At 37.8% G+C, this 144,179-nt stretch overlaps 2 protein-coding genes across 5 annotated transcripts in view; one reads left to right on the top strand and one right to left on the bottom strand.

Annotated features, from left to right (window-relative positions):
• The window catches only part of GDNF (glial cell derived neurotrophic factor), a 21,795-nt gene extending 8,997 nt beyond the window's left edge, over nt 1-12,798 (top strand). For 3 of the 4 annotated variants that reach the window (XM_062615412.1, XM_062615409.1, XM_062615410.1), the window contains one exon: nt 9,957-12,798. In XM_062615412.1, the coding sequence (XP_062471396.1) occupies nt 9,957-10,441 (485 nt within the window). In that variant the 3' untranslated portion in view covers nt 10,442-12,798. The remainder of the gene's footprint in view (nt 1-9,956) is intronic. The other variant, XM_062615411.1, reaches the window with a different exon arrangement.
• A 22,207-nt stretch (nt 12,799-35,005) lies between these two features.
• On the bottom strand, nt 35,006-136,747 carry WDR70 (WD repeat domain 70). The gene is made up of 18 exons (XM_062615426.1): nt 136,693-136,747; nt 136,544-136,606; nt 136,259-136,342; nt 134,943-135,057; nt 130,852-131,044; nt 113,570-113,629; nt 110,500-110,633; nt 107,343-107,496; nt 105,714-105,790; nt 85,722-85,896; nt 68,414-68,513; nt 63,393-63,477; nt 62,157-62,295; nt 47,036-47,136; nt 46,048-46,127; nt 43,170-43,286; nt 42,659-42,821; nt 35,006-35,455 (listed from the first exon to the last, which is right to left on the bottom strand). The coding sequence occupies exons 1-18, from the start codon at nt 136,700-136,702 to the stop codon at nt 35,371-35,373; spliced, it is 1,935 nt and encodes a 644-aa protein (XP_062471410.1). The 5' UTR covers nt 136,703-136,747; the 3' UTR covers nt 35,006-35,370.
• Nucleotides 136,748-144,179: the final 7,432 nt, after the last annotated feature.

Raw genomic sequence — 144,179 nt, 5'->3', positions numbered from 1 at the left:
GGATATTTATTCAGCATGGTATGGATTTGGAGGGGTACAAGACCTTGGTGAGGAGACGACAGGTACGTGCCTTGCCCAGGTTTGGCTCCAGCTCCATCAATAGCTTCAGGGAGGGCACTGTCACTTTTTTCACTTTTTACACTCCATGCCATAACTTCCTCAGATGCAGAGACTGCTTTGTGGGCGATCCAGTACCCACTCAGCCCTCTAAGATAAGGCTGTAGTGTGGTCTGGCTGCTGCTGTTGAAAAAGGTGTCTGCTACTGTTGAAAAGCTGACTGCTCCTCAGTGATTGAGAGACGTTTTTTCACAGCTCTGTACCAGAGGCAAGACCACATTCTCCTGTAGCGCTTTTGCTGCATGACTGCTAGATGAGGCACTCCTCTGCCCACATCAGAGAGGCCTGGCAGCAGTGCCAGCCCAAAATCAGGCAGAACATTGTGAACAGCCCCACCTAGACAAGGTGAAGAACAAGAAACTCCTGTTGACAGGTCAGCTTGCAAGGCAGTTTCCTTTACTTCACCCAGTTCTTTTGAGCTTGCTGTTTCCCCATGCTGTCAGGGAGTTCTCCCAGCTGGCAGCAATTGGATGATCCTGTTGTTTCTCCCCTTTCTTGTCCTGGTGGGAACCAGTGTTCCATACCTCTGAGAAGGCAGGCAAAGGATGCAAGGGAGGCACTGCCAAGAAAGTCACTGTGAAAATACAAAGTACTCTGCAGATTTGCCTTTATGACCAACACATAGGAAGCAACAGAGTTAGCTAGTGAGGTACAAATAAAAAATTTGGCTGCTCCATCATGAGCAAACACACAAGGAAGGTTAACTCTCTGCCTTTTTCCAGTGCTGTCTTACCATACCTGACTGGTGTGAGTGGCCCTGAAGTCATCCTCCAGGTTACTTAGCACTTTACCTTGATGAGAGACAAGTGACACTGGTGAGAGGCTTCATTTCTCAGGGCTGCCTGCATTGGAGTGGAGGGCACAGTGTGTCTTGGGAGCTGGCAAGATAGGGAGTGAAGCAGTGAACCAGAACTGTATTAAACATTTAGAGATGAGCTGACCCTGGTGTGTTTGATGCTCCATTTCCTAATGGACACAACCGACTGGTTTCCATTTCACTCTTAGCCCCACAGATTTTCATGCAAGGCATGAAAGCAAAGTCATGCCTCAGAGAGGTGATGTTTTCATTGTTTAAATCCTGAAAACCTTTCAGCGTAACTATTTTTAACACCTGCTACTGCTCAGATGTGTGCATGATAGGCTTTGGTTTTAATGAAAAACATTTAGGTTTCAATAAAATAAATGCTTTATCCCCACCACAGTTGGTGTTTTTTTACTTTGCAAAACAGAATGATCATCACATCAGTAATTTTAACCTAAGGCTGGAATTCCACGAACAGGTTACTCCGAGGCTAACATACATCTTTGTGATGTGAGATGGAGGATAATGTATAAATGGTATACCAAAGTGATTTTCATAAGCAACAAAAAAATGAGGATGATTTGTTGCAGTCACTGTTAGAGGCACATTAATTGTCTATTTCTGACTAGAAATTATCTAAGAAGAAACATCTTTGTGAGCATAACTTTGGAGGAAACTTAAAAAATACCAAGAAAAGAAAGGAAAGGAAAATATTTTAGTTATGAAGGGTGCAGAGTAAAGTACCAGAACTGTTTTTGAAAAAAGGCCATTTGATCCTAACACAGATCTGGATCTGAATTTTCTAAATAATGCTTACCATTATAATGAGCTGGATTAACCCACTTGAACTTTTAAGTCGTACTTTAAACCAGTCTCCTGCTGTCTGACCTTCTCTACATGAAAGACAGCTGTGCTTAAGTGAAATATCCTTGTAATTTTATTAAATGTTTGGCCTGATGTTTTGATGTAGTAGCTACGTGCTGCCACAAATGCATGCATAAAAGCTATAATGCAGAACAAAAATCTAATAGTATCATTTTTAGTATGCCTTATGCGACCTCTATTACATCACAATTTGCCTCAGAACATGTGAAATATCAGATGATGCTGCAGTGATGTGATTATATTTTCCTGAGATCAGTATGGAAACCTATTCTATAAAGCACAGTTTCAAATAACTTAAACGTCATGTTTTATGAGATTTATAATTTTTTTTAAAAAAGGAAAACCCACTAAAAAATATTATTTTGTAATTAATAGAATTTAAGCTTTTCCTGTGAGCCAGCATAGACAGCATGGTCAGAAGAGGCTGTAGTTAGCCTTTTAAGTCCATAACCAGGGACCAAATGAGTAACTGGATTTTTTTCTCAGAAGCTGAAGATCCATGGGTTCCCACTGAAATCAGTGTGTGGTCAGGTACAGACTGGAGGTTTCTTGCTCTGCCGTGCTGGGTTACTGTCACTGTGGGGAATATTTGGCTTTAAAATAAATCTGTTGCTAGTGAAATCAAAGGAATAGTTTTACAAAATGTAATTGTGATCACATTGGAACAGACATGAATAAATTGTCCATTTTTCCTTAATGGAGACTGTTTTCTTGAGAATTTGATGAGTTTGGTTTGGATATTCACTTAGATCTATTTTATGTAGAAGTCTATCTGAACACTCTGTAATTTATTCTTCTAAAAAGCACAGGCATCAGATCACAGTCCTGCTGGCGTGTGGTGCTTTTAATTAATTGGAAATGCAAGGGCAGGCTCAGGGGGGGTCGCAGTGGGGAAGATGCTGGGAGGAAGGCATGCTTTCTTGCGTTCCCATAGCAGAGCTCCGGAGCTTTATGTGGGAGCAGAGGCTGATGGGGAGCGCCATGGGTATTTGGCTTCAGGATCCTGCACCTGTACTGCCAGCTCTTGTAGTGCCAGGGGACACAACTGTGCTTGGGGACCACAGGTCAAAGCCTCAGGTTCCGGAGAGCATCTGTGAGGCGTTCAAGAGGGACATTCCTAGCCTGAGAGGATGTGTCAAATTGATGATCTGAGTGTGCCCTAAAGGTTCAGAAAGGAAGCAAACAGCTTGCAAACAGTAAGCAGAAGATACAAATGTGGGATTTTTATTTTTTTTTTAATTAGTATTTTAAATGAGTATCATGTCTTCTTCTTCTATTTGACTCCTGGAGTTCCGGACATTTGGTGGTCACCAACTCTGCCCCCAGCCTGATCACTCTTCTGGATTCCCATGTGCACCAGTCCTGTGATGTTTCATTCTTTCTTTCTTTGCTTTTTTATTTGTTTTCTGGTCATTTGAGAAGCTCCTGTCAGATCAGGAGCCCTGGTTCAGATGGACATGGGAGGCAGAGAATCTGCCCAGAGCCAGACTGCCACTTGGGCTGCCGTCCATACCCCCCACTCTTGATACACCAGTGCTTGAGAGCAGACTCATCCTTTGGTTGCCATCAGAGGAAAACGCTCTGCCTGTTTCTGGCTGGGTGGCCAGGTCCTTGGCACAGCACTGGAAGAAGGAGCATGGAAGGAAGCTGTAGGAGAGCAAGATGAGTGGGAGCAGAACACAAAGTGCTGGCCACAGCTCCCGCAGGCACCACTGACTGCCCCACACTCTTGCCAGCCGGGTGCTAGGCAGAGGTGATGCAAAATGAGTGCACGTGCCCACACACAGACTGCCTTCAAGAGACCTCCCTAGCGAGCTGGATGGTCAGGAAACAGCTTTCAGAAATGTCACATGAAACCCAAAGAAAACCTCATGACTTTGCACCAGTCTTGTGAGTGTTCATGGCACTGCTGCCTAAGTGGTGGGGCTCAACCCATTGCACTGCCACGGTAGGGTCTGTGAGCCTTTTTCCCATGCTGTGAACAAGATACACTTAGGTCCCATGTTCCCTGATTTTAATTTCAAGTTCATGTGGTCCTTTCTCTTGGGAAGCACCTCCTTTGAGGTGTATTGTGTGAGCCAACCTTCACTAACCTAGTTAACTGAGTACATGCTGTTGTGGGCTATCCCATCCTGCTTTAACCTGTCCTGTCCCATTCTATCCTGTCCTAATCCGGATAGCTTTGGATTTTTAAATTTTAATTCCTTCACACACTGGAGCTGTGACCAGGGACTACTGCTCAGAGATCTTTACTGCTTTTATTGCCATAGTATCTGAACATTTTCTGCTGGCACTTTGTATAGTGTGACAGGTATCTGTCATGTGTTTGTTCTCTCAGCTTTTCCACCAGAAGGCAAGTGTTGTCAGTAAACTAGTTTGTTTTGAAAAAAATATGTGTGTGTATAATTAGATATATTTTCATGTGTGTATGTGTAAATACAACACATATATGCAGACGTGCAATCTGTGTATGTTATAGGAAGGGATAATAATATATGCTTTCCCTAGGGTGTGAAATCCCCACGAAAACTCTGTCTGCTGCTCAGTCAAGTCAGCACAGACAATATTAAAAAGGCAAAGCTGCCAGGCTGTTGACCTTCATTTGAGGATATACATGTTCTCTAAACAGTGTTGGAGACATAGGGGTAACTAATCACCCCTCAGTCAAGTGGCTTCATTCAGGTTACAAACTGGTACTTGATGCTAAGGCAGTCCCTATGTGTCCAGTGGTGTTCCCTGGCCATGCAGCTCAGCTCAGCACCCCCTTCACTCCCAGCAGCACTTTCCACAGTGCAGAGACCAGACAAGTTCTCGGCATGTGGTTGCTGTGGTGCAGAGAGGTCTTGGCATCCCTTGAGCACATCTACAAAGTGCCCATCAGGATGAGGTGGTCCTGCTGCCAGTCTTCTCCACCTTCCCTTCTGTCCATTAGCCTTTTATGGTCTTTAGTCCTTGGTCAATGTTTATTGCTTATTCATGTGTGATGTCTGGTGGTAGCTTCCTTAGCTCTAGTGCCTTGTTTCAGCCTGTCTGGACAAGGTGTTAATGCTGACATTTCTACTTGGTTGCCCTGGATCTTACTAGAGCAGTTTTTTACAGTATTTGTTTCCAGCTCTCAGGCTTTGCACCAATGGTTATTGGAAAGCTGAATATCCCTACTGAGTTGTGACTGGCACCTTAGCATAGGCTGCTAAATCAACTCTCACTTCATTCCTGCCTGTCAAGGTTCTCCTCAAACCCCTGTGAACCACTCCTAATCATGCTGATGATTATGCTTTGTTAAGCATCAGAAAATTAGCTCCAGGCCACATATGATCAGTATGAGCTCCATTGTTTGGGTCCATGTTTCAGTGGTTGCTGGGTCTAACTGCACTTGATGCAGTACTAAGAGCACAGGCCCATGCTGCCGGGTGTGCGTTGAAAGTTGGCTCTGTGGGATTGTTTAATAATTCAGAGTTGCGCCAGCCAGAGGCTGGCTGATAGCAGGGACTGGAGGTGTTCCTCAAATAGTGCTAACTTGTGGAAGCAAACTTGGGGTACATTGGCAGTCCAGTCGGAAGCTGCTGAAAGAGAATCATTGCATGACTAGTTTGGGGATCCACAGGCAGAGGGGTAGTTACTTACTTACAGCAACTTGCAAGGATCACTTTATAACCTTGTAATGCAGCTGGCATTGTATTCATGAGGTGTACCTACATATCTGGTAAAAACAGCATGTGTGGTTGTAGGTGAGCAGACACTGATCAGGATCAGGAGGTCCAGGACATTTTATCAAGTGGAGCTCTGTGCCCACTGTTCCCACAGGTTCCCTAATACAACCCATAAACTTTGTGTCTCCTCCAGTGATCTCCAAATATTGGGGATCACTGTAGAAGTCCTCTCAAGAGATTTGGATATCTGCTTGGGATATCTTCCAGTCTGCAGTTCACCGTGGAGAGAGAAAATTGGCATTCACTTTACTCGTAGTGCTGGCATCCCTCAGCAACCCCTCAGAGTGAGTCTCCCAAGTGGCCTAATGCTGCAACAGGAGATGAGCTGAGCAGGGATCTCCAGCTCCATTAGAGCTATCAGCCACACACAACTCATCCCAGGTTACATCTTACATCTTGGAGTGCTTCTTCCATGGTTTCTGTTCGAGCCCAGTGAAATCAGCAGGACCACTGATTCTGCCAGTTAACCCATTTTCTGGTTGCAGAGAGTCCATGTGTGTAGGTAAGGCTTCTCTAGTTGGATACACTGTTGGCTTGATTACTTGATTTGCTTTTTGCCCTAATGCTTCCACCTTCTGTAATGTTGATACCCCATGCCTGCATTAGCAGTGTGCATGGTTAGTCTTGCATATGCTACAGACCACAGAAACTTTTCTATGGTGTTTCCTCCAACTTAAATATCACAGGCCGCTTGCAGCAGCATTAGCTCCCTTGTTCAGGTTGGGGTAGTGATCCTGCATGAGCCAGGATAGGGGTCAGCGTGGGCTTTGAGAAGGGACACAGTCCACAACGTGGGCCTTTCCTCCTCTTTATCTACCCTCCAAGGCATACTTGGATTAGCTTGGGCAGGACAGTGCTTGAATCCTGTAACTGATTAATATTTAACCAGAGTAGACTCCTTCATATAGTACTATTACAGGGGTAGGTGATAGTTTTGTACCTGAATTGCAAGCAGTTTAAATATGATGTGACTAGTGGGTTTGTTATCTATTCAGGTAATGCACAGTTCTGTTTCTCCCTTCAAAGGTAGGGGACATTTATTCCCCTCATTGCACTGGCAGTGTACTGGGTTTGAGATAAGTATCAGAATCACAGAATCATAGAATAGTTTGGGTTGGAAGGGACCTTAAAGATCATCTATCTCCAGACCCCTTACTATAGGCAGGGACACCTTGCATTAGACCAGGTTACTCCAAGCCCCATCCAACCTGGCCTCGAACACTTGCAGGAATGGGGTATCTACAGCTTCTCTGGGCAATCTGTGCCAATGCCCCGCCACCTTCACAGTAAGGAATTTCTTCCTAATGTCTAATCTAAATCTCCCTTCTATCAGCTTACAGCCATTCTCCATTATCCTATCCCTACATGCCCTTGCAAAAAGTCCCTTTTCAGATTTCTCGTAGGCCCCTTTAGACAGTGGAAACTGCTGTGAGGTCTCCACGCAGCCTTCTCTTCTCCAGGCTGAACAACCACAGCTTTCTCAGCCTCTATTCACAGAGAAGTGCCCCAGCTCTCTGATCATCTCTGTGACCTCCTCTGGACTCTCTCCAAGTCCACATCCCTTTTGTGTTGGGGGCCCCAGAGCTGGATGCAGCACTGCAGGTAGGGTCTCATGAGAGCAGAGTGAAGGGGGAGAATCACCTCCCTTGATCTGCTGGCCACGCTTCTTGTGATGCAGCCCAATATGAGGCTCAAGGTTGTAGACAGGAATCTCCATGTATAGGTCGTCATGACAGTCTCCCATCCTCTTCCTGATGGTTGACCATTGCATGAATTCCGCTAAACACTAGTATGTTTCTCTCATGTTCGTAGTTCACTCTCTGTACCCAACCTGCCATTATGTTACAGTGTTGCTACAAGGGTTGGGCCAGGATTATATGACAGAGGTGTAGGCTGGGGTAGTCACAGTGGTGTGAGAAGGGTAATTTGAAGGTGAGAGTGGAAAATGGCACAGGTAGAGCTATCTCCTCAGAGCCACATTCTTCCCTTATCAGGTTACAAGCTAAGAAACCTAGTATTCTATACAAGAAACCTAGAAATCACCCAGTACCACAGCAACCAGTGCCCCCTGCCAAACCCCTCTCCATCCGTATCTCTGCCAGGGCCAAGCTTGTGCTACAGCAACGGTGACTATTGCCAGCTCCACGTGGGTCATCTTGTTTGCCTGTGTCTAGCAAGGTGTCTGCTCTTTTTTGCTTTTAAGAAATGTAGCCCACCCATCACCTCAACCTGCGCCTTGCTCAGTAGGGCAGTATTTGTATGGTGTAGGCAGACCAGCCTGACCTGCAACAGAGCTGGGTGATGCATCCAAGGGACACATCTACCCAAGTGACCCCCCTACAGTAGGGGTGGCTTGTAGTGTGTATTTTGATACCTGCTACACAGGTAATGAGGGGTGCAAGAAGGGTGCACTTACCATTGGTGTCATGGCTATATGGGGCTGCAGGGTCCTGCTTTGTTCAGGTCCCATATAGCTGTATAGATAGCAGTCATCCCTCCTTCTTGTCTTTTGACAGCCACTGGTCTGCAAAATTGGATGGATGTCTGTAAAACAAAGTGTAATTCATTTTTTGCAGTCCAAAACTGCAGTTTATAGGATCCTGCTTACCATTTGCCACCCTCATTATGTGAAGGTACAAGATTGCCTGCCTTCATTCTTCTTTTAACAGTCTATGCTATTTTGCTGGAGCCATCCTTGAAAACCTTGTACTTCTGATCCATCACTGTTTTGTCAAGGAGCAGGGGGCCTCTAGGATGTGGCTGCTTCAGGAAGGGGTCCATGTTCCTCCTTATGTGCAGATGCACAGTGTTTTAGCAGGTTTTTGCACTAACCGAGTTAAGATCCTACTGCCCCATCTCCTCTATGTTTGGTGCTTCTTTTGAAGATATGAAGGTGAACCTTTGCTAGGCAATGGGAAGCAACTGTGTCATTCTTCCTCTCTTCTGTTAATGCCTGTTAAAAGAGCCCATGCCACCAGGTGTGAGCTGGGTACCTGTGTTGCCTGGTCTCCCATCAGGGCTCCTGTACGTTAGTGCTCATTAGGGAAATGTGATGCTGAGCCTTTGCCTAAGGAGCTGTTCCTATCTCAGAACCTGAGCAGCTGAGAGCCTTTGTGGCTCAGCTGGAGGTACCGACCCCTGGCCAGATGCACTGCATTCGTTACCACGTTACCCAGTGTTTGTAGTTTCTGGGATATTTGTAGGGGTCCTTCTGGAGATGGAGCTCCCATACGTGCAGGGCTGGGTGCATGACACTGGTCTGTTACATGGGTGGCAACTTAGGAATTAAATGCAGAAAGAAGCATCCTCTTATGTCTTATTACAAAGGAAGTAAGTCCTCAAGTCTTGATTTTGGCACAATGAATGAGTAAAGAAAATCTCAATACTGCAAGGTAGTTTATGTGTTTAAAAGACAGTCATTAATAATACAACATAAGGACACCTTACATGTGCACTTCTGACAACCCGACTCTTCATTAAATCACTGTATTCACTAAAGTAGATCACGCTGAGGAGTTTGGTCAATGGGAAGTTTAAAGATTTCAAAACATGATTTTTTTTCCAAATCATGCTGAAAAGCTGGAATCTTAGAACATTTCAGAACACATTGAATTTCACCCTCCTTGAAGAGGTTCATTCTGCTAGTATCAAAACATTTCATTTACTTGAGTAATTTTTCACTCTTAGGGTATGTATCAAGTAGAAAATGAAACAGGTATTTTAACTTCATAAAAAGAAAACTCATTAATAACATTTCCTTTGAAAATTAACGTAATAATTCTATTCTGAACTATTTCTATTCAGTCTAATCAGCATCTTGTGCTACAAAATACTTCGACAAGAAAATTTCAAAAACCCTGATACTAACTATCCCCTAGAAGCAGTAAAAAAAGTAGGCATTCAGCCAGGATTAATAGCTCAGCCTGGTACCCCAGGAAATTCTCTGTCATGCTCCAAAACCTTATCAATAGGTGTCTTTGGAAATCCTAACCACTGCTGGTGTGAAAATACAGCAGTTAACATTTATGATCACAAAATCGCTTTAAGGAAACCTTGTCCTTTTGCTACTTTGCTGGGAAGAGCCTGGTGCCTGTGTAACCTCTCTACACTAGTTTCATCCATCCATTAACTAATATTCACATCCTTTTCCTTCCCTTGATTTTGGTAGACCTCATTCAGTGTTAAAATATGTGCTGGAGTGCTACCAAGCATCATCAGACACCTACGGAGATACATATGTATCTCATTTATTTTTCTCCAGATGAGTTTCCATGATCATCCAAACCATTCCAAATTCTCCCTGATTTTTGAGGGTGTTGGGCATGCACTCTGAAGTGATGGGCAGAGCAGCTTGCATGTGTCAGTTGTTTCTGAGCCATGAATGGACTAACTTAATGAAAATTGCCTTGTGACAAAACCTTTTCTCTTCTTTTTCCAAACAGCTAATATGCCAGAGGATTATCCAGATCAATTTGATGAGGTAGTGGACTTTATTCAAGCCACTATTAAAAGACTGAGGAGGTCACCAGATAAACAGACCCCAATTTTTAATAGGCGGGAGAGAAACCGGCAAAACACAGCCACAAACATAGAGAATACCAGCAAAAAGGGGAGGAGGAATCAAAAGGGAAAAAATCGGGGATGTGTCTTAACAGAAATACATTTAAATGTGACTGACTTGGATTTGGGATATGAAACCAAAGAAGAGCTGATTTTCCGGTATTGCAGTGGATCTTGTGATGCAGCTGAGACCACCTATGACAAGATTTTAAAAAACTTAACCAGAAAGAAGAAACTAGTCACTGACAAAGTGAAGCAAGCCTGTTGCAGACCCACAGCCTTTGATGATGACCTGTCCTTTTTGGATGATAACCTGGTTTACCACATACTGAAAAAACATTCCGCAAAAAGGTGTGGATGTGTCTGACTGCTGCACGCCAGAGGCAGCGCCTGTTTTGCATTCCTGCTATGATGCAAAAATAGGGACCAAGGTTCCTGGGGATATGTCTGCTCAGAGCAGAAAAAAAGGACCAAGAATGCAGAACGAGGTGTTGTGAGAGCCTGGGGAGGGCGCGAGGCGGCATAGGAGGATGGAGGCTTTTGACATCCTACGGGAAAGTACATAAAAGCTCAGGTGGAGATGCTGACGGCTGGATGGCATGAGTGCTCCCTTTCCCGTTTGACACAGTTCACCATCAGTGGGACTCGGATCCATGAGGAATGTGCTTAAAAACACAACCCTGCCATACCGTGTTGTGTTGTAACTATACCATCTGTGCCAGGAAGCTTAGCCAAGAAGTAGTTTAGGAGTACCTTACTCATCCCCAGTGCTCTCAGCTTTACTGAAAGACACATTGTGCTACTGCTCATTGAAGGGTGGTTCTTAAGCGCTTAGGACAACCTCAAAACCATAATAAGATTAACATTGTAAGTAAGATGATATCAGGCAAATATCAAAATTTCAAGGCTCAAGTTCTCTAGGGCCAGTACTGATATGAATCAAAACAGTTCCACTTACTGGTTAAGTTTGATTATTTCCATCTCGTGTTTTTGCAAAAGGAGTGTAGGATTTCATTCTTCTGGTACCTATGAAAACAAGTTGAGTTTTTAAGCACTTCTTCCTAGTATAGTAAGACAAGTAACAAGCCCCGCCAAGACAAAACGCGTTTCTTTTGGTTTACAAAGGACTAACGTCACTTGCGTAACTACATTTCTATTTGGTCATTGTGAGTGAGCAGAGACTACTTGATGCAATGCATCCATTCAGAGACATAAATATACAGAAGATATTTATTGAGATTAAGTTATTGTTATTTATTACAGTTCAGTAATGAGTCTCCTTTCCTTATTTATTAAAGATTCTTTTCAAAGGTGCCAAAGTAGAAGGTGCTTGGAAGATACAGAGAGACAATGAAGTTGGGAGCAACAGTCCATGCTTTTGATTGAAATAGTTAATTTGAATGCAAAAAATCACTTACTTTACCTTTTTTCTTCAAAACAAAATCCTGATTGTGTTTGCAAAATGTAGTGCCAAACCCTGCAGCCCTTCCACCTGTTCACTAATACTCCAAAAATCACTGCAGTTATACATGTGCAGGACCAGCAACAGCTCTGGACAAGCGAGGGTTGCAGGACTTGGCTCAACATTAGCAATTTGTTAGAAGAACTAATTCTAGTCATATTTTAAATGTAGCCACATTTTTTTTCTCACAGTTTTTGCCAACTGACCTCACATAACTATTGACAAATGGAAAATAATCACATTTAGCATTATAATTTCTTTTTGTATTTATTTAAGCTTTTCCTTCCGTATTTCCATATAGAAGAGGTTAAATCCCTCTTATTAGTTAGCCCTGGATTTAATATAGCCTGCAGGTAAACAATTGTGTTAAATAACCAAAGTGTTTTGTATAATTTGCTGAAACTTACCCACACAGCAGAACAGTTTGAATTTTCTTAGGATGAGGGAGGTTGTAGAGCAAAGGCATTCAGAATGCAAGCCCTAGTTCTGGAGACTTTTTTCCTGAAGGAGCAGCAATGCAGGTCACCAGTCATACCTGAAAACCAGTGAAGCATCAACTCCCACAAAAACAACAGGAAGAAAAAAAAAATCCCTACTGAAACCCAAAAAAACAATGGTCTGACCTTTTATCTCATGCATGCAATGGCTCTCTATATTCATTTTATCCTGGGTCCCTCAGGGCACCACAGAAGAAGGGTCCAGAGGTCAAGGAAGTTGAAAAGAGGCATAGAAAGATGTGCGAAGTGTATGAAATGTAATTCAGCCCTGGCCTCCTCTGCTTCCCTGGGTGACGGAGGGCAGGCGCAGAGCCCACCTGCAGGGTTCGTTCTTGCACTGCCATGGGGATACCTCACCCTCCGCGCTGGCCAGGGCTGGTACAGCTGGTACCACCAGCACTGGTATGGTTTGGGCAGTAAAAGCCTGCTAAGCTGAGTGTCAGCTGTGCTGCTGGGCAATTGCCCAGCAGCAGCACTCAGAGCTGTACTTTTACTTGCCCCAAAGCATTTTCTGCGCAGCTTGAAGAGGCTGTAAGAAAAGCAAAGCACTATGTTCAAAACACAAAAGGGTAAAGTTTGTGATTTTTTTGTTTATATTTTAGACCTTACTGAAGACAGGAGTGTGCTTCTCTGGAGTTTTTTACTTCACCTGCGATTTATGTCTCAAGTCATTCGTGTTAATCAACCAAAGTTCTCTACAGACTTTATTTTTGTACAATACTCATTTTATAACTTTTTACAAAATAAAACTAATTTCTATTGTTACCTGGTTGTTGCTTGGGCTTCTTTGCCATCCTGCCACTTCCAAGTTACAGTATTTCCCAGTTCCTAAACCACATGGAGCAATGCTGAAGAGCCAGCAAGTCCTCTATGAAGTGAAGCTTTCCTTTCCTATCTCTCCAGCATCTCTGCTGTGGGTCAGAGTTGATCATTAGGCCACTGCAATAAATGACTTGAAAATGCATGGTAATCGGTGACACAGCAGTCAACACAGTGGAAGCCTGGTGTTACCCAAGCTGTCTCTTGCCCATGCAGGGCTGCAGTAGCACCATGGTGACCTTGGCTATTCAGGGCTGCAATTTCTGCACTCAAAGGAGATACACATTTTGCTTTGCTAGCCCAGGCGTTACATCAGTTGGACTAGATTCCATCCACTTTGGCAGTCCTTTCCCCTTCATCTTTAATAAGAAAAATTGAGGAATTTTCTTTTCCACCAACATCATGGAAAAGATGACAGCAGGTTTTGTGGCTGTGGCTGGCAACATTTTCTCAACTGTTTCGCGTTAAGTGCTGCAGTTCCCATCACAGAACTAGGAAACACATGCAGACTTACAGGTTTTGACACCGGGCTCTGTACAACTCAAAATTGCTACAAAGAGGAAGAGGGAGCGTCTGAGTAGTGAGCCAGTGAGCAGGAGATCAAACACGCTTAATATACAGCATATGGGTGCCTTGATTTCATTTGTGCTGAGCAAGGCCATGCACGCAGCTCTAGCCCAGCGCTGGAACACAAAACAAAGCTCTCAACCACTGCTTTTGAAGCACATGGTATTGAAGGCATTCCTCCTTACATATGCCACCACCTTCACTCCTTGCAGGAGAAGCCCATCCACCGTGCACAAAGGCTGCTGATTGCAGTCTGGTTTAACATGGTACACGTGCAGTATTTGGCATGAAAATAACATGCAGCTTCTTGTTCAGCAGAAATTGAGCACTTTAACAAGAGCTGGAGGGAGTGTCTATGTAAAACACAACTGTGGGGTGCTCTGAAGATTAATCTCTGATCTTACAGCCCAAAATTTCTGTCTCCTTTTATGTGGATGGGAAGAACAAGGTTAACACCGAAGTCTTTCTTGGCCTTATCAGAGCCTTTAACAGCTGTCAGGAGCAGGCTTGCTTGCATGGAGCTGTTTATGCTCCTTCCCCAGCCTTTCTGGAGAGGATAAAATTGCAGGGAGAAGATGGGGTTTTGCCACTGTAACCCCAGGCTCACTGCTGCTGGGTTTGCACCTTCAGATTTATTTTCTGGTTACAATAAGGCTTGCAGTATTTCCCTGGCATCTTGCATGCATTAGACTAGCTTGAAACCTTCAGCTGGCAGGTTGTGTAGAAGATTTCAAAAAGGACTTAAGCTTTCCTTTGTCACCAGATAGTGCCAGCGCTGGGAGACATGTCACCGCTTGAGTACCAGGGGCAGCACTATTCTGTGCCCCCTTCGGGAAGGAAAAGGTATATCCCAAGTTAGAGAAATTATTTACACTTAATACTAAAGTCAGGAGAATGTTTTATTATTCAGTATCTCAATAAGAATTTGTTTTGGTTTTTTTTTTTATTTTAAATTGGGTTTTGTGCTATCAGCATTGTACTGTCAAACAAGAAGGGCTTATTAGAGATTTGAGGCAAATTGTGATAATACCACATCCCACAGCTGTCTGGTGGTGCTGATCCCAGTGAGGAGAGGATGAAGTAGGGAAACTACTTTTTTTGGGTTGTTTCACCTCTGCCTTCAGAGGGGAGAAAGGCCAAAAGCAGCCAGTGCCTCAGAAGGAGGGCAGGAGGAAACCAGCAGCAGCCTCACTCCTTGCAGTCTGGATAGCTAGCCAAAAATACAGGGGAATATACAGAGGAAAATATCAGGATGAAGAAAACAAATCGAACTGACACATTGTATAAATAGGTCTTCAAATGTCATGCATGGATGGAACAAAGATGTTTTGTTCCAAAGCAAGAGACAGCTTGAAATGGCGCAGTAATACACATTGAGAAGTTTGCTTATTTGGAACAGAGCTCTTCTAATGAAAAGGTTAATTGTGTTGCAATGGAAAAGAAAAAAAAAAGGCAAATCAGAGGCCAGGCCTGCACTCCTCACCCTAGCAGAATTTCTCACTGTCTTGAAGAGAAGATTTTCTACATCAAACATCGCCGGTCTGAACTACTAACGTTACAGTAAGTTATTCAATAGATATATTCACAGGTCAATAAAAATAACTAAACAAACCATATATTCTAGCAGTATTAATCCCAGAGGCTTTCAGACAAGCTGCAGCAGCCAGGAAGAGAAATACGGTGCTCACCTCAGCCTGATGCCAGGAAGTTTCCTTGGGCAGGCACCAAGCACCAGTACTTCACTTGCTGTTGGCTTTTTCACTTTGAAACAGCAGCATGTTTTTCACTTTTCCCCCAAAAAGGTCACTCACAAGCCTTTCTGCTTTGCAGCTGAAATGAAAAAGAATAGGTGGGCTTTTGAAGGGTACAAAAGGCTGCTCTAATTACCCACAGGGTTGAACTTTTGTGGGCAACTTTTCTAGGGTTTTGACAGCAATGCCACAGGCCACAGGTTTCCAACTGCTGCCCCAAACCTTTGGTTTCCTATCTCCCAGCACAACGGAAGAGGAAAGCTTCTGTTTCTGTCACCCCAGGGAAGATACAAACATTCCCTGGCCCAGAGCTGCACACCTTATGCCCAAGTGGTCCTTGCAGGTCTAAAGCCACCAACATCCTCACCAGAGCTGCTCCACTGACTGTCGTGGAGTATCTCCAGTTTCAGAGGAATGGAGTAAGTATATCAAAGCTGTTGATGCTCTTGGCAATATTCACATACAAAGACTTATACAATCTCCCTTGTCTTTCCTTTTCAAGTTTCTCTTGCTAATTTCATGTGTCCTGGGATTTCCAGAGCTTCAAGACATTTCACTGTACTCTTACCATGTTATTAATTTGCTTTTCTTTGTTCCCTCCCCATTGGTGCTCTCTTTCTTTTTCTTGATTATCTCATCACTTCCACATTCATCTCTGACACCACAGATGCTGTAAACATGTCCAAATACTCCTTTGTGTCATATTAAAATCATCCCCCCTCTAGGACACAAACAGGGGTGAACAGGCAGTCCTTGTTAGTATTTGGTATTATTTTTAATAGCAGTTTTAATCTGGAGATGAAAAATGTGCTCAACAAAATCCCAGAGTTTAGAGATCAACTTTGGATAACTGAATTTCAAAATATACAGACTCCTTTCCTGCAGGACTGTGCAGGTCCTCTGGGGGTGAGAGCGGCTGCACAGCCAGGGCAAGGATGAAGATCTCTCAATACCCTGTCTCGGTAGTCACAGCTGGGAAAGGAAAGAGTAGAATAAAATGGCAAGTTGAGAGTGATACTTTCCCTGGAAACCCCACCCCAGCTCCAACAATTTGCAGTTCAGGAACTTTTTGAGCCAGATGTTTTATTGGTGTCCAACAGCCTTTGGCAGGTCTGCCTCCCTGGGAAGGCACCCAACATCCTCCTCTGTGAATTTATTTCGGGCTCCCCTGTACTCTGGGGTAATTTCATTCTGTGCAATGAGAGTAAGAGCTTCGCTGCTGGCATTAAATCTCCATTTCATCAATTGCACACTCGTTCCTGTGTCCTGATGAGTTGCCAATTCTCCTTCACCTTCGTAGTCCACGTGGATCTGTCCAGCCTAAGGAGCCCTCATATCTGACCAAGGACACCAATTCGACGGCCTTCTATGATGGGGCTACAGAACTGATGGATAGATAGGGCAGAGGAGGCCACAAGGATGATAAAGCAGCCTAAGTAACTCCTGTATGAAGACAGGCTGAGAAAGCTGGGGCTGCTCAGCCTGGGGAAGAGAAGCTGAGTGGAGACCTCAGAGCAGTCTTCCAGTATCTGAAGGGGATGCTGGGGAAGGACTCTTCATCAGGTACTGTAGCAATAGGACAAGGGGTACTGGGTTCAAACTTAAAGAGGGGAAGTCCAGGTTAGATATAAGGAAGAAATTCTTTACTGTAAGCATGGTGAGACACTAGAACTGGTTGCCCAAGGAAGCTGTGAACGCTCCACCCCTGGCAGAGTTCAAGGCCAGGTTAGACGGAGCCTTGGGTGACATGGTCGACTGTGAGGTGTCCCTGCCCATGGCAGGGGGGTTGGAACTAGATGATCTTAAGGACCTTTTCAACCCAAACCATCCTATAATTCTATGATCTTTCACCGTTCATATCTTCTATCTTCCAATCAGACCATATTCCTCCTGAGGGGAAGATGCTTCTATCAGAATGCTGGACAGAAGCAAGCCATGGATTTCCACAGAGGCACAATGATATTTTCTGTTCTGTTTTCCATGCTATTTCCAATAACTCCTTTGAGGTGATAGATGGGGAACTCATCAAAGACATGACTTCAGAAGCAACATGTTGCATCTTTTTGGAAGCACCCTTTATTTAACAACAAACTTCTTGCCATGTGTCAGGTCTGAACCCAACTGACTCCAGTTGTGCTGATCTGTACAAGATATCACGTGGTGGCCAAAAGAAGATTTCATTTTTCTGATGTGAAACCATCGTGTGCAGCTGCTGTGGAGCCAGAAGGCATTGCCCATGGGTTGGGCCACTGTGCAGTACCAACTGATACCCAACAGTCCCAGAGCTGTCAGTGTATGGAGACACACAGTCTCCAGGTTTGAGGTAGCCACCTGACTTAGGAACATATCTTGTCATTGATTGCTCACAGAAAGTTAAAGGGATCTTGTCTTCTGGGATCTACTTAGAGGGCTGCCTTAAAGCAGAAAGAATCATAAACAATATGTTGGCCCTTCTTTCAAACAGTAATTACTGGAGGAAAGGATATGGCTACAAGTGGGAATCTAATTTAAAAACCCAGAACAAATCAGGTTCAAGGCATTTTTGCATGTGGTACAGAAACCTCCTTTTCTGATTCTGACAACTGGTGGAACAGAATTTAAAATTATTTAAAAAAAAGTTCTATAGAACTTTGGAATTTTTTCCATAGATTTATTAAGAAAAGCTTGGTAACATCTTAGGCTGATTTCTTAGCGTCAGTAATATGTGACTATTATAGGACAATGCAAGTTAAGTCTCAGTAGCAGATTTCTTTTGTAATTGACTGTGATTGAGTCTGTATTTTTTGGTATGTGCTAGTATGAACCAGTGATACCTCTCTGGCTAGCTGCTCTGGGGAGACAGTTTTAAATCTGTTTAAAAAAAAAAATCTCACATATATTTTTCCTACATGATATTGCTGACATGACATGCTTTTTTGCACAAAGTGTAATAATGCACAGCCTTACATTCTTTCTCCATCCACACCATCTGAAGGATAAATGGAAAACAGAGGTGCCCAGAATCACAGGCTACAGTTATGTTATTGTAGTTAGGACAAGAAAGCTCATTAAAAGTTTCATGTACTGGTTTAATGTACCCATCTCATGATAAATCATCAATCTCCTCTACTTTCTTTGACACTAACTACAGACTCACAAGCATCCTTTAATATCATACTGTGTGAAGATTTTTGAGCAAATATGATAAAGCTTGCCCTAAAAACAAAGGTAATCCGTCTGAGCCCTCATGGCCTCAGTCATGTTTATTCACCTTTTCCGGTGCAATACTGAATAAATACTGCTATGGCTTAGCTAGGACAGACACTAAATGTATAGTTTTATGGCTGAGTCTGCTCTCTGATGCTCATTTAATCATGTGTTTTATTGTCAGCTCTTCTCAAACTGTCAAGTGTTGTTTCTTATGAGAGAGAGACCTGCTTTCTGTAACACACATCCCCCCTAGTCCCACTCATCATTTGGTAGTATTGCCTTTTCTCTAGCCTATTGACGACATTTATGGCTGTTTTTTTCCCAAGAAACAGCATATTTTTAAAATGGTGCCTCTTTTTCACTTTTTAGTGCTTTGGCTCAGTAATCTCTCATATGCTAGAAGTGACCCAGCTGATGTCTTGATCTTTATATCCAAAACCATCCAAGAGCCTTAACCAGCAGTGGAAACTCACTGTGTACTGATTTGCCTTTCTTCAGGAGGCCCCATGGAAAAATACTTTTCCTGCTCTGCTCAGTAACACAAATGTAGAAGTTGTAGGCAACAGGGTCCACATCACCAGGCTGCTGCTCTCCATGCCCAGCCCTTGCCATCCTCCCTGATCACAAACACTGTGTGACCGTGGGCAAAAAGGCCAGTGCAATGGAGAAACATAAATGTGCCAATATTCACAACCAATGGAAGTCTACTACTAGCAGCAAGACACTGCAAACTGGTGGTATGAATACGTGTAGTGGCCTCCATCGTGCACAGAATTTACCAACACTGTGGGGCCGTCTGTGTGCATACAAAGCGTCAGAATAGACTAGACTAGACTATTTCAGTTGGAAGGGACCTGCAATGATCTTTTAGTCCAGCTGCCTGACCAATTCAGGGCTGACCAATTTAAAGAATGTCCTCTGAGCTTTGTCCAAGGAATAGCACACAAAGACCAGGGAGAAATGATGCCACCTCAGTGGTTACCAGCCTCATTTAGACCTACAGGGATTCACACAGACAACTGTTTAGGAGAGGAACCAAGCAAATAATCTGCTTCTCGGACTTTAATGCATTCCCGTGTACAAATATTACAAGAACAGTAAAGACTGACTGGTTTTCCTACACTTTTTCAAACTCAGCAGTTTGTTTCATCATCAAAAGTCAGCTCAGCAAAATGGAAACCTTTTGTGATAATTCATCCATGCAGCCAGTGCTTGCTACGGCAAGCAGTAAAGGGACATCAGGTCACCTCTCCCATGGATCTCACACCATATATCAGGCTAGATATCAAAGCTGAAACAAAGTGCTCTGGCATTGCACAGATGAAATACCCCACCAGGTTTTGAAAGAAATCCTTAGCTCCCTCTCCTGGCACTCCACTTCCAGGACTGGTCTGCAAGAAGTCTGTGCCCACCCTGGTGGGTCCTGTGATCAGCCAAATGATGGGAAGCTAATCAGGGCATAGGTATTCACACTTTATAGGACTGTGAAGAAAAAAACAAAAAAGCAGTAAAAAGTCACTCCTTTCTGACAGCTAACCACTACAGAACCATCCTGCTGAAGACAGCAGAAGACAGCAGAAATACCTTTCACATCAGCAGTTTAAGGAGCAAAATCACTTTAAAAGAGATTCCTAATACTGCATTAAGCCACACAGTTTTAATCTCATCACCCATGTGGTTCCTAAGTGTTTTCCGAAAGCCTAACTCTTGATCTAGGTTGTCTGATCTAGGATGCTGAGAATTGCCTAAACGCTCAGCAAACAGGACAGATGAGAATGCAGTGAGAAAGCACAAAGATGCTTGGAGATGGCAGAACAGGCTGCAATATCACTGTTTCAATCCATCTGAAGAAAACCCTCTTGTTGAAATGTTACAGAGAGCAATACCTGTGTGCTTCCGGGCCTCAGCAGGGGTCTGGCTGAAAGAAGTTCATTTCAGCAGCTGAAGCCATGCACATCAGCTTTGCAGATTTGCCAGCTCCCTCTGCAAGATGGCTTGCAACATGTATACACATGGTATCTGGCAAGAGTAATTGAGAGAAAATGAAAAACGCTTCTCATTCATTGCAAACAAATGGGTACAGTGAAATCCCAGGCAAACTTTCCCAAAGCAGGCAGCTTGCTGGATTAAAGAAGTGAGTGAAAAGAGAATGTGGGGGCCCAGGGGACCCCTGACGGGAAATGCGTGAGAATGGGTACTTCAAAGAAGGGAGTAGATACATAGGAACAGAGCAAGTTTCCAAATGCAGCCTTTGCTTTCTGCTCTGCCGGAGCAGAGCTCTGCCTGTGGCCAGCACAAGCGTTCACATAGGCACTGCTAGGGCTGCAGACTAGGGACACCACCAATGCCCTGCTCCCAGCATGGACCCTTGTCACTCATTGCCAGGTTTTCCCCAGAACAATTCCTTCTGGCATGTTAAAGACCTGTGACCTTGCAGGTCTGGGCACCTTCTGAGACACAGAGGCTTTATCTACTTCCAGGGGCTTTCTCTGCCAGGGCCTGTGATACCAGCACCCAAGGCCACTGGAAGAGAAAAGCCACAGAGAAACTTTAAAGGCAGCCCCAAAGCTCACCAAAACAGGGATGTTCCAGGTGAAGGCACCAGAGCCATGGCAGAGTGACGGCTGACACAGCTCAGAGACCTTTAGCCACACAAAATCTGGGGAAATCAACCCATCTGTCTCTACATCCACACCTTTACTTGAAGTGCTCCTCAGTCTTCTCTGATACAGAATTAGCAACTATTCAGAAAAGGGCTCAGCAATTAGGTGCAGAAATGTATGGCATATATACCACTAAGTGTGAAAAAGGTACAGCATGTAACATAGGTGAGCAAATAAAGCACTTTCATGGAAAATATGATAGGAGACTGGATTTGAATTGTATCTGGTGTGAAAGCTAAGCCATATTATTATGTGTGGGTAAAATTTAATTCTCACTTTACCTTTGGCATACATGTCTTTATTTAAACACATCAGCAGTGTATACAGTACAGAGTTCACAAATCGTCTTGGGGATAGGACCTCAGTGCAAATATTACCAGTTCTATAGTTGACAATCAAAATGCTAAAATTAATTGTTTATCTGATCTCTCCAAACCAATTACAAGCCGAGAGATTAATCACAGCATTTCTATTATCACTGGTTTACAGTGATATAAGCATGCTTTCCTGAAGGTTTACAGGGAATAATAGCAGTGGTAATGTCACCTGGGAGTCTTGACAGGAGACCTTTGGTTGGGAGTTGGTTTGCTTTCTCTTGTAAAAGCTCTTTTGTGTTTACTTCACTAAAGTTTAACTTGGCTATGATTTCATGACTCCTGAATTCACGCTGCCCCCCAGCCAAGCCATAGAATAGCTAAAGACTCAATAAAGATGAGTGACATCATTAACCCAATACAGTAGCTATTCAGATGTACGCTGTGGTCTCCTTACATAATCACCTAATTTTAGCTACTGAGTGAGCCACATACAATACCACAGTGTGTTGTGAGCTCTGAATAAGCATCTAATATCCAGATGCTTTTTTTCAAGGTTATTTTATTTTTCTGTTTTAAAATTATTTTGTTACACAAATCTCAAGGTGTTATTTTCCCTTTAAGAAAACCCTCTCTTCAAAACATGTTCAAGACTTCTGCTGCTCCTGATCACCTTGACACATCATTAGCTGGTCATCACAGTTGTATTGGTACTGATAGCACTAATATACAGTGCAGGACCTAGGGATTTTACAACTGTCAATAAGAACAGCCTAACAAAGCAGTAAGGTGATACAAGCCTTAATTCAAGCACCAGACATACATATGCTCAAGTAAAAGGACCTGATTTGTTTCTCGTAGATTTACAAAACATCTACGAGAATACTTTTTAAACCAGAAACGTTTGGGGGAAGGAATTCTTTTTTGCTATGCACTACAACAGCAGCATCTGCAGCCCCTATTCCTGGCAATCAATTAACAGCAGACACATGCATATTTGATGGTATTTAGTGGTACAAATGCCAGATACAAATTCAATGTGGTAGCTTAGACATGCCTGCAGTAGTGCTGGAAATCCCTCAGGTGGATATTCCACTTTTGAAAAAGAAGAAAGAAAGCCGGGCTTTTATTGCAGGAATCACATGCACAATTTGTAACCAGGCACTGTGCACACCTTCCAGGTAAATAGCGTATTATGCATACTGCACATACAGGTTCCAGAGATCACACCACATACAAACCCAATCCAACGATCCTATTTGATCCAATTCACAGTATCACAGTATGCTAGAGATTGGAAGGGACCTCGAAAGATCATCTAGTCCAATCCCCCTGCCGGAGCAGGAACACTTAGATAATGTTACACAGGAATGTGTCCAGGCGGGTTTTGAATGTCTCCAGGGAAGGAGACTCCACAACCTCCCTGGGCAGCCTGTTCCAGTGTTCCGTCACCCTCACTGAGAAGAAGTTTCTTCTCAAGTTTAAGTGGAACCTCTTGTGTTCCAGTTTGTACCCATTACCCCTTGTCCTATCATTGTTTGCCACTGAGTAGAGCCTGGCTCCATCCTCGTGACACTCCCCCTTTATATATTTATATACACTTATAAGGTCACCCCTCAGTCTCCTCTTCTCCAAACTATAGAGACCCAGCTCCCTCAGTCTTTCCTCATAAGGGAGATGCTCCACTCCCTTAATCATCTTAGTTGCCCTTCGCTGGACTCTCTCCAGCAGCTCCCTGTCCTTCTTGAACTGAGGGGCCCAGAACTGGACACAATATTTCACCTTTCTTCAGCTTCCCCCCCCCCCCGATATTTTTACATAACTATGCTCTGGTAATGAGAATTGTAGCTTTAAAAAACCCACCCTGTTTCTGCAGTTCTTTACATCTAAATTACTTAACATACTAATTCTGTGAAGTTCTAATTGCTCAGAAATTCCTGTGCCTACAGAAACTTACTGAAAAGAGATGGAACAATTTCTTCACAATTACAGAAAAGATAGAGGATTATCTATAGTGCTTGCATCAAGGCACTTCATTATGGAGCATGCAGAAGGAGATTACATGTAAAAGCCGACTCGTATGTTATGATCCCTGAAACCACAGTTGTGCTAATTCTCCCATCCCCATACTGGACATCTGACTTTCTCTCTCAGCACACTCTCCCTCGCTGCTGCCCAGAGCTGTTCTCCAGCCGGGAGAGCTGGCAGTCTCTATCCCTTGTGTAATCAACTAGCTCACCTCGGAGATATGCTCACATTGTGCTGGCAGAGGCTCACTTCTTCCACTTTGCAACGCTATGCTCTGCAGACAGAACTCTGTCCCATCTTTCCACCCAGTTAAAACAAAACTAGTGTTTTTGTGACAATTTCTGGGAAAACAAACATGCTAAAACCCAAGGCAACATCCTCTGCTGGCTAAAGTAACAGCAGCTCCTTAGCACTCATTTCCACCAGTGGAGATGCTGGCTTTTGAACTCCCATTCACTCTGCACTACTGACACAATATTTTTGATTGTGGTACTAGTAGGCATCAAACAAATCATGTTAATATTGGGAGCTGAATGTTTGTGCTGCAGAGGGCAGCTAGCTGTGCAAAGCTTTCACCCCTCCAAGCATCTACTCTATGCCTAATGAAACCATGGTAATTAACAACAAAACTCCTCCACGTGGTAAGAACTGTATGATTTCCTTTTAAATATAGATCACATTTAATTGACAGATTAAAAGTTCAACCAAAGCCCAGCCGTGCAGGAATGCTGAGTGAAGCAAACAGGAATGCTGATCATGCCTTGGGACAAGAAGACAATCTAGCTGTCCCACTGGGGTCCTGTCTATTTGTCGAGGCATTTATAAACAGGATGAGTGAAATAGCAAGGTTTGATTCTGCCCAGGACTGTTGGATTACAGCCCCTGCATTCATTCCTGAAGGCAGAGGGCCCCACATTTGATATTCCAATTGTTTTTAATTAACAAAACCCTGGCTACGAAGGAGCACAGCATGATTCAGTAATAAACATCACCAACACCGAGCTTGGTTGTGGAGAGCAGCACAGAACCCTCAATTCCCAAAGTGAAACACTCCTCAGTCATGCACAGAGAATGGTACACCAGGAGGAGCAAGTAAGGAGCAAAGTGAAAGCAGATAAGCACAAAGCAGAATTAAGTGACATGTCAGTCATGTGTATTTCCAAATGAGCCATTTCAACCTGAATTCCCACTGTGATATGGCCAGGCCGGAAGGATTCAGTTTCTCCTGGAACCAAGCAGCTGCTGGTGCAGTTACACAGCTCTGTTTGTAACTCAGCTACAGGCATAAACCCACAAAAACTAGATTACAACCACAAGATAAGAGTATTTCCCTGGTTTGAAAAGGCGTCACACAGATTTCTCTGCAGCAGAGAGATGCCAGTGAAGAGCACCAAAGGGACACTGAAATAGCTGAACTAGAATTCCTAGATCTGCCACTAAACTGACTTCAATTAACTCTCCTCATCTAGTATTTCTATTTCTTCAATCCTGCAATAGTTGTTTTTCCAATTTGGATTCTTAGAGCAGATGATACTGTCTCTTCTCCATCCCTAGCAATGTGCAAGTCCAGGTTGCACGGAGTCTTGAGTGACATGGTTTAGTGGGAGGTGTCCCTGCCCATGGCAGGGGGGTTGGAACTAGATGATCTTAAAGTCCTTTCCAACCCTAACTATTCTATGGTTCTATAATTCTATGTTTGAGAAGCACCTAGGAGAATAAAAGCCTGAACTTGAACAAGGATTCTTATTGCACAGCAAAAAGGAAGTGTGGGAAGTGGGGATACTCTGTATGATTTGATGAAGTTTTCCCTCCCTCCCCCAATAAAATGAAATTATTTAACAACTTCTCTTATAGAACAGTTTAAACTCTATTGTATCCCAGAGTAGGACGGTATGCTGGACAGTAAAATGAGTGGTTAAAAGAAACAGAGGAATACATTTACCACTGTGATACTTATCTCATTTCTGGAACCAAAGGTTCCCTTTTATTTTTTTAGTGTAAACATGGGTTAAAAGCTAGTAAAAATTAACAAAAGAATCCTACAAATGGACATTTTATAGAGCCTCAACCAAAAATGTTATCACTTTGTGAACAACAAAATCTCTCTCTGTAGCTGGGAATCTGACAGCCAACATCTTCATGGAAACCTTCTTCTTCCATAATCTTTCATGAGCTACAGGATGATTTTACCTTTTAAAGGTTTTGGAAAACATTATGGTACCTTTGAAAGTGGAATCATTTTTTTTTTTTATGACTGTGGGCTGTGGTGCACGAGTGTGCATCATCTCCATCCCTCATCTTCATTCTCACTCATCTTCAAGTGGCCTGGGGCGCCCATCTGCCAGCCCAAACACTCCTGCAAGGTTTCCTAAAAAAAGCATTAGTACAATAGGATCCTCACAATCCTGAACTTCATATCTGAGGCTAAGTAAAAACCGGTACCTTAGCACTGGGGAAAATCTCACAGAGAAGCCCATTTTCAGCACCGTGTCAATCTCACTTGCTCCTGTTTTTTACATTTATTTTTCTTTTTTCCATGTTGTGTGTGGCTTTCAAGGCTATCCCAGTGCATTGTTCCTTTCTGCAAAGGGTTAATATCGGTGTTTTCCCTCAGCATACTCCAGTTGGGGTCAGGGAGACTCAATGTCTCTCAGATTAAAATACTTACTGCAGATTCTTCCACTTGTTCCTTCACTGGCTGTGCCTCTCATTGATCCATGGCCAGCTTCAGTTTCTCTGGTCCTGTACATTTCATCCAAGATACTGCCTTAATTTAGGTAAACACCCCACAAGATTAATTGCTCATCTGTACAGTTAATGAAACACTTGAGATATGATGCATGCTAGCTCTCGGGTATACCGCTAGCATAGCATGTCCCCATCAATAAAGAAAATGACTTATGTATACATACATGCGTATACAAATTGTTATCCCATTAAAGATAAAGCAAGGATGAAGCTGATGTCAGTTCCTTTAGCATGTGATCTCTCAGAATAATTTTCCAGGTAACCCCAAGCACTCAAGGATAATCTGCCTTGCAGCAGTCACCAGCAGTGGTGTCACTGCAGGATGAGGAATCCTCCTGTCACTCAGGAGCCCACTGTGCTGGTCCTAACATCAAATTTCACAAGGATCATGGATCTGGAAGTTAAGCATAGGCTGTTTAGTCAATTAAGAAACCACGAACTGTTTTCCATCGCACTACATGGGGACAATTCATAATGAGCTGGCAGGCCCAATAAGACGCTTATTTTTTCATTACTGTATTCCCTCAAGATCTCTATATACTGTTTACATGGGGGGGTGTGGGTGTGGATGAATCAAACCCCAAAATCTTTAAAGGCTGTTTTTAACAGGGAAAAACATCTGTCCCAACAATTCAACATTCCTAAGAAACTCTGAAACAGAGCACCTGAAGCACATCTGTATGTAGAACAGCATGACTGGGGAGAGATCAGTACAGTTTCTTTCTGAAATGCAAAAATTTCCAAACTAGAGAGAGAAAGAGGGAGTAAAAGTCTCCTATCTTCCTGCAACATCCCTTGACAGCTCCAGGCTTTAAAGGACACAAATTGCTGCAATTACACGCAGGAGAGCAAAAGCAGATTTTTAAAGCTGATAGGAGACAAGAGCAGGCCTCTCAGAGAGCCAGCTACCTTTGCAAGACTGGAAACAGCAGAACTTTTACTCGTAGCACATATGACATCAGCATCTGGTGCTTGCAAAAGCACTCTGCATCAAGCTGATTTTCAGACTAAAGCCATCCCAACCACTTCTGTGCTCCTCAGTGGCTGTGAGACAGAACATGCTGTGTTCACAGTCCTGGTGTCATTCCAGCTGCTCAGTCAGGAGCAATCCTTTTGGCAAAAGCTCCACGTGCATTTTTCTGTCTGCCTTGTCAGAGGGAACACAGAAACATGAACTGCCATCCACCAACTCTGGTGTAGCTGAGACTCATCCCACCACAGAGGAAAAACTAATCTGCATTTTGAATTACTGTTTTCCAGATGTATTATCTTGCATTTGTCAGGGTGACTCCCTGTTACTTCCCACTTCTCTTTTTTCAGTGGTGTTTGCAGTATTCATCTGCATCATCTGTTAATTTCATTAACATCCTATTTAATGATCTCAAAGGGGGTACTTTAAAATGATGTTACATAAAACCGGACATAAACTCCCTATTCCTGCAGCATCCCACTGATCACCTCCCACTCATCTCTGTGCCCTATTATTTATCATGACCTGTTTCCTTGTCATGCAAGACCTCATGCTGTGCTCATATGACATGCCATTTTCAGGTGAAAATTCCCAAGTCACCGGGCCTTAGTTTCTTAGTCTGGGATTGCTTCTGGTTCTCCTTTGTCCTTTGTTCCTTTAAGGATTGAATTAAATTTCTCTGAATCATTGCAATAACAACACAGTTTTGTCCCAGTTCTGTGATGCACTAGTAGGCTATGGGGACATGGCTAAGGCACTTCATTGTTACAAATTATAGCGGTATTACTGTAACATACTAGAAACTTCATATTCTCCCCAGAGTTATAATAAATACATGCTTTTACTCTTAACTCAGCCACTTAATGTAAATATCAAGACACATTGATATTGTTCTATGAATAATCAAGGAGATCTTACTGGAAAATGTCATAAAAACTGCGAGCCATTGTTGATAACATTGATTGCAATGGCTGTCTTGAAGATGCTGACCTCTATTTGGAATACTCTTGATGTTTGCCTCTGACTAGCCAGGTAATTTTAAATAGCCAACTGACACTATACACCAGCTTCATAGCAGAGTGGCCCCTTTGCTGATGCCACAAGTCACAGTGTTAGAAAAATCTGAATTTTGTTTGCTAAGAGATGTCTTTTACTAAAATCACATGCAGACTCCAAAGTTTCAGAGTCCTTTGCTTGCATAACAATTGCACTAAAGAGATAACACCAAGTGACAAGGGTAGCAAGTAATACAAAGGACAATAACCCTCAACTGGCATAGTATGTTGGCACTACATCTTGCGCAGTTTACGTGGGATGAAGAAACATGCCTACGCACATCACCACAAAAAAAAATACTATTACCACAAAAGTTTGCACAATGATTCAATTAAAATTGGTACACACACAATCCCTAGGAGGTACCGCTTCTCACCCTCTGCCATCCCTCTGGGTCCTAAGATCATGGCCCAAGTCTGAAGGGCAAACAGGGAGATGCGCATTGTGACAAGTTGTTAACATCCCTAGCTCTTCACCAGGAGATTGATGTTGATGGGGAGGGCAGGAGGAGATGGTGTTCTTCCTCCTCTAAAGTCAGCATGCAATTATTTCTATACATTTTGCAAGACATACTAACCCCTTGCTCTTTCTCTGCTGCTCTGCATGTTATGGCCAGACTTACCATATATGGCCTGCTTTATATTTGGTAAGATACTTGATTTGCTATGCCTAAAACCAGGATAATCCAGCTCCCAAAACTTCATTCTGTGAATGACCAGTAATTACCATTGGTGAGTTCCTATTCACTCTAAGGCTGCTGTTACAGCTGTGTCCACACCTTCGAAGCCTCTGCTCTCAAGTCTATGACTCTACACCTCCATGGTACATCTGAATTCTAGGGTCATCGGTAGTTCATTCAACACGGAACAACCGCATGGAATTACTTCTCCCCATGAAATAGATTAGTTTCCCCATCATTGTACAAAGCTAAGTAAAACCTTACACAAATGAAGCAGCAGTCACCTGGCTGCTCGACAGTAGCTAAAGAAGCTCAAACAAAGCTGCAGGGAGCCCAAGACGGATCCAAACCCAGGTAAGTCCTAAGGCTTTTTAGCTTACTACAGAACCTTGGCCAGTTAATAGCAATGGCAACTCCATAGTAAAGGGCATCCTAGGCTGCACAGCAGAGCCACAGAACAAAGGTAAGGAACACAGGACAGGGATGGACCAGAAACAACAGGTTTCACAGGCAGGTGCACACTGCAGAAATCAAGGAGGAACAGCAAAAGACAATTTCCCATTTAGGAACAATGGTGCCCTTGAGGATGTGACAAACAGATACTGGGTGGTCAGTGGCATGCAAGGAACAGAAGTGCAGACAGTGCCTGAAGGCAGAGATTTCCAGGGAAGATCTCTAACTAGCTCCAAGATCCTCAGCATTTGAGCACTATGGAAACCTGCACACTGTCACCTAATTACCTAACAAATGGAAGATAAGTGTCATGTACACTCTTGTGTTCTTAAATCAGCTGCAATGCAGTCCTGGTGATCTTGACAAGCATCAGGCATTTCTCTAGCCCATTACTAAAGACTGATTTTTCATTAAAATGTTCCCGAGGCCACCAGAAGAGCAGATGGTGAACAGGGAAACTGAGGAACAAGAAATGCTGCTGTTTCCATCATGCTTGGAGTTTCAGGAAGTCAATGTGTCGGCAACACAATCACCACACCACCACAAGCAAGGCAACCACCGATATTACTGCAGTAACACAGCTCTTGGCAGGTGTGAATGTTTTAGCCTTTGCATAGATCAGACCAGATATACACTCTTAGGTGTGTGGCTAGCCCCACTGCTAATTCACATATTACACAAGATAATAGCAGAAGACACACTTTTTACTGTAGAAGGAGAATTAAAGTGAGAATTCAGCACCAAAGCACCTATCTGGGACAAGCTGGAAATATTTTTAGAATGTGGAGTACTGATATGCTGAACATAGAGGCCTTGAGGTCTCCCACATCTGTTAATGCCAGAAGGATTCCTCCTGGACACAAACGGACAGAGCCATTAAATAAAATTCCCAACCCAAAGCATATGAAGGGAAGCCAGCAATTTCTAAGAAAACCAACTCTTTTTCCAAAAATTTCTGAGTACAATAACTGAAAGCTTATGAACCCTTAAGAAAATTAACAGCATATGAAAAATTTCCCTCCCGTATATATGGAAAACCTTATGGATTTGCCACTAATCACTGATTTCAGTAACAGCTTAGCTGAATGAACAAAGCATACATTTGTTACATCTGCTGACAAGTAGAAGATGTAAAAGGCTACAGGCACTTTAGAGCCAAGAGAAAATTCAAAATAATCTCAACAAAATGGTGACACATTTTGAAAAAATGCAATGAAATTCAGTACAAAGGACTAAATCCAACACTTAAGATATACGCATAACCCCAGACAGTCTATTGTCTGGGCAGCAGCTTTGCAGAGAAGGTTCTGAAGTCTGAGGAGGATTAGGACCTAACAGAAATCTGTAATGTCAAACTGCAGAGAAAAAAGTGACTGTAATGAGACATGCAAACATTTTTCCTGTGCTAAAAAGGTAGCTTCATCTGAAACACTTAAAAAAATGTGGGCAATCAGAACAAGATGGAAACAACAAATAATACATAAATATTATATATTTATATATCAAATAAATGATAAGATACCAGAAAATATAAACCACAAAGGAAAACTGAAAGAATAAGAGGAGACAGGAGAAGATAAAAAAAATTCAAACATAATAAAAAACTTCTGCAAAGGGAAACATCATAAACTGACTTCCATGGCTGCTGGGAACTGGACAGGAAATAGTGAGCTTAAATAGCTGCAAGAATGTTTTTCTTAGAGATTATGAAAAATTTTCTACTGTTAAGCAGAATGAAGCACTGAAACAGATTGTTTCAGAAGATTGTGCACTCTCTATCATGGGAGTGTTTAAAGAGCTGATCCAATAAACATGCCAGACAGACGTGGTTCAGGTATAGCTGTAACCTGAGTCAAGGATGGACTACCTAACCTCTTAAGGACCCTTCTAGTCCAGTTTATCTACTGCAGGTTTTCATCTTTTGCATAGTTTCTCATGATACAATATGGAAAAAGGCTGGAGCACACAAGAATACAGGAATACTTCTTTGAACGAGTAAGTACTAGCCATGACATACAACAGCCCTGCATTATAGCAAAGGTGAAAAGAAAATAAAGGAAAAAACCAAAAGGGTTACTGGCTATGCTTTCTGAATCAGCCTTCTTTTGAGTCATCTCTCAGAGTACAACATGAACATACTGTCTGATCATCAGCCATTAAAAAACACGAACTATTGCCAAGCACTCCACCAACACATAGGCTACGGAGATTCCAACACACTCATCTAAGTATAAGACACTGCTGCCAAAGCAGGAGACTGCCAGTGCGCTAATATACCTTTGCATGCATGTAGGATGGGAAGCTTTTGACAACAAAGGCAAATTTCACCCAGGATGATATGCTACAGATATTTCTCTATCTTGTGTTCCAGAGCTATCCAGACTGCATGAAGCAATTAGATGCTGGAGTCCCAGAGGATGGATGAAGTATACCAAATTGTGTTTAAATGGTATTAGTCAAAAATCCTAGCTGATTTAAAAAATGATGCAATAAAATGTGTCTATGCTTCATCGCAAGGCAAGCATAAGGACATCTCTGCTAGCCAACTATCTAATTCTACATTTGCATGTATGCATGAAACAGTTCAACAGACAACAAGAGCTGTGGGATCAACCACAGGGGACAGAACCTCACAAAATCCTAGTCTATCTGTGGTAAAGTCAGAAAGGGCCTACTGATTTTTAATGAGGGCACGCAGGGCTTTCAGTAAGTTCCCATTGCCAAGAGGCAAGACAGGACAATATACGGCATTTAACATAACAAGGAAATAGAAGAAGGATTTTGCAATACCATTGTGACTAACACGCCACATCAAAATTCAGACAATTCAGTATTAAGGGAGGATGAGAGGTACAGATGTTTCAAGCTGGATACCCCCAAAGGCATCAGGGGTCAAAGAAACTAATGGATAAAGGATGGCACTTGGCTCAGCAATGCCACTTACTGCAAAACACTCAGGGTCTAGCAGACATGCAACTGACAGGATAAAGATTCATGGTTTCTCTCCCCATTATACATATTATATGGATTTCTATGGCTCAACAGAGAAAAGGCACATGTGACAAAGAACATCACACTAGGCATCTAATTACTAGGAAGAGGCTAATGACTGGAGGCCCTTGGGCACAAATTCACAGTTTTTACTATCTATCAATCAAAAAAACAGAGGTGAAAGTACAAGCACCAGTAAACTACAGATCATAAGAAGTAGACCAGAGAGAAACTTAAAACAATCAAAGTAGTTCCAAACAGCCAGAGGAAAAGGGCCAGGACTCAAAGACAGCCTTAGTAATCTTCCCACCTGTTGCAGAAGACTTAAAAAATAATATAGGAGAAAGACAGACACAGCTATGTAGTACTTAACAGCTGGTCTTAACTACTCATTAGCACAAATGACAAAAGACCATAAATTGCTATAAACACCTAGAAGCTGAACAGAATATGGAGAGAAAAATACAAGTTTGGAGAAATCACCATGGAAGCAATTCTGCATGGCAAAATGCTTGTGATGATTGTGTCACCTCTGTGCAAGGAAGTAAGTAAGCAAGCAAACAAAAAAAGGCCACCTTGCTTCAGAATTCTGGGAACAAAAGCCCATATGGACTCTGTCACATTGACACCAAGTACGGATGCATGGAGGACCAAGATTACAACCTGGCAATTACCAAAACCTAGGTGCTTCACAGAGCTCAAAAAACGAAGTTCATTAAAAAAAAAAAGAATACAGCTATAGTTTCTAATAATCCAGTTTGCATATACAGTCACATCTTTCATGCCAAATATTTAATCATGTTAATATTTTAACGTTAAGATTTTTCCTTGGCCAATTCAAAGGGCTGAGATGGAGTTTGCTGTCCCAAGTATGGTCAAGCAGACTGTTCGTATCTCCTTCCTGACTTGATTGACTCTTACCATTGAGCTGTTCAAGATTAAAATATGCTTTCAAAAACGTGTTAAGGTTTGCCTTGTTGGCGAACATGCCTGAAAATCCTGCGTAAGGACTGTGGCAAACAAACCAAGCCAAGAGTTAAAGTACAATTCATGTTAGTTTTAAATGGTTTTCATATGTATATCTGCATAGGAACTGTTTTAAATTCTAGGCTGCTAAAACAGTCATTCAAGGCATTCACTCTAAGTAACAATGATGAGCTCTTCCAGAAATTCTAACACAACTCCTGCAGGGTTCACTTTCAGAACTCATTCATCCAAGAATCTGCAAACAAGATCTAGCTGATATGCATAAATAACATAAAAGGAAAAGCTTCCCTTAAGCTCAGAGAACAGCTGCAACTCAGTTCTCTAAGACATACTGCCTCAGTGAACAATGGACACGATAAACTGTTAATATAGCCTAAAACCAAGGACATAGTGATCCTCTGAAAATCTTATTCAAGCTTTTATTGTAGTGAATTATTTAGATTTTTTAAAAAAGTGCCTTAAATGAAACAACGCCATTTAATGTTCATTTGCTGAGGGACAATGAATAAGGAGGTTTTTAGGTGGTCTTGTTAACAACTGCTGCTCTTCATCTGGTTGTTCTTTTTCTCTTCCATTTACTATCCACCTAGGTAGTAAGTCCTTCATTCTACATATTATAGTTGCAATTGTAAATTAAGCAGTTATTTACTACTCTACGTAAGTGTGTACGAAAATATTTTTACAAGGGACAAAGCAGGTTGCAGATTATTTAGCGAGGCTCCACTCTTTATCAAAAGACTACACTGAGTGCAAGTAGTGGACATTTTGTCCTGGGAATGTTATGCCAATGCTCATTACGTCTTCTGAAGTCAGGCTTACTTTCCCCAAAAGTACAAAAATGATAATTGAAAAAGAAAGTTAAGTTTCAAAAAGGAAATCATACCATGAAATACTGATACAGAACAATGCTTAACAAAAAATAACCTAAGACCTGATGATGATGAGGACTGCACACTTGAGGTTAGAAAGGTGATTAAGTGCTTGGTTAAATATAGCCTTAAAATATGTCTTCAGATTCTATTCATAATTAAGAAAGCCTGATTGTTTATGATGCCTGTTACTCTCTACTCGCAGTGGAAATGCAAAGTGCTTGCTATACTGTATATTATAATCAGTACTTAGCATACTGTTTATTACTATAATCACAATATAAATGTCTAAACCCTTGCATCTTTTCTCCTCTAAAGTATATTTGCTTTAAATCTGTCCTTTATTTTATGACATTCAGAATTGCAATTATGTTTTACACAGCAGAAACTTTCAGTATTTAAGAAACCACTTTCTTAATCAGTCTTCAGAGAGTGTGAGGCAGGATATGTGTAATTCAGGCATACAACAAAGTCAATAGATACAAACACCTGGTAACAGCCTGAACAAAATTCTGCAGCAACAAAGCCATAACCATATTACTTTTATTAAACCAAAATACATAATTTGCCATTCCAATTTTATATTGTTGGAAAATAAAAGCTGTATAAAATACTACTGAAGTACTATGAGCTACTACACACATACTTAAAAAGAACATGACTTAAATAAGGGTTACACACTAGAAAACATATTTTCAACATCTCACACTAAACCATCCTGCCCATGGCTCTGTCCAACCTGGCCTTAAACAGTGCCATGGACAGAGCCTTCACAACTACCCTGGGCAACCCATTCCACTGCCTCACAACCCTTACAGTAAAGAACTTGTAACAAAGGGGGTAATTGTTAGCTTCTAACTGGAAATAAAAGAAGTCTGAAAAACTATATTATTTTGTTTGCATAAGTTAAGTCATTGAACACTGTCATGATACAGCATTTGTAAAGTTGGCAGTAATTAAGAAAACATTTGGTAACATACTGAATTCACTAGAGTTTTATTTTTAAAGAAATGTTTTTCACCTAAATTATAAAGCTATATAACTGACATAAAGAGGAGTTCTTTGCACAATGTAATTAATTCCTTATTACAAAATTCAAATATGGGATTACAATCCAGTGTAACACAACAATTTTTTTTTTTACACTACAACAAGTTTTATGAAGTATTATTTCCTTTTATATTTTGACCCACTACACACAATAAAGAAGTAAATGCCGCACTTTGCTACAAGTCTTCTTTAGGTGAAATCTTTCAAATTTTACGTTTTTTCCACTCTGGCTTGTCTGTTTCATCATCTTCTGGTTCCACTTCTGCAAAAACTGCTTTTGGTTGTGTTCTAGAAAACATTAAAAAGATTAAAATAATGGTCAGACTAAAATTGTTTATCAGGAATTATATTAGACATGCACTAGACACAAATGACATCCTTTCTATACTTAAAAAGAGAGTATCCTACACCTGCCTGGTTTTCATTTTCAACAGAAACCTGTCAACTAATCTTCTAAGAAGTGAAGAAACTTGCGGCTCTCAGGCAAAAAACAAGCATAACAAACACACATCTTCTGAAAGTATTATTTCCTCATCAGCTCGCAATCATTATCTGTGTATTCCATGAATAAAATTAAGATAGAAGAGAGGAACAAATCAATTTGACACAATGCTAGGAAAATGGAGCTGCAGATCTTCTCATTCCGTGGTTTACAAAAAACAGAAACCTCCATTTTGATACACTATAGTATGACAGCAGTCAGTAAGTGAAAACAGAACAGCCAAGCCAGGTTTTCTGGCTTAGCCTGTGCATGAAAAAACCTGGCTTCTCTGAAGACTTTTTATCCAGCACTACTGTAACATAAAAACCCTACTGATCTTCAGATGAGAGCACAGTGTATCCTACAGTGAAGCTTGATGATATCTATTCCTCCGCTGTTTACTTGTCTTTTAAATAACACTTGAACTTTATAAAAACAATTATCGATTACTTTTTAAATGAACACAGTATCAAGTAGCATTTCAACAAACTGTTTGGATGTTCAGTTCCCCTGTTTTACACTTTAATCACTGCATGGTCCCCTTTTGCAACCTAATTCTCAGTACAATCACTGTGGAGCTGAACGCTCTTGAATTCTCATTACAACAGACATGACAAAGTATAAAATGCAGCCAGGGCAGTCATCATCTCATTAATGTATTAACTAATGTTTTTACAGCAGTCTAAGGATGTGAAACACTATTACTGTAACCACTGTTATGTGGCAGACTCTACAGAAGGCAAAAACCTTAACAAAATTGTGTCTGCCTTACTTAACATAATAGGTATAATTCAGTGTTGCCACTGACTTTGAAGAGTAATAGCAAGCCATTAGTTATTAAAGAACAGGATTCTCTGCTTTGTTAAATACAGGCACAAAACAGATTTAAAGCCACCAGAACTAGTCAAAGCCAACTTCCCTTATACAAAGGATCTTTTTATTGGCCTGTTTTCTCCGCCATCCTCCAAACTTGTCATGGAGGTAAGGAGAATACTACAAGGTCCCACTGCAAGACTCTACAAGGTCCCACTGCAAGACTCTATTGGCACGTGGTCCCTGGGTGCAGTCTGTACATCTTATTACGCCTAAGCAGACCTCGCACCCAGATAGGACCCATGCTGCTGAAAGTCAGGTGAGTCATTCTGCTCCCATAGAAAGCAGATCTGAGACTGAAAAAAAGTTTCTGATTTCAAAATTTCATTACAAAGTTACATAAACTCCACTTCACCGGTAATTGAAGGAGGATGTTAAAATAACAACAACAACAGAAAGATAAAAACACTCAATCCAAAACAGATACCCAGGATGAAGGCTTTACTGGCAAAAATACTGGATTTTGTTAGCTGCTGAAGAGGTGGAATGTATGGAATCTTCTTCCCTTTTTTCTAAAACATATCGATGGAAGTTTATTTAGCCCTCTTTAACAGTGTAACTTCCTTTTATCACAATAAATGAAAGGTATCTAAATGCCATATAGGATCACACCAGGTCAGTATCGAGGTCCTTATTAGTAAAGCATGACTAATTATGTATAAATATAAATTTTGACCACAAAGCCTCCTACTGTTATAATTTTGGTTAGAAACTTCCAACTAAGGAGAATGACTTAATTTGTCAAACAAGCAGCAGAATCTCTATATTTTCCAGGATCGGTGTGGCACAGAACAGTTACAGACTTCAGCTAGTGTATTACACTGAGTCTAGTAACACTGGGGGTGGGAGGTGAAAAGAAAGAAGCTGCAGTGTCACATAGCAGTAACCAGCTAAAGCAAACACATACAGAGGAAATCAGCTATGCTTGCTATCTCGTTTTTGAAAATTAACATGAAATGGCTGTAGCATCAGCTCAGCTGAAATGTAAACTGTTCCACCTCCACAAGCCACACAGCAGCAATTGGAGCCTAGGGCGATTTGTATGGTAGATCATTTTAAAGGCATAAGCTTAGAAAACACTGTTTTCATTTTAGTATTATCAGCAGTGATCATTTAATTTAAGTACAAAATGTTCCGCTTAGTAACTGAAATAGAGACTACTAGCATAGTAGCAGCTTGACACATGATTAATACAAAAGTTATCAGAACAGGTTTACTACTTCAAAATATTTTTATTTCTGATGACTAAATAACACATGGGGAAAATGCTGTTCTTTTTCCCCATCAACTTTCTGTATTTCATTTATCCTTGACTTTGGGGTTGACTTCAGCTTGTTAAGGATCCAGTTGATAGATTGCATCAGACACTGCCATAGAGGGCAAAGAGCCCAAAAGTGCTGGCTGATCTTTGAGGAAAACGTCCCCAAAAGGTTCCATTCATGGGGAGAAAGTGAAGTCTGGCAGAAATGTATTATGGATACACAGGGATCTCCTGTCTGAGATCAACCCAAAAAAAGGATGAACACAGACAGAGGACACAGGGACAACCTTATCCAAGAGGAACAGAGACATTAAGTGAAGATGTAGGAACTGAGTTACGAAAGTAAAACCACAGCTGGAGTAGAAACTGGGAAGAAACTTGAAAGGCAACACTACGGGCTTCTACAGGTACAATGACAGCCACAGGAATGCTAAGTAAAATGTGCTCAATGGGGCAGGAAACCTGCTGATTTAGAATATGGAAAAGATCAAGACACTTTATGCTTTCTCTGGCTCAGTTTTCCCTGACAAAGTCTGTCCTCATGTCTCAGAGGACCCCGATACTACCATCAGAGTCATTGGGAGGGAGTGAGACATTATCAACAGAAGAGGAAGATGGAGACAGGGAGTACGCTGCTCATTAGACATACACAAATCCATGAGATCAGATGGGATTGATCCAAAGGTACTAAGTGAGCTGGTACATCAATGAATGCCAATGTGACTCTGTCATTGCAAGAGCACTCTATCATCTTTGAAAGGTCATGGTGACTAGGGGAGGTTCTCAATGATTAGAAAAGGCAAACATCGTAATCTTTATGAAGGGCAAAAGAAGATTTGGGGAACTACAGGATATTCTACCTAAGCCCCTGGGAAGGCTATGGGAACAATCCCCATTGAATGCATTTCCACTCACAGTCAGGACAAGAAGGTGATAGGAAACAGCCAGCATAGATTTAGCAAGAGCATACTATGCCTGCCAACCAGACTGCTGAACAGGCTGCCCAGAGAGGTGTTGTGGAATCTCCATCATTGAGGATATTCAAACTTGGCTGGGCAAGTCACTGAACAATCTCAATGCACTGACAAATGCACTCCCATTGTGGGTTACACTAACAGGCTGCAAACAAAACCAGGAAAAAAAACTAACATGATTTCCTCATACTGTGTGCTTCTTTTTATTTTGGCATTTCTCAACAAATACAGATACGCAGACCTCTAGAAAATTTCCAGGGGCCATGCAGACTGCTTTTGAGTCACCATAATCCCTCTGGTTATGGGTTGTTTTTCTTAGTTACTTTTCAGGGATCCAATAAAAGTAGCTTATTGACATCTGAGGTTCACAGACTAGCAGCTAAAAAAAAAATACTGCTGCAGTTAAACGAGCTGGAGAAGACAACTGCATGTCACACAGCATGTGACTCATGCTGCAATAACTTTTGAAATTGGTGTTTATATTGCACTGGAATAAAGAAAAAAACATGACTTTCAAGCATGCTCAGAAACCACAATAATGTCATAAAGGCTATTTCCAGACTCAAAAATGAGGATTTGCAGCATGAGACACCTTTATATTCCTTACCCCACCAACTAGCCTGACACTTCCCTGAATCTCAAAATTTACTAATTTTTAAAACAGATTAACCTTAAATACACCAACATGTGCCAATGAAATCATTGTTACATAAAATTCTCTTCAGTCCTGCTTCTTCAACTAAAGGTACCTGAGCCAATGCATGACCAGCACTTCACACACTGCTACTGCCACTGAGAAAAAGTTCAGTGAATACAGCACAGCTACAGGTTGTTGCTTCAAGTCATTCCCTTTTGCCTGTGATAGGCAGCAGTGATAAAGACAGCAAAGTAAGGACAACATCACTGAAGAGAAAGGTATTTTCTAGAGAACTCCGGTCTATCTTGGTGGGAAGGAAAACTTCACCGTCACTTTCCCTATGGTACAGAAGAGAGCTACATCTGGGCCTGATTAGGCCCTAAGCTACAATGCTTAGCAATTCCTTCAGAGGGACATCTGAAGTCATAGTATATCTGTACAGCTGTGCTAAAACAAACAGCTCACAAAGAATGTAATTTTCAAACATTTACAAATGATGCCTCAAGTTCTTTTCCTGTAGCTCTTTACTTGAAATCTTCAATCTGTCCTGCCTTTCCTTTCACTCCACTGAAATTTGAAATCTTTTAGAGACTCTTGCCAAGGTCTCTAAAAAGCTTATCCTGAAAAATCTCAAGATCTTTTCTTTATCCTCACCCACTATGACTTTTCTGCTGTGTTGGTCACATTTTTTCACCACTTCATTCATTCTGTGACATGTCATCTCCTAATTCAGCATGCACGTTTTATAATCCTCAATATCCTTTTCAGCAGCATCTGCTTTTTCACCCATCCTTTTGCCTTTTATGTACTTCCCCCTGCTTTTCTGGCTTAAATTTTAGAAGAAGTAGAAAGGCCAGGCCAATAATAACAAGCTTGAAAAATTTTCCAATTGAAAATACAATTAAAAAAGCGTGAAGACAGCTAATCAGTATGAATGGGGGCAGTCATCACAGAGTTACAAAAGCTCTGATCAACTGAAAAAAAAAAAAAAAGGAATTTCTTAGTCTTCTCAGTCTAAAATTATGTAATAACCATCACTGAAGAAAATTAGCTACAATTTTCTTAGACATTTTCTTGATAAGGAGAATGAAAAACTGTAGATGAATAACCATCCATTAGGCAACACAAAACCAAAAGCCTTGTCGAACAAGAGGTACATCAAGCGGATAGCACATTAAGTGGAAATTTACGACAAGAAATGTGGAGAAAATGAGAGTAGAGAAACGAAGTACTGAAAAGAATGAACAGTATTAAAAAAAATAACTTAGATGTATGATTTTTAGGTCTCAAGACAGAATGCAATTTAAATGTGTATCCGAATATCAACTTTCCTAATTTTATAGTGTATCTTACGCTATAGCTAAGTTACTAGCTTCCCTAGGTTTGTATACTGCTCATTATTATGAACTACTGGTCTTAAAAGGGCCACCAGGGACACTCAGTATTAATGGTAATTTATGACAATTACTTCTAATTTGCATAATTTATTAAATATGCATCCATATGAATATCTGCAAGATGCTTTAGACACAGGGTAAACATACATGCCAGGTAAAGTCAGATATAGGATATAATTAACACAGCTGTGTGTGTGGGCAAGTAGCTAATGAAACCTATGACTATCATTGGTCTACAGCTATTAATTGGTCTACAGCTATAGACTGAATATTAATAAATATTTCTGAAAATAAAAAACATACCACAATAATAAAGTTTTTGCACTCAGCGTATTAAATAATAACAACAAGAATAATAATAACAAGAATAATAATTTTAAAATGCTCTTTGCATAGACTACATCTTAAAGTCAAGCTTTTAAAGCAAGGATAATGGCAGTTGCATTGGCATGAGATTTATCAGCTGACAAAACCATCAAGGCAACATGCTGTTGGCTGTAGTCCAGTCCCCCCAGATATGTATCACCGTCTGGTGTGTAAGTTAATAGCAGTCTGGACCTGGATCTTCCCACTTCTCAGCCAGCTATCTCCTTCCCCTGCAGCTACATCTTCAGCTAGACACTGTAATGAGATCTGCCCACCTAACACTGTAAGCCTTCTGTAATAGAGCTATGTTTTAAAACTTTCATGTCTACTACACTGCAGGTGTCAGGGATGAAACTTAACACACAATCAATGAAGTTACTGAGTCAAAAATGTACTGAATTATCTACCTACCTGATGGAATGTGTGATTGTATTTACTTTTAAAGATGGATAGCTGCCCATCTCAAATAAAACAAGGTACCAACACATTCAAAGTAAATTTTATCTCTAGCACACATGCACTATCAAACAATTAATGATCAATATTTAGCATATTCATTACAACAACTGTTACAGAGTCAGGCTTTCAAATATTTCTTCTTTGATGCAAAATGTGGTTCTGTATAACGCACTGATTTGATGTACATCATCAAATGCATACTTATTAATTAGCCAGACAAAGGCAGGCTAAGTCACTGACATTCTCAAGTTGCTTTGGAACAGCTATTCAGTTAACTTGTCAGAAAACAAGTGTCATCACTAGAAACAGCTATGACTCTTAATATATTTTGAGTTTTTAAAGAGGTAGTGATTGTTTCACTCAAGAGCTAAATACTAATAAAGAAAGTACAGGCAGTAAAGTACTAATGAACGTACAGCCTAGGAGATAAAACACTGGGCTGCAAACATGAAAAAATAGTTTGTTATTGGCAGACTGTTCTGTGCAGGCTATTTCAGCTCCTCACAACCTTTTCCTTATGCATTTTGAAAATACTACTTATACTACATCGATTTTGTGTAACAAAAACATCAATAACAAAATATGAAAATTTTGGTAATTTCTGAAGTGCTAATTTCTGTTCATTAGTATGAAATTCATTTATTATTTTAGTGCTATGATGAATTAATATATTTAATGGTTTGAACTGTATTTAGTTCTAGGAGAAAAAAAGTCTTTCGTAGAAAGCAATCTAGAAGCATATTGCACAATTTTCATAGCAACACATACGAAGATTCTAAATTCTAAACAGCTTAGAAAGCTTTAAAATAATTTTCTAGCATTGACAGGTATATTTTAAAAATGGCAATGTCAAATTTCAACAATTTAACCTCCTCTTCAACCTCTTATCTTCATAAAAAGAGTATGGCATATTCTTAGTTTACATACTCATGGCAGCAATCCAAAAAAGGGAAAGTATACCATTAAAAACATGTGTCTTCTATTTTTACCAAACTCCCACTGGACTCCAGAAATATTGGTTGTATTTTTAATTGTATCCTTACTTAGCATATGCCGGAGAAATCCAGTATGGATTCTCCTCCGCTTCCTTTGCGTGACGTAAAATAGCCTCTCGAGGGTTGCTATCATCTGTCTTATCCAGTGCAATATTCTTGACTATATACGATGACAAGGTACCTCCATGAGTTCCAACACGCCCACCACGACCTGCAGGGAAAAAAAAAAGACTATATTAGAGATAAATATTTAAGAGATAAACATCTGTAACAGTGACCTGATACAAAGACATTATTTAACACTGTAGGAAGAATCTTATTTAAAGCTGCATTCACAAAAGTGTTTTACTGATTATGTAACACAAAATAAGTCATTGTGATTACTTACTTATTTCAGGCAAACACCCCAATCAAAAAACAACGTATAGAGTGTTGGATATTACCCATACATATAGAGTCAGCATGCCAAAAAGTTTGAATGCAAACCCTAAAAAGTGTAGGACTCAACACGATGGTCCCTCTGGCATACAACAGTCTGAATTGATTACACCTAGATTACCTGGTCCTGCTACTGGAGGTTCAGGTTTGTGAGACTTCACAGGGTCCAGCCTATCCTTCTCCAGCTGCTTCCTGGTGCTTCGCTGTCGTGGTTCACGGAACATCGGAAGTGCATGGGCTGAAGGGTCACAATTTGGAGAAAAACAAAGTTAGAAATTTTCTTTATAAGGTTTTAATTACAAAGACGAAGACTGGGATTCTTTCTTGCAATGGAAAATGTGGCAGAAGCAGCAGCCCAGTTGGATACAGTTCTTCTGTATCCAAGCAGTGATTCACTGATGGATACTGAGAGCTTCTTTCTGCTGATTTTTTTTCAAAGATGAAATCAGTCACATTTCTAGGCTTCCTTCAGGCAGGAGCCTTTCATATGAAATACTGTTTGCACAGTTTATGTATATTTAATTTATTCTTCTATCACTCAGTTCTCAGCATTAGCACTGTAACCAACTGGTTGCTCTTTTCTGAACTTCCCAGTCTTCTAATGCTCCAAGAGCAGTACAAAACCCTGGATACATTCTTAGATCTATAACATAGAGGGAAGCAATCCTCTCGATCTAAATGGTACTGGTTCTGCATATGAAATCATAATCATGTTCTTTCTTGAATTATAAGATTAATCAGGGTTGGAAGAATACCCATTACTGAGAGAATTTAGCAAAATTATCAGTATTTAAAACTTCTATTTCCTCAAAAATGTCCTCAGTATCCTTAATCACAGTAATTGTTTTGGTCCACTCAGGCAATTTGACAGCAACAGAAAAACGCCATGTTCATGGACGCAGCTTTCTTATGGTGAGGTTTAGCTCTCACATTCAGATATGCTGATTGCTGCCGTTTCCAAAAATGCAGGAAATTGTGCTGGGGTTAAAAAACCCAACAAAGGCAAAACTCAGCCTAACAAATCTTGCATTTAGAAGCACCAGCCCTACACTGAGTAAAAGAAGAAAAAAAAAAAAAAAGAGAAAGAGGGGAGGGGGAGAGTCTAGGGACTTATCAGTTTGATTTTTGAGCTTATTTCTGGAAGCCTGCTCAATTTATTAGTGTGAGGGAAGTCGCCACCAGGTGACAAAACTGTAGTTCTTTGCAGATAAATGTTTAGGCCTTATTTTTGCAGATTTCATGACGTCTAAAATGCCTGGGACAATTTACTGAAAAGCACAAAGATTGACTGGTTTACGCACAGCGTGTGACTCAGAGATCTATTGCTATTTGTGGTGTCAAAGTTGTCTAAGGAAAACCCAAACTTTATATTCCTGTGCTTTAAATGTAACACCTTATTCCTAAAACCAACATTCCTATATTAAAAGTAGCCATTACAGCCAATCTTAAAATTAAAGGACAGCTGGAAGTCCAAAGGGTGGGGGAAGGGGTTTGAGACGGAGGGCAAAAAAAATGAGAAGGACAAAGGGTTGGATCACTTTCAAAAGGACTTCCAAGATCTTAATTTCTTTCCATTTGTACTGGTAAGCTTAAAAGACAGACATCTAACCTCTGAACAGTTTCCAAAGTATGCAACAAAGTTCAACATTTGCAAAGCAAATCCTTACATTTTTCTGCATCGCTTTATATGGAAGTATCCTTACTTAGGTTTCAAAATGATGTGGAAAAAAAATGGTTTAAACAGCTAAAACTCGGATGATAAGATTTCAAAACTTTGCATAATTGGGACCTAAATCTTTGACTGGCATTTATAAATGCTATTGAATACACAATTTCAATTAGCTTTTAAACAGAGAAGTGGGTTTTTTTGAATCACAAAAGCTCTTTACATTAGAAACATTAACAACAAAGTGCACACAAAGTATTTAAATAGTAGACCATGTGCTGATATAGGCAAGGCTGTAGTAAGTAGGGATGGGTTCAGAAGAGCATCCAAGGGAGAGAAGTATCACTGTTCTTTGCCAGCTATTACTTTACCCACTGCTACCCAAAAATCAGAGCTGGACATCTGCAGCAAGAGGCAGCTGTGGCTGGGAAATACCTGAGGTGGAAACCCAGAAGACTGCTGAGACTTTCTTTTGTTTATTATGCTGCCAAACAATTATCTTGTTCTACAGAAATGGTTTCAGCTATTTCCAGTACCAAAACTACTGGAAAACAATAGTTCCAAACACCATTGAACTGGAAGAGAACTAAGAGAAGCAGGAAAGCACAACTGTGTGATTCTTCTCATTTCACATGAGAAAACACAACATTAGGGGAATGTTAACGGTGAGGGGCAAAAATCTCAGTTGATCCCATCATCCCTTTGGAAAATCTGCCCTTGGGAAAAGGCAGGTAACTAAACACTTTATAGCAACAATGATAACTATTTCTTATGCATCGGCGAGCCTTAATATGAATGCAAGTCCTTATACAATGACAACCTTGAGGATATAAAGGTACTTAAGCTGTTTAAAACCCCATATAACTCTGGATAAGTTCTAAATTTTGAAAAATCACTGGGAATTTTTTCAAGACCTATCACTAAGGTCTCTGATATTGTCACTGGTACTGTTAATGTCACAAGTGGGAAAACACTTCCTAAACCCACCTACAATCACTGATTTAGTTATGTAAAACTGAAGATTTGGAAAAACTCAAAAATACTTGAGTTTTGTTGGTTTGTGTTTTTTTAAGGCAGTTGTTTTTTCAGGCTTTCAGGTGCATCAGAACCTAAAAAGCAACCATTATTAATAACTTTACAGAGCCTACAAGATATATATACATTTCTGATTGTGCAAGGCTAGAAAAAAATATGTACAAAGCACTAACATCTCACACCAGTGAGCAACACTTGATGAAAAGCTGCGAGGAAAATATAAAGCTGTATGATCTGCAAATAATTTCAAACCTAAGAACTAAGGATGCTCCTATAAAGATATACTTAAATTCCTTACGTGTTATAATGTAATCCTGTGTAAGAGTCTCTGCGGGTCTCTCTTTTCGTTTTGTTTTGACCACACATAATTTTGCTCCCCTAGGAGGAAACACACAGCAGTTCAGTTGGTCTGTTTACATCAAACAGAAACAGGTTTTTATTCAAGACAGCCTCAAAGTTATACAGCATTTTAAATATTCATAAATGTGTGTATCTTTGCCTGTCCATGCACATGTGGAGGACAGAGATTACCGATTCTGTTACAGAGCAGTTTGTATGACATGTGGAAACAAGGGTGGAAGATTCATTTCACACTTCATTTGTCCACAGCACTTGCAGAATGTGCTTCTCTCCCAACATCAGCAGTGATTTGCTCCTAGTACTCTTCCTGAGCTGCAGAGGCAGCAGTTATCTAACCAGAAGTGTCTGTAACACTGCAGCTGGAAAAAGCTGCATAAGCCTGGCTGGTGCAGACTGATTTGAACTGGTGGTGTTTTCCTCCTCACAGAAAGTACCAGGGAACAAACTGGACACAAAAATGAGCTAGGACTCCTGTGGTCTGTGCCTAGGAAATGCAGGCTACCTCTGAAGAAGGGTCCAAACAAGGGTGACCAACTCTCTTGTTCTCCAAATTGACAAAGATCAGAAAAATAAAACATTTCCAATAATCTTGTAAACCAGAATTTACCTTCACCTTCAAGTGTCACAGTAAGCATCTGGACACAGTATGTTTTTGGATACCACTGAAACAAAGATGAATGCATATATGGGCAGAACATTATACCAGCAATTATACCAGCAAATGTGCTGTTTTTCAGAAACAAACTGGTTTCTTGTTTTTTATTTCTTTCTACTCTTCCAAAATAAGTAAAACTGAAAAACTCTGCAAAACAAATGCTACTAAAATGTTTTTTTTTCTCATTTACTAGTATAACCAAAGTACCACGGAATCAGGCTAAATTTAAGAAAAAAGATAATGTTCTTAGTCATGAATCATGATTACGTACCTCTGGCTTTTGACAGGATCATAGTAGACTTTGGCCAAACCATTTCCTGTACCAACCATGATCTGGTTCAGCTTAGGATGCCAAAGGCTACGCACAACACTCTGAAATAAAAAAACATATTGATAGATGGTCATTAATCCAGATTTTAGAATTAATATTCCTATTGTCAAATAGTGGATCACAGTCACACTGTAGCAGGAACATGCTTAAGAACATGAATGAATATATAAATATGTAAGTTCCTCTTGAGCACAATGTAAAAGGAGTGACAATGCATGGACGTAGGCAGAAAGCACAAACTGGTGGCAGCATGAGGGTGTTTTCCATAGACTAACCGCTCCAGGGTCTTAGTAAGCATAATGAAAATGGAAAGTTAAAGGAGGATTTGAATAATGACAGCAAGGAGAACAATAAAGTGCTTCAGATACAGCAATATAGGCCTTCATGTCTTTTGCATTTTCATTCTTAATTCTTAGTTCTTCCACCCTGTTCTTTATGTTTTTCACTTCTCACACAGTGCTGACCTTTCACTTGCTGACTAAAGAAATGGAAGAGCAGCTGATTTTCACTCTTGGTTCTTTCTTCCCCACAACACCCAGAAGAACTGGGTAATTGAAGCAAATGTCTCACAGCTCTGTCACACTTCTGGTCAGCAGAGAAACTAATTTTCAGACATTAAGAGAACTGTTCTTTTACACAGAGAGTGTGCTTCTCCATGTGACTTTGAATCTCCACGTGATTAATGTATTCAGTCTGATTCAGCACACCAGCACATGAACTCTGTAAGAGTTGATCTTCTGACTCAGGAACACCAAGGAAGCTGGCATAAAGGGCAACGCATCCCAGTGCATCCCACAAACAAAAACCCTGTATTTGCCTCTGACTATTCAGGGGAAGAAAAGTGTCTAGTTTTTGATAGACAATAATTTTTTTATAGGGATACTGTCCAAGACTGAAGAATGGTCTTAACAGTGTCTGTATTTCTTATGTAATAAATGTATCCAGAGTTAGCAGGATGCATTGTCCTGTTAGTATTTCACTGTAAAATGCTCATTTTTAGCCCTGTATTTCCCCTCGGGTAACTAATTCTCTTTTCTCAAAAGCCAGGAATAGATTCTTCTCAAAGTGAATTAATAATTCAATATTCAACCACTATCACCCCATCCACCTATCTACTTTAATTTCTAACATGATACAGCACATGAAATTCACAGAATGGGAACCACTAATGTCTTAAGAGAAATCCAGCACAGCTAAAATATAATTAGGAGTGTAATACAGCCCTATGACTTGGGAGATAAGAACCACCTAATCTGAAAAAGCATGGTTACCTATCAGCTCTAGTGATCCAGAATCACTTCCCATTTCATGTTCCATACTAGTTTTGCTTTGGTTCAGATCCCAGTTTTTTTAATGTTATGAGAAACAGAGTATTAAAAATATTGAAAAAATTCTAGCGCCCATTCAGCCGTCATGAATCAGAGATTCATTTTATTGCAAAATTATGGAAGACTCTCTTCTCATCTATTTTTCTGCTTTGTGTTCTTGTTTAAGAAGAAAAATTGAATGAATTGAGTTTACATGAATTAACTGACCATTCCTTACAAGGTTCCTCTGCAAAACATTCTCTTTCTACACAGATGTACATACAGTATTCTACATTTCCACATGCTTGCAGGTATAAATGAATCTGGTTTGCTTATTATGAGATAACTAAAGGACAACAATCTATTACGAGATAACTAAGGTACAAAGTATAATTCTCTTATTATTCCATAAGCCTTGCCAGAAGCAATCAAAATAATCAATACAGGGTTGCTAATAAGTTGTTTGATTTAAATAAGACATTCTTACATACTGTTAGTGAATGCTCAAAATGCTACAGTAACTTTAAAACACACAAAGCTAATAAGCACTGAAGGTCAGAGGTGGGTGGCCTTTTATTAATATTTATTGCATGTTTTTCACCAGCCTTTTTAAACATTGTCATTCATGTGGTTCTCCACTTTCTACTATCAAGTAAATGTATTTTATAGCATGGTACTGGATACCAGCCAACAAAAACAAAGTCTGAGACAGTGTGGCTCAGCACTGCTGGGGATTGCTAAATTTCTAACTTGTCAAACATGCACAGCACACTTAAAACCACCCATGGCACATGCTCCAGAGCAGGCAAAATAACTGCCATTAAACACAGGCCTATAAATCTTCTCGAACTGTAAAATGTCCCTAAATATAACTTGTTAAAAACTAAATAAATACAAGCTCTGAACATGCAAGTAATTTTATTAATCCATTGGCATAGAAACTACTTTAGAAGAAATAATAAAAATTTCAGATTATGTTAGAAATGGGCAATACCTTAAAAAGACCAAAATACTTTTGGGCTTTTTAATACCAATATTTCAAAAAGACCAAAATTCCTAAACAAGATCCTGATTTTTTTCCCCAATGATATAAATCTAAAGAAGTAAAAATTCTAAATATCTACACAACAAAGTGATGACTGTGGACTAGGTCTTAACACTGCAAATGAGGGGAAAGGGGATTCCTTATCATACAAAAAATAGTTACTTCATAAAGAGGATTTAGCCTTTGATGCCTCTAACCTCCCTACTGTTCAGTTAAAATAACTCCTGTAGACATCTTTATCACTGGAAATGCTAATCATCGAATTCCAGCTCAAAGAAGGTCCTAGCTCCCAGCTCTCCACGCAAACAAGAGTGTTAATAGCAGAAAAAGTGTATTCCTGGCTTCGCCTACCTATGTACATAGGTAGATACCCACCTACTGATACAGCATTGTACACAATTACAGAATGACTGCAACTGGAAAAGAGCTCTGGAGATCATCTAATTCAACCCCCCATGCTTTAAGAATGGCCAACAAGTAGCTCTGGACATCAAGTTTGGTTTTGAATATTTCTACGAATGGAGACTCTAACAGCATCTCTGGGCAACCTGTCTCAATGTATGACCACCTCCATCATAAAAATTATCAAACCTCAAACCATTTTCTTTTGTTTAAGTGGACGTTCCTGTAATTAGTGTTGTGCCTGCTGTGTAGAGTGGAATAACAGCCTCCCTCAACCTGCTGGCAACACTCTTTTGCCTGATGCAAGCGGCTATGGCTTCTTACTGCCACTTTCTATTTCTCTGAGATGGAAAAGGAATTTGCCATTCCACAGAAACGTTTTAAGAATACCTTGTTTCCTTTTAAGATTGTGCCCTGCAATGGAACCCTACACAAACAAGGTTGTACTTCAATTTTAACTTTGCTTCATGGACGCCAAGCACAAAAGACTTGACCAAGCGTAAGTAATGATTGCATGGAAATCCTGTGAATGACAGCTTCAACATTCAGAAAATACAAACACCAGAACAAGTAAAAATTTCAGTTAACTAATTCTAGATTCAAACAATCACACAGAATGACTTTACCTGTTTCTTATAAAATAAAACTGAAACAGGACAAGTCTATGTAGATTCTGAAATCCTGAAATTTCCATGCCATATATCAACTTTGTAAATGAAAAATAATGTAACAAATAAGAATGATAAAATGTATAATGTATCATAAAATTGACTTCTTCAATATTTAAAATAAAGATTTCTGTAATGTCTGGATGTTTTGGACAGTACATCTTTCGAGCATGAAATCCTGGAAGCCTGTAATATAATCCTGAAAGTAATTTTATCCATGGAACTAATGAAGCCAGCTCTGTAAGATCTGGAAGTACAGCACTTAGATGCAAAAGCATTAAGTTCTTCAAATTAGACCAATCTGAATAGCCTTTTGCAATGTCTGTTGCATATATGAACACAGTAGCCTGTGTTGGGAAATACTGGTAAAAGATTGTGAAAATATTTTTGTGAAGTCATTATGTGAAAATATTAAAAATGTTAACAGAAAGAAAACCACTCCAAATTCACCTTCTTCACTGACACTGTGGAAGAGGCTACAGCAGATTCAGTGGGTGTTATTGACAGTAGGCCTTTGTAGTTATTTTCAGGTAACAAATTTTCTTGTAATGCTACTTAAACTGAAAGTCAAAACATTATTTTAAAGACATTGTTTTTGCAATCTGGATGAGAATGTTTATCATGTTAAACAACTGCCTAATAAAATAAGAACATATTACTGATCATTCTTGAAACTTGCCGTATCTTTTTCTGAAGTTGCTATAGTATGGTTAAAACAAAATATGAATTATCTGAACTACACATAATTTTTACTTTATTTTTAAACTAAGCACTATACTTACTTCAGACTCCCAGTTCTTTTAAAATAAACCCCAGATTTAGAAAGTTTTACCTATAGTAACTTAAAAGTTTAATAATATGTGGTAATCTTAAACCATATAACTCAAATACATAGAAAGGTGGCAGGCAAAAGTGATGGTATTGCTATTCCCTTGTGTGCTATTCCACCTGCACTTCTTCTGAGACATGCAGTCCCAGCTCATGTGAAATTCTGGGGTGATTCATAAATAGTCTCACCCTTAACAGTCTGTTCTCACCTGTGTCTTTCCCTTTGTATCATATGAAGTAGAGCTGTTGCTGCAGATAAACAATAAACTATACCAAATAATTTTTCTGTTAGGTTATTCTTCGTCTGGCTTAGCTGACTAGGTGACTACACACATGGTTTTGCTGGCACTATGTACATCAACAGTGTTTTGATGGGATTTAAGAGCAGTGCCTCTAAATGAGAAACTGAAGCCTGAAGCACAGTTTTCTGTTACATGGAATGGGACATTTATTCTGGCCTAGAAATATACTCCTGTGTTTAGCAGGCAAAGTGAAGAATAACCAAAGCAGATTTCTCAGCAAGCAAAAGCTAATTATCTCAACTGAAACTGTCCAGAGCACTTGGGTAACTCCCCAACAGAAGTAAACAATACGGAGAGGGTATTTTACAAGGTCAGCAAGAAAAGATTAAAATGATTTGTGGCATAGGAATGGAAAATTTACCCCTAAGATGAAACCACGAAGCTGGGTAAGGTCATAAAACTTGAAACTGATGTCAAGGATTAAAAGAATTCTCATGGATCTTTGCTTATAAATATGTGTCAAGACTGCAGCAGCAAAGACAAAATTCAGTTCCCTAGTCCATGCTTCAGGTAAAAGCATTCAGCCTTACAGCATGGATAGAGTGGGTCCAGGGTGGAAAGAAGTATCTCAGGGGTGTCAGTATAGGTTGGAGGCACAAAGAGTAGGAAAAGTTAACAAATTCAAGTAAGGTCAACTAGAAAGGGTTAGATGTTTCACACTGGGAACAGGGACTGGCAGAGATTATGGGGGTTGTGAGAAGTTTCAGAGAGGATGCATCATTAAGAAAAAACCCAAAGCAAATATAGCAAGCTTACCTGGTTCCTACATATTACATAAATCTTCATTCTTATCCCCAAAATATTTTTCATAGTAGAGCCTAAGCAGTCACTTAAACTCATGAATATCTTTTTAATCTACTAAAATGTAAGGCTGCCCCTTACATAGCAAAATAAGGAGAGTTTATATAAAGAATGTCTCTCAAAAGCATTATTCATCTCTATCCTGTTTCACCCTACTGCAAGAGAGCTAAGGAAAATAAGGTTTCCCTCCACAGCTGTCTTCTTGTATTCCTAACATTTTACATGTCTGTAAGCTGAAGCTGCATGAAAGTACTGACTTCCTAGATTTTGCATTTCAGTTGAAACTTTGACTGATACCCAGCAAAATGTAACTACCTTTATATGTATAAAACCCCCAAGATAATAGCCAATCTTTTGTAGCTAGCAAAACTTCATTAAACAGCCATGTATATGTGCATGCATATACTGATTACGGCCGTCAGAATTTGCTTCAAGTTTGGCATGATGTCAAGTTTCACAAGAAAAAAAAAAAAATCTGTATTTTTGACATAAATAGGCATACACTTCTGAAGCACTTAGGTCAATGAGGCTATATTCTTTCTTTGCTACTGCAAAATGAAAAGTAAATTAGATGGGCCATATTTTACAATGATGTTTTAATTTCTTTTCCCTCCTTCAGGGGGTCTTACTGCTTCTCTATCAGGCACTGTTTTCTTTGGAAACAGCCCCTTCTCCCTAAAAACAGTTAAGTTTTAAGGTTATATACCATGCATTTATCTTCTAAAATGCACACTTCATGTTAAGTGTATTTTCAGATAATGAATGATAATGTATTGGCTTTTTCAAGTACATTTGTAAAGCTCCTCCTGCCATGCTTCTGTATCAGTTATGCACTGTTTGAATAAACCTTTTCAACTGTCCTTTTCCTTCACATACAGCTATTCATTCTTCCCTGATAATTCTCATTTTCAGTCTGCTTCTACAGTTGCTCCAAAATGCCAGAATTGATTATTCAGTTATCTGCAGCTATCAGACTTCTAGACTAAGTTCACTAAATTAATGTACACTTTCATGACTATTAGCAAAAACTGTCCAAATGAAAAGACAAACAAACCTGCTAAATGGAGAAGATGCAACTATATACTTCCACACCTGCAGAAAACTACCCTGAGAGGGTGGAAATCTCTACTGAATGATGCTGACATACAGCTACTATCTGTACTATCTCTGTGATGAGTATACAACCAAAATCTCACTTGCAAACTGGAAAAAGCGATTTCCTTGCAAATTACGACTGGAAAAAAAAACCCCACCAAAACTAATTTTAGATAAATATTGAAAATAGTAAGAGAACATACTAATCCTAGGCTTTCACACACCCCTAACTGTTGCAGCAAGAGCTCCTGGGGTTTGAATGTCTCCTTCATGTGATTTTTCCACCCATTAAAAGCCCCACAAAACAAACAAAACAAAAAAAAGCACAAAAAAAGCAAAAAAAAACGAACCCACAAACAAAACAAAAACAACAACAAAAAAAAAAAAAAAAAACAAGACAAACCAAACACCCCCCCAAAAAGAGTTTGTTAAAATTTAGTTAAAGTTCTACAATCTTAAGGTGAAGTTGCTGATTTTTTGACAGTTATGTCTGTAAATCAGGTGAAAGTAAGAGAATATAAACTTCACCCCTGGTTAGCACAATCTCTTCATAGAGTGGCAAGCTCTTCTGAAAACTGCCTACAGTTGAAACCCTTACATCAACAGAAATGAGTGCAGAATTAATCCATTTTTTACTACTTTGCTATTAACAAGGTCAGAGCACAAGACCTGAAACATCCTAGTGCTTTAGCAAGACAGAACAAACGCCACTGGAGGGAAGTAAAGATACTAGGTGGAACTTGCCTCTCACAACTTCCAATGTCTACACCTCTAATCTTTACAGGTCTATTCTTCAAAAGCCTACAAACTTTCACCTCCCTTTATAGCTAACAGAGAGAAGCAAGAATTTTACAGTGGCCTTCATCTAACCTATGTTAGATACCTATTTTAGGATAAGATTAAATCAGTCTGGATGTGTTTATTTTTCTCTGTTGATTTGAAAAGGAGCACAGGGTCACTGGATAAGCAGTACACATCTATACTTGGTCAGGTGAAACCCTGAAGCCTACAACGGCCAAAATAACTATGTAAGAAGAACAAAAAACTAACAAGGACCTATATTATAGCAACTGTACTACATACACAAAACTCCCCAGTTCAAGGATAAAGGAACCTGGAAGCCAAATTAAATACTCCTAGTGTACAAAGAATACAGCAGATATAAAGTTCTAAAACTAGCCAACAAATCTTTAGAATCTTAAGTTGAAAGATCAGGTCTAGCTCTGGAAGTACCAAAATGCCAAACAGGGATAAACCAGAAACAGAGCCTATGCTGGCCCTTGTTGCTTACCCCTTTGCTAGTTTATAGTCCAGCAAACAATTCCTTCAGATCCTGTCTTGAAGCTAGACAATAAAAAAGTAACAGCAAGCGCTGCTGCTTTAAGAAAATATTTTTGGTTAAGAAAAACTTAAATAAACCTTCCCTCTATCCCATGTGCAAGCTTTGCTTCAATGGCCATGACGGTATGTGATGGGTTCTGTTTGAACAGCACAGCTCAGATTTTCTGCATTTGGCTGTCCAGACAGCCACATAAGTGGCATGTCAGCAGGGAAGGTAGCAAACGTGTATAATGACATTCTGACCATGGTCGTGAACTCTGAAAGGACAGGTCACCACAGCAGTGGCCAAATGGGTTCACTGAATTGAATATGTATCTTAACTGTAATCTTTACACATTCCATCATTGCCAGAAAAATAAAAGAAAAAAAAATCTGTCAAAATCAGTGCAATTTGAGTGCAACTTGTTGATTTAGCACTGCCTTTTCTCCTGCAAAACCCCTACATATTCATGGTGAAGAACTACTTCTGCAATGCAGTATCTTTAAAACACCAGGAGCTTAGAACCTAATTAAGGTTAAAGAAACGTAACTGTTTATTAGTTTTGGTTTTTTGTTTGTTTTAAGCAACAGTAATTACCTTTCAAATTAGCATTACTCATTTCCTAAGCTTATAGTTATATTACATTATATTTAAGAGGGGTAAGCAATTTCAAGCTTGTGGTGGAATGAGATACCAAATCTCAGTGTGCCTTCCAGCTTAATCTTCTATAGTGCTGGAACTTGCACAACATTAAGTCCATCTGACTTTAGTGGTATGTCTTCCCATCTTCCCATCAGAGAAGGGAAGAAGTTATTTCAGAAAAAATACTATAATTAGTTCAAAGAACTTATATGTCATTAAATAAAACATTAAAATATTTGGATGCTAACAATTAGACAGCTTCTCACTATCACAAAATCTTTCAACAACTGTTTCCCATCCCTATTTGGCTACTGCCATTTTTAAACAACTGTAATTAGGAAAATATTAAAGCAGTGGCTTTCAGCCTTTTCCATTTTATAATGAATGTGTGGAACCGTTTAGAAACCTTAGATACTTACACAACTGTAGAGGGGATACAAATCTACTTTTCATACAAATCTTCATGACATGTTTGAAGCGGTCCACGTTTTTCACAGACTGAAAACTCTGCAAACTGCTTATGAAATACACCCCACCAAGAATTGCATACATTACTTGTTAAGAGAGGAAAATGCTTCAAAATATACTAGAAATCTCATGATGCTGGGCTGCAGGAAAAGCCCATAAGCATTTTAACCTAAAGGCAGCAGAGTGACGCCTGCCCGTCTCAAAGATCTCAAAGCTTATTTGACTTATTTCCTCCCTCTCATGCCATTGTACTCTGTATTGCAGCCAAATGTTTCAGCACTTTTTCTCCCAAATGTACAACGAGATTATTTTCTCTCCAATTTAGGGAACTGCAACTTAAAGAGAAATTTTAAAAAAATTAAACCAAATCAGAAACTCAGTATTAAAATCTGAAGCAATGGCAGTTTTACATGCAGAACTACCGCTATTTCTACATAATAATCAAGGTTCATTAATAATAATACTTCACATGGAGAATGTAAAGTAAAATCGACCTACAAAGTTAGCATACTAAGGAAAGGCTTTTATATAAGATAGGTCTCTCCTTCCTCTACAGTCACCTTGATTTTTTTTGCCAAAAGATCAGCATGAAACATCAGCTACATTAACTGTCTGCTCCCCTCCATGAACAACAGAAGTTTTCTCCCTTAGGAATAACAGGAAGATAATGCAACTTAGCAACAACATTAATTCCCACTGCACACTGTAATTTCTTTCTGCTGGTGACTTAGGGCACAGTGGTGACAAAAAAGCCAGTGACTTGGCTTGCCATGTTGCTGTATCTGGGATAGGCTGGTCTGCCTCCTGGATGCACTCACCAAGAGAGACGGGGAACTATGCCATTTACAAATGTCTGCCAAGCTGAACAACAAATGCTACCAGTATTCTACCTTATTTCTTCCTTGGAACAAAAGAATGGTTAATACTCATTTTGATAGTATGCATCCTATGATAAAAAAAGAGAAAAAATACTGCTCATACAATAAAAATATAATAATATTATATTGAAAACCTACTTTAAACCCCAATTGCAAGAATCTTCAGGTTTGAGATTCCCCTGGAGCTCTTCTAAGGAAAAGAGCCAACTACAAGGTGGGAGATCAGGGAATATCGAGAATGCAGTGACCTGCTATCATTAGATTTAAAATGCTCATGAGAATACAGTAGTAGGGGAAACAATACTAATATATTTCCCTTGTGAAGCATGACTTAGAAAAGGTGTGGAAACATTCAACAGAAAATGGACCAGAAATGGATAAAATTTAGAATTTTGTATATAGAAACAAGAAATATCCTAAAACATTTTCAGAGGCCAAGTATTTAAAGCAATATTGAATATAAGGATGACAATGCTGTATCACATTTCAAGGCACAGCTATAAACTATATTCTTAGACGTGAATTGAGCCTTTGAACCACACTTTTTTTTATGAATAGAAGAAACTGGTTTTGTTGTAATTGCAAGGTAAGGAAATTTCAAGCACCTGCTCCGTTAAAACTGCAGCCACACTTCCATCACAGTATTTCACATAACTAAGGCAGACAATCTTCACACACACCCCTCGCTCCCTGCTACAGTGAGGAAACCTGAACAGCTTATTTCTCTTGTACAAGTCAAATGTGACAGCTCGCCTAAAACAAAGTACATGCTGCTGCAGAATATACAAAGGGAAGGACCAAATTATCTCTGCATACATGAAAGCAGAGAATAAAAACTGACACATTCCTGCACCAGAAAACACATTCCCGCACTAGAAAACACATTCCCTGTGATGTGTGATTCACATTTTATGCTAGATTACCTTTTTTTAATTTAATGAGCACAAAAAAAGTGAATGTTAAAGGCTGCATTTACTTCCTTGTTGAAAATGTGGATTTTCCTTTCAAATAAAATAAATGGCTAAAAAAAAAAAAGTAGCATGATGATCTCTTCCAGAAGTTAAACAAATTTATTTTCCTTAAATTCAAAAGCTTTAAATCTTAGTGAAATGGGCCACAGTGGAAAAGCCCTTTATTATATTACTGCACCTTATAAATCGTAAATGATACCGTTTGAGGTCAACGAAAAAATACTGCAATCTTATATCAACTGTGCATAAAGGATGCTGAAAGTTTCATATTCCTTATTCCTTCTTTCCTTTTCTTTCTTTAATCTAAAAAGAAGCTTTATTTATAGCTTGTCTCAGAAGACCTCCTTGAAACATCCCTTAGAGGTATTTTCAGATGTATTTAATAATTTAACTTTTGCTTTTATTTGAGAAACTAAGAAAATATTGAAGAATCCTCCTAATAGAAACAGGTCTCCCCAAATCCCAACAAATCTATGCTACTGGATTGTTGCATGTGTACAAAAATCTACACGCTATTTTAAAAACTTGCACATCTCATTTTATAATGTATGCAATATAAAAATTATGCATTTTTAGATTAAATTATCACTTACATTTTCATTTTAAAATAGCAATTTCTGTAATTACACAGCTTCTGGATTTATTTATTTTTTTTTTTCCTTTCTCAGTGCCCACTCTTGCTTGGCAGTAATGGGTGTATTACTACTACTTTCTATAGGGGGAAGATGACTGCTCTGCAGCTCCCAAAATCAATTGTGACTTAATAAGGATAACTACTGGGTGATCTGTTTGACCTAGCCAAACTAACAACAGACATGAGAGTCATTCAAGTGGCTATCTACAGCTATTTTCAATTAATTTGACACTGGGGAAAACGTTGTGTACCCAACTCAGTTTCCCATACATTAGGTACTTGTAATTGGTTCTCATGAAGATCTTAAACTTGCATAACCAAAACAAGAACTAGAAATTAACCCTCCCTGACTTGCATCTGATAATGAAATCTCCCTTTTATTCCAGAGAGTGGAGTTACAGATGTCCCAACAGATGAAACCTCATCCCAAAGCAGCTACAGGTCTGAGAAAAGGAAAGGGAAGTAGCCTTTGAGTTTCTATGTGCATACTTTGTATGTACCCCTCTTCTGGCAGTTGTATTTCCTGACATCTGTCTAAGTCCCTCATCCACTTAATGGACCAAAGAAGCATTTTGTAGCAATTATAAATCTTTCACATAAAATAAATGCTCAAAGTGAGAAATTTTAATATATTTTCTTGTGGATATTTGAGGAACTGTTCACAGATAATATTGCCAAGATAGAAGAAACAGACAGAAAAACAATGAAAAAGCTACAAGTGCCTAATAAGGTTTTGGTTCATGTTAAAAAGAGCAGTTCTGTACAGTTTAGTATACATAATTATGGTCACGGTACAAAGCCTTCTTAATGACCAATGACACCTGTATGCACTGAGCCAGAGTAAGGCTGAAGTACTGCATGTAGAGAAAATTCCTATGTCTGCATTAAGCTATCTCCAAGTCATAGAGGGTAGTTAGAAAAGCATTATTGTGTATTCATTGTATATTTGCCCTGTTCACAGCTCCTCCTGAAGGGACGCTGCTCCTGGCCAGACGCAGAGCCCATGGTCTGCACCACTTCTGACATTTACTTAGCTTTTCTTCAAAACAAATAAAAACTAATAAAAGCAAATTAATATTTTATACCCAGCCACAGCAGCAGAGACTAATCAAACCATTAGTCCATTAGTAAAACATCAAGGTTTCACTCCAGCAGCTCTGCAGCAGTAATGGGTTTTCCCATGAAAACTTGAAAGAAAAGGTGAAAAAAGGTTTGTGTGGTATGATAGAAAGGAATGCCAGACACAGCTTTGGTCAAACATTCCCATTAAATATTTTCCCATTACCCTCTAGGTTCATTTACAGGCCAATTGCACGGGCTATTTACCAAGGAGAGTTAAGACAATGTTTACTGCTCTTTATTGTTTCTTCAATTTTCTCAGTTTACAGCATTTCCTTTCAAAAATCCTTGTGAAATTGGAAAAGTAACACATTAATAGTTTATGTTTTCTCTTCATACTAGATTTTCTTTTATTCTGATTAGGTACGTTCTACCATCAAAATGGTATGCAACTGACCTCAAAAAGACTTATTATTTTCTTTTTAGACTTGAAATAAATAATGATGCCCTTTTTCTTTAGCAAGTTGGACTAAATCCAACTGAAATCACTGTAATTATTTTCATGAGAAATGAGAGCAGATCAAGCTCTTTGCAGAGACAGATACTGGTGTATCTGTGCTTTTACTATACAGATTTGCATAGTGCAACTTCATCTATGCAATGCAATGTAGTGTTGAAGCTAGATACACTATTGTAGAGATATTACTAGTGCTGAAAATTGTATGATCAGCATTTCTAAGTTTCAATTCTTCAGCTATTATTCCCATTATTTTCATTTGATCCTTTATATTCGAAGCAGAATGGGTCTTAAATTTAATAATTAGAAATGAAGAAAAACAGCAGCACTAGAACTCTACAGACAAAAGTAATTTACTGCAGTCTTAAAAAGAACTATATAAATATCAACACCAATATAAAATTATGAACCTGCTGAGATTAGTACACATTTTACTATGTGAGTGGCCCCAGTGAAGTTGCTTATTGACCTCCACTTTTGTTTTTCCAACCATTTCCTACTGTTGGTTCTCAGCTCCATAGCTCTTTTGCATTTTGAAGAAGAATGAGCAGGAATTTACTTCTGAATTCTCAGAGAAACTGACAGCAAAACAATGTTTTTTCTGGATCCTCCTTTAGAATTATCTGCCTCATCAACAGGTAAATGGTTCCTTTATTTCAGAGAATTAAAGAAACATTTTTCTAGGAAACAAAGCAAATGAAAATTGTATTTCCTTTGAACACAAAAAAGGTTGGCTGGTCAGCAATAATTCTTATTTCTTTCTTTTAGAGATATAGGATCCACCACTGACAAGCTCCTCACCCTTGCAGTTTTCAAACTGCAGCAGGTGATGTTTCTATACACTGTTACTGACTTAACACAACTAAATAGAGATGGCATTATGACCACATGCTGACACTCCATTCTAAGGAGTTCAAATTAATTGTGAATGGAATTACTAAGCTGTTTTGTTTCCTGTGCCCAAGGACAGAAAAGCTCCTACAACAATCTACCTTTTCCACTTTTATATGGTTATTTTCTTTTTCTCTGTCTTGAAGTTTCAGAGGGGATACCGAGGCATCCGTGCTTTGCAGATAAAGGTTACAAATACTTGCTTATAATACTTGTATCAGAAAATAAAAATCCACTAGAAATCACTGTGAGTGAAGCTGATGTTTGGTATGTTCCACAGAAGAAAACTTTATAGTTGAATTTATACTTTCTTTGGAAAAATTCTTTAAAGAGAATTAAAATTCTTAAAATAAAACTTTCAAAGCTGTATAAAAACTGTATTTAGAATGTATGTTTAAAATAAAAACAGTTGGGTTTTTTTTTCCTCATCCAGAAGAAATACATGCCTTCTGCTTTGACATGCATTCTGCATTTTTAGTTTACACGACTGAAATGACAGATATAACAAATTAATCTGTAAGCAGATTCCGCTTTAGGGTGAATTAGAAGAGAAAATGGATTTTGAAAGGAAATATAAATACAAATTCAAATTCTGTGTAAATGATTTCCAGCATAAAGCAGTTTGGCTCCACTGTACTAGGAAAGACTGTGAGGCTGGTTAAGAAAAGTGATGAATGAGAAAACAATATACTGAAATAAATCAACAAAAAGTTGCTATCTGACAGATTGTCACAACTAATGGGACTTAAGCGTACATTGCCATACATAAGCAATGGCAATTCTGTTTAAAATTCTCCCACATCTGCTTGTCATACTCTTATAAGTCCACTTGTGTACAACACTAGAGTGAAAAGACTTTCTTCAACTATGATATTAAGCTTTACCCTTCTGTGCAAAGGAACAGGTAGCTAGTTCAAGCCATACACACTTGTTTGTATTAGATGTTTTCAATTTTACATTTTTTATGTTACTGGTGGAAATGTTATTTTTGGTGTTGCATTCCTTTTGCCACGAAATCTCCTAGTGTTTTTCCTAAGATTTTGGTTTTTTTCTTCAAGTTGAAGAAAACTGCCTATTCAGGCAACTGTACCTCCATCTCAATTATGGAGTAGAAAAATTACAATAGTGTTAGCTGGTCATTACCTGTATAACGGGAAAAAAAGCACATAGTTTCATTGATTTCATTCATACTTTAAATAGTAGACAAAAAAAACCAAAACTATACTACATACCGCATCTGTAACTTCTATCTCGTAGAACTTCTGCAATGTTTCCCGGTAAAAGAAGCAAAGCTTCCCACTGCCACCACCTCTCTTAACAGAGGTGCCTGTGACAAGTATTTTATCATCTGGGCTGAAACAACAATCTGTCCTGTTGAAGAAAACAAAACATACTGGGTTAATCAATAATGAATGTATAGGAAACTTCTATATAAATTGCACTCCTTAAAAATAATCCTTTCCATTTGTTAATCCTTTCAAAAGACAGCTTTTTTGTCAGCTGTCATCTGTTACTATAGTTTTCAGACATGTACAGTTCACATGTACAATTACAGCTGTGCACAGAACGTGCAAAACAGGCAAATTCAGTAAAAATCCTCCTCCCAACAAAATTCCCCTCCTCTCAAAACTCTTGTAAACTTTTCAATATGAAAAACAAAAGTATTTTCAAATCTGGTACTCCTCATAAAGTAAAAAAAAAAAAAAAAAAAAAAAAAAAATCATGAAATCTGTTTTTCCTAATGATACATTCTTCAGTGATACAAGGCAATGTGTTTATACAGTGGCCAAAAACATTTGTCTGTTTACTTTTCCTCTATGCTACAAACTGCAGTGAAGATTGAGCTGTCCATGACCTGCCTTTCTAAGATCTTATTTCAAATGTATAAATTACCCTTAGAGTTGGATTAGGCTGTGCTACAGTTACAGACATGCAGGTAATACCAATAAAAATATTAAATACTGTTCTTAGCAGTATGCAGTACAGTTTAGTATTTTAGTACCAAAGAACACAGCCATCAGCACTTCAAACATCATAATTCATGCCATGAATTCATGCCATGCACGTTTATGTTATGTCTACCTTTCAAGCCAGATAATTTTATTAGTCATAGACCAAATAAGAATGAGGATTACTTCTATATCTCATTACACAAACATCAGGCAATGAACTGGCCTCCTCCTGAAAAAGCTGTTAATCTCGTTAATATGATCATGTCATGTGATTCTACGATAAGACATATGAGACTGAAAACTGGCATGAAACAAGCATATTAAAAAAAAAAAGAGAGAGATCTTTTAATGCAACATGGAGTCTCAAAATAACCAAGAATTGTCACTGCACAGTCCTCCCTATGCAGTGTTTTTTTCTTTTTTTTTTTGTACGGAACTGAGAAGAATAATTCCAGCAGGCCCCCTCCCATTCAGCACAGTTACTGCTCTTTCTATTACCTGGAATAGAGTACTTACATTGGAAAGAAGGTGGGTAGTCTTTCTGCTGAATTCAGTGGCTTTTTAAACTGTCTAATATCCCATAACTTTAAAGTATTATCTCCTGTAAAACAAAGGGGACATGGTTAGCAAGAAAAAAATTGAAGAATTTGATGTGCAGTAAACTCCATCTTCCAATTCAGACACAATAAAAACAGAATGACACAGGAACAGCAGTCAAAATGCAGATAGTTTCAAAGTTTTTTGTGCCTAAAGGACTATGGTAGCACAAGGATGAGAAGTTCCACCTCCTGCTCCAGTAGATCAAAAACTTCTCAAGGACTCAACTCTATCATGACACTCACTGCCAAAAAGAATTATCCACAGTGGAATCAGAGTTCCCAAATACCAATTTATTCTGTTTCTGAGCGCTGGTGCTTTGCTAAAGGAGTAAATTTAACCTTTAAGATGCCAAAGAAATTAAAACAGTATCATGGATGGTCTAGATCAAAAATTAAACAAGTTTTATGTGTCTGGTTTCTACCTGCCATGAACAACAAATACCAGGAAGAACAGAAGGCACATGAAGTCTTCCCCGTTCTTTAGCAGTCAAACAGCAAAAAAAGTGCAACCTCAGTATGGAGAACAGGCCCTGGAACCAGTCAGAAATCCTTGACAATCACGAAGAAGGGAAGTGAACCCAGGCCTGCCGTAATGAGACCTTTTCACACCTCTCAAACCACCTTTAGCCATATAAGCCAGAACTGAGGTTACAGCAAGACATGTATAGCAATTCTTGTCTGTATTTGATAAACGTGGTGTGACTGAGCCCAGTAAAAGTCAGGCTTTTATTCCTTTTTGAGAAGTTATGGCATATTAACAAAGTGAGAACGGGGTGGGGGCAACCAAGTTATTAGTTATTCTCAGAGAGATCCACACCTCTGATGAACATCCCTCTGAGATATGTATTTCCAGCATGAGATTAGCTACAGAATTTGAGCTTTGAAGTAAATCACTCAGGCACCTAGACATCTCCTTGCATTAGACATCAGTGCCTCAGCACTTTCAAGGGTGAAAAGAAGGACCTTCAAACAACACTTCTCTTTAAGACCAGCCAGAGATTAACTTTAGACAAAGAGTCACAAAACCTTCCTGAACTAGGAGGAAAAGAAGGCAAGTGATAGGTAATCCACAGACCTACTTCTTTTCAAAGCACAAACCAAGAGCCTTGGAAACAAAATGTTAAATAAAAATAAATAAAAATAAAGTAAAGTAACATGCTGGAATCAATAAAGTAACAAAAGGAATCAATGCCAGCAGTACCCTTTGCAGGGAAAGCAGCAATGTGTGTCCTCGTACATCATGGCTGTTTATATTAAAGACCAGGATAACTCCTTACTACAAAATATTTTTAAGCAGTGGACAATTTAAACAAATGATGTCTAGCGCAGAGTATATTTATGTTCATTGGGAAGCTAACAAATGACAAGAAAAATGGTAAAGAAAGAAAAACGTTGAGTCCTTATTTTGGGAATATCTGTTTTCTTACTGCTTCCCAATAGACTCCATCCCAAGCACTTCAAAGCATTTGGTCCTGTAATATGAACCCTCTCTTCCCTTCCAGTCCCAACAAAAAAACACTTATCAGTGAGATGTTGTATCTGAAGCACCAGCACTTTACAAATGTGTGCAAAGGATACCATTTGGCCCCTCCGCAAATCTCCTGGTAAGGGACAGATCTGAGGCTAGCAGCCAAGGCTGTTCTGTTCCTAGTAGAATGAGCCTTGACATTATCTTCAAGCTGCAGTCCTGACAGGCTTTAGCAGGAGAGTTGCAGTCAGACATTGAGGTATAGCTCTTCTATAGAAAATGTAATCTGCTGGTTTAAAATATCAGAATATTCTAGAAGGACTCAAAAAGTTGTGCTTAATTTCAAATCAACACTGTTTTGCACTGCGCAGAAATAGGTGATTAAGGACTGGAAAGGGAGAAGTGCTAGTAGACTGACTTGGCCAACACTGTGAAACTCTTACTACCATTAAGAATTTGCCCATTTTTTTTTTGTCTAATTAAAATTATCTGTGTGACAAACATGATACTGGTTCTTAAATCTAATCTGCTTTTGAAGTTGAAATCACTGTCACAAAGAAAACAGATATATTTTCCACAACACAAATGATTTTTTTTCAGTATCATCCTTCCATCAATGCTTAAGAGGATTTTTTACAAGAGCTGCAGCAGCACAGATCTATTTTTAGTTACTTCATATATGGACAAAAATAGCTATCCTTAAACAAAAACATATAAACAGAAGTTGTGCAATTCAGTCTGAAGCATTAAAAACAGTCCACACAGATCATTCAGTATTTTTCTTGATGGCAGACTACTCCAAAGCCTGTCAGGATTACATAAAGCTTTTACAGCATTTTTAGTAGCATTTCAAACTCTACTCTTTGCCATTTTAATAAGCAGGATAGTAATAAAAGGCTCTAGACTGACATGATCAGGTCACACACCATTATGTCAAAGGTATTAAGCACTGGATTTGAGATCTTACAATTAGGTCCTAAAAAAAAGCCAGTCTTTGGTGAGCCAGGATGGGCAATTTGCAAAGAGCTTTTAGTCAAAATAAGGTCAGTGCAGTGATACTACTAAGATTTTCCTCGTTCCCCAAACACTATTTTCATTGCATTTAGAAAAAATTACTTTCATGGTTACAAGTGTGCAAAAATACCACTTTCTTAAGTTTCTGTCAAGGTACTACCTAATACTCAACAAGAAGGCTCAGAACTCCCATAAGCAGCTCTTTAGGTTTTCAATTTCCCTTGTGCTTGCAGCTGAGCCCTGCCTCATCTCTCTCATATACAAAACAGAATCTACATCAGATGCAGAGGAGTCCATCAAGCTTTCAATGAAAGTCCCCATGCCCCAAAGAACTATCCTCTCTCTGATCCTCAGCACTTGGCAAGGGCGTTAATCAACAAATGCTGAATCCACATCTGCTTTTGTTGGTACAGATCCAAAGCAATACTCATATCAAAGCACTAACCAAACAAGTCAAAATAAGGTATGAATCCTCCTTATTCTCTAGCATAGCATACATAAAGCTCTTTTTTTTAATATGCTAGACAAAGGTAGCACTTTTATCTACACTGAGAGGCCAGATTTCTGTACAGTTTTACATTTTTCAAACAATCAGTCCATATTTTATATAGCATAGAACAGAGCATGCTAGATAAAACATAAGTAAGGGAAAGTCTGTCTAACCCAACACAAAATCTGGAGACATATGAGGAAGTGCAGGCAACCAAAAGTGCCACATGCAATAAGAATAAGCAAAGGCCACCTTTGTGATCTCCATTCATAAACGTGAAAAGTAAGGGAATTTACATTAATGGAGGTTTCAAGATAGCACTAGCGAATATTCCTCACGTAAGTACTAACTTTGTTTGATATTAATATTTAAAAGCCTGCTGGAGTTTCTCCTTAAGTTTTATCAAGTATTTATGTGTGAATTTTTCAGGGGAAACACCACTGTCAGACATATGAAGCATTTCACTTAGCCCAGAATAGAAAGACATATGGTTCTTCCGTTTTCCAAGAAGGAGAATATTCTCAAATAGTAAGCATATAGTAATGACCAGCAAGGTTGAGAGTTTTCATCTCAGTGACTTAAGACTCATTCTTTATGAGTACAGTGGCCAGAGAACTCTGGATACAAGAGCCTGACTGGCAATTAAACATCCAATTACCATTAGCATGCCCTAATAGGCCTAGGGCTGTCAAGGACAAGACTACCATCATCTTACTCTGAAAAATGTAATCTGGGGACTATAATAATTTGGAATCCTAGAAAAATGGCAAGATGGGCAAAGAAGTCAGAGAAGTAGCATCCAACAGCAGCTTCTGTAGAAGTCACCAATGCCACTGTACTTTACCAGGGACAGCAGGAGGAGAAGGACACAAAGTAATTGCAAGCTATGGCCATTGGCTTAGAAGCACATCCCCTACTTCAGAGCTTTTTGTATCTATGTATACCTCTATCTTGGTATTTTGTATATGTAATCTCATTCTGTCTATGTACCAAACTGACCAGATGTCCTATACATATGTTAGGCACAATGCTAGCTGACATTAACATACACTGCCTCGCCTAGGTCTGTTTATTTGGCCTTGAGGACATGCTAATGCATACATACAGATTCTGGTTACAACTGGTTTCCATCCAGAAAGCTCGGACTGTATGTTTGCACCTGCCTGCAAAATACTGCATAGACAAATCTCTGTATGAAAAGCTGTCTTAGGCAGACACCAACTGATCCAATACATCTAATACTGGAGGGAATGAACTTTCAAATGTGTCTGTGGCTTCTCAAAACTTGTTCTGTTATCTAAGACTTGGTTACAGAAGTTTTATCTGAAGTTTAAAAAACAGGAGATTTTTCATGCCTTGGTACACATTTCAATATTTTTTTTTTGCCATTAAACTACATCTTGGCCTCTCACTTCTAGTCATCACCTCTTGATGTTTGTGATATGAATTAGACAGAATTTCCAATTAGAACAGAAAAGGACATTACATTCCTGCTTGAGGAATTTGTAAATCCAGGATAGAAATACTGTTGTTGAGAGGCAGTAATTTTCCTGGAAAGAATTAAGTACCAAAACTGGTCTCATTTTATTTTTAATTAAGCTAATTTCTTTTTGGCATGTTATTAATGCTAGACAAAAAGCATTAAACATAACGATGTAACATACTGTAACATATTATAACATAATGTAACATAACGTAACATAAACAGTAAAGTTCTCTTAAAATATTCCTTAACTCCTGTAAAATGTGATTTGGGGAACAGTATTGGCATGGTATATAAAAATGAAAGATGTAAATTGTGAAACACTTCAGGTTTCAACTTCACTAGTTGCTGACTTCACTATCTTACCTCCATCAAAACCTGTTAAATTTAACAAAGACACAATTTAAATGTTTTGCTCACCAAACCACTTCACTTAGTAATCATCCTACATTCAAATATCAAAGGTTTCTATCAATCACTTACCTCCCCGGCTGGCAAGGACAATACCATCATAGGAAAATGTCAAGCATGAAGTGTCAGTGCCTGAAGCATGAGCTTGCCTGCAGTGGAATTTCGTGTGTACCTGTTGGTCAAACAAATAAAACATTTGCTTATTTCAAAATGGGACCTTTTTTATTTTTAGCAGTTTGTGTACTACAATACTATCTAAACAGAAAACCCTGCATTTTTACAAGGTACAGAAGCTACTTTTAAAAAGTCATGTATGTTTCAGAACAGGCTTTCATTTTCAAGAATTTTAAGGCAAAAATTGATTTTTTCATAGGTTTGATTATATAGTATTCATTTACACAGCACTAGGGCTCCTGAAAAACTCCCACTAGCACCTAATAAAGGTAGTTGTGCCTGGTTAAGATAAAGATACACTTTAAGACAGTTCTCAACACTCCCCTAAAGCAGGCTGATAGTTATAACAAATACCAAACCGCAATATATAGCCTGGAAAGGACTTAAAAGAAGGACTGGAATAATTTACTTCTGCCAAATTTAATCCTTGCCAAAAATCATGGCCTATATAGTGGAACAAAGCTCAGGTATCTTGAGGATTGTGTTACAATTTAGCTGCAACAAAATTAAAATGTGGGAATAATGTATAATTATTTTCAATTATTTCTATTTTGCCAATAATCCTAAGGAAAGGTAGAAATTACTTCCATGAACTGACTTTGTTTCTTAAGCCACTATTTAGTAAAATCCATAAAAAAATCTATTAGAAAGGGAAGACCTCAATTATGTTTTAGCACTCTGGTAAAATCAAGCTTTCCTATTTCCCAACCAAAACCAGAAGTCACATCTGAAGTACCAAGATGCTTTTCATACACAGGATTGGAAAAAGAAGAGAAAAGACACAAACAGGAATTTGAGACAGGATGACTCCTTTCTTAACACCTAGGAAATTATGCTTCTCATTTTCCCTCTTTTTCGTAACAACACTAGTTCATACAGGTGCAAAATAATGCATCTAAAAATTGCCTCTGCAAACGTAACTGAGCTTCCCAACTGTAAGATGAGGATTAAAACATGGGCTTCCTCATACAGAGGACAAGACAATAAATGAATAACCTTAAAGTCCACGATCTACTATCATGATGAGCAAACCAGAAAAATGTGCATATAAGCATATATTTTCAGTGGAGGGTTTAAACAGCATGCAGTAAGTCAGGTCTAGAACAACAGCCTGAACAGGAAGAGGATCAAATACTGAGCAGCTGCTTAGTGATTACACTCCAATCTATACATAAAATCAGACACAGTTCTATGGAAGAAAAAAGGAGGCTGTGATCACAAAATCAAAACACACACTGAATTACGCTTGCACAGGAATCCTCAGTCACATATCCCGTAATTTTTGACTGTGCACCTTACAGAGCTTCTTTTTATGGGCTATTTTGTATGCAAAAGTTAGTAATTAATGTTGTTTACCCTCTCAATTGTTCTAAATTTGATCCAAAAGCTAGACAAACTTTGTGTGATGACATTAATGACTGCACGCTTTGATGAGCACATTTAGTCAAGTTTTGAGATGAGTCACGTAAGACTGCCCCTCCATAAATAACTCTTCAATAAACAAAGTGGGATTTCCAACACCAAGAAAATGCTTCTTATGGTATTTGGAGATAGAATGTAATAACCTTCATTTAGCCATAATACTTGTTTTGAAATTACTGTCACTTCTAGCCTGTTGTTAACATCCTGCAGAAACTCGTATTAACAGATTTCAGTTTACAACTGCGTGTCTTTGTGAAGTGTTTATAAATACTAAGAAACATATTTTATGCATCCAACTACACAAAATTTTCCAAGCATGTTCTAACATTGTAAGGATAACTGTGAATTGGCTATCAGAAAATAAGATTTTAGCAATATTCTTTAAACACTAACAAGCAATCGTCTGCAAAAGGAATACCATGGACACTTGCAAAAGCATTGTAAGTCATTAATAATAACACCTGAATAAATGATAGAAAGATTACAGTGCAATATTTATCTATTTCAGATAAAAAAAAGAAGATGAAAAGCTTACTTTCTACTCCACAACACTTGTCTACTCAACACTCACAACCCTCTCTGGCAGTGTTACACTGACATAATATTAAGAGCTTTTCATCTTGTTCCACAACTTAATGCAAGGGTGTTTTGGGTTTTTTTCCTCTCATTCTGAATCATTCTGAAATGCCTTTTGTTTTGGATATAAATTAAATTAAAGATTTGGGGTCCAACCAATGTCTTTTATGTTTTATCAACAGAAAACCCAAACACACATAAATAGATAGAAAAAAAAAAAAATCAACTGTTTCATATGGTCAAAGATACTGATTTTACTTATCATGAATTCATGAATCTATTAATCAAACCTAGATTGTATCTTTCAGGAATTAAACAGCTCACTTTAAATATGTTACTCACTAGGGAGCCTTCTCAATAAAGTACCCATACTTTGACAAGTTCTTATCCTTTTTCAGCTGTCTTTAAAAATAATTTTGCTCAGTTTGCCAGTAAAAAGATTGTTTTCCTAACTTTGAGCTCTACAAGCTTGCCCTCCATATATTATTCTCCAAGGGAATATAACCCTGAATTGTAATACTAAATCAAATATTCTACAATGATTGAAGGTTGCTCTAAAAATTATAGAAGGTTGAACAGGAAGGTTTTCCATAGACTGGTAAATGTATGTTGCAATTTTCAAAGAAAATAACATGTTTGGCCTCTGGCCTCCTAACGTTTTTAACAGATGTCTAATCTTGCTAACAAATCAGCAGAAAAAGAATCCTTATCAGAATATTGCTTGCTGGAAAGACATGAAACAACAGAACTAGTACACAACTCAAAAGTTTCATTCAGGAATGGACTGAGAGAGAACTGAAACACTAGATAAAGATGTAAAGGTAATTAGCGCAAAGTGTACCTATATTTCTCCTTGATCACTCCTCTCCTTTTGTTGCAGAGGAGACTGCTATTATGAAGTACTAGTAATGTGCCATAGAAAATTTACCAAGTTCACCAGTCCTTAAAATTTTTATAAAGTTTATTATTTCAGCAAATTCTGCGGTAACACACTATCTTCTGCAACCTGAAGGCTTTCTAGCAATGTAAGCAATTTCTTTCTAACTTTGTCTTAGCACACCTATTTTTGTTAAGCAATTACAGCTGACTGGACTTGTGTGCACCGTCAGTTGAGAGGTAGAAAACATGAAGCACATGTGCGAACGGATGTAGTTGTATGTTTTGCAAAAAAAAACCTCAGGTAACAGATAAATGTCAGGGTTTGCAATATTGCCACAATCGTTCACGTAAAGGATGAAAACTGGAAGATAAAAGGAAACCAGAGGAAGAACAGGGAAGGAGAGGAAGGGGAGAACGTGACTGGAATTTCAGCAATGCATATCTGCACAAAATTCTGTGTGTATTGAAGAGGACCAATATGGTAAGTGAATATGACAGTGGTCACATTAAATGTTTATCACAAATGAATGACATGCAACATGCACATGTGGTTAGAATTCTGCACCACACAACTGTTTTCCTTCTCCAGAATCCTAAACAAAACATTATAGAGAAAGCACAAGACAGAACTCAGTTTGTTCACCTTAAATACCCAAGCCTCATCCATGAGAAAAACAATACGCAACAAGAAATGTCCCAGCCAAAACATTCTTTTTTCTTCTTGTTCCTGACATCTTCAAAACCTTTTTAAAAGCAGAGGCAGTAAATTAAGGAAGACCTTGCAGAAAGTGAGATCTACAGTGATTGCTGTACCAATCTTTCCCTGTATTACAGACATGTAACAAGATTTTACTTATTAGTGTGAACACAATCAACCATGCAACCATAATCATGTCTATAGCAAAAGGAACCCTACCCAATACTGAGTGTGCCACTAACAAAGTGCAATCTACAATGTGCTCCTCTTTAGATATGCTTCCCATACTTGCTTACCAGCTGTTCCCCCTCTTTCACATCAAGGAATGTTTCCAGTGCTCCTTGAGAGATCTGGAAATAGGTATTTATGCTCATTTCAAATATGAGGCAAAAGGGTGGGATTAGCTGGGCAGAGATGCCAGACAGGCAAGTCCTAAACCAGTTTGTCTGTTGGAGATTTAAACTGATGATTTCACCTAACTAAGATACTTTCAGTACAATAATTTAGCTGACACTGACAACAATCCACTGCAAAACTGATAATTTTTAGTAAGCTCTGCCTTTCAAGTTAACACATTATCATGGGCCAGTCTCAAGGTGACAAAGGTATGAGCTAGTAAAGCTGCAAGAAGAAAAGAGACAAACCAGAAGCCTTCTTTTTAGTTACAACAGAGGAAAGCTGTCTGGGTCTTTGTTGAAAGTGATCCCATCACAAGAAACAGCCAACAATCTCAGAGCTGTGATCACAGCTGACAAGACAGACAGGTTCCCACTGCACTAGTTACATGCTCCAAACTGCTGCTTCCGCATCCTCCCTTTGGCCATCTCTACCGAATGAAGTCTATTTGTTTTGCACTCAATTTCAATTCAGAAAAGAAATGTAACTGTAATTTTGGGGGTTAAGAGAGCACTTACAAATTATCAGGTCTACATGTGCCAAATGAATTCAGGATTTCCTCATTTTTTAACCTGAGTAGGCAGTTGCAGGCTATTATCAGATGCTTTCCTTAAAGGTCTGCAAACATGATCCCTGGGCTTTCAACTTACGTGACAGCTCTTCAATACCACTTTCCGTAGTGTAGAAATGGATACAGTTTCAGTAATGACCACACTAAAGCAAAACAACATTAACCTGTGAAATTTGAGGTTCTACTTTTTACATGATTACACCGTTACATGATTTGCTCTTCTCCCTGCCTTTCTAAATTCAAGCGACATGTATCATTAGCAGACCTAAAAGACTCCTTCCCTTCTCTCAATCCTAATTAGCCAATTATGAATACAGTAACCTAACTTTATCTACCATAATCAAGACGTCTGACTGGCAACTGCATTTATTGACCTGTGTGTCCCTTATATTCTCACCTGTTGCAACTAAGTTCTTTTACTGGGTGAGAGATGAATATTCTAGGGGACAAAAGTCTTCAGGATTTCTTCCCTTGCACTGAACAGTCATTCAGCACTCCAATAACTTTTGCATTATTTCATACAGATGCTTTCCTTCTTACTTGCCATTACTGAATGGACAAGAGATTGGGCTTTTCTGCCTTTTTTTTTTTTTTAATATATTCTGCAACTTTTCTTGAGCAATATTTGTGACAGAAAGCCTACGTAACAGAGGAAACAAAAAATAGAAAAGGTAACAGCTATACAGCTCTATGGCTATTTTTAGAGTTTATACAATCTTTAATGTCTTGAAATGAATCATGCATTATACCATAGAACAAAAATAAAAAGTGTTAAATGTTTAGTCACAAAAATGTTGGCCATTTAGCTAATTTTGTTAATTGCCGTTGATATAAAAAGTTGATTTCTATTGAAAGAAAAAAATCTAACATTTAGACACAAGGAAACGAGGCAAGGCACCCAACATAATCGGCTATATGTTGTTTTAGATAAAACAAGGACGCAAGAAGCCTGGCTTGCCTTACAGATATCTCTGAACCACTGCAGAGTGATGAGAAATTCTTTCCTATCTACCCATGCTTCCTTCACAACATAGAGCATGCAATTTCCAAAAATATTGCTAACCACAGAAACGATTTTTTCTTGTTTAAATTAATCAATCAAGACAGATTTTAGAAAACCATTTTAGAAAAAAATGGCTTCTTAGCAGCATTGCTAAATATCTGCCTAATGGTTTGAAAATGAAAGCCCAGCTGAATGTTTGGCTGCACAGTCAAACTTTGTATTTGAGAAAATAATCCATCTTGGCCACAAAACGGATAAATATTGCTAATAAAAATAGCTTCTGGAAACTGTTCAGTTGGCTCCTTTGGGGATTTTTTTTTTTTTATTTTTTTTTACACGGCAAGAGAAAAAAGCACAAAGATGTAAAAGAAACATTCCTTGGTATCTTTTCACACCTTATCTAACCTATACCATACTATCCTAGTATAAATTTATGATTTTCCTCATTTTTACTAGTATAAATATGGGTTCTGTACATAACAAAATTAAAAAACTCCTCAAACACCACCTTTTGTCTCTTTCAAAAATAAACTAATCACATTTAAACTTGCCTAGCTGTTGAAGATTCTTTTGCCTTCCAGAAAAATTAAAATCTGATGTTATTCTGTAAAAATTTAATTAAAAATTTGGTTGATATACTTGAAATTTAGTTCACAAGTCCAACAAGTCCACAAGCTTGCTTCAAACTTATCTATGCTAATATAGGTAAGAAAAATACGTTGAAAAAAATTGCTAAAACATGTATATTCCAACAAGATGGTTGTATTTCTCTAAGAAATTAATAGTCACTTTTACTACACTTCTTGTAATATAGTGAGCTATTGTTTTTTTCTACATTATCTCATTTTTCTCAAAAAAATGTAATGCAAACTTTATGCCATATATTATCAGCACTTGTGGAAGGTGAGGGATATGCACTGTTTTAATAATCAATATGTTGCTACTAATCTGCAAGACCCAGTTGCTAACTGCCCCCAGTTTCAGTTACCTTTAACTCAGAATTTTCACCTGAAGAGTTTAGCAACTTCAGGATTAGGCCCTAGAGTTATATATGAGAAAAACAGAAAAGTAAGAAGCTGGTTTAGAAAACAGTAACAGTAATTCAAGCAAGCTTTATTTTCTTTTCAAAAAATATTCTTATTTCCATTTCATGATTCTTTGTCATTGCTTATTTTTTTCTCCTCACATTTTATATAACTGACTACCTAAATATATTACTGACTACGCAAATATACAAAAAGGAATATACACTTGCAAGCAAAAAACTGGCAAAGGAAAAAAAATTCAATAATTGTTTACAAGTAGTTTATATTAACTGAACACAGTGATCCACAGGGAAAAGAAATAAATTTCCACTGGCTTCAGAATTTGTAAACTCAAGTTTATCAACAGTCACCTATGCATTACGTACAGTGAAAAATCTTGTTAGTATCTTTTAGAAAAATGTTGCTTGCATTCCAATAATGAGATTCCTGAATATATTTCAAACATGTATTGTTTTTAAGATTAGTTTTCTTTTTAACAGATTGTAAAAATGGATTACTGTTTGAATAAGAGAGGACTGAATTCCTTTGTTTTGAATTACTGTCATTAAAATGATTAACCTCTTTCATTTCATGTAAGTAATAATTTGATTTTGAAAGCCATGGTATTGTAAAATGTCCTGATCAATACCCAAGAATCCCCCAAATGGGCTTTAGCATCTACAAAACAAATTTGTCTGTGAGGAGTACAGACGTGTTACAAAATATTTAGCCTTTTCTACTGCTAATGTTGCTTCAAAATCCTCTTTCATCTTCTCTTCCTATTTCCATTGTTTACGATACTCTGTAGCACCTGTCCTGACTAAATCCTCTTTTATCACTAGCACCTCTAAAATTCTTCTCCATCTAACAAGAAGATTCCTTATTTCCCAATTTTCTCATTCCAGCCTTCCAGGTTCATTTCAGCACAGTATTTCACACTCATGCCTGGCAACTTCATATTTCTTCTAAGTCAGCAGTAGTATCTTCAGAGCATAGGGAGATAAACGAATTGCTCTTTGTAAAAGTCATATCTCAGATGCCTCATTTGCATCATCCGCTTTTCACTAAATAGCTACATGTTTCTTTCTCTCCATTACTCTTTTCCACACTTCAGCCTTTTCATCCAATACAGCATTCTCCTCCACCCTCATTCCAGTGATCCTTCCTAAACAGCCCTGTGAAAAGGCATCTGATTTCTACTGCCTTTTTCATTGTTTTATGAGGTCCAATATCTCACATACATGATCATACTGGATACTTCCAGAAGATGTCATTCTTTGTATGAGAACTTGCATGGTACTTTCTAATTTGGCCATCCTAACCCAACCTGAATAAAATGCATTACACTTAAAATTAAGTACAAATTAAGTTTTAGCACTGACTGCCGGTGGCTGCTTTAAGCACAAAACAGTTACAAGTCAAATCTGGAAGTGATATATATACACAGTAAAAAGTGAAATAGTAACCATAAATGCGTATTTTTAAAGCCCTACACACTGCTTAATCTTAATTAAAATTACATACAGTGAAATCTAAGAGTACCTTGTTCAAATTACTAGGGCTTAGAATGAAAATACACATTCAGAAATTCTATTAAACTAGAATTTCATTATACATTTGTGGGCATACTTCAATACAGACAGAAACACTATATATGTATTTATGCATAATGTGTGAAATACAAAGGTAGTCATATCCAACTCCAAATGTAGTTCTCTATCTCATGAGAAATGTAGAACTTGGCTCAAGGAAGGCAGCTGTTCCACGGATGTATCTGATTTCAGTCTGTGTAGTATCACTGTAGTCATACATTAAATAAAACACAGCTGGACAATGCTCCACCTATTTCGCCATCCCCTCTGCTAACTATTTAGCACTAACATCTGTTGAAAACAAATTTTACAAATTAGGGAGAAGCCCTAGTTTTGGCTGGGATAGAGTTAATTTTCTTGTCATTGATAAACCCAGACTCAAAAATAACTTCTTTGGTTTATAATCATATTATGAATTTTCTACAAACTCGAGGCAAACTTTCTTAATTAGACCTTACAAGAGGCTCTTTATAAACTGAGTGCAGTCTGTAGTATACTATGTTCAACTATTTAGCCAAATTTAAAACTATATCCTCAAGGAAGTTCACCTTTTAATGGATGCACCCATGAAAAAACTATTCTCTATGTAGAAACAGTTTGTCCTTTATCAGACTTCCTCTGAGCCAGGTGTTTGTAACCTAGTGTTCCATACAAAAACTACGCTTCATTATTTTTTTAAGCTTATCAATTTTAACAGATTCACAGATTTTTTTCTGTATTAAAAATGAGTATATTTCTTAATGCCATAAAACTGACCACATTTCAAAATAAATCGTAATTACTTTTTTGTCAGTGTCTCTTTTGTAAATTTATTTTTTTCCAAATTAAACATTTATGACAAAGGTAGTGCACAAACTCTGCACAGCATTAAACAGTCAGTTTCTTGGGCCAGTACTCACTTTCTGATAGTGGTCAGTGACACAGGAAGATATGAAAACCCCAGAATTCTCAAATGGTAAGAATTTGTTACCTCTTTTCTACATTAGACCTCTGGAACAGTTTGAAATTTGGTAATATTTAAAATGAAGGAAGAAAAAAAAAAAAAGAAGTTTTCTCTGCTATAGTAATAAGAAAAATTGAAAGGTGAAACACAAAATATACTTCAAAAGCCTAAAAATTCTAAATAATTTTTAGTTTTTATTTTGCACTGTCTGAAATGACCATTTCATTAAAACACCCCACTTCTAATTTCCTTTATTAAAAAAAAAAAAAAAAACACAAACCTCAAAACCCACTCCAGATGGCTCATAGTACACTCTTTTCTAAAATTCCCTTCACATTATTCTTTAAGAATACACCAAAATAGAAAGCTTTCTGAAATTTATGAAATGATGAAAAAAGCGAAGCCTGCAAGAGATACATCCAAATATGACACACTGGAAGGGGCAAAGGTCCCATAAATTAACCCAAGAGATAAGAGCAAGCAGCTGTGGACAGAAAGCAGCTAATTTTCACTCAGAATGTTCCACAGATCAGAAGTCACTATTTTCTACTTTCTTTGTTCTTAAATAAATCCACTTTATCAATCTGTAACAGTTTTCCTTTCATAAGTATCTTAAAATATGGGAGTTTTAGTCTTCTCTAATAAAACAAAGTTAATGACTAAGAGTTGTACAGAAATATACTTTTCATTGCTTTTACAAAATTCACAGCATAAACTTGCTGTTCATCTCCTCAACACCGTCAAAGAAGAGTGACATACTATGAATCACAATGAGAACCATTTGGACACAGAACTAGCTTCCTAATTCACACACCAAGCACAAAATTCTTTTTGTAATTTACAAATGCTATCAGACCAATGAAGTGTTCATTTTGCTTGAGCAGTGCATATACTATAGTATCTAAAAGCTATTTTTCTGATAAGCCAGATTACTCTGAAGGTCAGATCTTGTTAGAACAAAATGTAGCTTCTGTACTTTTTAACTTTTTGCCTTGGCATGAAAGGAAAATTTACTCTAAAATAACAAAGCTAATTCAAAAATGCTCTTCTATTTATGTTTCATTAGGTTTTCATTATTTTATTTTTCCATTTCTGTAACAGTATTACTTTTACATTAAGAACATTATAGTGCTAATAAAGCCAATCATGTTGGTATAATGCTTACTCCTTTCTTTTCAAATTGTAATTTTAAAATTATTTCTGTAATCTCTACTGTTATTTTTCTATACAGTAAATCAGAGAAAGATATGAAGTCCTTGCAGGATAATCCTTTTTCCAAAGTAAAATCCTTTATGCTATTTTCATTGGGATGTGACAAGACTTCAAGATTTAGAATTGCCTTTCATCGCTATATTAGATAGTGCAAACATTTAGATAGTTCGTAACTATAAACTGTTTATTACATAAGAGAGAAATGCACTTAGAAATACAGCAGGGCATGTTTTATCTTAGCATATGATTGTCAGATTTTTTATGCAGCCAGTTTCAGGGTACAGAGTGATGTGCTGGCTAAACCAGATGTATACAAAAAGGAATAATGTATGAATCTGTTAATATTTGCTGCTGGCAAGCTTGTGTATGATTTCCAGTTTCTGGAGCAGAGGTCTGGCACATATACATATGGAATGAAAGGGTAAGATAATATGGATATGGAAAACTCACCTTAAGTTTGAAAGGGGAATATAGTGTATTTGGATATCCTTCATCTTATATTTACACAAGAAGTTTCCAGATGTAGCCAGACTGCCCTCTTCAAAGCATAAAGCATGTTACAAACTTTGGGGAAAATTGGAAGATATGCCTGCTGTTTAACTGTAGTAGTGATATTCAGCAAATTTAAGAATAGTTGCTGCAAATTGTTGCTATTAAATATTGACATTTCCATAGAATAATTTTAATACTATGAAGATATCAATATAAATGCTGAATTCTACGTAAGCAAAACAAACAAAAAAAAATCCAAACAGACAAGTGAATACTCTGTGGCCAAAATAAAGAATAAAATCTAGCTGTTATGAAAGAGCATAATCCCATATTGCTGTGATAGATCAGATGTCAAAGACACACTATGATCTTTGCTTGGTAAAAAAAATGCATGCACACTAGTAAAGCTTTATGGTAGACAGACATAAAAGACATGCATTTCAAGGAACCCTGTAACTGTGCAAAGATCCAAAAATCTCATCTTCCCAAAGCATGGGTATAAAGTCCTCAAAGGACCTTCCAATTAAGGGAGAAAATATTTATAGCAAATTGCAGACCTTACTACTATTTTTTATTACTCTACCTTGGAAGCATCAGCTGTAAAATCCATCAAGAACAGCAAAATAAAGTTTACTGAAAAATTTCCAAATAAGATTCCCATTCCAAAACAAAAGACCCTATTTAGGGAAAAGAAGACAAGTATCTTACACAATCTTTCTGCATTACCTCAATCTCTGTCCTGAGTTGTACAGTATTTCTTCAAAACAGCTTGAATATTTGTAAAATTTTTCAACTCTGAAAACTCTACCTAAAACTTCATACTACTCATCACAAAACTAAAGCTTACAAAAAACCCTTTCAAAGCAAACAATCACTAAATATAGAAACCTTACATCTATAAACCGTGCAATTATTTGGAAAATACTTTTAACATGAGCATTTGTAATTTATAAAAATGTACAGAGCTTAAACCTGTTTAACTTCAGCGCATACTGTTACATCACACTTCTTCCACTTATATTCTGAGGGCAGGGTAGCTTAAGGGCATGTGGAGAACAGGTTATTGGAATTCTCATTTTATGACCTCACTTTTGGCAATATTCATGTGGGCACTATATTAGTATAGTGTTGGACTTCATTATCTTTGTGCATTTTAAATCTGTAAAATCACTTTTTGGCTAAGTAATTTTAAACTGATCAAAATACATAAATTATTCTAGAAATTTAAAGTCCAAGTAAGGTTTTTAAAAACAGTATTAGATGCTCAGTTTTGAGCAGGAAATAGCTGAAGAACGGAGTTAAACATGCCAATAGGTGTTTTATGAAACAAGAAACTAAAAGAAAAAAATAAATAAATAAAAAATTTATCACTAGCTAAATATATATATGTATCTTTCCCTGAGCACTGAATCAAGTTGTGTTCAGTGAGAACGATATGCTGAAAATCATAACACACTGCATCTTTCCTATTCAGACATACACTATGTTAAAAGATAACTTATTACAGATACATCTGCCAAAGCTAATTTTTTACTGCTTACAGTGTAGCCATTAGACAGCTAAAAGGTTATAAAACTTACTCAGGCTTTTTAAGCAGACCCCATTTAATATCGGGGGGGGGGACACAAACAAAACCAAACAACAAAAAATCTCCAACAAACCAACAGACAAGATTCTGGGTGTAAGAATTATTTTCTTAAAGGCATTTAAAAGACATCACCACTCCTTAAAAACTCTTCCTCCCCAACACCCTTATCAGCATTTTTGTATCAGAGCTGCAATGATGTATTGTAAAATGCGATCTATGAAACTGGGAAACATGATTAGGCTGCCATATGCAGGGAAGTTGTTTATACAGTCCTGCGCTGAACACACCCAGGAATAACTGCAGGGAAAATTCACGTAACACATAGCCTCATCAGGTGGTTTTGGAAGATTAAGCAAGGAAAGTTTAGCTTTCTCACCCTAATAAATCTTTGGAATCGGCGTAAAACATCTTGACCCTTTCCTGTTTAGTGTGGAAAATGAGGGGAACATTTTATTCATGAAAGAAATTTCAATCAATTTGAACTCAATACAGTTTTACTCTACCTACCAAGTATATTAACAGTCTTTGCAAAAATTACTTTAGTTTTTCTGTATCTCTCTGGATGAGATACTCCCACTTCTACTCGGGAAAACTGGGCACAGAGGTTTACTGATTGCAACACGCACTTCATTCTTGACCCTGAAGACAGGCTCTACAAATCAGTGTTCAGCAATATGCGTTATTATTGACCTTGCAGAAATCTCTGAAAGGGCAAGCACAGGCAAGATGAGGAATTTGAACCCATCTGAACAGCAGGTAAATTCAGTGATTTTACTTCGCTGCCCTGTAAATCAGTAATTTTAAAGATCCTGTCTTATTTTGACCACTAAAACGCTCCATATTTGCCACTCTTCCATGTTTCACAAAATTTAGAGTGTTCTAATGTGTTACGTTACGATTATTTCACACTATTATTTCCACTATTCATTAAATGTTTGAAGGAAGTTATTTTTTATGTCCTTTGAAGCTGTTATTTTAAGCCAAGTTGACAGTGTTCATAATATTTCAAACATGCTGACACATCATTCTACTAATGTGCACTGTAAATGCATCTGTACATGAACCTTAAAGAAAAAAAACATGCACTGACAAAATAACATATGTGAGAAAATAACACAGATTAATGACAAAATGAAAAAAATCCTCTGAGGTAGGAGATTATAATGGATCATGATCACGCTGAGGAAGTTTGGAGAAAAGCAAGGCAGAGCCGGAATGCATTTGGCTAACTTCCTTGTTAGCAAGTTACCAATATCAGTGTCATGAAGACAAAAAAAAGTCTTCCTCCTAAAGTTCCAGAAGTGTCTTTACTCTCACTACCTAACAGCTGGGAGATTTGGAACTGCACCAAAAAAACAGTGGAAGCATAAAACTGAATGAAACACTCATGGCGTGCATTACTAGTCAGGAATAAAGATGGGAATTGATCACATACCAAAAAACACTCCCTAGGCTTTTTAAAAAAAGAATACACTAAGGTGGCTTTAAGTGGCTCGCAAAAAGCGGCTAACTCATGACACTAAGAGCACTGCACCAGCTACTAGGAAGAAGAAAAATAACTGTTACAGCTGCATCCAGGACACTAACTTACACCAAACAGCTACTTTGACTTCACCAGTGATGGTAAGACATGGAATAGAAAAGATTTTGTTTCTCTCTATTATATATTTCTTTTTTTATTCTTAGCAACATAGATATATTAAAGCAATTATTGAATAACTCCATTCTGGACAAAGTTTTACTCTATGGAGCAGCAAATACAGGTTGGGTAGTTTTTTAATTCGTTTGCCCTCTGATAGACACATCAGTAGGATTCCTGTAGGTAGGTGTGACTAGCAAATTATGCGTGTAGCAGAGAATAATCAACCATTAGAAACTATGGCTACAGTGGAAAGGATTATTTCTGTGAGCTTCTGTCCCCTTCTGTAAAGGGAGTGTCTTTGTGAACACCCAGACAAAGTATGGCTTCCTATCAGTACTGCAGCAGTGTGCCCAGTTTGCTTTAGGAAAAGCCATTAGGAGACCCTCCTTCCTATTGACATAGCCACTTCTGCCATTCATACTGCTGACTTCATGACTCTCCTTCTGTGGGAAAGCTGGGACTTTATAGTTCCGCTGAAACAAAGAGAAACTTTCTCTCTCTCAAATGGGCTCTGCATTTGACAGGAGTTTCTACTCCTGTCAAAAATTCACAAGACACTAGCATAACAAGCACAAGCAACAGTACACATGTGAACAGGCAAAAGAGGCCTTTATCGGACCAGCTCTGGTGTGACAGTACAATCAAGTAAGGTACAGTTAAACACCTTCCTGAATACCTCCTCCTTCATGATGAATATATGCCAAGTGCATAATCTAAAATAATGCTGCCAGAATCATTCCTAACTGATCAAGCATAAGAAATTATGGCAACTATTTTCTGCTTTCAAACGCTAGTGATTTTTGTTATGTACTCAATACAGCCTTCTCAAGTTAAACACAAATGATGTCTTAATTTTGACTTAAAACAGATCTGTACTGTATTACAGCAAAATCTGTGTATACAATTCTCCACTTGTTCAAACAAAGTCAAATTGTATTTGCTGGATGAGAATTAAAAAATACCTCTTCAAAAATCAGAAATTGTTATTTCTACTGTGTATTTCTTCAAGCAACTTAACCCTCACATCTTTATTCTCCACTGCTTCAACCAATGCCCTGTGTTCACAACCCCAAAACTGCATCACTTCATCATGACTTAACATTTTCTTGTCTACCTTTGCAAATACCTCTGCACCCTGTCAGGCCAGTAAGTGCTTTCATCATTCCAGTCCAGGATTTTATCCCACCCTCCCCTTTCTAAATGCTACTTTGAATGCAGGTTCCTTTCTGCATTTTTTTTTCTTTTTACCCCTTTCCCACCTCCCAAAAATAATGATTTTTTTTTTAATTATTTCATCAGGATGCCTTTCAAAATACCTGATTTTAACTATACAGAGTTTTCTAGAGGGTACCAGCAGTTTTAGGTAAGAATGCCACTAAAAAAAAAACAATTGACACTGCTGCTTCTACATAAAAATCTTGAACATTTCTTAATGACACGAACCAAAGCAAAGGCAAAAATTCTTTAGGTTTTAAAAATATAAATCCAAGGACACTACCAACTTCATTTACACTAGGAAATAACTTTAGTCTTGCATTATTATACAGGGGTTACCAGCTGGAAATGACACAAAACGCACAGGATAGATCTTTAAATTATTCATAATCACCTTAAACTGCACTCAATCAGCATTGCAATATGTCACCTTATAGACATGCAAAAGTTCAAAAGCAAACTTGAAAAAGCAAACTACCAAGAGCACTATTGTTAAAGCTATACCAGAAAGCTTAATATTTCAATACTGTGTATGTTAAAATAAACAACATACACAGGTGATGAAAGCCAGTCTCTGAAAAATTTATTATTCTGTTAGAAGAAGTTTACACTTAGGATGAATTCTCAAGCTTCATGCCATTAGGAAGTTTTACTGGGTTTATAGTGGAAATAAAAACAGAAATAAAAATAGATGACAATCCCAAAATACAGGCTGTACTTTGAATATGATCAACGGGCTTTCTTTTTCCTTTTACATCTACATATTTCCTCTTGCCTTAAAGCAATCACATTTTATTCAATCTTCATGAAAAGTTCCCCAAATTGCCTGTTTTCCTTTTCAAAATCAAAAGTTTTGAAAGATGAAGTAGATGAAGTTGTGTAACTTCTTTGGTATTATTTGCCCAAAGCCATCCTAATGCTACAGCTTTCGAAGATTTATGATGCCAACTTGATTCAAAGGATTCTACCCCACCCCCAGCCTCCACTTTCTATATATAATCACAGTTTGGCTTCCAAGCCAACTGATCATAACCTCACTTCCTCCTCCTATGCATGGCGTAAGTACTTATTCCATTGAAGTGAAAGGCACTGGTCATCAATTCTTTGGCTAAGATGGTCATAAAGGAGATATGGATGATTTTTAAAATGACTAATTTTAAAAGCAGTAAAGCTTTACTGTGTGCATTTGCACTTGACATTGCAAAACTGAACTCTTGAAACTGGACTGGTTTGTAAATCATACTACACAAAGCAACAGGAAGTACTAATTGCTCTAAGCTTTGAATTACAAAGTAGTAGCAAGAATTGTACATTGCCAGTTAGATTTGTTAACTACTAGAAATTCAATTTCACGTTCAATATGAACATCAGAAATTAGAGTGTATTTCATAATCTTAAAGAATGTAAAATAGTTCCCATTCTGCCTCTGACCACATTGTATTTTACAAAATTTGACACAGTGTTAATTTTTACACATTGGACAACGTAACATTTGGCATGTAATGCCCATGCATTACTCTTGCCCTCTCCACTTGGATGCTATTCCCCTCTGACTATTGTCTGGATGAATAGTTGATTTCAGTATGAAGTTATATGAGTTACTGCTTAACATAGTCAGTACCTCAATAAAATATGGAAGTATATGGTTTTAAACACATAAGAAGAAATTACAGCAAGAAATCACAGAATAGTTTGGGGTGAAAGGGACCTTTAAACATCATCTTGTCCAACCCACTGCAATGAGCAGGGAAATCCCCAACTATACCCAATCTTCAATGGATAATATTCTATATCTAGGTATGTAGCCAAGTTTTTTTTCTTTTTTTTTTTTCCTATGGGTTATTTAGTTTTTGGAGAAGAAAACAAAACCTAAGTATAGAAGTACCAAAATTGATTCAACATTCATCACTTCATACATTAGAAGCATATATTATTATCAAATACTTGACTTACAGTCATATTCCTATCCCAGATCTGGATGGAGCCATCTTGACAGCCAGCTGCGATAAGTTTGCCGTCTCTGCTGTATGTGCAACTTGTAGGAATCACCCGTTTACCTTGACTTGATCGTGGTTTAAATACAGTTTTGTGCTTTTTTTCATTGTTAATATCCCATGTCCTCACAGTTCTGGAAAAAAAGTTTAAATAAAGAGTTGTTTTAGATAAAGTTAATACATATTAAATAATTCTTCTTATGACATAATCAATTATCTTTTTAAGCATATGACATATTATTCAAATAAGTTGTAAAGCATTTACAGCATTTAAAATTTGGTATGGCAGTCATGAAACTAATGTGACAAAAAAATATTATTTACTAATAAGCATCAGTTCTTTCCGAACTGTCAGGCAAATACGTAAAATTATTTACAACTGGACAAATGACAGATTGGAAATCAACAAGAAAGTCCTTTACATGAACTAAGACTTCAGAAAACAGGCATGAATGGTTACAGAAATTAATTAACTAAACAGATTGTCATAATTGCTCTGGCATGACAAAAACTGACTGGCAGCACTACATACTGGCTGGTTCTTCAGATGTTATTTTAAAGAAATATTTTAAAAATTTAACTGCACTATTATTATAGCTCTGCTATAATATCCTGAAGGTCTTAGAGTTCTGTTGTAAGTGTTCTTCAAACACTACACAAAGACTCATTTATGTAATACTACCATTTTGAGTTTTTCCCACATTATTAGGAAAATAAATACATCCTTTATATTTTTGATGGAAAAAGAGTATCTGCCTGGATCGTCAATGTTTCTTAGACACACAAAAACAGAGAGAACTAAAACACTTAGATACAGGTGGACTCTTTAAACTGTCTTAGACACAAATGTTTTCTGTACATTTAATATGTTGAATTCTTTCGAGATAAAAATTCAAAACTTCTCTGGCATCTAATGCAGAGAAGAGTTTCAGGATTTGGCAAAGGAAGGAAGATCATTAATTTAGAAAGTCATTAAGTTCTCAAGACAACCTCACTTGTTTAGACTGTACAAACAGTGCCTATGATCCAACAGCACGTAACTCACTGGTCCCTAGAAAACCAAATACCATTTGGCTGCCCCTTCTCCAAAAGAAGACAAGACACCATGGTGTAACACTGGGAACTTCCACTGAAAATGTAAAGCTAGACAGGCTACAGAGTTGACATACATAATAGTTCTAGGGAGGGGAAAAAGACAAGAAAATAAGCTTATAAGGCTCATAGAAATTACATTTAATCAGATATTTAATGACAGTAATGAGAAATCAGACATACTGAAACAGATCTCTTCATTAAAAAAAAAAAATCTGATCTTCAAGATTTTTTTCACCTCTTTTTATGACAGCTTACCTACATGGGAATTAAATTAAGATGCTTAACTAATACAGGAAAAAATTACCCAAAGCAGAATATGTAACAACAGATAAATAAGAAACAGATGAAAAGTTCCTTTAAGATGCACTTCACATATATGGTGGTATAAGACTACATCAGCAAGAGAACTTTCACTAGTGTATTCTCTTTGCTCTCTTTCAGCAGAAGTTATAGTCATCACCTGTTGAGCACATGGGACCTAAAGAAGGCTGAATCACCTGCCAGATACTGAAGAAAAAAAAAATCTGTACATACAAACAGACGGAGAAATCCTGAGAAACTTCCCATACTTATTTGGCAAAAAACCTTCTAAATAAACTGCCACTCCAAGCATCTGAACAGAACTTAACTTATACCAGAATACAAGAAAAGTCACATCCAACATAAGTAAAATCATAACTATGGAAGGAGCTGCCAAATAAATTGACACAACTTCATACTTTTTAACAATTCTTCAGCTACTGTTACATAAATAATCCCTAAATGTAAAAACCAAATAGAAATATCTCATCAGAGTAAGAAACAAACAAAAATATCTTTTATGTGATATACAGCAAATGAATGATACAAAGCATCTATGAAAGTATATTTTTCCATATTCCCAAATAAAATTGGTAGCACTTTTTTGATAGGAGCAATTACAATCATTTAAATATTGAATTAAAACTACTAGGTTTTGGTGAAAAAATAAGATTAAATGCTACCAACAGTGAGTGGGAACTACTCCCATTTTTCCTGACTGAATTAATTAAAAAGCAACCAACTCCAAACTGAAACGGCATACAGGCATGCCTTAGAGAGCACAGATAATAGACACCCTGAATTACTACGCGAAAATCCTATTGCTGGCTAATATATGCAAGACTTGAGGAAAACTGAATCAGAAAAGGAGACAGAGAGGAACCAACTATGAATTAACTGGCCTAAGGAACCAGAACTCCTAATGGAGGCCACGAAGAAGAGCATAGATGGAAAGAGACCATAGAAACAGGAGAATAAAAGTAAGAAACAGAAACTATCAGTTATAATGTCATACCAGGTTTGGCACGATTGCTTTCACTTCAACTGTGCAGCATGTTCATGAGACGAAAGCGGCAGAAGCACCAGCATATACTACCAAATTAGGACATACGACCCATACAACTACTTCTGGCTGAGGAACTGGCCAACAGATGCATTTAGATACAAAAGGTTACTCATCAGTATGTCCATATAACCCCTTTCAGGTTATAATGAACACAGAGGTGTAAAGATATTACAATACCTGACAACAAAACGAGATCATGGCATAAAAAGTTTGTTTTAATTGAAACGGGAAGCTCACAAGCTTCCCAGAGTGAGCCATTTTTTTGTTTGTTTTTTTTTTTTTTTCTGTTTTGCTTTGTTGTTTTTTTTTTTCCAACATCAAACCACTGGTCAGGTTAGCAATAAAAAAGGCATTGTTCATAAGGGTTCTATTTCACAGAACTAAGCTAATAAAAATCTTATCAACTTAATATTGACACATGTAAAAAAATCATATAGTTATGATGGGTGTGATGGTTTCTTCCTTAAACAATTTTTGTCTCAGGTTTAACTCAAGACAACTACACTTAATTGTCTGTTTGACACAACTCCTACCGTAGGCCAATGTACAGGCAAAACCTGAACATGCTCACTGTGACAGAAGTCCTATAAGCCTTTCACCCTTAGTATTTCCTTAAATATTAAGGTATTTTCTATCTTATTTCCGTAAAACACTAACTTTATTTGATTGCATTAGTGATGAGCATTTGGGCAATTAGACTGCACTAAAAGGAAAAAAAAATTTACTAGTTTTGAATTACTTTCTCACCCGCACTGACAGCTAATCTGCTTTGTTTCTTGTTAATGAAGTCTTTACACAAAAATCTGACTGAACAAAGAAGTTGTTTTTATTTGCATGAAGCATTAGGTTGACAACCATGGAGATGTTTGCACCAAAGCGTATCATTTCTCCAGTTCAAATCAGCAAACCACTTAATCAAGTCTTCAGAAAACCGTCTATGGACTAGGTTAATGAATCATCCCTTTAAGATCTTTTCATCCAAAGAATAAAATATTCAGTGATTTTAATGAAGTATATCAAGCTCTGTAAAGAGTGAATATGCTTTTGAATTACTAATAGTTCAAAGTCTATGTTAATGCTATTAAAACCTGGTATCTTACTGATACTATGCAGCACCTTGCAAATAGTCCTTCATTTACTATTCCAGCAACATCTAACTTCAGTATTATTATTTCAATACAGAATATTAGATGTATTACAGATATTATGTGATTCACTTATGAAAGCTGTGACAGTAAGACGAGGTACAATTTTGTGTCATTTTCCAAATGGGGCAAGGCAGCCACAAAATCCGATCTCACCTCCCACTTAGTGAAGAGTGGGATGTAATCAATCTCCTTATGTGGTACATCTGACAAAGATCAAAGGGGAAGACTTCTAGTAAAGAACATCCTGACAGTTCAAGTTACTGTCACCTGCATGAGCTGAAATGACTCAAGAGCAGTCTTGCATGGTACTGCAAAAGCAGGAAGAATAAATAACTAGGAAAACAGGATGCTCTCTAAATAGGTGGTTAGTCATGGCTATAAAATAATTAAGGCTCATTTGGATCTCAGTTTCTTCTTCACTCCAGTAAACAACTTAGATTGGAAATAACACTCAGCAGAACTCTTCATTAAATCATTGGAAAATTAGCTGAAATTAAACTAAAGCAGTCAAGCAATTAAAAGCTCTCTGAAGTAACACCTCAGATCACCCTATATACATGACAATTAGCTTGAACTATTTTTGCTTCTGTGTTAGATCTCACAGCCACATTTCTGCTGTTGCATTAGCAACAAACAGAGGTGAATAACAAAAGAGAGCAAATTATAAGTCTTAAATGTATTTTGATCATTCAAGTTGCAGAATCTATTCTAAACAATGCAAAGTTTGACTCAGCTGTACAGATTAATGATGCACTGTGGGTTACAGAAGATTTCAAAACTAAGTTTTACTTTGTATTTATGTATGAAGTAACAATCTTTGTATACCGTAGTACAATCTCCATAAAAACTTATGAAAGACAGCCAAACTGCAGCACATAAAGTACATACAAATTAATGTATTAATAGTATCTTCTGGAATACACACCAAAGTGTAAGACACTTTCCTTCTACTCTCAAAAAACTCCAAAAAGAAGACACCATTTTGTTGCAGAGAAGAAATGTGGTTCTTAGTCTCAGATCTCCAAAGAGTCACGATATAGTCCTATTCTTTCTGGATAACACAGAGCATCATTTCTCGATGTACTTGTCACAATGGTCTGCTCATGTCATAATATTGCTGCTACTGAAGAAGCCTCTACATTTACTTATGTCTTTTGTGTAAGGTTAAAAGCCTAAAGCAAATGGTTAGTGGATTCTGAAGATGAAAATAAAAGGGCTTATGCTCCCTTGCCAGTTATGTTCTTCATATGGGGGAAACACTGTTTTGCTGGAGTTGAAAATGTGTAGATTAAAAAATAGTACAAGCAGGACATAAACAAATAAAAAATATTTTTACAATCTGTTTTTCTTTTAAATTGAAAGATCAGAGAATTGACTTGGCTCTTAGACCAAAAAATAAAAATATAGAAAAAGTATCTCTGGAGTTTGAACATGCTACTTTGTAGTACTCCAGCCTTCTGTTTACCTTACTTAAGCCCTGAAATTTCAGGCTGTTCAGAAACTCCCCTTTTAGTTTACTGCACAGCCTGCTGCTACCTGAGCTACATGATCTAAGTTGGGCTCATGCTAAGCAGGGGATCGAAACGGATGAACTCCAGATGTCCTCTTTAACTTAAGTTATTCTGTGACTCTAGACAAGTTGAAAGGGGGCTTTATAATGCAGTTACAGCATATGAATATTCTTGGCAGGAACTGCTTGTATCTCAACCAACAATGAAACTATTCAAAAGCTAGTAAGACTAGAACCAAGTCCAAAATCACGACAGACATACAAATAGCATCATTGTCACAGACTTTAAGAGCTATTGGGAGATAGACAGATATTAGGAAGACTCTTCCTCCTCCGTGTTGTAAATGATGTTTCTTACTTCTTCACTCCCTTCTCCACTCATGAGTAGTTAAAAAGCACCTATCCCCAAACTTATTTGCATACTACACAAGCAACCAAGGTTTAAACTCACAGCTGAAAGAAAGTACTCCTACACAGGTCAGTCAAGTAGTGGGAAAATTCTCAGCTTCCACCCACCCCCCCCCCCCCCCCAGCTGGAACTCATGGATGCCTCCTCAATAATTCAGCTATTCTTTAAATGAGTCATTTGTCCAGATCTACTCTTCGTTTTTACTTGGGGAATCAGATCTTGGGTTAGAAAGGAATGATTAGGATCATCAAGTCCACTCCCTGCTTCTCACAGGACTAAACAATAGGACTAAGAGCACTTTTCAGATCCAACTCAACTCTGACAGCCTTGGTGCTGTGACCATATCCCTGGCGAGCCTGTTGCTGTGAATGAACAAATTCTCAGTGAAGAACCTTCTCCTAATGTCCAAACTGGACATCTGCTGTCCTGTAGCCAGTCACTAGAGAGATCAGCATGCCCCCTCTACTGCCCCCCAAGAAGGTGCAGACTGCCCCCTCAGCCTTCTCCACACTGAACAATGACATCAGCTGCTACTCCTAAGTCTTGCCCTTAAGCCCTTCCAGCATTGTGGTTGCCCTCCTCCAGACACAATTAACAGTTTGATGTTCTTCTTATATTGACGCACCCAAACCTGCACCCAGTACCCAAGGTTGGGTCACAGCAGTGCAGTGCAGACCAGGTCACCTCCCTTGACCAGCCAGGTGAGCTGTGGTCGGTGCACCCCAGGGCACAGCTGTCCCTTTTAGCTGCCAGGGCACACTGCTGACTTGTATTCAACCTGCCATCAACCTGAACACCCACATCTCTTTCCACAGGGCTTTCTCCAACTTCTCATCACCCAGTTTGTGTTTATCAGCGGGATTACCACATTCCAGGTCGAAAATTTGGCATTCACTTCTGTTAAATCTACACTCAATGGAGGCCACAGCTTCCTCCTAGTTTAGTATCATCAGCAAACTTATTTAATGCTCATTTAATTCATGCACCTTGATCATTTATAAAAACTTTGAAGAGCCCTAAAACTGAGCCCTAGGGAACCCCACTGGCTACTGGGTTAATTTTTGTACACTTGTGTGTTTAAACCCCAAATGTCTTTTCTCTTGAAGCAAAACAGCCATCAGTAATAGATGTAAACAGGCCAGACTGTTGGTACCAGGCTGAATTTGGCCCCTTACACAGTTTCATCGCTCCTGGCACCCCCAATTTTGTGAAACGATAACACATCTTTTTTAAGTGCACAAGATGTCAAAACCTAATCTGTCACATACCCATAGCCAGTGTTTAGACCCACAAGCTCCTGCTGATTTTACACAGCCCAGAATAGACATACCTAAGCTGACATTCAGTTCCTACCACTGAAAAAGCTGAACCATCTTGTTTGAAACTATGTACAATAGCTGCAGAGAAGTCAGTGTCAGAAGCTTACCAGATGCTTTCAGCCTATTGTGAAAACATGTTAAGTTAGCATACTAAGTTTATAAAACCAGTTGCATTTCCAAATGAAGGGGAAAAAAAACAAACAAACAAATTGTATTTTCATGCCATACCTGCTGTTCGCACATGAACAACATGAACAACTTCACCTGCTTGCTGAAATCACTGAATTTATATACACACCAGATATATGAACATACATGTGTATTTCAGACTACTGTGAAGCAAAACCAAATCCTTAATTTATGAGCCATCACCACTGGGTGATTCCTTAAATGATAACTTGGAAGCTTTGCATAACATGAAATTCTAAACTTACCCTTTCAGAAGCAAAACAAAACAAAACAAACAAATAAACAAAACAAAAAGAAAAGAAACAAAAAAAACCAACCAACCAAACCAACCATGATCTATTCTTTGGAATCTCTAAATGAAATCAGAAGATGAAAGCAAAATGCTTAATTAAAAAGCTAGTCTTCAGAAAAGTTTATGTTTATGGGAGCTGCAATGTAAAGACTACTTGATTAATCAATTTAATCTCAACCACGTTATGCAGAAAGTAGAGTTTTGTTCCTGTCTATGTGCATAAATGCATCCGTGTTTAAAAATTAAAGCCATTTCATTGTGTTTACGGACAGAGTATAAGCGAAATTCACTAGCACAGAGGCATGGACAATAGAAAAACTTGCTTAAATAAACAAAGAAAAAGAATCGGCACGATTTAGCATGCTTTGATACTGATTTTCTCTGCACTGCAACAGGTTTTTATTTTGCTTTAAATTTTCAGTTCTTAATGTAATCTACCTGAAATTGCATGAACTCTAATTAAGCTATCCAGTAGAAGTGTCGTTTGAAAAAGCTCTCAAATGCAAGGTCTTGTAACTGACTACATTTTTTTATTGCATCGCTAACGTTTTATTCAAGAAAAACTTCAGAAAAATATTAATATAAACATACATAGTTTATAAAGACGAAAATAGCTTTACTAACCCTTTTGTAAACATACAGCTTTCAGCAAGGGGCAGCACAGTCATTATTCAAACTCCTCTTAACCAGGCCTGCTCCTTTGCTATGCTCTCATAATCAGCTCTGCACTGCATATATATATCTATAAATAGATAGCTAGTCTCAGAAAAGCCATTTTTATGTATCTAGAGTGGACTTCATACCTTTAGACATGTCAAGACAAAAAGCAAACTACTATGCCAGTGCAGTGTAAATTACTATACACATGTGAGCTATCAGCACTTTCATGATGAAGGGACTCATATATTACGAACAAGTCTCCAGAACTGATTTTTCAAAGTCTTAAAATTTTGACTAATCGGGGGAGATTTTCACAAAGCAACATTACTTTGCCCCTAATCAACAACAGTATTCCCTCTTCCTGCAAAATACCATGCTCCTATGCCACAGGATGAGAACTCGTGCTGTTCCAGAGACAGAAGAAAGAAAAAAAGTCACCAGAAAATAACATAACTGACACATGCAATTCCTAAGTCTCATTATTGGAAATAGCTGAATTGCTATGGCTGAAATAACACATCAACTACTTGAGGACAGATAAGGTGGACATACAAATCCTGCATATTTGATTTCCTTGAAAGCCAATTCTGCTTTCCTTTTACAACATGCAATTTTTCAGAACACATTTTTACATAATCTGTATTGTATTTCAGTGTAGGTATTTAAGTAATAAATCTGGTATACAGAGTATATCAGATAATGGTTAAACAAGGCTTTTGTGCAAGCAAAAGGTATCATATTTTACACAGGTAAAAACTGAGAAAGACATCTAAAATATCTGTAACTCGCAAGGAAAAAAAATTAAAAATATACAGAAAATAAAAATAAAAATCTCAGGATCAGGCACCAGATTATCAGTTCATTACTTTTTGTGTTTACCTGCATGCACGTGCACAAACATTTGAATTCTTTAAAGGTATAAAATTTTGTTACTTCAGGTACCTCTACCTTTTGCTTTTACCTCTACTTTCTCCTTTGAATTTTATGGATATAGCACTAGTCACATATGTTTAATTCTAAAAAATATTATCTGTAACAGTTTGAAAGTGACTTAATTAAGTTAACTTGCATGATGTAAGATGTAAACTTGTAAGACTCACTACCTTAAAGTCTTGCTATATTACAGTACTGAATATGCATAAAATACTTTTAAGACACATTCCATATAATTATATGCATGGCCAAACAAAATGGGAAGAGCTCTACTGGTTTTCGAAGCCTTGCAATACTTTATACATTCCCAAGACCCTACAATCCTGAAACTGACAGACTGCAGAAGTACTTCAGCTTTCACCTGAATGAAGCACGGAGTTTTTGAATGAATTTGCTAATTCATCCCTTTGAATATAACCTGATAAGGAGGCTCTTTAAATCAAGCTAATTACCTAAAAAAAAAAAAAAAAAAAGAAAGAAAGAAAAAGAAAAGCGAAAAAAGGAGAGTTTGCATACGCCTACTTAACAACTGGTTCCCAAAGTACCAGAAACTGTGAAACTAAACTATAATGCTATAGTTTTCCAGGTACAGTGCTCAGTAGACTATTAATGTCATCTAGAACCTTCTAGGCATGGGTCCTGGATTTAAAAACCAGCCATTCTAGAGTTACTGAGACAGTTGTTACTTGATGGCTAAACTTCATGTAAATAAACATGGGCCATTTCCTACTTGGAAAAGTTTGCAAAGCAAACAAGCCCTGGCTATGCACTGTATGAATACACTTTGGTCCTCTGAGGTAGCCTCTCTGCATCAAGAAACTGGAAACATATATTCCACAGAGTATTTCAATTAGGAATTTCAATTTAATGACCCCAAAAGACAACTAAAAATATATATTTTCATATCAGCACTATACTTATTTAGTGCTCTTACAAAATTAACAAAAAATTAATAAATCCAAAGTAAACGCAGCTCATCCAATAGAAAGTCACATGCTAGGATTAAACATTAACTTACAGACAAGCATTTCAATTTATCTGAACTTGGATGGAAAAAAAAAAAAAACAACCCAATGCCAAACCCAAAATACAAAACCCACCCAAAACAACAAACCCACTCCTTGAAAAAATTCTAAAGCCTAATTCAATTCAAACCAACTTTGTTTAAAGTTATATTATTTGCTAGGATTTGCAACAAAATTCTGATAGAACAATTATTTTTTTAATGTTTAAGTGTGTATCATCAAAAAAGGGAGGACACCATTTTACTTCTCTGAAACTCTTCAGTACTTGCTACTGAGCTATGCATTTAATTAACTGTGATCACCCAACAGAAGGAAGCTACACAAGAGCATAAGTAAATTATTTATTTTTAAGGGAGGAATGTGTATGGTCCAGTAAGTTTAAGATGCCAAAAGAAGATCTCCATCTTATCTCACCAAAAGTTCAATCTCAGGAGACTGAAATATTTGTAAGCATGTTCTAAATCACACAGGCACCAATGAGTATAGATCTTAATTGTAGAGATTAGCTGGCTAGAATTTTCCACTACCATTAATGATCTACGCTGAAGAATGCTGATTAGATGTTTTCTCTCCTAGCAAATAGAAGACTTCATGCATCACAGGTCTGGAAACATTTCAGGAAGGAGGTGAAAGGCTTTCAAAACCCCCACTAATCCCTCTCAAAGCGGATGCATTTAATATAAAGCTCTATTAGCAAATACTTGATGTAAGTATTGATACTTACACAATCTAAATCTACAGAGAGCAAGGTGGGAGGTGGGTATCAGGTACAAAAGTCATCCATTAATTGGTTTATAGCACTGTGAAGGAAGACTGATTTTGCAGAGATAACATGTAGCTAAAAAAAAAGGAAAAAAAAATTGTAATTAGTGTCCTACAATAAGAACACTTGTGGACAGAAGTTCCATATGGGCAGTTCTGCCATCCTTAGGACTATATATGGACTTCTTCCTAGCCTCAATAAACTGAACAAAGCCGAGTAACTTTAAAAGACCTTCACAGCTCAAGCGCCAAATCCTAATCCATAAGTAACTAAGTCACATGTATGAGTTGGTAAATTATTACCAAGAAATCCACATGCCCATTTCAGTTTCAAGCTTATTAATCAGTGGCTCTTTAGCTCACTGTTTTGTCTGATGATTAGGAGAGGCATTTCACCCACCAATTTCTATATGAAGGCTACAAATGGTAAAGAATTTACTGCATTTCTCCCTTACTAATCAGTTTGACAATCAAATAATCCCTCTGTTGACAATACTTTTTCTCTCCTATTCAAACCTTGCTAACTTTCAACCACTTGATCTAGTTATGTCTTAACAATTTAAAGAAATTTCAGCTGTGAGACATTTTATGTCCATTTCAGTATTTCTTTACTATTGCCAGGTCTCTTAATATTCTCTTCAATAAACTGAAGCACATTCAGCTCCTAGAGGCCACATTAAGCAGTTTCAGGATTCTTCTGACATTTTTCCTTTTCCTTTTTACTGTCTTTCTAGATACTTTTTATGCTCTTGTCATTAGAGCTAGACACAGAACTCAACTGTAGCCTCAACTGTAATTACTGAAACAAGACATTAACATCATACCCTTTACTGATGTCAGTTAATTCTCTGTGAGGGTACGATTTTTAAAATATGTGTATCTGCTCTTTCATGGCTTCATACTTAAGAATTTATTATTAACCCTACACTACTTTCAGGGAACAGATCAAATTTTGAAAAAATCTTCTCAAGGTATGACCTCACATGCTGTTGTCTTCACCCAGTTCACTTACCAATCTGCTTTCATTAACAGTGACTAATTCTTAGTATTCCAGGTTTATTAGAAATAGATTAACTTTCTCTGATAAAATATGCTTTAGTTAAAATAATTTAGAAAAACATAGACATTTTGAGGCAATAGTTCAATCTGAAATTGCATTAGTTTGATTACTTCAAATTACCAGTTCTAAGATTTCTTCCTATTATCCAGTCCAGCTGATACATGAGAAATGTCTCACATGTATTTACACAATTAATCCTTTAATCACAAACAAACCCACTGGAATTAACAGGAAAAGAAAACTGAACAGATTTAGGATCACAGTTTATGGCCTGTAACTTATGAATAGCTACTATACAAAAATTTATAAAATATTTGATTAAATAAGCAAGAGAAGTTTCACAAAAAGCCACAGAGAATTTCTATTATATTCTATCCTGGTTGCAAAACAAGATTTTATAGCCTTAAACAGAGTTTTCTGAACTGAAAGCATTTCCAGACCAAACAGCATCTAGTGAAACCATACATGCCTGACCAGACTACCACCCGAGAAATTCAGACTATTCCAATTCATTACATGAAAAACAAAACCTACCCAGTATATCTCTCTTAAGCACTACACAATTAACTTATCATTCAAATTTTAACTAAAACATATTTATATAACATGAGGAGCCTGATAAAAGGAACAATTTTAAATTTAATTATGCAATGCAATTACCTGCAATTCCAAATGTCAAAAAAGCCACAGCAATTATTTTCCCACAGTTTTGATCTATAGGATATCAACTACCATTCGTCATTACTTAACAACTTTAATACTGAATTAGATTTGAACATTAATGATGGCAATTTAATTTTACTTTCTGAAATACCATACATACTTTATCTTTATAAGCAAGTGTGCCAAAATAAATTCTTGTCTACCCTACTTTTCTTTCTCATTATCTAACACAAACATCTGAGCTTTAGTTTACCAAGTCTATCGTACTTCCCATTATTACTGGAATAATAAGAGAATTCTGGTCATTCAAATAAGATGACTATCTCATGAGAAAATAGTCCTTTAAACTGAATTACAGGTTAAAATAACCAACCAGTGATTACTTGAGAGCAAAGGATTTCACCTTCATATAATAAAAGACAATCAATTCTTCATGGGAGAAGACATGAAAGGAAACTGCCAGTGAAACATACTGTGGAACAAAATCGTCACAATGGAAGTGTCTGCTCAACAATCTACAATGCAAAACCATGGAAAGTTTCACATCAGTTTTGGAAACTGAAGATTCCTGTCTTCTTCCCTACCTGATACCAAGCTGAGCTAATGGAAATACTAAAACTTCTGATTTCCCATCATTTCTATTCTTCCATAAATTACTTACCCCTCAGATCTGCTAACAGGGCTGCTCAAAAGTGTTAACTAACCCATTTCAGTCAAAACAAGCCATGACCAGTAAAGGTGTAATAATTAAACAGGTTTTCCAATCTGTCTTATTTTGACAAAAAGGGGTTAGAGAAGAAGTCCCAAGGAAAGTTTATCCATATAATCTAAGCTGTGTAAAATACAGGTGAGAAGCAAAATACTACCTGTTCTGGGACAAGAGAAGCAAATACAAGTAGGAAAACTACTGGTGTTCCATGTTAAGCAAATAACATTGCCATCAACTAGCATAAGTGCACTTCCTCAGCTATCCCTTATAACTGCACTCTCTCCGCAGTTCTAAAGCACTGAAGTACTGTGAATGTTGAAATTACGTGCTTGCCACATAAACCAAAATTTTAATATGTATTTTCATCTGACACAGATAACTTTTCAGATTTCTTGCCATAATAAATTAATTGTGAAAATTTGCCTAAACTGTAATATTGTCTTGGGGGAAAGTATCTTATAAATATCTTGACAAAAAAATTTCAAACTTCAGTATTTTTCTTCATATGGAATATTCCACATAAAGTGAATGTGTATACACACTCATGTACAAACATGCCTGAAATGACTTGGCAGGAATTATTTCTTTTCCTACGATGGATGCCCAACCTATAATATGCCACTCTCAAATTCAGTTGTTTCACCTCAATATTATTTGCATTCCCTGCCTATAAAGCAGTATGAGGAAACCAGATGTAATTCAAAATTGACCTTTTGGGGGCTAATCACTTTGGACCCCAAAAGCAGGTCCTACACTCTATAGCACCCAGCTTGTTTTAAGAAGCAAATCTTAAAAGGAACAGTATGAAAGCACAAGCCTAAGTCCTTGCAATTAAACAAAGATTTTTTAATGAAACCCTAGATAAAGGTGAAACATTAGCAATTATTTTCAAGTATGCTTTGCCAACTGGTCTTCTGATCTATGAAGACAGATGTAGTGCTGAAGCTTAGGTTCTAATGAAAGTTTATACAAGCACTTGGTAGTAGCCTTGGCATTGCTATCTTAATGAAGTTTATGTATCAGCAGTTTTCAAAAACTGCGGACACATCAGTGTTAACTGTATTTATTACACAAAATGTTTAACATAACTGAAGGAGTTTGGGCTAGTAACTTTTATTCAAAAGCCTTCTACAGTGCTGCAGTTTAGTGCTTTTAACAAAAAAAAAAAAAAAAAACAAAAAAAAACAGAAAACCAAAAAACCAAACAAAGAAAACACCTTGCTATATGTATCAAGTTTAACTGTCAAATTTCTTCCAATACATTAGCCACAAAATCTATGAATTCTGCATAACAGCAAGACAATATAACTACACTTACACTGAACTGCAAAAGTCCAGACTATACTGTCACCTATGTTTTTATATGCACAGTATTACTGATACTTAGAAACTCAAGAAAAGCAAAAATGTAGCTCCAGTTCTCCAGTTACCAACCATGCCATTCCAGGCCTTAAGAGTTCAGACAAACTCCTGGGTAGTATTCACTTCAAGGGTAATCAGCTTAGGCTGGGAAGCTATCAGCCTACAGCGAGCAGACAGTACATAACCTGAAGATTAGATTCTATAAATGCATGAGAAATGCCATGTAATCCCAGTTCCACAGCCAGTGGAGCTGTCCTTCACAGTGCATGGCCAAGCAAGCTGGACACATGACATCTCAGGCTCTCTTAAGAGCATACTACCATGGGAAAAAAAAGAAGCAGCTATGTGAGCTGTAGTCAGTGACTCTAAAGCTTATGTAAACAGACCTCATCAACTAAATGAAAACAGAATCATCTGGGCTGACATGAGATTTCCATACCAAGACAAGCAGAATGGCATCGTGGAAGGAAGAGCAACTCATTGCTCTTTAGGCAGGAAAACCTGACTGCAGGCCATTATTAGCAGTACTATTCCAGACCTTCCTCAAATCTCTTTCCTGCCAAGCTATCAGAGCCTTTATGCAGTTCTGGGCCCAATTACAGGAACACTTGCCAGAAAACAATGGTCATGAAGTCATCATATACTGACAGCTACCACCTACACAGACACAGAAACAAGGCAGCTAATGGGAGGGAAACAAGACATCAGCCATTCTAGGTGTAAAACTGGTTAACAGGATGGAACTGGTTAACATAAAAAACAAGCAAACAAACAAACAAAAAAAAAGAGAGGTGAGATAAAGTGATCATGAAACAGCACTCTTTACTAAGAGGCATCCAATTTCAAAAGCCCCAAGTAGCATCTGAGGCATAAAGTCCTAAAGGAGAGAAAAGTCTTCTAAATAGCACTGCTTGCAAACTGATGGAAGTTATGCAAACTACGCTACTCATCCCTCTGCAAATTTAATTAAGCTTATTGTCAATTGTCTATTTAAAAAAATTAACTACCACTGTCAAACAGTTAACAGTTTTAAACCTGAAAAAAGGAGTTTTAAGAACATATTTATCTTCATTTTTGAATGCTGTATATAGTCATCACTTGTTTTACCTAAGACCACAACTGGCAGAAATCTGCTTCCTTCTTTTTCATTAAGACACAGAGAGCACTTACTAAGCAACAGTATATGATCTTTTCCCATGAAGCCGAATAGTTTTGTATTTGAGACATAAATTATGTCTCAAAAGTCTAGGGATTAAATTGTACTTTAAATGCAAATCATTTTTTATGATTTGAAGCTATTCAGTGAAATAATTTAGTCCATTTATTTGTAGATATATCAACTCTGATGTATAATTCATTGCTAAATAATTAGAAAGATCACCTGGTGGTGGCAGCCAATATTCTTAAAGGCATCTTTAAGAGTATGAACTTGTGAGAGAGAAGACTTGAGAGAGGAATTTTCTACACTAAACCAGCTGTTAAGCAACCACAGCTCTAGCCTCAATGACATATCACAAAGTTGAGGACTGCCAAATTTCAAGTTTAGCTCTGATTCTACTTCTGAAAGAAAAAAAGTATATATGAGAGTAGGGACATACAACACCTGTTGCTGCAACATTTAATATCACTAAGCATTCTTGCTTATTCACACAGCACTACCTATCACCTCTAAGAACACATCCAAATAATGAAAACAGTATCATCCATTTCCTCTTCCTTCTTCGTTTTAACACAGAAGTCAACTAACAAGGAGTTAGTTATGTTTTAAAACACAGAGTATGTTTTCAGGGCACTGCTCAAGTGTATTTCCAGGAAGGAGAAGAATTCTTACTCTCTCATTTTCAAAATTTTCTTTCACTTTCAGGTAGTGCATTTGTGTTGGCATTTCTGTTATTATAAACTTTACTGCAGCTCTGTACACATGTTCTACAATACTGCTCCTAAACTGACAGACCCTTCTTAATGAATGTAAATTCCAAGTAAGCCTGAATAATGTGGTAAGAACATTACAAAAAACCAAAGATGTTGTTGTTCATATATATATCTTTACCCTTATCTAGAATGGCAAGGAATAAATGCAATTAAAATGGACTGATCTTTCAGGAATAGCTGTGACGTATTTAAAGTTCTAGGCAATCCATAGCCATAAACAGCCTATGAAAGTTTAAATCAACTCACTATGAATACTGAAAAGTGATCCGTATGCATGCTTTAAAAACAGTGATGGATTGGTATAAATTAACAGCAGCCAAATTAGTGAAAATCAAATTTATCATCTCAGTGAGGCAAACCTCCAAAGACTTCTAAAGATTATTGCAGTTCTATAGACAATAGACTTGAGTTTTTATGTCCTTTTCTTTTGATATGATTTTATTCCAATCACTTGAAAAGTTGGAAAATTAAAAACAGAGAGTACCTGCACAAGCTTTAACTTAGTAAAAAAGAAAAGTTTCAAATAAAGAACTCCCTAGCTAAATCTCTAGGTTAATTAGTATTATTCATCCATACGCTTAAGGTTAATCACCAGATTACCTACAGAACTAACAAATTACCTACTTCCTTCTGGGACTAAAAGCTAACAAACTCTAATCAATCTGTAAAAGCCCAACAAAAATATGCTTCATCGCCACTTCAAGAATAATCACTGAATCGTAGATTAGTTAGGGCTGGAAAGGACCTTAAGACTGTCTAGTTCCACCCCCCCTGCCATAATGAAATTATTTCTTTAAAAATAAGGTGTTTTTTTAAAAAAATCTTACTGTAACATGAAAAAAAAAGGTATTACATGTTTTAACAAACAATCTTCTGAAATATTTCAAGGAAAATGAAATTAAGGCAGCTGTTCTAAGATCCATGTGTTCACTAACAATCAATCGCTTAAGTGGACATGTACTTATACAAATTAACAAGATTTTTCAGGCTTATTCTATAACTGCCAGACTTCGGTCTTGACTCACTTCAGCATGTAAGCTGACCACCTTCCATTGCTCCCATACCAGAGTCAGATGGAACTGTGTCTTTTTTTTGTATGGTCTTTTCCAAGTTCAACATTTTGTCCTTGAACAGTCATAGAAAACACACTGAGACTCCCTGCTGGTAACCCATATATCTGCAGTCTGAAGCAGTAAACTTAGAAGCAGCCTAATAGCCATAAATTAGAATTCACATAGTAGTCAAAACCTAATTTTAGGATTTATATTTTTAAAATTTCAAGCAAATCTGAATGCATGAATAAATCACAAGAAACAGACCAACCTTCAAAACAGTTATTTTACAGTAGCAATTCTAAAAGCCTTCATTTCAATTACTTTTTAGTTTAGGATATTACTACAGTCTTAATCACCCAGAATCAAAATAAACTCTCAAGCACACATAAAGACCATCCCCAAGTAATATGAATTATAGCAGGTTGACCTAAAAAAAAAAAAAAAAAAGAAAAGAAAAAAGTATTTTGACTACAATAAAAGCATTTCAGATATATTTAAAACGTGTTATTTTCCTTTGAGTCCTTAGGTCTGCTTGCAAAGTTTGCTTTTTAACTCCTTTATGCATCATGAAAGTCCAGCATCCACTCAGGAACACTTATCAAGTGACTGGAGAAGTCCCTAGTTAAGAGCTCATACTGCCTTGCTTCAATATTCCGTGTGATGTCCAAGAGAGACTACAGCCAGCAAAACTGGAAGTTGTTCAGTGTTCCTTCATGCATATTAAAGACAACACTAGTTTCATTCTCCTATATTCAAACGCTCAGGATTGACCCCACAAAGGGTCCCATGCTGGTGTTCCTTATTAGATGTCCTTACCCACACATGCCATTTGTGGCAGTCCCTTTTGCAATGTGAGGATTAAATCTCAGTATGTAGAATTAGAGATAGCACCACATTCCCCACTAAAAGTTCCAGAGTAGTCACCATAATTCAAGTAACTTAATCTTACATCCAGTACAGATTATAGAACAAAACTAAGAGAAATCTACTGCAAAACTTCCACAGCTCATCTTCAACATATACAAGAGTGGCAGTGTACTGTCATAGAATCTTAATATCATTTAGACCTTTAAGATCATTGAATCCAACTGTTAACTCAACATTGCCAAAATCCACCACTAAACCTTGTTCCCAAGTGCCAATGTACACATCTTTTAAATGCCTCCAGGGATGGTGACAACACCACTTCCCTAGTCAGCCTGTACCAATGCTTGATAAACCTTCTGGTGAAGGAATTCCTCCCAATATCCAGTCTAAACCTCTCATGGTGTAACTTGAGGCCATTTCCTCTTGACCTATCACTTGTCACTTTGGAGAAAAGTCACCACAAAAACCTTTCACATGAGTAGATGTTTTGATTTCACCTTTTCCTCTGAAGTGCAATACCGTAAAGCCTTTCATTTCTCCTCTCAAAGATACAGGTCTTCTTAATAAACTATGACAAAGAGGAATATGTTGAAGACTCGGAATGCCAAATCATACCCATATGTGATATTAAGAATGTCAAAATTGGGTATAGGCAGGTCTCCTGCCCTGTAGAAAGACTTGATTCTGGACTACAAGACTGGTTTGGTGTATATATATATATATATATATATATATATATATATATATATACACATATATATATATATATATATATATTTGATGAAACATTCTTATCTGAAATCTCAATGTACCAAAATCACATAAAGATATACTGGGCTTTGCCTCAACACCTTCCACAAGAGAGAAGACCTTACCAACAGTTAAACTATTTGCATGAAAAACCACACCAATTCTAGATCTAAAACCACTGCAAAAACAATGTATCTTGAGGACACTCCATACCTTACATTTTCAAAAGTAGTTTAGCATGAAATTCCATCTTAATTACTTTTAGTAATTAAGATCTGTATTCATCCTTTGTTCACAACAATAATAATAGTAACTGAGACTTGCTATGACGGCTTACTCCTTCCATTCCCCCTCACTATCCCCAGCTGTCATATAAGAGATGTTATAATGCCTACTGTACTTCCTATCTGCTTATGCTGCCTTCTAAATATTAATTTTTTCAACCTTTTTAAACCTGCCTCCACAATCTCCTGTAACAACAGATTCCAGAATAGTATTTTGACAGTATTCAAAATGAAGTATTTTCTATTATTAAGTTACTTCCAACAAAAGTTTCTTAGTATAAGAGGTTCTGATGAACAACAGTTCCAGAATTCAACTCATCCACCATCTTGAACATTTTTTCAAACTTTGATAACATCCTATCCCCATTTAGACCTCTCCTCTCTAGACAGAAGACTGCCAGTCACATAAAATTTTTGCTTCCAGATCTCTTGTTGTCTTGAGTACTTTCTCAAGATTTAAAAGGATGATATTTAAAGCAAGTTATTAGGGCACACTATTAAAACACCGAAGCCAAACAAGAGTCTAAAAAAACCGTGACAAAGATAGACCTCAATACTTACCCATCATTAGAACATGTTAAAAATTCTTCCTTTATCTTTGGATGCCAACACCCTGAATTGAGCATTGCTGTGTGACCCTAAGGAAATAAAAACAAAGAGGTATTAGATTTTGTAATATGTCCTACAAAATTTTCCAAATTTTATTCCAAATCTTTCCAGCGAAATCTCGTGAAAGCTGAGGTCCAGATCAGACCTTTCTGACCACAGTAATGGATGACTGACATCACAATGAATTAACAGACTATGTATACTAATCCACTGATTTATTTTGAATTATAAAAACCTTATACATATATAAATCAATGCCACACCATACTAGTCAAAGACCTTGTTGGAGAAAACTAAGAAAACAGAATTCAAGAGTCAAGACGACTCAGGCAAGTTCTTCATAAAAGACTAGAAGCCCCAAATTAAATAGTCACCCCTGTTTGTTTAGGATAGAAAAAAACAGAAGGCAAGGATTTTATCCCAAGTAAACAATTGCCATTGTGGTAACCACAAATATAAAACACCTTTGTCCAGTTGACTTTACTTCTTTGAAGTACAGGAACATCCTCATTGACTACACTTAAAAAGAAATTTGGAAACTACTCCTGGAAATGCTGGAATCACTTCAGTTTGCTTTTACCATAAATATGAAGAGGAATACTGAAAAGTTAATGGAGCGATATAACAAATACTTTAGCATTTTGACTGTTGGAACACAATATGCTGGAATTCTAGACGTTTACAAGAGTCTGTAAAGACAACTGAATTATTTTTTAGTAAACAAGAACTGAAGCAGATGTTACTATTTGATCGTTTTATATACGTATCACTAGCCAAAAGAAATAATCTGACAAGAACAGCATTTAGGCTGGTTACTTGGCAATATACTTTACAAGAAAAAAAAAATAAAATCAACTTTATCATCAGTTTGAGCAGTAGATTTTATAATTTCTTTTTAGGCTTAAGCTATTTTAAAACTGACCTGAATTTAAATCATTTATGTAAACAGAATATTTGCCTTATATAGTTTGTGAAAATACGAAGGCAAAGTAGTCAAAACCCAATCAACTGTTTTTAAGATACTTCAAAACTATGAATCAGCCCATCTCCATTTGTATTTTTAGCTACTATTAAAGTTGCACACATTGCTACTTATTACCCTTACATTTGTGGCATGTAAGTAAGAATAATAACATTGCCTTGAAAGAAGTAAATCATATCAGAGTGTAGAAGAAAGCAAGAGCCTTGACCAGATCAACAGTTTCTAATTTTTTCTTTTTCACTGGCTGGACAAGTGTATGGGGGAAGCTGAAAAATTTTATGAGATATACTTTTAAATAGATGAATTTGTTCTAGCTTCAGAGAAACATTAGTTGGAAGAGACCTTTAGAGTTTACCTAGGTCAATGTCCTGCTCAAAGCCAGATTTATAACCAACAACATATCAAGTCAGCGATGGGTCTTCAGAATCTCCATGGATGAAGGCCCACAACTTCTAGCATGTAACAACAGGGGGACTACTGCATCCCAGAGACAGGGCTTTGCATTATTCTTCTTACTAAACTTCATGAGGTTTCTCATTAAGAGAAAAAAATACACCACTTAGTCAGTCTTCTGGCATTCAAGTAATTTCTGACTTTACCTTTGTGTTTGTCATATCCACAATGTACTGGTCCCCTTTTATGCATTCCATTACTGGGAAGCCATCTCTGTCAAGAACTTTTGCCTGAGAGTTACCAGAGACAACGAGAATGACATCTCCTGTGCTGCTATACTGTAAAGATCTGATTTGATGACTAAAACGAAAAGAAAAAAAATAAAAAAGTTAGCTCCTATAAGCCTAGACTAGAAAACTTACTCAAAAACTTAGTGATTGCATAAATAGACCCATATACATTCCTATATCAAAAAGGTGGTAACCCTCCCCATTAATTAATGGATTGAAGCTTTTTATTCCTCATGTGTGTGTGTGTGTGTGTGCACATGTAACATTTCCTTCTTCAACCACAAAGTACATCAAACTGTAAACATAATTTTAAAAGTTGGCATCTGAAATGTCATTGCTGGCAAACAATTTAAAGAATGCTCTTATAACACCACAGAAAAAATAGCATGTGTCAGATTCAGCTCTTCAGGGCTAACATTCTTTTTCATCTCCTCAAAAGCAACATGTGGATTCGCATTAATCCATAAATTACAATAAAAGAATGTTGTAGTCCTCCATAAAACTCCACTGTACATTTTTCACTTGCCTGAAAAGTTCTCTTACATACGTCTTTTACTGATTGAGAAAACCAGGAAAGACATCATGGAATGCAAGGCAACAAAAATTATTAACTGAAAGTGGGAGGATGGCTGATAACTGAGTTCATTTATCCCTCTGATCCCCTACCCAGCTATATCCCATTAAAAGGATAGCAAAGAATGCAAGCACGTATATCCACTCCACACCTGCCAGAACTCATATCCTGGTACATTGACTGAACATGCACAATAACATTACTTCATATTAACTCTGCAACTCTGCAACTAAATTCATGCCAAATTAAAGACAGTGATGCATTTGCCAGCTTGATTTAGATTCCCATAGCATCCAAACTGTCCTCAGTTTCTTCTGGTGAAGAACACAATCATGCACATTCAAATCCTAGTAATTTTAAGAAAACTATTTTTAACACAATTTCACGTAAGTAAAACAAACATTCAGATGATCAACAAAACCAAATATGCAACTTTTAAGGTAATAATTAAAGTTTTGTCTTATATGGTAGTAACTTCATCACTGACTCGGCAGTAGGTATTATCTGTTAAATCTGACCTTAAACTGTGATTTAGTACACAAAACCACTCTAATACATATTTCAAAAGTTTTGCATTAATCAATAATGTAAAGTAAGCATAAGTTTCTTGTTCAAGAATGTCTGGCAAAACTGACTACATTATGATTCAAAAGCCAAAAACTGCATCAAGCACCCTGTATTACTAATTCAAACTGGCAGCCAAACTGTCCCAAGTATTATAAACTCTGAGTTTTCGTAGAAAGGAGACACTCAAATCTGGAAATTTCTAAAAGTTTGAAGCTTTTCACAAACAAGACAAGAGCTATATCTGCAGTTTTATGTTTACAAGAAAATAAAGGTAAAAGAAAGTATTCAAATAATACATTTTAAAACCCCCAAACAGTACAAGACTTGGAATATAAGTGAAATCACCAGTCAATTTTATATTTATGTTTTTATACTTTTTTATACTTCAACATACGCAAACCACAAGAATGTATATTTCACCAAAACCATCCCTACATAAATACTTATGAGATACTTAGAAAACACTTAAATGGACAATGTCAGGGATAACAAGCACGTGAAACTCGTATTTTACCACTAGTTTCTAAAAAACTCGTTATTTTACCACTAGTTTCTAAAAAATTCAAATCTATTTGAAAGCTGTTTCCCTTGCACTGGAGCATTAATATATACTGTACTTGTGGGTTTTACCCTATGTCTTATACCATTATTATCGAGTACTACTAAATGTTAGTGCACTCTTCTACTCGGTATGGAAATACTTCAGTTAAAATAATCTCCTACTGTGGCAGTAAAAGTCTATCAGCTCTTTCTTACTGCTCAGTTATGACAAAGAGGAAAATACCATTTGCACTGCACTAAATAATCATGTAAATGAGACTCATGGCAGAGAAGTATGAATGTGACTTCATATTTGGAGAATCTTATTTATTTTAAAGCAGCATGTTTACTAACAGTTTAAAAGTAAATGTACCGATCATCAGTTTGCTATAACAAGGTAAGTCTGTCACAGATACTATAATCACATAACAAAACATAGTGCACTATTTTCCTGATTCTTCAGTTTAGAACCTTTCTATTTTGCTCATATTCAGGCTAAAAGTCCCAACTTTTTCTCCTCTTTCATTACCCAGATTCTTGCCACATTTGTAATTAGTCATACACATGCCAACCTTCCAAACTGACCAAAATTCAGCTGTAGCTTTTCTTTTTTAAACATAGACATTCTAAGGACTTACTCCACATAATAAACTTTGGCTCCTTTTTAAGAGTACAAATGTATCCTGCATAGTGCACATTAGACATTAGAAAGCACCCTGCTAAAAAAACCTGCTATTAATTCATGTATTAATGATTCTACCTGAAAGTTTGCTGTGCATGAGAAATGCACTAATTTTGAAGGAGTTCTGCATTCCAGGTGTCTGAAATAAGTAAATATATAGCTTTTTACACAAAAAAAAGACAACAGACTCACTTTTCATAATGCACACTACATAACCATTTATCAGCACAACACAAAGGACCACTACTTCCACAAAGAGGATTTAATGAACACTAGATCCGCCTCCACACCCCCCCCCCCCCCAAATACTGGCAGCAACCACATAACCTCTCCACAAAGGGGTTAACTGTTTTAACTACTTCATTAATTTCATATAAGCACAGTAATATGGAAAGTGAATTCTAGTAATTTCTATTACAACTATGAAACTCAACCTGTCTCTCTGAGAGGTTCATCATCTGTTTGCTGATACACTATTCACAATTTCATCAACAAATTCACCTGTAGCTTTCTAAAAGGGGAAACTATGCAAGTTGTTGGAAAAAACACGAAAAGACATGAGCACACAAATTCTTAGGCTCACATGTCATTTACCGCAAAACAGGATAAAAAAGCTTCTTAAACAAGCTAGTTTACAAGGCTTTTGTGCTTTCTACTAAGAGCTTAACATTGGCACAGTCTTAGGTGAAAAAGGCTGTCTTCATACCTACCATTCACATGGCTGGAGTGATCGAAAAGCTTGCAGAGAAGCATCCATTCCAGCAAAATCCCAAAATTTAACATCGTAGTCATATCCACCAGTTATCAAACGGGCACCTGAAGGATCCAACCCCAAAGCAGAAACCTATAAAGAAATTAAGCTCATTCAGCTTTTTATTTTTCTTTCCTACAAGTCCTTAGGCGTCACGACACCACAAACTACTTCTAAAATAAATAAAAAAAAAAAAAAAAAACCAAAACAAACAATTCAGTGTGCTGGTATCTTCCAGTATGTTGGATATATTTCATCAGTAGTGAATTTTCACTACCTTGTATAATGTCTGAGTATTCTGGAAAGGGTGGGGAAAATGGCAATAAACCACTCAAGAGAGCTGAAAAAAATTAGTTTCTAATCATCTAATTGCAGAATTTGGATATGTTTTATTTCCATAAAGAAAACTGTACCCTAAACTTTTCTCAAAATGTACAAATATTACCAGTAAGAGACTGAAATGGCATTTAAACATCACCAGTTCAAGATTATGTGCTAGTCTATTCAAGGCAACTCATGTGCATACATACGTTGCTCGGTTAAATTTCTCTTCTGAAAATTAGCAAAGGAAAAGTACCAACTTGGATTTAAATTAAAAATTACGAATTTATTTTACCTAAAAAAGCTCAGAAAAATTTACAGAACACCATTTGCTTCATATACAAAGCCTGATGCTGAAAACTACTGAGAACTTTAAGGAAAGAATGCTTAATGCTCACCACTCTCATTTATTACCCTTAAATCAAAGGTTGGTTAAAATTAAATTTTTTAGTGAAAATCCTATTTTAATCCTCTATTTGACGAACTTTATTACTGTACAAATCACCATATGGAGAAGTAACATTAACAGAAAGCATCTCATTGATTCAGTATCTTTTCCTTTCAACTTTTTTTTTTACTTTCCCAATTCAAACGTTTAAATATACTGCTTTGTGATATCCCTAAGAATGAATTACATGCCACACAGCGCTTATAGCAGTGTGACATATTCGTTTTTCAAATAAAATTAATGCAACTTGTTACATGTTTCAAAAAGAAAAAGAAAAGATAAACAAATGCCCTTTTTACCATTTAGTACCTTTTTTTAAAATCCCATTCATTTAATATGACTTCTAACATGCAGAAAATGGGCTTCTTCAGATTAATCATGCATTCAATCCCACAATACAAGTATAACAAGGACCAGCTGTGATGCGAGACATAAGAAAGCAGATTCTTCAGAATACCTCTGATTGTGTATTCTTTTTCATACTCACCTATGTAACAAAAGACCAACCAAACAAAAAAACCTACAGAAATTTATATATCCCTGAAGTTTCATTGGGAACAGTAACTCTTACTGCACTGTAGAAGCAAAGCAACAAAGAAATCTATCTGGTTTCTGGAAAGAATCTCCAGCTTGGGAAATATTTTCTGAGAGCTTTTCAGCTGCACAGGAATGGAGTCATCTGCAATCCCATATTAATTAGACTCAAGGGGTACAGATGGGATACATAAGTTTAGCTGAAATAGAGTACACTGTATGAACATAACAAGAAGACTATTTTCAAACACTGAGGAGAAACGATAAAGATCTGAAGTTGCTCCCAACCCTACATGTGCGCAATGACAGAAGTAAGTGGTTTCATTATTCTAAAAGAAGTAAAAAGAGTCCTACAGAAGAGCTGTTGGGTTGTTTTTTTTTTTTAATTTTTAATTCACTGTATCCAGTCTAATGCAACTGTGCTATATATACCCATATTATAATTCACCTCTGCTCTAGGTGGTGACAGCTGCATTCTCATGCAGTCAAAATACCTCTGAAGTCTTTGAAAATTGTAACTTCCATTTTATGAAGCCTTTTAGTTAGAAATAGCCCGAGCTAATGCTTTAAGAAGCCAACAGAAGATTTACTCTTGTAATATCAAGAAAAATAATTCAAAAACTTTTACATAATAAAGTTTGTTATAAAATGTATTCAAGAAGCATACTGAAGAAGCAATTACTGTCACATGCAGAATGGGAAAATAGCTTCCAAATCCTAGCATACACAGAAATTGTTATGCAAAAGATGTTACATGTAATAGTATGCATACTTTACACATCTTATAAGAATATTTTTCTGTTTTCAATTCTAATTCGCTACTTTTTCTTTCCAGTGTGCCTGTATGCCTAGGACTAAGACAGAACAACTGGGTAAGCCTTACCACCTCTCCACAGTCTAAGAGATACCACAAAGCTTGACGCCGGATTAATGAATTGACACTTCAGAAAATATCACATAAACAGAAAATAAAACCAGGCGTTTTCTTAAAAATCTAATACAAGAAAATTATATATTTAATTAGATTGTTTAAAGCCTCATGAAAAATATGGGGAAAGGATTTGGAAATAGATTCAAGGCTTTTCACAGCCAGAAAATAAACTCCATACTACAAAAATAGATCTTCTATCAGAAGCACATAAAAACAGTTGGAAAATGAGATTACCTACAGATAAAAATACTAACTACAGAACAAAGAAATAATAGTTTCAAGTCAAGGAAAGTAAAGGAGCAATATTGGAGGTGAAACCTAGAAAAGATACACTCAAAATCAAGGAACAACAAAGTTTCAAGAAACTGAAAATGATATGTAAAAGGTAAGTTAAAGATTCAAGGAAAATGAAGGAGACCAGTATTCAGCTACAAAGAAGTCCTAGAAACTTCAACAATAAAATTATCTTTAAAATCCATGAACAGTCAAAGAAAGGTCTAGGTTAGACCTATGTCTAGTTTAAGAAGGCCTAGCCTAGAAGAGGAACACTAACAGTCGCAGGAAGGTTACTTGACAGAAAGGAAGACAAAAATGAGATTGCAACTGAGTCAAACAGAGCCATGTTTGGGTTATTACAAGAAAGCAAAGAGGCAGCCCTAAAACACTAAAAAAATAAAGAAAAATAACTAGCTTCTTGATCTTCAGGTGACAATAATTATGTGCTAACTATCTTATTTCACAGACTAGCTCAGTTCTAGGAAAAACAACAAGTGTTGAAAATGTGTTACTACTTACTGCTTTTGTCCCATGTTGTAGTGTAATTTCATGAGAATCTGGAATCTTCTTGACAGGGTTCTAGAATAAAAAAAAAATCCACCTCATTGAGAATTGTGCTATGATCAAAAAAAATCATAACAAAAATACCCAAACAGTAAGACACACACACACACATATGTTTTCCTCATACCAGCAGTAACCTGAGGAGGACAAAGAAAGTATAAATCATAAACAAGACACCGATTCCAGATTTTTTTCATGGGTATACCCTCAAAAATATTAGAAATAATTATTAAAATATATGAGATTACATTAACAAAGACTATATATATACACGCATATTTCCTGGTTTTCTGTCTTAGGTTCTTATTCATCGATATCTAACAATATTGAATAGTGATTTAGTCAATCCATCACTATGGATGGTCTCTACGAAGTCAACAAAATTCATTAACAAAATCCAGACATTCATTACAGGAGCTAAGTTATCTATGTGGTTCATTAAGATCATGGACTGGCTTCCATTCCACTTGTGCCATTACTCCAGCTGTCATGGGTATGCACAACTGCCACTTTGACAACAGCCGTAACAGACTCAATGTAATTCAGGGAATTATGGGGGAAGTCAGGAGAAGGAAGGTGAATATTTGTTGAGTGGTTATCTTCCACAGTAACTTGTACTCGTCCTACCCCCCAGAAGTGACTAGACATCGCCTGCTGACGAGAAGTAGAGAATAAATATTTGTATACTTTTGCTTCCATATGTAGCCTCTGCTTTTGCTTTATTAAGATGCCATTACCTTGATCCACAAGGTTTCTTCCATCTGTCATGGTTTAAGCCCACCCACTAACTCAGAACCATGCAGCTGCTTGCTTACTCCCCCCCCCCTTCCTAACCCTGCATCCGGGGGGGGGTGGGGAAGAGAGTCGAAATGTAACTCCCATAGGTTGAGAGAAGAACAGTTCAGTAACTAAGGTGTAACACAAAACTACTACTGCTACCACCAATAATAACAATGATAAGGGAAATAAGAAGGGAAGAGAATACAACCGCTCACCACCTGCGGACCAATACCCAGCCTGACCCGAGCAGCGATCTTGCCCTTCTGGGTAACTCCCCCTGTTTATATACTGTGCATGACGTGCTACGGTATGGAATACCTCTTTGGCTAGTTTGGGTCAGGTGTTCTGTCTCTGCTTTCTCCCGGCTTCCCCTCCTCCTTGGCAGAGCTTAAGCCTCAAAAAGTCCTTGGTCGGAGTAAACAATGACTTAGCAACAACTAAATACATTGGTCTTACCAGCATTGTTCCCAGGCTGAAAATCAAAAATGCAGCACTGCAACAGCTAATAAGGAGAAAAATGACTGCTACTGCTGAACCAAAGACACTATTTTATTTTCCCCCTCCTTGTCCTGCTGAGCAGGGGCATGATAGAGCAGCTTGGGGGGCACCTGCTGTCCAAACAGGCTCAACCCATCACAAGGTAACAGCAAAGGTTTACAAACGGCTACACATGACATTGTGGAAAGGTACAGCCCACATGGCATTAAAAGACACTTCCACAGACTCGGCTCAAAATTCCCAAGTGAAGCTGTGATTATGACAATTAGATTATTGTTCTATTAACACTACAAAGCACCTGGACAAAGGTATAACTTTTATATGAATTAAGTTTTCTATGCCTCATTATCCCTGTGCTATAAATTGGTATTTGCTGATCTTGGGATACCCAAAGCTGATCAATCGCTGCTGCCTATACTTGCTTTTAAACACATTCCTAAAAAAAAAAACAGGTGTGAAAAAAGGAAACAAACAAGCTTCCAGATTCACACTGCCATCACTCACAGCAAAATATATACTACTTATGTGAATCACAGGCTTTCACATAAACCATCACTGCTGAAAGGTCATTCATTCTCATCTTAATCACTGCAAGGTTCCTTATTTTGTATTCCAACCCACTTACTGGAATATTATAAGGTTTCTCATTTCATACACCTTACCAGGAAGGTAGGTATTATATGCCTGTATTGTGTCAGCACTGTATTTTGAGAGGGTATCTTACCTACTTTAAGAGCTCTTTCAATAATCAAAATAAAAAATTAAAGTATTAATAAATATTAATTAACAAAATGTGCTAGAACTAACTTCTTTAACACGTACTTCCTCCAGGCAACAATAATCAAATCCCTCTTTTAATGAGAGGAGCAAACCACTAAAACAGTGCACTTTACAGTGCACTCATGGTGAGCACTGTTCTGCCTACTTATCTTCAAGGGAGAATAACTGATCAGAATGCATTCTGCCACCCGATAAATCAAGCAACCTGAGCCTGAAAGTCAGACATCTGGCAAGTGCCAGAGGTGCTATGCTCTGCAGCGTCCAAGGGATGCCTGACAGCTAAAGTAACTGTTTAGATTATTCAAAACAAAAAATTGAGATAACAACATCCAGGAATGTATCTTGGCATAACATCTTCAGATTAGCTAAACATTTACAAAAACAACCCATGCTGGCTTATTCTATTTTAGTAACTATGAACTTCCTAAATGATTGAAAACGCTCTATATAGCTCTAACCTAAAAGTGCCTGTATGCAAAACAAAAATCCGATGCAACTACCACTTCTCCATTTATTAGATACCAAAGAATAAGAAATGCCATAAAATCTTTTTTTTTCAAAATGTCATAGGAAACTATAGTTAATACTTAAAATGCTGAATTGAATATCAGGATATAATGTATTTTGAAATATTACTCTAAGTCTGAAAAAACAAATTAAGAGTTTGCCCAATGTGTACCTGCACTTCTAGGTATTCCAGTTAATGCTTGGATTTCAGCTGTTAATTTCCCACAACTTTGTTAAATTATTGAAATTTACTATTTCAAGAATGCTGTTCTGGAAAATTTGTATTCTAATTAAAACTAAATGATATTAAATATTTACAGGAATTTTGCTAGTTTTCTTTTTCCTTAAATGAATATGCTGAATTGTTTCCCTTTAAGAACCAGCCAAAAAAAAAAAAAAACACCTTAGTGTTAACGTATCTCAAAAATTCTTAATTCCATGTTTTACATAAGATTAAATCTGTGAAATACTACATTCTAAAAGCTCACGGTTTTTCCTCCAAAATTTCCTTCAATATCCCTGGGATTGTGAATATGGGCAATAAAAATTTTAGGGATTTAGCAGAAGACACAGGGATACAGGAGGTAAGAAAAGAATGGGCTGGCACCTTTTCGAGAAACGGAACATTTGGTTTGGGAAGAGAGGTCCTACAGAAATAATAAAAAAAAATACAGTAAACAATATCAGAGGAATTCACAATTTAAAAGTGTCTCAACTTTTATCACCTGTTAGACGGACCATCCAAAAGACATTTTAGAATTACTTTTGGGGATAACATGATTAAATGATGTTCACAGCTTACAAGGATAAAAGCAAAGACTATGAAAAAACTTAAATTCCACAAAGACATATTCTGCTGACCTCGCACACACAGTAACTGTGAACTGCACTTGTTGAAAAATAAATTCATCCACTAGAATCTAACCTCTCCCTCCACTAAAAATACCCCTACAACTTAGAAGTCCTCAAATGATTCAGCTTTTCATGGCCCAACCAGAGAAGGGTAGAATAATGCATTTAAGCCTAAAAGTACCTCTACTGCTCTGTTTGCAGAAGTCTGCATATCACTAAATGGAAACTATCCTTTGTGAAAGATACTTGCAAACTATAGATAATCTTAAACGAGAACTTTCCTGGGCACCCATGGGATAAAGCCCTGAAGGGAAGAGGGCCCAAGAAAATTGCTAAAATTCAAGATCACCTTTTCCAAGCTCAGGAGCAATGCATCCCAGCAAAGAGAACATCAGGCAAGAACTCCAGCAGGCCTGCATGAGTGAACAAGTAGATCCTGGACAAACTCCAACACAAAAAGGAAGCGTACAGAGCATGGAAGCAAGGGAGGAATACTTGAAGGAAGGAATATATATCCTGCATATTATTTTACGATACTACTTCTAAAAAGTGCAGGCTTTTCAAGTCACAATTTTTCAGTATTTTCCTAAAAAACTTAAAAGTGAAAATAAATGTCTAAGATATACAATAAGGTTGCACAAGTGTATGCTCATGTGAAAGATGGAGTATGAAAAAACACAATGTGGGGGATGGGCAACATTTGTTTTACAGCAACAGAAAACCAGAAACGTTAGGTTATTAGGAGTGCATTATCCACAAACTTGAAGGAAACATGCAGATTTGAAAGAACATTTCAACAACTTTTAATTTCCACTCTTTTAGGTGTTAAGAGTTGACAGATGTATTCTGATGCAGACTTGCATGTTATTAAACTCAGTTTGGCTGAAATTCATATAATCCAAGTTTCACCTAAACACTGAACATGCTTGAGACTTCATTTACAGCTTTCAAAAAGGGGCAGATGACTCCAGAAGAAGAATTAGTGTGTCAAAAAACATGAATCATATGGAGACCTCTCCTCTTCATGAATTATGTAGAGAGAGCAAAGCAACTAAATTCCTGGATGAATCTGTGCCTATGTGTATGTATTATCTACAATTTTGTCCTAAAACAAGATAAAGAAGGAAAATATTACAGAAAGCAGGAGGATACATACAAACACACCAGTGGTAATCATCTTGGCTGATATTCCCATGAAGCACCCTCAGTATCTGTTTCTCACGGAAAAAAGTAGGTAACTTGTAACTCCATGACAAATGCAGAAAACTCTCAAAATTAACAGAAATATTGGAAAAGCCCTACAAAATGCTATCTCTCCCAGTTATCCTTTAATTTGGGTAACACTTAGAACAGAACTTATGTCTTGAATTTTAAGTATTAGAAGACAAAGGAGAAGTTATTTTCTCTAGTGAGCTAAACCACATTACTCAAGGGTGCATTCAAGAATTAAAGAGGTGCTTAAGTAGATGAACTTCCTTATGAATGCCTACAGGAAGCGAGTTTGTTTATTCAATATGGAAAGAGTATTGTGGCTAGCTTCTCTCACCATCATCTAATTCACAGCATCACTCAATGGCATGTCCCCTTCTGAAAAGACTCCAATGGCTTAAGAATTTAGAAAAGGTATTGTAATTAGAGTCTCATCATGGTTTGCAAATATTGGTTTTAGATATTTCATACTTCCAAAGTACAGCAAAAGCTTGCCTGATCCATCTCCTGGGAGGTATTTTTAGATAGATTTCAGGAGGTTACTATTTTTCACCTAGATTCTAAAATCTCATTCAGATAATTTCTAAATTCATAACAAGCCCTTGATTTATGAAGTCATAGTTTATTTATGACCTGGGAATTTTTTTCACAATGTATAATAAAGGAATTCTCTTGAGCTTTTTCTAAAACAAGTTGTAATCACTGATAAAACTGATTCAAATCTAAAATTGCCTTGAGTCATTCAGGTTTCCTTTGCAGTTTCTGGGGTACTGATTTATTTATGCTGAGTATTCTATATATATAGTTATGCTACATTCTACTCACATAACAACCTATTTCATCTTTATCATCTCTGTTTCAAATGCATATAAATACTTCGTATTTGCTACAACCATAAGATATACAAAATTACTACAACATGACATGTTAAGAATGAAAAAAAAGTCACTGGCTTTTTGTCAGACGTATCTTAGAGATTATTCTTTAGAGCTGAATAGATATTTTAAAATAAAGGAGTACTTCTATTTATTCCGAATCAGTAAAATAGCACAACCACAGATCAGCTAACAATGAGGAGAAACAAAATGAACATGCAATCAGTATCTCTATTCTGACAGCTCTGCTCAGGCTGGCAGGTAACCAAAGAATAGCTTAATTCTGAAATCAGAAAGGCCAAATAATAATTGTGAATTTTTACCTCTTTGGAGTTTAATTGCCAAATGCTTAGTTCAGATACAAACAGGCCTCACTAAATCATTCATATGTAAAACATCACATTCAGCTTGGCAAGAATTTCTGCACCACACAGATTACACGTAGAATTTCTCCCACAGAAAGTATACACAAAAAAGCACCCATGGAAGAATCCAAGAACACAACAAAGCATGTAGAACCAGACTGAACCTAACTTTAGTCAATGCGTAACATGTTTCAGGTTGTTAGCCAGCTCACCTAATTATTTACATTAAACTTGCTTTAAAACATCCTCTGTCTAAACTATACAGACACTTTATCATTATCACCTTTTGGCATACTTTAGGGAAAAAAAAAAAGTGTGAAGTTCTTTTACTTGCCTTCCAAGAGAAACCATGAAAATCAAGATTAAACTGAGAATTCTATAAGCAGTATCCTTCGTTTTAATAATTAGAACACTTTTGTATGTTTTTCAGTCATTAAAATAGCTTCATGGCTCTCCAGATCTACCATCTGTCTTAAAATAATTTGTGAAGTATGTAAGAATTTCAAAACCATATATGCGAAAAATTTAACTTTAAAAAAAAAACAAACAAAACAAAACAAAAACAAACCAACAAACAAAAACCCTCTCCCTCTACATCTTTTAAAAGTCAGTGACACTATTTAGCCTTCATAATTCATGAAGCAAAAGACAATTTTAATTACATGCACTTCTACAGAAATACATTTTTAAGCAGTGGAATTAAGTCCAACAGCAGCACTACACTCTGAATTTTAATTCTGGACTCCTCAAAACTTAAAAAATCCAAAGTAACCAATGAATGATCAGTACTTGGAACTGCTGCCTAAGACATGGAGATTCCTACAATGCAAACAAAATGCACTTCTCACCAAAAGATGAGCCTGATGTTCACTTTAAGACTTCTGGTGATCATGTTAGCACAGAATTTTATACGCATCAAGGCAATACAAATAAGAACCTCTAGACCTCTCTCATTGGTGAGCCATCCTTTTTAAACTATACATGTTTTAATGACCAGTACTAAAACAACACACCATTGGTACAGACAATTCCTTGACCTTTAACTTTGGGCAATTAATTTCATTCCTCCATACCCATTTCCTCATCTGAAAAATGTGACTAAATAATACCTATCATAAGGAATCTGCTACATGCTAGGTTTTATTCAGCCATGTTGGTGAAGTTCTTCAAATTCCTCAGGGATTCTATTGCTCTTACTAAACACACTACAGTCAGCAAAACTAAACAATCACATCTCTAGAGAGACAGTTGTCCACAGAGACACTTTTCAACAGTTTTCCAACTGGCAGTGTAGAAAAAATGTTCACTCAAAAGATTACTTCAGCATCTTAAGAGAGTCACTAATTTATGCATACCGTTCCAGGCAGTACCCAATATTCCAGTTGTCTACAAACTTAGTTATCAAGTAGGTTAAGGGACTAAAAAGGGAGGCAGGGAGGAATGGGACTATGATAGGACTGAGATGGAGAGTTTATCATCTGCTAGTCATGCAATGATGATCTACAACCACAGGGTGAAGGCAGGGGGTGGGGGTTAAAAATTACAGCATATCTAAGTTACTGCAGGAAGGAAGGACAATTTCCTATCTAGCTCCCACAGCTGGTTCCAATTCTCTTACTGTTTCGATTACTAATTCTCCCATGCCACTCATAAATTACAGTCAAAACATTAACATTTAAGCTGTCTTATAGCAGTACTCAGACGTACATAGCACAAAGGTAACAATTTCAAATGTTCAGATGATGTTCTACAGTTACTTTCTTTTTTGATTTAGGAAAGAAAAGCACAGTCCACAAATGTAAGGAATTTCAGATTTCAGACCACATACCTACTACATATCTGATGCAAGACATTCAGTAAGACAATTTCTTGTGTGTCTTGAGTACTATATCTTAAATGGGATAAAAACTCCCATCCTGCAGGTGTGCTACAATGACAAATTAGTAAGTATGGTAGGTTCATTCATGTATGAGCTGCTCAGATTCTATCAAGCCAGAAGCCATTTCTAATGCTTATCATTAATATAGGCTCAAATAATAGTTTGGGTTGGAAAGGACCCTTAATGGCCACCTAGTCCAGCTCTCCCTGCAATAACAGGGACACCTTCAACTACATCAGGTTGCTCAGAGCCCTGTCCAACCTGACCATGAATGTCCCTCCAGGGATGGTGCTTCTACCACCTCTCTGAGCAACCAGTTCCCATGCTTCACAACCCTCACTGTAAAAATAATTTCTTTGTTCTACCCAGTCTCAATCTACTCTCTGTTAGTTTAAAACTATTACCCTTTATTCCTATAGGTCCTATTAAAGTCTACCATCATCTTTCTAATAAGCTCCCTTGAGACATTGAAAGTCCATAGTAAGGTCTCCCTGAAGCCTTCTCTTTTCTAGGCTAAAGAACCTCAACTCTCTCAGCCTGTCTTCATGGGAGAGGTCTCCAGCTCTCTGAATATCTCCATGGCCTCCCCTGGATTCAATCCAAAAGGCCAATATCCTCCTTCTGTTGGGGGCCCCAGAGCTGGAGGCAGACTACAAGCTTATTTTCAAAACAAAGTAAAAACAAACAAAACACACTATGGGAAAGAAAAAAAAAAAAAGCTAAGGGTATAATGCTTATATTGCAAGAGAAATCTTGCAATTGTTGAAAAAAAGATATGTGTATTTCATGTCTCCTGGCTGACTGATTGGTGACATTAGCATGGTATGCAGAGTTCCATAACTACCATTCCCAAAAACAAGCAAGCTAAAAAAAAAACCCTCTAGCAGTTCTTCCCCTGTAACAAGCAAGTGCTTAAACACCGGTCCAACTTGCTATTTTATCGAAAGAGAAACAGAAGTATGAAATAAGCCAAAAATGAGTGTCAGAGTAGCAGAGAGCTTATAAACACATACTGGCTTTCCACAGGAAAAGTTGAAGCGGTGGGACGGGACATATAACCCATAAAATAACCTGACTGAAATGCAGTCCCAAGAATTTTTGTTCAGGTTCATTCCAATTCCCTGCCATGGATATTTTCCAGACAACTTATAAGGAAGCCAGACAAGGAAGACCTTGGACATGTGATCCATGAGGTGATACAGTGCACTTCTGAAACAAATGCTATCTCACGTAACACCTACTGCTGTCCCAAGCTTGACTGCTCCCCAGGCCTTTTAACAATTTACATTTCACCTCGTGGAAGCCATGCAAAACGGACAGTAGATAAGCATATGAAAGCTGTATTGCCTTGAGTTTTTCAATGCCATTATTCTGTTTACAGATAAAGGATAAACTCCTAGGTACCGATCACTTGAAGGCACTCTTTACATGCTTGCTTTGTAAGTTTACCTTGCCTTCTGTACCATACATTCAGATACTTCAGATCCTCATTTCATCTAACTACCACAGAAAGTACAGTCTTAGACAGCAAAACCAGACCTCTAAGTAGAGAAAAATGGCATCCTCTTGTCTTCAGGTTCCTCTCCTGAGATCCTGATAAACCTCTACAGAAAGGAATAAACTCCTTTCATAAACCAACTATTTCAGAAGCCACTATATAGGGCAATTTATTAAAATGGGAAAACCCTGACACTGACAGTAACCTGTTTCTACGTCTGAACCACTTGCCTTGTAATTTCAGTCTAGTACAGAAATTAGAAAATAGGAAAAGCAAGAATCCTGCTTTTAAAATACAATCATCAGTTTCACGCAAACATCTACAAAAATTACTAAACCCTACCAAAAGCTATTCATGCATTCTCAAATCCTCAGTCACCATGATATTGAACAATTTCAGTAGTGTAGAACATAGCTGAGGGACAAGCTATCAAGAATGAGCAAATGCATATAAATAGATTTTTGCAGTTGGTTGTGGGTATCAAAAGCTTAGAAGTGTCTATAAATACCAACAGACACAGGGTAGAAACACAGTGCACTGTCAATATTCCGCACAGTAAAGAGAGTGGGGGAGTTCTAACTAAGACACTGGAATTTTTCATAAACTTAGATATTTGCTCCAAGATGATATTTACTGTTCAAGTGATAGACTTGTTTACAAACTTGCACTTCAAGAATTCAACCCATAAGCTATACCGTGAACTGCATGCAACTTAACCTATCAACGTCAATGGATGAAAGACCTGAGATGACCTCCTTAGAACCTGTAATTACAAGAAGGTATGGTATGTTAAGCCTAAGGTTTACACAGTAAAAACCCTTCCCATTGTTAAAGTGCCAAACTGAGAAATTATTGTCAACACGCCTCAGAGGCTCTTCACCATGACTCTTCAGCAAGAACACTGGCACAAAGTCAGGCAGTGTACTACCAGGGGCTGCCATGATGAGTTTTCAAAAAACTTAAGAAACCTGAAGATGAGTTATTTTCTTTGATGAGAGATATGTGGTTACAGATTAAATTAAATATTGTTTATTTACCTTATTTCAAAGAAATATTCTGCACATGTTTGGGTTCTCATATCAACTCCTGACCTACAACACACATTTCCTAACAAAGAAAGCCTAAAACCACCAGTGATCTTTCCTTCAGACTCTCTGTCCCTCAATCAGTCCTGATTTAATCTTTTTATCTGCAAAAACTGCAGTATGTACAAACAACTTGGAACCAAAAGCAGTTATTAGGAACTTCTATTCAATTTAGTTCTGAAAGTGAGCCAATTACATTAGGGGTTATGCAACAATGAAGGAAAATACAGCTTAAAGATACTTTCTTGCCTACAAATGTGCCAAAGAAAAATTGTATCATTAACTACTATTCAAAAAAAGTGAACAAACAGGATGTGCCAAGACTGGCTCCAGAAAAAAAAAAAAAATCTTTTTACTACACTTAGAAAGCAAGTATGCTTGATACATACATAACTGCCAGAAAGAACCATGAATCCTTGCAATCCCATATTTTCTTTTGTTTTCCCTCCATACTTTTCAGAGCAATACTTAAGAGGAACACTAACTCTTCTTCTTCCCTCCTTCCCAAAGGGCAGAGGATTTACACTCTGTTCTTACCCTACTGACTTACTGTACTATTAAGTGTTTTCTCATATTACCGATTCTTATTTGCCTAATTTGACTGTTATGTTTTAGCTGCTGTACATGACACGTATTATAAAATCTGCTATCATAAATCTGATTGTATACTGAGACAAGGGGGCACAAAATCACAAAATGGAATATAGAAACCTTTAGAATTAGTTTTAAGTAATGTCTGAGTTGATGCACCAAGTAAGTTTTTATAAATAGCAGACAAGGTAACTCAGCAAAATATTATACAAGGTCCTAACAATTTAAAAATAACTGTATTACATATTAAAACACAAAAAAAAAGAAAAAAGACTAGAGGTAAAATTTTCAGTATGATCGTTGTGTGATCTGGACAGTGTTAGCATCAGGTATGTATAGTCCCTGCATACTGCTAAGTGCCCACCTGCAAATAAGAGATGCCATTGTAGTAGATTTAAAACATTACATGTGGCTGTCTCACATTCATAAAAATCCAAAGCCATCTTTGTAACAAACAGCAGACATTCCACGAGTCAACAAAATTGCTCTCCAAGGATCCCACTGAAGCAGTCCACACTTCCAACAGTTTAACATAAATCATTTGTTGATTGAAAATCCTGTGAAGACTTGTTTTGGAAAGGAAATGTAACTGCATGTCACTTACACACTTGCTTCAAATACAGCCATTCTAAATTATTTAATCATCCTCCACTATAAATATTTCAAATACTTGCTATCATCCACTTTATTTCACTCTTCATCCATGCAAGAGTTTTCTATACCTGTGTTTCTCATTATTGTGGGCAGACCATAAACAACTTTTTTTTTGGGTGACATGGTTTAGTGTGATGTGTCCCAGTCCATGGCAGGGGGGCTGGAACCACATGATCTTAAGGTCATTTCCAACCTTAACTATTCTATGATTCCATCTTTTTCAAGAAGATAACATTCACATGGCAGATACAAAGAAAACCTGCTACTGTACTCCACAGTGACACTGACAATGTCAAATACAGTGTTAGTACTGCTGTTAGTTCCCCTTCCAAATTTTGAATTACTTCTTATATTCTAACACTGATAGCAACAATATTATATTTGTGCTTCTTTATAAAGGCATACTTGAAATTTGTTGCAACTGCCAACAAAACCGTCATGTGGGAAGGTAGCCACCACTTCCCTTTGACTGTGCAAGCAATTTAGGTTCTCAAAGAATAGAATGTAAAGGAAATATTATGAAACTTCTCATATTTAGTCATATTCAGTCATATTACTAATTAATTAGAACTAATTTCATGCCACCAAAAATGCATGCATGATACACAGCAGAGAAGTCTTGATCTCGCTATGCTCTGCAGAATCAATAAATACGTATCTTCAATGTATATTAATTTTCTCTGGGGACAACTGGTAATCGTAAAACTCTGGTGCACTGGGTTGAAGAGGGAAAAACCAAGCACCCCATGCCTTTTTATAAAAGATAAACATTCCCTAAGGAAATTGCCCTGTTAGAGTCCTCTTGTACACTGTCTACATGAAACTCGCAATTTTTTTATGGCAGGTATTCCTCCCAGCTTCTGACTGATACTCTCACTTTCTTATACTGAGCTTCATTATACGATATTTAGGGGGTTGATTTTGCTTTATATTTTGTGAAGCTTGCAAATCCTTTCTAACTCAAGTTTTGAGATAATTTCTCTTATTCTTTGCAACATCAGCAACCACATCAATGATCCTTAACAAAAAACCCATGACTTGTTCCGAGTTCCACATGAAGAAAATCTTCCTTATCTTTACACCAGAAATATTGTCAAGACCTAAGAACATACTATGCACATGTATCACAAAAGTAGTTTGCTTCTAATATAGGAAGGTAACACAAAGGAAATCAAAAGCAGTGGAAATTGCTACCTATTTTGCATCAGCATATCAATAATTACAAGTAGTTCAAAAATAACGCCTCTCATCCTCAAACCTACACTTTTCTTCCTCTACTCATGCACAAAAGATGCTTTGTTCAGCTTACTTCACTTTTTCTCCTTTAGACAATAAACCTGACTGGCTAAACAAGATTCAGCAGTTACCAGAACAGACAATCCTCTTTTTTTCCTAAGATTTATCCTAAATGTAGTAACTCCTTCGCTCAACTAAAAACTCACATAGAATTTAATAATCTTTATACCACCATTACTTTTTTAGCTTGGTAGCATAGCCAAATTCTAATTGAAGCACCTACAATGTACAGAATCAGCAGAAAATGTCTTTGTTCCATTCTGAATAAATGAGTATTTCTAGTATGTCCTGTTAAACCTCTGCAAAAATCTAAAAGTGTCTCAAAATAATTCTAGTTAAGTTGGAATAAGGTTACACTATCATTTTGGAAATATGCCCAAATCAGAGTACAGCCTTGGAGATGCCCAAGGCAGTACTTGTTTCAGGGACATAATTATAATATGATTATGTATCCCTTTGGTACTAGAGAGACAAACAGATCGCCGTTCCAAAGAAGAATTGACTGTAACTAAGTTCCAGGCAGAAGATATGGCCTTGCAAAACCATCTGGCAAATTCTTCCAACAACCACTTCTATTCTTTACCTGTTAAGTGAGGAAAAGTGCCACAAGATGCTAGCATTCCATCGAGTTCTGCTAAAGATTTCAGCACAAATTCTAAAGACATGTAGATGAAAATACCAATAAATACACACCCTCTTACTAATGCTTTTAATAGGTGTAATCCATCACCTTGAAAAATGCTTCTGTCCTACATCTGAAGCTGTCCACCCACCAACCCTAACATGACTGCTTTGGCTTGTCTCCTATCCCCCTCCAGCCAGATTTTATTTTACTTGCACAAACACCAGATACACCCCCAGCGCATCCTGCCAGGGAAAAAAAAAGCTGGCAAAGACTCTGCTATATATCCCAGCCTATACGTTTACTACATGAAATATTGTCCTTCTTAAGAAACTACCCTCTGCAAAACAAGCAGTTTTCTCTTTTAAGATATCCCTGCCTGGAAACAAAAATACCTTCCTCAAGTTTTCCAGAAAGGCATGCTTTTGGGGACAGAAACCAAACCTGAAAAGTTTCAGGCTACAGGAGACACTATGCTTCCTCACTCCTCCTGTCAGCTTACGACCATGTGAAAAACTGGCACTGAACTCCAACCAGGTTCTTCCATCATTAGGATATAAAGCACTAGGGAAAAGCACTTATCACTATTCAAATAGACAACTCTTCTCATTTTCCTTGCTCTCCAAATTAATGCAAGTCTCATGTAGAACAGAACACAACGTGAAGAATATCAGAGGGAATTGATACCAGGTGTACCTGTTGTCCCTAAAATATACTTGATATAGCAGTATTCCTTACACTAATACAAAACAGACACCGTAAAATGCCTGCATAAGCACTTACAACCATATTGTGCCTTGCTAAGAATCATCACTTCCGGCATGAATGGAGGCAAATTACACTAAATGAACAAGTCATTAAATTGTTTTGTTTTTTTTTTTTATGTAACTACCATCAGTATTAATTGAGATTTTATTTAAAGGCAGAAAAATGCTTTAGAACAATTACCACAAAATTGAAATATACCAAATGAACTTGCATAAATTCAAAGAAAAAAGTAACTCAAGTTAGAATTCATGTATGTACCACCATATGGTACCACCCCCTCTCCTCAAAAACAGATGGTCAGTTTGTATCACATATAAATGTAAATTACAGAAATGTACAATAGTTAAAAAGTAGCAGTGCTGACTCAAAACATTCAGCCATTAAACACTGGTATTCATCTTCCTATAAAAAGCACCAATAAGGTATGAAAAATTCCCATCAAAGATAATAGCCATCAGCTACTCTTTCCACCTCATTTCAGTAAAATACCCAAAGTGAGCTGGGTATTCCTGGGCCAACTAAAAAGATGCTAACCTTACAGCAAGCAATTTTGACAAATATCTCTACCGTCTCTCACAAAAAAGCAAAAAACAACTGAACAAGCAATGGTGGAAAACAATGTTCCTATAATAAAAAAAAAAACATCAAAAGTCAGGCTTGAGAGACAGTTGCAAACTGCCAGGACAAAGCCAATATTTTGATGCATTTTATCTGTTATACAAAGTTCATAAGACTTCATAGTACAGAACTGCAACTCATATAACGGAAAATGTTTCCTTTAAGGTCAAAAATATAGACACTTGTGCTTTAAAAGAAGTTACTTCAGCAGCAAAATATGATAACAAAAGAGAGACAGTCTCACAGCACATCTGGAAACAAAAGAATTATTCAAGGGACCTTTCCATTTCTTCTCTCCCTGTTCTGCCCCCCACATGTACCAACCACAGCCTGATGTACAAGCAAGAAAAAAAAAAAAGGAATCACAAGAGTTCTCATAACAGCAACACCTGCTTTCCTTGGGGCTCACAGGATCATACTATGATCACCAATCGATCAACAGGAAATCAGGAAAGCACAGCTGCTCCCTGATTCCCTTTACAGGAAACAAAATAACTGAGTTCATAAGCAGCAGTAAGGGGAGGCTCTAGACCCCGAAGGCCTCTGGCATCCATGCTGACACAAAATCTTCCCAGTTATAAATTAACTGTTTAGACTGAAAACCCACAAGTCTCTTATTTCTGCTGCTCTGCTTATTCTCAACCAAATCTGTTCTAGACTGTTTTGTAACTATTGTCTTATGTTCAGACAAACTTAAATCATACCAGTCTGCAAGTTACCTTTCTGTCTGAAACTCTTCACTGGGGTCTTTTAATTCCAGTTTCCAGGAAGTCCATTTTATCAAGCTAGTTGCAGCATTATTCAAATATTTACAAATAAAAAATAATACCAAAATCTCCAAATTAAACTAGTCAACCAGCAAACAAAGTGACTACTGACAAAGACATGTTGAAGTAAAAATTCACACATTGTTTTCCCTTTGGCATTCCAGAGAAGCTGGCACAAAAGCAGCAGAAAAGAAGCAGTAACTTCAATATGACATGATTCACAGCAAATGAAATCTGCTAGTCTATGATACCTTCAGGAATATGGACTTATTCCACAGTGCCATGACAGCTAGCAGCTAAGAGAATGCCTTATACAGCTTTATATTCAGTCTTAAGCTAACTTAAGGCTTACAACATTCTCCAGGAAAGTCTGGGATTTATTGACAGTTGGTTCCCTAAGACACAAGTCACGTGTGGGGTACAGACTGAAATCACAGGAGACACAGTGCTAAAATATACAGTGTGGTACCTAAAGAAATCCATAGGCAACAGTGAATCAAGCAGAACAAAGAAAGTAATAAAAAATCCTAAAGCATCATTTATCTCCTGGAAAACACAAAACCAAAACAAAACAAAAAACACTGCCATCATACAAGTAAGGCTCACTCTGAAAATCAGTTATGCTATTGCTTACGAAGTTTCTTTCCCTCATTTTAAGTAAGCACTCTAAACTTACGTTTAAAATACACAAGATGCAAGATTAAAAGCTTTTATAAAAAACTAACTAACTGAACATCTAGTCAAAACTAAAATGTAATTTAAAAGAAACCCTTGAGACAACTGGGAATTTGGGGTTTAGGATTAGATCCATATTTGTGCAACTGGACGCAAGAGGTTTTTTCTGCTACCAACAGTTCACAGTTGATACATAAGGCTGTTTTTACAGGACTTTTGTCATTGTTGCTACAAAAATGCATGGAAACCATCAATACAAAATCAACTGCGGCAAAATATTCAATCTAGGAAGTTTTGGAAAATGCACATGAGAGCATTAAACTTCCAACTAAATAGAGAGATTTGGCAACCAAGTACCTGTTATACACAAGTTAGGCTGTTAGGGGTTTTCTTGCTTTTAACAGAAATAGAAAAAGACAATCTATATTCACCCAAACAAACCGATCTGGCATATTCTTAGAGTTATTAAAAAAGCAAATCAAAACAAACAAAAATAAAAGAAAAAGCCTTCACCACGGTTTTGACAGAATTGTTCTCACTAAATTTAAACCCATCTCCTCTTTCTTCTTAAAAAAAAAAAAAAAAAAAAAAAAAAAACAAAAAACTCTACACATGGACTGGTAAACAAACTATAAAAATATTTTTTTTTTTTATAATTATTTCATAGTGTGAAAACAAAATATATACCAATTGATGATGAATTTCCCTTCAGACTCACATGTATGCATTTTTTTAAATCCTGATATTTTTAATGAAAACAATTATTTTCATTTATTGAATAATTATTAGGGTAAAAAAAAAAACCCACACACAAAATGCATTTCAAAAACAGTCATGCTTGACCTGCAAATTCAATCATAATGGAAAGAACAGACTGACAAATTTGATTTTACTCAAAGTGTTAAGACAAATACTTACGTTATCTTCCTCCTCCGTATCATCGTCATCATCATCGCTATCCTTGAACCCAGGCGGAAGTGGCGGTCCAATAAAGTCATCATCTTCATCATCAGTATCCTCCACTGGGCCTTGAGCAGAGGTCCGGGATTGCTTGGAAGGCTCAGTTAATTCTTCATCTGAACTATTTTCACTTTCATTCCAGACTTTCCCTCTGCTGGAAAATTTTTAAAAATTACTATTTTGAGAATCTCAGCACTTTCACAATAATTTTCAGATAGAAATGTGGAGCACAGTTGTGAATTCATGAACACTGAAATTAGCAGCAAGACATAATTTAGTTTTTGTTGAGTGTACGCACACCAACATCTTTCAGCATAAACAAAGCCTTAAAAAAAAATAAAAAAAAAAACATACCATAGTGAAAGACAATTCAAAAAACTGGACAAAATAAAACAAAGTTAGATGGATTGTAAAAACAACAGTATCATGCCACTAGTATGGATTTCCATATTTCAGTATTGCTTAGAAGCCAACACAAGCCAACATTGCTACATCACATTTTCCAGATTCTGCTTCAAGTTGCATCTTGTGCAGGTGCTCTGCACCTCTTTTGGCTGGTGGAACTCGAAACAGTGATCACCCAGGCTCACAACCAGAATGAGAATACAAAGCATGGCACCTGGTTTATAATGCTGGTGAAGAATAACAGTGAATCTGGCACTTTCAACCAAACATTTGATACTCCCACAAATCTAGATTCTAAAAGTTACCTCAAATTATCATTTTACTGTTGTCGAAATCAGCTGTGTGAACACAGTATTTTTGGCACTGGACGATGTCTGAAAAGTAGAGCTCTTTAGGCTGCGCTCATTCAGTTTATTTGAAATAAATGCACTCCCTCTGCTGGTAGTTACCGAGGATGTTGTATTCTAACTGCCAGGTGGTGGTAATCAGATACCATCATTACATTGGTATCACCGTACCATTACAATGGTAAATCATATGTTCCTTTTAGGTTCAGCAAGAACCAAAACTGCAATTGCAAAAATTGGTTTGCGAGCTTATATTTTAGGATCATGTATGTGAGTTATTAAGTGAACTGGATACAAAAGATACGTTAAAGAAAACAGAAAAAGACTACTGAAGTATTGGGGTTTTTTGTTTTGGTTTGGTTTGGTTTTTTTTTGGTTTTTGGTTTTGGTTGTTTTTTTACAGTTTAGGTTATCATTTAAAACCTATAAGAAAAACACACAAGTCCAAGAATATAATAAAGGATAAAAAAAATATGTTCTAAACTGTGTAACTGTGAGAGAGAATGTAGTCCCAAACTGTGCCCCAAACCTACTGTCGACCAAGCAGGTAGTAGATTACAAAGCAAATATTTGTGTTGGACAAGCAACTGAAATTCTATTTTAGGAAGAAATCAAAACAAACTAAACCCAACATGAATTAGGTCCACAGGTATTATAAAGATGACAAGGGTCTGCATGCATCAAAGCTTGTCTAATTTTTCCAACTGTATTTACCAGCCCACGAAAAGATAATACTTCTACATACAAACTTTGTTTTGCATGGTAAGAGGCATTTAAAGACCCTGATCAGGATATGACTAGCTAATAAATCAAATTCAGCTAAAAGAGCTTCTCTTACTCTACAACAATAGGACAATCAATATCCTTATACCAAAAGGAAGTTTTTCCAGCACATAAGGAATGGGTTGGGACCTTTAAAGTTCTTCTAGTTATCTATCCCCAAATATAACAACTTTACAAAACTATGTGAAAGTGTTACATTTTAACAGTCAATATGTATTCCCAGCCTAGCAAACCACCTATCTTTTCCCCAAAAGCCAAAATATTTTGGAATGGAACCAAATATACATTGTAGCTGTCAGTGAGAAGAATGGGTACAGTATTCTAGGCCTTTCCTAATCCTGCAGTCCCATATTTTCAGATCTTTCTATAGACACAAAGAACAATAGATAGTTTAATTTCTAATTACCTATCCTTACAAATACCCTCATTTCCTAAGAAGGATAAATCACCAAACATTTCAGTATTTTGAGAGGCAGTGTAATCACTCTGAATGTGAAATGGCCAGAATTGCAGCGCTATTTTTCACCACACTTTAAGCTTGGCAGGAACATCCAAGCGCTACAGCTACTGGCAATCTCTGTCCTAAGTGGAAGTCAAACATAAGAACACCCAATGCAGCCAGACCAAAAGCCCACCTAAACTTCTGACAGTGACCAGGAGTGGTACTGACAGAAAGGACAAAACAAGTGGCATTTCCTGTAAGTTTCAGCCTTGCTCTACCAGAGGCTGTAAAGAAAGAGGAACCAATTTACCAGCCCATTTCCCTGGATTTAGAGAAATGTAAGGAACTGGTTTTTGTTTCCTTCATTACTTCCTCAGTAAGTGAAACAAGATGCAAGGAGAGAAAAAAAGCAGGCTACATTAGAGCATGGATGGCACACAGACAGGGGAAATAAAAAATGTTCTGAGAGTTGCACAAGTATGGGGAAATATTCCCCCCACATATTCACTCTCTTTACATCATCCTCTCTTATTTTCTCAGTTTTTCTCTTTTTTAAATACTAGCAGATGCTTTCCTTTAATCAAACATTACTATTATGGTACTTATGTGTAAATATGTAAGTACAATAACTATTGTAAACATTTCTCTAAAGAGAAATAGCTCAAAAGCAAAAAGAATCAACTGCTGTTCTTCCCATCTTTTCAGGCGACCAACCCCTTTTTAACAATTAAAAGATCACCATAAGGGTCACTATGGTAACTGAAAGTACTTGGAATTTTAAAGAAAGTAATAATCAGGAAAGTGATGCCACTTTTAGAGAACAGAACAAGCTACATAAATTATTAGATAAACAACAGAATTTCACATTATAAAAAATAACTATATTCTACATTATAAAGAACTAAAAGTCCTATATTTCAGAGTTGTCAGTTGTAGGATTATACCTCTGAATTAAGGCTGAGTCACAATAGCATGTCTTCTTCAGCAGTTTTATGCTTTCAGCACCAAGTACTGACCTATCATATTTTACAAGGATATATAAAACTTCCAGGAAAACAAACAAGAAAAGAAAAAAAAAAAAAAAAGAAACCACCACCTCAGTATCAGCTGAATTCCAGTGAGTAACTAGAACCTAGCTAGCAACTCAGAATACAGAAAGGTTTTTGCTATCTTCCTTTACACAAAGTCCCCGGAGTTCTCTTAAGTTAAGGCCATGAGTGAAGCAAGCTGATTAGTGAAAGGCTCTGTATCACCTGACTGCTTTCCACCTTACCAATTGTTGTAATTGATTCTTTATACTGAAATCACACACATACAGTAGGCAATCGTGTTACATTTAAATTCTTGCGAGCTTTCATTATTTCACCAGAAGGTACCTAAGGTCATCAGAAGCAAATGGGAGCACAGAATCTTTTTCCCTTATGCACAAGACATAACACAGGATCTCCAGGGTAGTATACTCTGTAGGGCAGCAAGTATACTCTGTAGGGTAGTAAGTATACTCTGTAGGGTAGTATATTGTGTGATCAGTTATTTACATGAGTCTATGGTTTATCTGCATTTTCCATAAAGCAACAGGCAAAAAAGTAAATTTTGTAACAAATTTTTTTCACAATCTGAAACACTACAAGTTTGTCTATAATAACTGACCACGTGTAGACTCTATGAGCCCATAAAATGCACACATACAGGCTACCAAAGCCTTGTATTTAAGGTTATTAGACTTCCATAGACACAGAAACCTAGACACCTAAAAATTTACGGTGCACTGGTCTCCATAATCCCTGCCACAAAACGGAGTTGTTTGGTCCCTGTTACCTTCAGCTACTTTCATCTCCCAGCGTTTCAGAATACAAACTGCAAAACTGCTGTCCAAACAGCATTTACGGTTTGTCAATAAAACAAAAATGTTGGCAAGTTTGAAAGTAAATTTCAGATGGAAGTCAGAACTCCCTCAACCCCCTTACTATTCTGTTCACTGTGAATACAGAAGCACCTCACCTACTAGTTTCTTATTCAGCACGCATGAACAAGTGTATCTATATCTACAGGTGGGAAGAATATCTAAGTACCTTTGGGTTGATGTGGTTCCAGTGCCTTTTGCATCGGATGCTGAAGTTGATGAACTGATGCATGAACTTCTAAGATCTTTTTCAGCCTGTTCTTCCTTCTCTCTTTCACGAGCCTCTGTACACAGAAAGCACATACATGACAAATAATCAAGACTTGTAGACAATAATAAAATTAGATATTTGCTGAGGACACTAAAAGAGCTTTCTTTTCTTTATGACCTATATGAAATATTTGAAAAGGTAACAGCAAATAAATGATTTCACATGAAAGCACTACTTTTCCATATAAACTCAATTTTCATTGTTACTGCAATGATCACCCTGAAAAAACTAAGTGTCACAAGGCAAATGAGAACACCTTCCAGTTGCTAGTTTGTACACACTATCAAACAAACTGATCATATAAAGACACCAGAATTGCTTTCTTTATGAAAAAGTGCTTTGTTGGCTAACTGCATAAACTGCAGCACTAGAGAGCAGATTAAGTGCAATCTAGTAGGGCAGAAGTTGCTCAACCATGACAGCATCACATGAAAAACCAAATCAAAACAAAACCCACACATTCTCTACACTGTCCAAGCAAAAAAAGAAAGCATGGACAACTGGGTTTGCAAAGGCATTTCTGGTGTCTCCTAAGGACCTTCTTTGGAATAATGCTTGATTGAATATGGGCAACAAAAGAAATCATTATCTCTACCTCCCACTCTCAAACCAGTACCTTGAAAATGTACCTGCTCTCAGCACAGCAGAAAACAGAAACAAATTTGTAGTCTGCTATATAACCTGCTGTTTGGTATAAGTTACACATTTTAATTTGCTACTCTATTTTCTCTAGATTAAAGCTGTCTGTGCCACCTTCTCTTCCATAACAATTACACATCTAAGTTAAAGAAGAAAGGAAAAAGCCTGTTCAAATTGACCTTTTTCATGTATCTATAAGGCGCTGTGCCTCACAAGAGGAACCCTGCACATACACACTCAGAAAACACATGTAAATTAATAATGCTATTATTTACAAACACACAAGTTGTTTAAGCCCTTTCTTGGAGACATTCAAGGCCAGGCTGGATGTGGTTCTGGGCAACACGATCTAGATACCCTTGCTCACTGCAGGGGGCTGCACAAGATGACCTTTGAAGGTTCCGTCCAACCCAAACTATTCCATGGCTCTACAGCTGTACATCTTCCTTGGAAAAAAAAACTGCATTTGTTTTTTGCTCTCTAGACAGCCAATCTGAGACACTTTAAACATCATCCCAAACGAGAACCACAGAACGTTTTAAAATGCATTAGCTGACTACACTTGCATTACTTACCCAGGACCTTCCTGCTCCTCTCCACCGCAGTTCTTCTTGTTTGTTCAAACATGGCTTCGAGATCGAAAGTCCGAGCTTTCTTCCCTAAAAACGAAGAAGAAAGAGGCTGGAACACAGACTCACGGTGGCCAGCTGCGGGACAAGAGGGTGACGGGCACGACCGCTTTGTTCCCATCTCCAACCACAGCCTCCTCCGGGACCCCACCAAGGCCCGCCGGCCCCAGCAGCCGCTCCCCGCGTCCCGTAGCCGTGTCCCCGGCACCCCCGACCCGCAAAGCAACGCACCGAAACCAGAGAAGCCCATGGTGGCCGCCATCTCCGGGTCGGGTCCCCCTCGCATCTCAGCGTCTGCAAGGAGAGAGAAAAGAACGCAGAGAGGGTCAGCTAGGGGCGCGGGCTGGGCTCCGCCAGGCCCTTCCCGAACCGCTACGCACCTCCCTCCATCGCCGGCTCCTCGCTGCGTCTGCCCCGGAACCACAACAGCTCCAACAGGAAGTGGCCGGGCAGTCGCTTCTGCCGGCACCGCCCGCCGGCTCCGCGCGCGCTCCGAGTCCCGCTGGGGCGGCTGCGACTGTGTCTCCGTAGTGGGACAAGGAGGCAGGAAAGCACAAAATGTAATCAGTTCTAAGTAATGTTTGATGACTTTGTAATGGACAATAACTGCGGTGCTTGAAGGTAATTGACATAGGTTTAGGTCCTTAAGACCTTAGTACAAAAAGTGTAAGAAAAGCAAAATAGAGAAACAGGACTTGGGGATGGGGAGTGTCTGGGACTAGCAGATGTCCAGGGTGGGCACAGTTAAACTAACTGATAAATAGAAGGACAGGATAATTGCTATGTTTGTGGTGTTAATGAACCCATTAAGCTGGTGTAAACATCTACTGGGGAGTATCCGGGACTAGCGGATGTCCAGGATGGGCGCAGTTAAACTGTAGAAGGACAGGGTGATTGCTATGTCTGTAAATTAAGCTGGTGCTTCAAAGACTGCCAGAAGTTATGAAGATTGTTGGGAAAAGTAAACGACCCGCAGAGACCACCACCACATTTTTATATGCATGCGAGAAACTTTCTGGAAAATGATGTAATTTATGTGTAGCCTCATGAATATGTATGTATGCACAGTAACCATGTAAGGATGGCTGGTGTCACAATACGGTGATACACGTTAGGAGGAGCTATCCCCTGTGTCTCCCGGCGCCGCAATAAAGAATACCTGCTTGTCAACTTGAAACAGTTGGCGAGTTTGTGCCTGGAGTCTTCTCCGAATCTGTAGACTCGAAGGATGTTTCAAGCTGGAAGATCGAGATCCACGAGGACCATGGAGTGTATTCCCTGCTCCTCGCAGTACCACCTAAACTGAACAACATGACTAAGATTGTCATCTAGGCGCTCCTTGAACTCTACAGGATTGGTGCAACCTGAACTTCCCCTGACACATTTTATTTCCTGTTGTCGCTCATGGAGTGATGCATGTCCTGCATAAAAGCCAGTATGTGAAGCTGTGGCTGCCCCATCCCTGGTAGTGTTCAAGGCCAGGTTGGACAGGGCTTTGAGTAACCCTGTCTAGTGCAAGGTGTCCCTGCCCATGGCAGGGGGTTGGAACTGGATGAGCTTTAAGGTCACCTCCAACCTAAACCATTCTGTGAATCTATGAATATTGATATAAAACAGGGATTTAATAAAGTTTGTTAGTAAATGTGACAGTGCTTTAACTGGATTTGATGGCAAGGTACACTTGATTGCTCACTGCATAGAGGACAGAGTAAGACAAAACTGTCAGGACACCCTCTTACTAGTCATGAGGTTCAGAAAGGGCCCTCTTGCTTTCCAGACTCCCCAGAGAGCAGTCTAGGGGTGGCTGGATCCAGACTGTGAATGATGTGTCAATGGCTTATGTCTAAAAGATAATAAATGTACAATCAATCCTTCATATCACTTAGCTAAGATTTACAAAGTTTAGCAGGCTGTTAATCACCAAGGATCTGCTGAGACAAGGAGCCTCTCAGCCTCAAGGAGTAACCTTGAGAGGTGTCTCTACTCAGAGGGAGATCCTGGAATGAAACCTGCTGCATGCAGCAAAGCCTCCCAGGCCCCAGGCTGTCCACTATGCAGTAAGATAATTGACTTATGTTTGCATACCATCTACAGAAACTTGTACTGAGTCAGACCTTGGCCAGGATTATGGCTTGAGGTAGGAAGCTATCATGACCCATTATCACCACCAGATTTTCACCTAGGCAGAGTTAGGACATAAAGGTCAGGTTGGGAGTAGTGGGATCTGATTCAGAGAAAACCCCAGGAACAAACTTGCCAACAAAGCCTTTGAAGCATGCACAGTAGATGCTCATACCAGTTTAATTGGTTCATTAGCACCAGGGACATAATAATCCTCCTATCCTCCTACTTACCAGTTAGTTTAACTGTAGCCCATCCTGGACACCTGTGGTTCCCAGATACTCCTTATCCCTGTGTCCTGTTCTTCTAGGCTGTTTTTCTTAAACTATGTCACAACTATAACGATTTCTCTTGTGAGAATTCTGAGTATGTTCTCTAGCTGTACTCTATTTTTTTCTCTATGTATCATGCACCTCCGTAATTTTCCATTGCTACTGTTACAAAACCATCAAACTTTACTTAAAACTAATTCTAAAGGTTTCTATGTTCCATTTTGTGCTTTTGTGCCCCCTTGTCACCATCTCTATGGTGGTCAAGCAGTCATTGTGTTAGTGGTTCTGTCCATTGTTCCTGGAAAAAGGATGCTGGATTCACAATGTTAGTGACCACAGTTTCTATATCATCCTGTTCTACAATTGTGGCCTGGTATTTTAAAAAACATGAAGAAGATAACCAGTGGGCTCATTTCTGTTCCAGGACTGCCGTTACCACGCTACACTAGCACGGTAATCTTTTGTCCAAAGGTGAATTTGTGAGCCTCTTCAGTATTGATGACAACTGCTGCCACAGCCCTTAGGCATCCGGGCCATCCTTTGCTCCCTTCATCCAGCTGTTTTGAAAAATACACCACTGCCTTTCTGTATGGTTCTAGTTTCTGAGCAAGGACCCCCAAGGCTATTCCTTGTTTTTCATGGGAATATAGCCAAAAAGGTTTAGTCACATCCAGAAGTCCCAGAGCTGGAGCTCTCATTAACTCTATCTTTACATTTCTAAAAGCCTCCTCTGCTTTATCAGTCCATTCCAAAGAGGGAGGGTTTCCCTTCAACAGTTCATATAGTGGTCTTACCAGAACACCATAATCATGGATCCAAAGTCTGCACCATCCTGTCATTCCCAGGAATGTCCGGAGCTCCTTGACAGTCAACAGTCGTGGAGTCTGGCAAATGGCTTCTTTTCTGGCAGTTCCAAGTTCTCTCTGTCCTCCTGTTATTTCATATCCTAGGTAGGAAACTCGGGTTTGGATTAGTTGGGTCTTTTGTCTGGACACCTGATAACCATTCAGTCCCAGAAAATTCAATAATCCCACCATTCACTGGACACATTTTTCCTTTGTTTCTTTAGCATTTAACAGGTCATCCACATATTGTAACAGAGTCCCCCTCTGAGCAGGTGGCTTTCATGATTCTAATTCTCATGCTAACTGATTTCCAAAAATTGCTGGACTGTTTTTAAATCCCTGTGGTAATACTGTCCAAGTTAATTGGGTTCTCCTTACTGTGTTAGGATTTTCCCATTCGCAAGCAAATAATTTTGGCTTTCTTTGGCCAATGGTAAGCAAAAGAAAGTGTCCTTTAAATCCAGGACGGCAAACCATTTCTGATTATTATTCAATTTAGTCAATAAATCATATGAATTAGCTACTACTGGACAAATATCCTCTGCAATTTTGTTGATTAACCTGAGATCATGAACCAATCTGCAACTTTTCCCATCATATTTCTTTACTGTCCAGATAGGAGTATTATATTCCAATTCACATTCAATTAATAATCTATATTTTAAAATTTATCAATGATTTTTTGATTCCCTTTGATCTCCTAATTTTAAGGGATACTGTTTTATTCTAATTGGGCAGCCCCCCCTTTTTTATTTCCACTTTAACAGGCAAAGCATTTTTTGCCTTACCTGGAACTTCAGATGCCCATACGCCCACATACACCTGATTAAGGATTTCTTCTATTTCAGGGAGGTCCTCCTTTTTGCTTTTCTGTTCAATCAAAGATAAACTCAAAACTGCAATTAATTGACTGTTTTTAACTCTAAATTCCATTTTGTCTTCTTTAAATGTTGCTTCTCGCCCTAATAAAGATTTTAGAGAATTTGGCATGCATAAAAATTTATGCATTCCTATTTGTTTTCCCAATTTGTTCTTTAAAGGTTTCAGAAAGAATGCCGGTTTTGTTTTTGTTTGTTTGTTTGTTTTGGTTTTTTTTTTCCGCTTTTTCTTGGTGGCCAGTAGCTCCCACATCTGTAATGAATTCTTTTGTCTCTGATTTAACACCAAATAAGTTGCTCCTGTATCCACTAAAATTCTTCTTTATTTCCTCTAGTCCCTAGCTTTAATTTAAGCAGTGGATCTGCTAGGGTAGATTCCCCAGGTCCCTCTCAGTCTAGTTCCAATTCAGTCACCGGAGCCACCCCATGACACTGCCGCCCCCCCCCCCCCCCCCCCAGGGCAGTCTCACTTCCGACGTCCAAACTCCCCATAGCACGCACACCGATCCAGTTCCACAGAAGAGCCCTCTCCCCCATCTCCGCCAGTCATCCCTCCTCCCCTGCTCAAACACAGGAGCTGCCCGAGCTCCCCCTCTTTCCCCCTTGGTTTTCCTTTTTTTTTTTTCCACAGGTGCTCACCCTGCTCTGCAGGGGCTGCAGATAACTGCCTCTGCAACAGCACTTCTGGTTTAACCCCTTCTTAAGTCCGAATGTGAATGTGCCGCTTGTTGCCAGTGACAGCAATCTCTTCCTCCTTTTCAATACCAAACAGGACAGATGCAGAGGGTGATCCTCTCGGAGGTACCTGTGATACATAATTTTCCAACCTATCTTCCTGATTACTGTTTTTTAACTTTAAACATCTTTCCCCAATATCACAGGCTGAACATCTCTAGCTTAACTTTCAGTTTTACCCTGTCCTTTTCCAAAGCCAAAATTAAGGAATCTGGTGGAGCTATATTAATTTTGCATTCGATCTGTCACTCCGCATGATTTCTTAAAGTGAAAAACATATCTGCATACATTACTTCATCCCATTTTCCTTGCCCCCTCAAAACAACATTAATTGTAACAATGTATTATAGTTCAGAGTTCCATCTTTAGGCCATTTTTCCTGATCTTCCAAAGTATACCAAGGCCACCATTGGTTACAATATTTTACCAATGTTTTCTTATTTACCGAGCCCCCAGCAGACCCTCCAAGTTCTTTCTAGTGCGCCAAAATGCACCCAAAGGACTTGATTTAAAGATCTCTTCACTCTGCTGATTTTCTACTATCAATCTCACATTCACACACACACACACACGAACGGGATCCCACAGACACACTCCACACAGTTACAACACATTGAGACAGAGACTAAAACTCAACCAACCAAACAACAATTAATAACACAGTTATCCTGTCAACAATACCAAAATCACAAGACCAAAATCATTACTGTAACAAGTAGAATACAAGTACAATACCAGTAGAATCAAAAGCAACACATCCTAACCCCTATGGCTCAAACCATATTGTAACATTAATAGGGGGGGTTCCTTGAACCCTTTATAGTTGACCAGCATGTCAGTGTCCCAAGAAGGACGAGACCCTTGTGTCCGACCAGCCTGTCTGTGTCCCACTGTGGGATGTACTGGACAACCCACTGTATCGGAGGGTGATTTGACTAACCTATTCAGGGACCCACACTGACAGCATCACTGAATCAAATCCCTTATGGGCTGTTGATATCACACTGGACCCAAAACCATTTCCACAAGACACCCCGTGTCTTGTAGGACCCAAACCACAAGATGCCCCCTGCTTAGTTATAACAGTCTGTCACTGATACCAAAATCCCAAGATGAAAATCCTTAATGTAACAAGCCACAAAATAAATACCAACAAGATCCAAAACCATTTCCACAAGACACCCCCTGCGTCTTTCAGGACCCAAACCACAAGAAGCCCCCTGCTTCTTGTGGATGTATACCAGTAAAATCCAAAACCTTTTCTACAAGACGCCCACTGCGTCTTGCAGGACCCAAACCACAAGATACCCCTGCTTCTTGTGGGTGTATACCAAATGGACACTAACAGCCGGGTATATGCCTTTACCTACGAGATTTCTTATCTCGATTTACAGAAGGCTTCCAAACCTTGTGTACGCTTACCAAACCAACCCAATTACCAATTTTGTCTTTATGCAAGATGCCCCCTGCACCTTACAGACTACATAAAAGAAAATAATACCTTTTATGAGATGGTCCTTGCCTGCTCCCACAGTGATCTGAATGAGTCAAGGAAAAATTCCCGAGGGCCCTAGGGAGCCCTGTCCTCAGCAGGTCCTGCAGCCAAGCAGAGAGGGTCCCACCTGGGTCACCAAATTGATTCGGAGAAAACCCCAGGAACAAACTTGACGACAAAGTTTTCAAGCTGACAAGCAGGTATTCTTCATTGCGGCGCCGGGAGACACACAGGATAGCTCCTCCTAACGTGTGTCTCTCAATTGCCACACAAGCCATCCTTTTCTAGCCACTGGGCATACATACATATTCATGAGGCTACACATAAATTACATCATTTTCCAGAAAGTTTCTCGCATGCATATAAAAATGTGGTGGTGGTCTCTGAGGGTCGTTTACTTCTTCTAACAATCTTCATCACTTCTGGCAGCCTTTGAAGCATGCGCAGTAGATGCTCATACCGGTTTAATTGGTTCGTTAGTACCAGAGACATAATAATCCTCCTATCCTCCTACTTATCAGTTAGTTTAACTGTAGCCCATCCTGGACACCTGTGGTTCCCAGATACTCCTTATCCCTGTGTCCTGTTCTTCTAGACTGTTTTTCTTAAACTATGTCACAACTAGAACAATTTATCTTGTGAGAATTCTCAGTATGTTCTCTAGCTGTACGCTATTTTTTTTTTCTCTATGTATCATGCACCTCCATAATTTTCCATTGCTACTGTTACAAAGCCATCAAACTTAACATTACTTAAAACTAATTCTAAAGGTTTCTATATTTCAGTTTGTGATTTTGTGCCCCCCTTGTCTCAGATCACACTGCTACACCTGTTGATAGTCGCCAGAGAGAGGATATCAGAGCCTTCCCCTCTGCTGCACCCAGCCTCCATGAGGAAGGTATAGATTGCTTGCTGACACACTGCTGACAGGTATTCAACTTGCCACCAACCCACATTTCTTTCTGCAGGGCTTTCTCCAGATTCTCATTCCTGAGTTTGTCTTTATCACTGGGATTATCATGTTCCAGGTGGAGAATCTGGCATTTCCTTTTCTTAAATTTTACATGGTTGGTGACTGCCCAGCTATCCAGTCCATCCAGATCTCTCTAGAAGGCCTCTCTACACTCGACAGAGTCCACAGCTCATCCTAGTTTAGTATCAGCAAACATATTTAATAAGCATGTAATTCTTTCACCTAGATCAAAGAATCATAGATCATTTATGAAAACATTAAAGAGCCCTAAAATTGAGCCCCAAGGAAACCCCAAGTGCGACTGGTTCCAAGCTTGTCAGTCCTGGGGAGATACAAGGAGAATTTCCTGCTCTCCCATGCAAACCCTCTGGGCTTTGGGGCTTAACTTCAGGTTCTCTATTTGGAAAGCTGCATGGGGGTGTGAGAGACTGAACTGAAATCAGACTCCGTCATCCACTGCCTCAAAGATTGGTATGAGAAGCTGAGGTGGAATTCCATCAATCCATTGTCACAGAGATCATAGAATCATAGAATATTTAGGGTAGGAA

This window comes from Pezoporus occidentalis, unplaced genomic scaffold (assembly GCF_034315485.1).
Source record: "Pezoporus occidentalis ecotype Australia unplaced genomic scaffold, CSIRO_AGI_Poc_V1 ctg181, whole genome shotgun sequence".
Classification (NCBI taxonomy): Eukaryota; Metazoa; Chordata; class Aves; order Psittaciformes; family Psittacidae; genus Pezoporus; species Pezoporus occidentalis.
Note: the sequence above shows the minus strand (reverse complement) of the source record. Positions and strands in the feature narration are given on the sequence as shown.

Coding starts and splice junctions, on each gene's coding strand:
- WDR70 (XM_062615426.1), bottom strand. Junction 107,497..110,499: donor TCACTCCAGCCATGTGAATG/GTAGGTATGAAG, acceptor TTTTCGTTTTAG/TCATCAAATCAGATCTTTAC. Junction 47,137..62,156: donor AGATAGAAGTTACAGATGCG/GTATGTAGTATA, acceptor TTTTTATTTCAG/AGTGTTGTGCGTAGCCTTTG.